General features: G+C 33.9%; 7 protein-coding genes, 1 long non-coding RNA gene and 1 other non-coding gene across 15 annotated transcripts; 2 read left to right on the forward strand and 7 right to left on the reverse strand.

Annotated features, from left to right (window-relative positions):
* Nucleotides 1-32,728: 32,728 nt before the first annotated feature.
* LOC102611286 (uncharacterized) lies at nt 32,729-33,694 on the reverse strand. Its single transcript, XR_001507925.3, has 2 exons — nt 33,412-33,694; nt 32,729-33,293 (listed from the first exon to the last, which is right to left on the reverse strand). It is a non-coding gene; the product is annotated as an uncharacterized LOC102611286 (long non-coding RNA).
* Nucleotides 33,695-46,724: 13,030 nt separating this feature from the next.
* On the forward strand, nt 46,725-54,908 carry LOC102623634 (peroxisomal fatty acid beta-oxidation multifunctional protein AIM1). Its single transcript, XM_006475585.4, has 18 exons — nt 46,725-46,932; nt 47,070-47,141; nt 47,487-47,549; nt 47,646-47,702; nt 47,828-47,895; nt 48,003-48,084; nt 48,465-48,520; nt 49,037-49,339; nt 49,652-49,738; nt 50,550-50,724; nt 51,098-51,219; nt 51,498-51,661; nt 52,429-52,683; nt 52,860-52,981; nt 53,277-53,398; nt 53,570-53,718; nt 54,136-54,274; nt 54,550-54,908. The coding sequence occupies exons 1-18, from the start codon at nt 46,839-46,841 to the stop codon at nt 54,592-54,594; spliced, it is 2,175 nt and encodes a 724-aa protein (XP_006475648.1). The 5' UTR covers nt 46,725-46,838; the 3' UTR covers nt 54,595-54,908.
* Nucleotides 54,909-55,995: 1,087 nt separating this feature from the next.
* On the reverse strand, nt 55,996-62,545 carry LOC102623928 (protein tesmin/TSO1-like CXC 5). The gene is made up of 8 exons (XM_052441154.1): nt 61,864-62,545; nt 60,698-60,805; nt 59,645-59,822; nt 58,844-59,203; nt 58,581-58,681; nt 58,397-58,491; nt 57,366-57,785; nt 55,996-56,861 (listed from the first exon to the last, which is right to left on the reverse strand). Exons 1-8 carry the CDS (start codon nt 62,127-62,129, stop codon nt 56,584-56,586), a joined length of 1,806 nt encoding a protein of 601 aa, XP_052297114.1. The 5' UTR covers nt 62,130-62,545; the 3' UTR covers nt 55,996-56,583.
* A 1,237-nt stretch (nt 62,546-63,782) lies between these two features.
* LOC102624215 (transcription initiation factor TFIID subunit 15) lies at nt 63,783-68,285 on the reverse strand. Of its 3 annotated transcripts, XM_025097336.2 has the most exons (5): nt 67,974-68,122; nt 65,686-67,192; nt 65,056-65,350; nt 64,698-64,748; nt 63,783-64,598 (listed from the first exon to the last, which is right to left on the reverse strand). In XM_025097336.2, exons 2-5 carry the CDS (start codon nt 65,690-65,692, stop codon nt 64,001-64,003), a joined length of 951 nt encoding a protein of 316 aa, XP_024953104.1. In that variant the 5' UTR covers nt 65,693-67,192; nt 67,974-68,122; the 3' UTR covers nt 63,783-64,000. The 3 variants fall into 3 exon arrangements, with proteins under 3 accessions (XP_024953104.1, XP_024953103.1, XP_006475650.1); XM_025097335.2 differs by lacking the exon at nt 65,686-67,192 and having other exon boundaries at nt 67,974-68,285; XM_006475587.4 differs by lacking the exons at nt 64,698-64,748; nt 65,686-67,192 and having other exon boundaries at nt 67,974-68,274.
* A 5,844-nt stretch (nt 68,286-74,129) lies between these two features.
* Nucleotides 74,130-79,857, forward strand: LOC102624684 (probable plastidic glucose transporter 2). Of its 5 annotated transcripts, none has more exons than XM_052436049.1 (15): nt 74,144-74,196; nt 74,290-74,384; nt 75,098-75,277; nt 75,771-75,882; nt 76,001-76,068; nt 76,253-76,385; nt 76,781-76,880; nt 77,014-77,126; nt 77,221-77,314; nt 77,391-77,544; nt 77,705-77,848; nt 77,929-78,002; nt 78,507-78,595; nt 79,048-79,162; nt 79,318-79,857. In XM_052436049.1, the coding sequence occupies exons 3-15, from the start codon at nt 75,166-75,168 to the stop codon at nt 79,498-79,500; spliced, it is 1,491 nt and encodes a 496-aa protein (XP_052292009.1). In that variant the 5' UTR covers nt 74,144-74,196; nt 74,290-74,384; nt 75,098-75,165; the 3' UTR covers nt 79,501-79,857. The 5 variants fall into 5 exon arrangements, with proteins under 5 accessions (XP_006475652.1, XP_006475654.1, XP_006475655.1 ...); XM_052436054.1 differs by having other exon boundaries at nt 75,137-75,277; XM_006475589.4 differs by having other exon boundaries at nt 74,130-74,384.
* Nucleotides 79,858-89,884: 10,027 nt separating this feature from the next.
* On the reverse strand, nt 89,885-92,118 carry LOC102625531 (cyclin-dependent kinase F-1). Its single transcript, XM_006475593.4, has 2 exons — nt 91,522-92,118; nt 89,885-91,082 (listed from the first exon to the last, which is right to left on the reverse strand). Exons 1-2 carry the CDS (start codon nt 92,020-92,022, stop codon nt 90,150-90,152), a joined length of 1,434 nt encoding a protein of 477 aa, XP_006475656.1. The 5' UTR covers nt 92,023-92,118; the 3' UTR covers nt 89,885-90,149.
* Nucleotides 92,119-93,036: 918 nt separating this feature from the next.
* LOC102625805 (rac-like GTP-binding protein ARAC7) lies at nt 93,037-95,396 on the reverse strand. The gene is made up of 8 exons (XM_006475594.4): nt 95,086-95,396; nt 94,787-94,874; nt 94,540-94,649; nt 94,191-94,254; nt 94,011-94,075; nt 93,843-93,908; nt 93,590-93,699; nt 93,037-93,389 (listed from the first exon to the last, which is right to left on the reverse strand). Exons 1-8 carry the CDS (start codon nt 95,182-95,184, stop codon nt 93,356-93,358), a joined length of 636 nt encoding a protein of 211 aa, XP_006475657.1. The 5' UTR covers nt 95,185-95,396; the 3' UTR covers nt 93,037-93,355.
* Nucleotides 95,397-101,798: 6,402 nt separating this feature from the next.
* Nucleotides 101,799-103,390, reverse strand: LOC102626097 (peroxiredoxin-2). Its single transcript, XM_006475595.4, has 3 exons — nt 103,146-103,390; nt 102,919-102,998; nt 101,799-102,228 (listed from the first exon to the last, which is right to left on the reverse strand). The coding sequence occupies exons 1-3, from the start codon at nt 103,298-103,300 to the stop codon at nt 101,975-101,977; spliced, it is 489 nt and encodes a 162-aa protein (XP_006475658.1). The 5' UTR covers nt 103,301-103,390; the 3' UTR covers nt 101,799-101,974.
* A 38,000-nt stretch (nt 103,391-141,390) lies between these two features.
* On the reverse strand, nt 141,391-141,497 carry LOC112498047 (small nucleolar RNA R71). The gene has a single exon (XR_003065133.2). It is a non-coding gene; the product is annotated as a small nucleolar RNA R71 (small nucleolar RNA).
* Nucleotides 141,498-144,179: the final 2,682 nt, after the last annotated feature.

The following is a 144,179-nucleotide window of genomic DNA, read 5'->3' on the forward strand; positions in this document are numbered from 1 at the left end:
TTGGAATTATGAAGGTGCGTTCTTTAAGCCAAATGGCATTACAGTCCATTCATATTGTCCAAAAGGAACAGTATGTAGTTTTATAACGGTCTTTTGGATGGATTTGAATTTGCCAAAAACCCGATTTCATATCAAATTTTGAAAATACGAAAGCAGAATGTAGTTTTTGGAGTAAATCTTTTTTATTAAGTATGGGATACCTAATCCATTTTAATGCTTTATTAAGAGGTTTATAATTTATTACGAGTCTAAGTGTTCCTCTTTCTATTTCAGAGTTTTTGTTAACATAGAAAGCGGCACAAGACCATAGAGACCTAGAGTCCTTTTGATTCTAAGTCTTTTATTTTTTATTTACAATGTTGTTCCAATTCCATATTCATTTGGATTGGACAGGCTTTGGTAGGTATTTGTTTTTCATCAAAAAAATTTTCGTAAGGTAAATCCACCAAATGTTGTTTTCTGTTCCAAAACGCAGATGGTAGATCCGCACAAATTTCTTTTTCAATGAGGTCTTTTAAACCAGAGATTTTTCTTTGTATAAAATCATTTTGTAATTGATTTTCAATTCTTTGTAAACTCAAATCTTTTTTCAAACAAATGAGGTCATTTTGTTTTGATTTGAGGAGTGCATTGATTTGGTTGCGATAAACAGAACATGCTTTAACTATATTTAAATTTCTTGTTTTAGGTTTCTCAATAAAGGGGAAAACAAGTTTTTTGGTTTTTGCTTTAAAGGATATACTATCATAGTTGATAGTATAAGGAGTAATGAGATTGATAAAGGGAGTTCCTAATATAACAGTATGATGGATATCATTTGTTAAAAGAAAGGAAGTCCTAAATTCAAAACCATTATTGTATATTAAGACATTAACTTTAGATTTTACTTTTAATTTTGAATTATTGGCGGCAGAGAATCTTTCATTTGTTTTTTCATGAAATCTTTTAGGGACAATATCTTCTTTAATGCAATTTAAATCGGCACCGGTATCAAAAAGAGCAATGGTGTCAATCTCAAAGTCTTTAAAAAGGATTAATGTAATTTTTATTAGGTATTTTCTTGCGGTGATTTGCTTTAAAACAAACAAGAAATCATTGGATATGGATTCAATGTTTTCCACGTTTTGTTCATTTTCATTATCAGATTCAACATCTTTATCAGAGTCATTCTTTTGTTTTCTTTTAATTCTTTTATCTCTAGTTTGATTTCTTTTATCTCTTTTTGAAGGTCTTGATAATTAGGAGTTATAGTTTTCTTTGTTTTCTTTTTATTCAAGATCTCAGTAAGATCATAAGTATTTTTTTTTATTATTGGGGCTTTAGAAATTTCTGTTTTATTGAGTTCTAGGGTTTTTAAAAGTTTGTCAAGGTATTCTTTTTGGAGATTTGGATCAGAAATATGTTTTACTAATTCAAGAAAAATTTTTGGTTCTTTAGTCAAGACATTAATCTTCTTTAAATAAGATTCTGTGTCAGAATCACTGTCACTGGACACGGATATATCCGAGTCAATTAACTCATCAATCTGTAGAGGTTCACTATCTCCCGTCTTGGAAGACTCAGAGTCAGAAGACTCTACAAGTAGAGGGGCTACTTTAGAGAATGTTTTTTCATCAAGGCCAAGCACGTGGAGCTTTCTGTTAACTCTGTAAAATTTTGCAGTGTGGCCTTTCTTTCCACATTTAAAACACGTGGCTTCTTTGTAGTTAAAAGGGATTTTTTGTTTGGGTCTAAAGTTCTTCCTTTTAGAGAAACTGGGCTTCTTATAAGGCCTTAAAAGTTTCTTATACGAAACTTCTCTAAACTCTTAGAAGGATTTCTTATGGCTTTTAGACTTGTAATGTTTTTTGTAAGGTCTTGAAGAACACTTACCATTACAATCTTTAGAGGTCGAAGTTTTAAAGGGGTCATAATTGAATTGTTTACAGAAACTGCCTAATTCTTGCTTAGATTTCCTAAGCTCCCATTTTAGACGTTTCTGAAGTTTCAAATCCTGGCAAATCTTTAAACCTTCCTTATTAACAAAATTGACAAGTCCACCGTAGGTGAGCTCATCATAAGGAATGCGATTTTCATAGAAGGCTTTAATGGAATTCCTAACATTTTCTCCTAATAGGATGGGTAAACCTGCAAGGAATTTTTCCTTCCAAGTTATATGATTTGCATCATCCCTAAGAAAGAGTCTGGTAAAGAAAGCGGTTTTGTAACTTTGGAATTCACTAAGTTTCCTACATCTCAAGTTATGTAGTAACTCAGCATTTTTATCTCTTAGGTGTGAAGGATCACCTATGAAATGAAGGGATATAGTTATAATTAGGATAGCAACAGTATCCTGAATCGGACTATTGAACTCATCGAGGATGGGGGCTTCATTCTCATCTGTCTGAATAGAATCAAGGATATCTAATTGTTGCTGTTTGGTGAGAAGATGATCCCACCAACCTTTAAGTTGACCCGTAAAACCAGCAATCAGAATTTCTGCAATGACTTTGTCAGAAGTTCCCGACTGAGTTTTATAAGCATTGGCTGCCATGATCATTTGTTGCAACAATCCTAAAATATTATATTCAGACATACCATCAATATTCCATTCATAGACAGAGGATGCATTAAATCGAGATTGGTTTAATGCAGCAGGTCTGTTGTCTATGGCTAGGTCAGATGGAGAATTGACAGTAGGTAGGGCTAATTCCCAATGGATTTTGTTGGCTTTAGAAATAAGTTCTTCTTTAAATGCTTCTATATCAGAAGAGGCTATAGAAACATTGTCTTGTTCTAGTACACCAATCTTGCTAGATTGGGCACTATCTGGGGCTATTTGGATCTTAGAAGAGGAAGAAGAGGCTTCTATTCTATCTAGTTGTTCTTTAATAGCTTTAGCAAAATCTGATTTTGACTCATGAACAAGCTTTTGACTAGTTTTCGAAACCTGAAAAGGTTTGAAAATAGGCTCCTTAAGTTTCATGTCAGAATCCGATTTTGATGTAACAGTAGACACAACTATGGTCGATTTTTGGAATTGGCTTTCTATCCTAGTTAACTGTTTTCCTATCGTATTTAGATTTGCATTACAGAAATTATTCTGTTGAATAATGCTATCTAAATCCGATTCTGGATCTTTATGGATTTTATAGGGTGAGGCTTTAATCTCAATAGGAGGCTCACCATGTTTAATGATTAGACTCCTAAAAGGTGGATGCTCAGATTCTATGACTCTACCACTACTGGAGAGGTTCCATTGTGGGATTTTCTTTCTAACAGTAATGGGATTTGATTCTTTAAAAGGATATGAAATATTGTTATCCGAAGCATACATCTCAAACCAATCAAAAAACAATATATGAATTTTATGCAAATTTAGAAACTCATAATAAACTTGTTGGATTTCTTTTCTTTGGTTCAAGAAATGTTTGAAAAACTAAAGTCTTTTTTCTTTGTTGGAATCAGAATAAAAATCATTGTGAAGAAGAGTTTTATCTAATTCAAAATCCTTTTCAATGACATTAATTACATTTTCTGTAATAGCAGAAAATGTAAGAGAAGTTGGAGGAGAATGTTTTTTCTCTTCCTGGCTTTGCTCATGTTAGCGACTAGTGTAAATGGGATGTGGAACACTAGTAGCATAGTCAACAGAATGTATAGAAGAACTAGGTATATCTGAAATAGAAAACCTAGGTTGACTCTTTACTGGTTGGAAAGAGAGATTTATAACGGAAGGAATTTTAGAAAACTTCTTTTCTAATGAAGGAATACTTGAGCATGAATCTCTATCAGAGAATCTAGATGATATAGATCTCCTAAAAGATAGTTTGACTTTACCATCAGAATACTGAGTCACATTTTGCAACTCTGTATTAGACTCAAGTTGTTTCGGAATCACTGGTGCAGCGGCTCCTTTAAGAATCCATTCGTCTGGAAAATTGACATCTTTCCATTGGATTGGTTTTAGAATAATAGTATTGGCTTTAGACAGGTCAGTCTGTAAGAGAAGAGTCTCATCTCTTTTTGACTGAAATTTATGTTGCGTGCTAAACGCAGAAATCATGGCTTTGTAGGAAATTTTATAGATTAAGGCAACTGGAACAGATCCCTCAATCATGTGATAATTATGGGTCTTGATTTGCAAAATCATACTTTTTATAATGTTCTTGTCTTTTAGAGAAATTGTTATGTTCGGGTAACAATTGAATGAAATGAGACCTTTACAAAGACTTGATTCTATACTACTTAGTAAAGAATCATCAAAAGAGATGAATCGCACATCTCTTAGGACAGCCAGTATGGAGGTATTAAGACCTTCTTTTGTTAAGGGTTTTATACCAACTTGTATTAAGCCGATATGAACGTAATTAAAATTCTTATCTTTTAATTTCTTTAAAGATAAACCAATTTCTCTAAAAGACAAGTAAAACCATAGTTGAATGGTTTCCGAATTCACAACATTCTTTGAATCACTAGTTCTTCCGAAGGAAGAGCTAGAAAAAGACGATATTCTACAGAGTAGAGAATCCATGGGTCAAGACCTATATTCTAGTATCAGTCTTGTCGGTATGGCTACAATCCAAGGCTAAGAATTGATTTTACTGCCCTTCAACCTAATCGGGACTTACAACCAAAAACTACCAAGGCACACAGAGGTAACACTCACCACACAAACAGAATTTAACCAAAACACAAGTTTAAATATATATATATATATATTCAATTTTAACTTATATTAAGAGGAATGAGAGATTTACAAATACAAGATTGCACTCCAAGACTCGATGCCTAGATATAAACCAAAGGTTCTTTTTTATAGGCTCAAGGGATCCACTATTATACACTATTTACATTATTGATCCTTATCATTAAGGAATCTACTTTACAACTTATTATCTACTTTATATCACATCACACTTATTACACTTTTATCCTCATCTCTGAGGAATATACGAATACGCTTATTATACATATATTATTATCACTACTGCTTCCACTGTAGGGTCCACTAAGCTTCCGCTACAACCCAAAATTGCCATTTGTTGGCGCACTCATTCCTTACCTATGGTTCCACCTTTCTTCGGATGTTGTTTCCATGTCATCTGCCAGCTACTGCCAATCTAGTTCGACTACATTATCTGATTGTGGGTTAAGTTCTGGTTGGGGTCATTCTTGAAAGTCTAGCCATTCAGCTATTTCTTCAAACTCGTTCCTTCATCTATCAATATCTGGAGTATCTAGATAATTGACTTCTCTTGGCCTGCCATGCCTGATAAGGTAGGTGTTATACCTCTGTTGTATGTCTGCTGCTTGTTCTTCGTCGTTATGAAGCTTGAGGTTTCTGATCTCTTCCCGATAGTAGAGATCTAGAGTACTACAGACTTGTGGGGAAATAGGACTGTGAGTAATATACATGGGAATAGTCTCATATACTTATGGTAAAGCTTTTCTTGCAGTCCAGCAGCCTGTCCACATGGAGTCGATGTCTTCTTGGGAGTGGTCATGTTGTACTACCTGTACCATAGGCTGCTTGTATCTTCCCCAAATATCCGTTAGCTTCACAATTACTAATGTAGCATCAGTGATGTGATATCCATTAATCAATTTGAGTGTCAAGATATCTTCAAAGATTGGGGCGAACATCCGGTCAAACCACATTCCCTTTCCGTATCTCCGACTGGTGTGAATAAGATTTGGCTCGAAAAGTATCGCCACTAGATAGATGTTCAGCCAATACCAGGTTATGTAATAGGCCTGAGGGGTTATATCACAAATAACATAATGTCCCCAGTTGGAGTTTTCATCTATTACATAATGGAATGTACAGCCTATTTTGAAGACTGTTTCGTGCATCTGATCAGGATTAGGATGTAGATCAAAAGCTCTTTGACATTTCTTGTTGTGAGCAGGTCTATGTTCTTGCATGGCCATGATCTGTCATACCCGCCATGTTAGAGCTTGATCTTCTGGATCTCTCCTATGATTGATGACCTTTTCAAAGATTTCTTCTTGTACTTCCGAAGGAAGTCACGCAATGAAAGTGTTGAGATCTTTAAGAAAGTGTGCTCTAGTCTCATGAGCACTAGAGCTGCCTTCTTCCCACCTCTTTGGAAGGCTTCTTCTTTTAATCATGGTGATTGGTCTGGAAAGGAAATTCGCAACAGTGTTGGATTCTCCTTTGATGTGTCTTACTTCGAATTTGAATCTCGAGAGAGATTCAGACCATCTTGCAAACTGTGGATCTGGGATTTCTCATTCTTTTCTTCTTAGTAATCCTTGGAGGTACTTGTAATCTATTTCAATTACAAAGGGGGTAAATGAAAGAAAAATTGGAACTTCTTAATTCATTTGACGACTGCTAAGACATCTTTCTTTGAGGAAGACTAGTGACTCTGAGCATCATTGAACTGGCCAGATTTATAGCCACATACTTTCCTGTTTACCTCGGATTCCTCTATCAGCAGTGTTTCCCAATAATGGTCACTAGCATCTGTCTGTAAAATGAGCTGTCCATTGTTAGGTATCTTTAATGGTGGAAGTGACTGGCACTTTTGCTTTAAGTCCATCACGGCTTTTGTCGCTTCTTTCGACCACTGTGGGGCACCTTTCTTTAAGTGCTTGGATATCTAACTCGTCATCTTTGGCAGGTTCTGCACATGGTCTACTGCATAGTTGATTATCTCGAGAAATTGCTGGATCTACTTTCTAGTTGATAGCTGATATGAGAACTGAGATATTTTCTCAGCAATGTGTGGCTGAGGAATGATGTATCCTTGTTTGATGTGTAGTCCCAAAAAATCTACCTCACTAAGACCTATCTTCATTTTTTATTCTGACAGAACTAACCCATGCTTATAGGTTAGGGCTTTAAATTGAGATAAATGTTTAGCATGTTCTTCTTTACTGTTGTTGAAGATAAGGGATGGATTTGTACACCTCATCCATTCTATTATGGAATTCTGACGATCCATTATTTAGACCGAAAGGCATCACGTTCCACTCATAATGTCCATGGTAGAGCACAAATGTTGTTTTATGTCTGTCTTCTTCCTTGATTCCAATCTACCAAAAGCTTGTCTTCATGTCAAACTTTAATTCAATGTTAACCAACAATCGAAAGTTATTTCTATTAAGAGGAATGAGAGATTTACAAATACAAGATTGCACTCCAAGACTCGATGCCTAGACATAAACCAAGAGTTCCCTTTTATAGGCTCAAGGAATCCACTATTACACATTATTTACATTATTGATCCTTATCACTAAGGAATCTACTTTACAACTCATTACCTACTTTATATCACATCACACTTATTACACTCTTATCCTCGTCTCTGAGGGATATACGAATACACTTATTATACATATATTATTATCACTATTGCTTCCACTGTATGGTCCACTAAGCCAAATGGGTAATATAGAAGAGCAATCCAACTGAGTTCAGTCCAATCGAAAATGCACTCAACTGGTCAAACATCAATGCTGTGGAGCAAAATCAGGCGTTAATAGACATCATGGTCACCCAACAACAAATACTTGCTGACTTAGCTGCCATCAGAAAACAGCTAAAAAAGACCAGAAAAACTCACAAGATGACTACCCAGCAGTTTTCACAACTCCATGAAAATAGCAGACCTGTAAATATGATAGTTATGACAGATGCTGCAGATGACGATGAAATGGAAAAAACAAAAGGCACTGGAAAAGCAAGCCTACAAAGCCATGGCATATTTGGGAAGAAAATGCATCTAACAACTGTCAGAAGGCCTTTTGGAGAAGCTATACTCCTCTTCTCCAATACCCATGGCCCCAAAAAGGCACATAATGGGAAGGGGATCATGAAGAAGAAATAAGTATCTCTTCAGATGATACTTCAGAAAACCAGTTCCTCTCTATAGTTATTCTTATGCAAAGAACCAATTCTGCAACTCCGTTATACACAGATATTGGAGCAAGATTTACCGCCTCAGCACATGAACAGGGTCAGACTTCCGATCCTAGCAGACAAGTACCAACCTAGAATCCGTCAGGAACAACGCAGTTTACTGCCCTAGAATTTACTGCTCAACCAGTAATATCTGGAGTATAATTTTCCAATCCAGCTGAACAAGTACCAACTATGGAAGAAGTGTCGCAAGGAGAAGAATGGGAAACCATAGTACAACTTGGGCACTCAACAACTGGGAAAATATTCTGGAACATTGACGGAATGAAGCCAAAAGAAAGATTGGCTTATTTTGAGAAAAATGGTGGCTTGGTACGAAGGCGAATGTCAAAGAGCCCCTCAGTTAAGCAGGAGAGCAGCTGTTATGAGGCTTGTAGCAGGATTCATTGGCTCGTTGAGAACATGGTGGGGAAGAAAACTCACGAGAGAACAAAGACAGCACATACTGAACATGGATGACCCTTGTGGAAACCTTCTAGAAAATCTATCCTTAGATTTCTTAGGGCAATTCACAAGAGAATAAGAGATTGTAGAAAAGCAATTTCTCCAAAACAAGTGTTGTGATGTCAGAAAGATGGAAGAATACTACCTAGAGCAGGAAAGGCTATACTATACCTTTCACAAAAACTCAAACACCATCCACAGAACGTTCGTGCTGAACATGCCAGGACCAGTTGCAGAAATGATGGAGGCAAAGCTAAAAGCTGATGCAATTGTTGATTTATCAGTGCTCAGCATAGCCCAACTCTATCAGATGGCGATGGAATTAGTCCAGAACCATTGCAGATCACAAGATCTAAGGAAACACATGAAGCACATTGAAAAATCATCTTTGCATAAATTTTGCAATGAGGAACCAAATAAATTTGGTTGCCAATATACAAATAAAATGTGTTCTTGCAATACTGGCAAACAGAGAAAAGAGAAAAGACCCTGAAAACCCTACAAAGGAAAGAAGTACCGCTTCATCAAATGGAGAAAACAGAAGAAGGGCTCTGGCAGGTATTTCATCTGTGGCAAGAAAGGTCACTATGCAAAGCAATGCAAATCCAAGAAGCGACTTCCAGCAAAACTCCTCCAAATGATCCAACAGGAAGATTTTGATGACGAAATCTACATTTGGTCATATAGTCCGCTTGGAGCTGTCTATACCTTGGATGGAAACCCACTTTCAGACACTGACGGAGAAGAGACCACTACTAGTAACGACAGTAGTTCGGAAGAAGAATACTATGTACTGGTAGTCAAAGAACCTTTATAAGTAGATCTAGCTATGCAACCAGCATCTCTCTCCAGGCCACACATTAAAATCATCTTCAAACTAACTGAAGATACTCAGGTAGCACTTACTGCTCTAATTGATACTGGAGTAATGTGCTCGTTCATCAGAGGGGCTTGTGTTCCTAAAGAATTTTATATTCCTACAAAAGTTTCTTTTGGATCAGCAAGCGGCAGGGACTTCTACAGCAAAAAAATCACACAACCAATAGAGATCTAACCCTTCATGATCAGGCATGGATTTTTTACCTTTGATTATTCTGGAGAAGATATCTTATTGGGAATAGACTTTTTAAGTCTTGTTGCCCTTTTTGCATTCTTTCCAGAACGATTCTCTTACACCGTCCATAATCCTATGGATGGCAATACTTATGTTTTCCAAGTTCCTTGGGTTGAAAAACACTCCATTTTTTGAGATGGTGGAAAGTTAAAAAATTACTCTATCCATAAATATGAAATCCATATCAAAGAGCTCTTGGAATGCTGTGCAGAAGTTCCTAATCAGATGAAGGAACAAGCTTGAAGAAGTGGCTGAATGGCTAGACCTTTAAGAATGGCCCCAACTAGAACTTAACCCACAACCAGATAATGTAGTCGAACCAGATTGGCAACAGCTGGCAGATGACATGGAAACAGCATCCGAAGAAAGGTGGAACCATAGGTTAAGAATGAGTACGCCAATAAGTGGCAATTCTAGGTCGTAGCGGAAACTTAGTGGACCCTACAGTGGAAGCAGTGGTGATAATAATATATGTATAATAAGCGTATTCATATATCCCTCAAAGATGAAAATAAGAGTGTAATAAGTGTGATGTGATATAAAGTAGGTAATGAGTTGTAAAGTAGATTCCTTAGTGATAAAGATCAATAATGCAAATAGTGTGTAATAGTGGATTCCTTGAGCCTATAAAAGGGAACCATTGATTTATGTCTAGGTATCGAGTCTTGAAGTGCAATATTGTATTTTTAAATCTTTCATTCCTCTTAATAGAAATAACTTTCGATTGTTGGTTAAAATTGAATTGAAGTTTAACATGAAGACAGGCTTTTGGCATATTGGAATCAAGGAATAAGACAGACATAAAACAGCATTTGTGGTCCCCCATGGGCATTATGAGTGGAACATGATGCCTTTCGGTCTAAAGAATGCACCGTCAGAATTCCAGAATAGAATGGATGAGGTGTACAAATCCATCTCAGGATTTTGCCTTATCTATATTGACGATGCCCTTATCTTCAGCAACAGTGAAGAAGAACATGTTAAACATTTATCTCAATTTAAAGCCCTAACCTATAAGCATGGGTTAGTTCTGTCAGAATCAAAAATGAAGATAAGTCTTAATGTAGTAGATTTTTTGGGACTACACATCAAACAGGGATACATCATTCCTCGGCCACACATTGCTGAGAAAATATCTCAGTTCCCATACCAGCTGTCAACTAGAAAGTAGATCCAACGTGATGCCTTTCAGTCTAAAGAATGCACCGTCAGAATTCCAGAATAGAATGGATGAGGTGTACAAATCCATCTCAGGATTTTGCCTTATCTATATTGACGATGCCCTTATCTTCAGCAACAGTGAAGAAGAACATGTTAAACATTTATCTCAATTTAAAGCCCTAACCTATAAGTATGGGTTAGCTCTGTCAGAATAAAAAATGAAGAATAGGTCTTTATGAGGTAGATTTTTTGGGACTACACATCAAATAAGGATACATCATTCCTCAGCCATACATTGCTAAGAAAATATCTCAGTTCCCATACCAGCTGCCAACTAGAAAGTAAATCCAAAAATTTCTTAGGATAATCAACTATGCAGCAGACCATTTGCAGAACCTGTCAAAGATGACGAGTCAGATATCCAAGCACTTAAAGAAAGGTGCCCCACAGTGGTCGGAAGAAGTGACAAAAGCCGTGATGGTCTTAAAGCAAAAGTGTAAGTCACTTCCACCATTAAAGATACCTGACAATGGACAGCTCATCTTACAGACAGATGCTAGTAACCATTATTGGGGAGCACTGCTGATAGAGGAATCCGAGGTAAACAGGAAAGTATGTGGCTATAAATCTGGCCAGTTCAATGATGCTCAGAGTCACTAGTCTTCCTCAAAGAAAGATGTCTTAGCAATCGTCAAATGAATTAAGAAGTTCCATTTTTTCTTTCATTTACCCCCTTTGTAATTGAAATAGATTACAAGTACCTCCAAGGATTACTAAGAAGAAAAGAATGAGAAATCCCAGATCCACAGCTTGCAAGATGGTCTGAATCTCTCTCAAGATTCAAATTCGAAGTAAGACACATCAAAGGAGAATCCAACGCTCTTGCGGATTTCCTTTCCAGACCAATCACCATGATCAAAAGAAGAAGCCTTCCAAAGAGGTGGGAAGAAGGCAGCTCTAGTGCTCATGAGACTAGAGCACACTTTCTCAAAGATCTCAACACTTTCATTGCGTGACTTCCTTCGGAAGTACAAGAAGAAATCTTTGAAAAGGTCATCAATCATAGGAGAGATCCAGAAGATCAAGCTCTAACATGGCGGGTATGGCAGCTCATGGCCATGCAAGAACATAGACCTGCTCACAACAAGAAATGTCAAAGAGTTTTTGATCCACATCCTAATCCTAACCAGATGCACGAAACAATCTTCAAAATATGCTGTACATTCCATTATGTAATAGATGAGAACTCCAACTGGGGACATTATGTTATTTGTGACATAACCCTTCAGGCCTATTACATAACCTAGTATTGGCTGAACATCTATCCAGTGGCGATACTGTTCAAGCCAAATCTTATTCACACCAGTTGGAGATACGGAAAGGGAAGATAGTTTGACCGTATGTTCGCCCCAATCTTTGAAGATATCCTAACACTCAAATTGATTAATAAATATCACATCACTCATACTACAATAGTAATTATGAAGATAACAGATATCTGGGGAAGATACAAGCAGCCTATGGTACAAGTAGTACAACATGACCACTCCCAAAAAGACATTGACTCCATGTGGACAGGCTGCTGGACTGTAAGAAAAGCTCTACCAGAAGTATATGGGACTATTTTCATGTATATTACTCACAGTCCTATTTCCCCACAAGTCTGTAGTACTTCAGATCTCTACTACCGGGAAGAGATCAGAAACCTCAAGCTTCATAACGACGAAGAATAAGCAGCAAACATACAGCAGAGGTATAACGACTACCTTATCAGGCATGGCAGACCAAGAGAAGTCAATTATCTAGATACTCCAGATATTGACAGATGGAGGAATGAACTTGAAGAAATGGCCGAATGGCTAGACCTTCAAGAATGGCCCCAACTAGAACTTAACTCATAACCAGATAATGTTGTCGAACCAGATTGGCAGCAGCTGGCAGATGACATGGAAACAGCATCCGAAGAAAGGTGGAACCATAGGTCAGAAATGAGTACGCCAACAAGTGGCAATTCTGGGTTGTAGCGGAAGCTTAGTGGACCCTATAGTGGAAGCAGTGGTGATAATAATATATGTATAATAAGCATATTCGTATATCTCTCAGAGATGAGGATAAGAGTGTAATGTGATATAACGTAGGTAATGAGTTGTAAAGTAGATTCCTTAGTGATAAGGATCAATAATGCAAATAGTGTGTAATAATAGCCTGTAGTAGGAGAGCAGCTGCTATGAGGCTTGTAGCAGGATTCATTGGCTCGTTAAGAAGATGGTAGGGAAGAAAACTCACGAGAGAAGAAAGACAGCACATACTGAACATGGATGACCCTTGTGGAAGCCTTCTAGAAAATCTATCCTTAGATTTCTTAGGGCAATTCACAAGAGAAGAAGAGGTTGCAGAAAAGTAATTTCTCCAAAACAAGTGTTGTGATGTCAGAAAAATGAAAGAATACTACCTAGAGCAGGAAAGACTATACTATACCTTTCACAAAAACTCGGACACCATCCACAGAACGTTCGTGCTGAACATGCCAGGACCAGTTGCAGAAATGATGGAGGCAAAGCTAAAAGCTGATGCAATTGTTTATTTATCAGTGCTCAGCATAGCCCAACTCTATTAGATGGCGATGGAATTAATCCAGAACCATTGCAGATCACAATATCTAAGGAAACACATGAAGCACATTGAAAAATCATCTTTGCAGAAATTTTGCAATGAGGAACCAAATAAATTGGTTGCCAACATACATATAAAATGTGTTTTTGCAATACTGGCAAATGGAGAAAAGAGCAAAGGCCCTGGAAACCCTATAAAGGAAACAAGTACCGCTTCATTAAACGGCGGAAACAGAAGAAGGGCTCTGGCAGGTGTTTCATATGTGGCAAGAAAGGGAAAGATAAAAAATTACCCTATCCATAAATATGAAATCTAGATTAAAGAGCTCTTGGAATGTTGTGCAGAAGTTCCTAATCAGTTCTGGGCTAGAGAACAACATTTTGTGTCTCTACCTTACAAAGATGGATGGATCATGCCTCACCAGACAACCTCTCATCTAGGCATGCCCCATGACGAAGAATTGTGCAAAACAGAGATCCAAACCCTTATGGATCTGAAGCTGATTAGGCCCTCTAAGTCTCATTGGGCCAGCCCATTCCACGAAGGACACACTTTTTGAAGAGCATAGCTGGAGCAAATGTATTATATATATATATATATATATATATATATATATATATATTATATATATATAAAGTTTTTAATTTTCATAAAACCTGCTACATTCCTCTAAGGCATAGAGACTGGATCTCTGCCTTTAGTTGTATCTTCTCTTCTCCCTTCATTCAATCAGAATACTAGATCTGGGATCCAGTTCTAGTATTATCTTTGAGCCACTGTTTGCCTTCTAGTATATCGGCTGGAAAACATAACGTGCGGGATATTGATCTGTTCTAAGCCAGATCTGGTCCCAAAGGCAGATTAAGTTCTGCATCGATCTGGTAACAACGCCACGTACTAGCCTTTGTTTGTATTATTTTATTCTCCTTAAAGAATTCGGCTGAAATTCATACACCCCACGATCCTCGTTTGTCTGGTATCAGAGCCTCGTTTGTCTGGAGGGAGAAGAGAAGATACAACTAAGGACAGAGATCCGGTCTCTATGCCTTAGAGGAATGTAGCAGGTTTTATGAAAATTAAAAACTTTAAATTAATTACAGAAATTTAAACATACAACTGAACTTTAAGTTACAGAACGAGGATCGTGGGGTGCATGAATTTCAGCCGAATTCTTTAAGGAGAATAAAATAATACAAACAAAGGCTAATACGTGGCGTTGTTACCAGATTGGTGCAGAACTTAATCTGCCTTTGGGACCATATCTGGCTTAGAACAGATCAATATCCCGCACGTTCTGTTTTCCAGCCGATATACTAGAAGGCAAACAATGGCTTAAAGATAATACTAGAACTGGATCCTAGATCTAGTATTCTGATTGAATGGAGGGAGAAGAGAAGATACAACTAAGGGCAGAGATCCGGTCTTTATGTCTTAGAGGAATGTAGCAGGTTTTATGAAAATTAAAAACTTTAAATTAATTACAGAAATTTAAACATACAACTGAACTTTAAGTTACAAATTGAAATTACAAATTGAACTTTAAAACTTATAAGTTAAATTGCTTGTATCCTTGAATCTTTAAGAAGATTTATTACAGAAGGAAACAGATGGGAATATATTTAAGACAGGAAAATTTCCTTGATGTCTTAAGATTCCCAGAAGTTTTACAAGAAGAAGGAAATAAAATTTTGTTTTGAGAGAGTGCTTTGCCTTTGAGAGCTTCTCCCGCAAAAAACCTATGCCTTCTTCCTTTCTTTTGTCCTCTTAAATAGAAATTTTGGACGACATGTTACTATTGGTTCACATTCGTGGTTGGTGGAGTGGGACCTCCTTCACATGTGGGGGACAACATCTTTTGGAATGGGCCTTCTTTATGACATTAGCTTTGAAAACGTGTCTTCATAGCTTTTTTGATACCAATTGATAAAGGAAGACAGCTGTCAAAGCTTTTACAAAAAAGAAAATTACAACTTATTTACAGAAAGGGAAATTACAACAATAAAATTGTAGAATAAGAAAATTACACCTAAAATATAAAATTACTCTTTTTTAAAAAAAAGTGCTTTACAGGAGATAAGATTCTGAAGTAATCATCGTCGTTGTCGTCTCCTAGGGAAATAAAGGGCTCAGCACTCTCGTGATCTGAAGAGCTGGCAACAGATGGCTCTGATCTGGAGGTGAGGAGCTGCTGCATGATTTTAAAATATTCTTCTTCAGCTTTGGCACTGGCCAAAAGAGATTGGGCTTTGGATATTTGAGATAGGAAGGTACTCTGGGCTTTAATATCTTGAATGCTTGGGGTAAGGAGGCCTTTTGTGGAAAGCCAAGTTCGAACTGTGGCTTCAGACAGTTTTGACTGTTCATCAAACTTGGACCACCATTTTACTTTGAAACTCCTTTGAAAAATTAATTGGGTATCTTGAGTGTGGTATTGGAAGTTCCACATCCAAACCCAAGGGAGAAAGAAATTGGTACAGAAGCAGAGAAAAGCTGGAAATCTTTTCTCGGACTCTGAAGGAACATAATGGGCTTTAAAAAGATTTAAACAGTTGATGGCGTTAGGGGTGAGAATATCTGGGCTTGGCCCAAAATAATCCCACCACTGTTGAAACCAGTTTGGGAGACTTTGGACAGTTATTTTTGAATTGAAGAAAAATAACCAAGAATGGGTCTTTTTTTAGTTTTGAATAAAAAATGTATTAAATCAGGGTTGTTGATAATCCCAATAAAAAAAAGATAAGCAATGGTTTAAGCCTCTTTGAAAATTGGCGGAAAAGGTCTTTGGTTTGTAGAGTTGGTCGTTCCACTGCTTTTGGGCTCAAGACTTTTAAAATGGTTGCACTAAAATATTATTTGTAATTATTTGTACTATTTCTTTCTCGTTGATGCAAAAAAAAAAAAGTAAAATTGTTTGTAATTATTTTGTCGGGTGGTCCTCTGGACACAAGTGAGAGCCCACATGTCTCTTCACCCGAATATTTTTAAAGCTACAGTGATGAAGCTACAGATTCGCTACAGTTGTGAAGCTACAGACTCGCTACAGTTAAAGATCCAGTCTTTGTATTTAAATCGAGAGGAAGACTTAGACTCCTCAGATTTTTTGGAATTCTATTTTCTTTCTTTCTCCTTCTCCTTCTCTCTCTCTCTCTCTGGGAATCAGGAATCGGAAGACGACAAGGAATTTTCCTGTCTTCATATTAATTTCTCATTTCTTCTGTAATACTTTCCTTTAAAGAAAAACAAAACAAGGAAAATCAAATGTAAGATTTGTAATTTCTTTTAAAGTTTGTAATAAATTTAAATTTCTGTATGTTTAAATTTCTGCATCTTAAATTTAAAGCATTTTAATTTCCAAAATTTATTTTAAAGCATTTAAATTTCAGTAATTTAAATTATATGCATGCTTTGCAGACTGATCTGTATCAGATCTGCCATATAAATTGTTACATTCCTCAGAAGCAAAGAGACCAGATCTCTGCCTTCTGTTGTACCTTTTCTTCTCCCTCCAGCCATTCAGAGTATTATTTCTGAGATCCAGATCTAATACTGTCTATGAGCCTTTAGATCTGTTGCTAGGCTTGCTGCAGAAAACATTTTTTGCTTAAAGATTATAAAGAAATTTAAAAGGGTATATCGGCTGGAAAACAGAACGTGCGAGATATTGATCTGTTCTAAGTCAGATATGGTCTCAAAGGCAGATTAAGTTCTGCATCGATCTGGTCACAAAACCACGTACCATTTAAAAAATTGGTTATTAGAATTTTAATATTACCTTTGTCTTTTTCCTGAATTCACACACTTTCCACGATCCCCGGTCTTATTGTGTGTGTGTGTGTATATATATATATATATATATATATATAAACGTGCATATATTAAAAAAAATCTAAATTAATTGATCATGGTTAAAAAAATCTAAAAAAATCTATATATATATATATATAACTCTGATACCAGAAGGAAATAGGATCGAAGGATGGATATGTTTTCGTAAAAATTCTTTATTGTTTACTTTTGATAAAATAATTGGATCGTGGTTGGTTTATTTTAAATAAGCTTTACCGAGTTTGGTTATGGAGTTCTTTGGATCATACAGTGATCAAACAAATTTGGACGCGGTTGGTCAAATTTTTAATAACTAATTGGTACGTGGCGTTGTTAAACCATATCGATGCTACACAAAGTGAAGCCTTTGGACCCAGATCTGACTTAGAACAGATCAATAGTCCGCACGTTCGGGTTTCCAGCCGATATACCAAATCAGTTTTATTTTACCAAATAAAGTTAAGTTGCTTTAAACGTGGTTGATTCTTTTTATTGGGCTATTATCAGATTTAGATTAGGTTCTTTTAGAGGTTTGGGTACATACACAGTACCAGATCCGGATCCCGGAAATGGTGCTCTGAAGGAAAGGAGAGAGAAGAGAAGATTTACAACTGAGGATCGAGATCCGGTCTCTTTGCCTCAGAGGAACGTAGAAATTTTATGGCAGATCTGATAAAGACCAGTCTGCAAGTATGCTTTGAAAAGAAAAGTGCTTTAAAAATAAATTGCTGGAATTTAAATGTGCATAAAATTAAATTGCAGAAAAGTAAATTGCAGAAATTTAAAGTACATGGAATTGAAATAGCTTTAAATTAAATTGTAAGTGCTTTAATGAAACTAAAAAATGGAATGCTTACATTGATTGCTTTTCTTTGTAGAGAAGAAAGGGAAATTATGGGAAATTAATCTGAAGACAGGAGAAATTCCTTTTTGTCTTCGGATTCCATATTCCTATTCCCAGAGAGAGAGAGAGAGATTTTTAGAGAGAAGGAAGAGAAGTAGAGAGAGAAGCTCTGAAAAATGAGAAATGAAAAACCTGAGGAGTCTGAGTCTTCCTCTTGGTTTTTATACAAAAATCTTCAAACTGTTCACTGTAGCGGGATTTTAAGTGCACAGTAACAATTGGATCGTATCTTTGAATAGTAGATGCTTTGTACAAATATTGAAATACAGACTGACATACAATACGGGTGAAGAGACATGTGCGCTCTCACTTGTGTCCAGGGGACCACCCGAAACTAGAATAAAAATTACTTTACTCTTTTTTTTTTAAGTAAATAATCAAATAATTATTTACAATGCTTTACTGCAAAGAAAATGCCGAAACAATCATCTTCGTTCTCGTCTCCAAGGGAAATGAATGGCTCTTCGTCTTCATCATCGTCTTCATCTTCAGTGGAATCTGCAACTGAGGATGTTGATCTTGAGGCGAGAAGCTGTTCCATGGTTTTAAAATATTCATCTTCAGTTTTGGCGCTTGCCAATAGAGACTGGGCTTTGGATTTTTGGGTCAGGAAGGTTTGTTGGGCTTTAGAGGCTTCTAGGGTTGGTTGTAGGAGGTTTTTAGAGGAGAGCCAATCTTTGATCATGTCAACAGTCAATTTGGACTGTTCATCAAATTTTGACTACCATTTGACTTTGAAGGATGACTTGGGACTCATGGGTATGAAATCGGAGGTTCCACATCCAGACCCATGGTAGGAAGAAGTTTGTACAAAAGCAGAGAAAGGGGGGAAATCTTTTCTCTGAGTCAGAAGGATTATAATGGGTTTTAAAGAGGTTTAAACAATTTGTGGCATTTGGAGTTAGGATTTGAGGTATTGGTCCGAAAAAGTTCCACCAATGATGGAACCAATTAGGTAGGCTTTGGACGGTTATTTTTGAATTAAAGAAAAATAACCAAGAATGAGATTTTTTAGGGTTTTGGATAAAAAAGGTGTTATACCAGGCTTGTTGGTAATCCCAGTAGGAAAAAGTCCGACAATGTGGTAAACGGGTCTCAAAATTTAAGGGAAAGGTTTTGAAATTGTGGAGTAGATCACCTCACTGGTTTGGGCTCAAAACTTTTAAGATTGTGGCCGTGGAATAAACCGGCTCAGAATGGGTTTTATCAAGAAAGAAATGCTTGAATTTAACGGATTCAGTTATTTCTAAAATGCTTTGATAGTAAGACTGGGGTTTTGTCAAATCCCATGGTTTGAAAAACCAAAAACTTTGAAATGCTTTGAAAAGGATCAGTATGGTAAAATCCATCTTCCATAGAAAGAATGTTTTGAAAATGGGTTTTATCAAACCAATCGGAGGTTTTCTTTGAAGGTGTTGGCTGGGAAAGCACAATTTGGGAAGATGAGCTTTCAGTAGACACAACAATATTTTGAGAAGAGGGTTTATCAATTTCTTTTTTAGGAGAAGTTTGGCTTTGAGAAAGGTTTTGTAGGGCGAGCATGAGCTCTGGAGATTTTGTAATGGAACTCATCCATTGCTTTACTTGGTCATCAGAAGAAATAGATTTGTATTGGGCTCCATGTTCTTCAACCATTTCAATCCAAGATTTAATGGGCATGGCAGAATAAAGTAGTTTTTCTTTAGAAGGGGTTGACTGGGGTTCTTTAGAAGGTTCTTGAGGACCAGTAACTTTGAGAACTGCTTTACCTTTGGCGGCATTATCTGTTTTGAAGAAATTCTCTGGTTAGAAAATCAGGAACAGAATTTTTGTCACCTTTAATAAATTCAATATCAAAATCAAAAACACTTAATATAGCTTGCCATCGTGCAAAAATCTGTTTTGATGCAATGTTTTGAACATCTTTTTCTAAAACATGTTTTGCAGCTTTGCAATCAATTCTAAGTAAAAATTTTTGATTTAGTAAATCACTTTGAAATTTAGATATGCATAAAACAATAGAAAGAATTTCTTTTTTGATAGTAGAATAATTTTTCTGGCAATCATTCCAATGTGCAGAAACATATTGTACTATCTGTTCTTTGTCATTTTCCTTTTGTTTTAATATACCTCCATAACCTATATCAGATGCATCAGTTTCAACAATTTTAGGTAATGCAGGATTTGCAAGAAATAAGCATGGAATATTTTTCACAGATTGCTTTATTAATCTAACAACTTTGGTATGTTCTTCTGACCATGCAACATGATTCTTTTTCAACCTATCATGCAAAAGTTTAGACATCCTATTGATATTAGGGCAAAAATCGAGAACATAATTTAAACTACCAAGAAATCTTTGTAATTGGGTTTTGTCCAGAATTTTGTCTGGGAATTTATCTGCAAACAAAAGTGATCTCTCTATTGGAGTGATAGTTCCTTTGGAAATATGATGACCAAGGAACCGGACTTTTGTTTGGAATAAAGAAATTTTTGAACTAGAAAGGGCTAACCCAGCCTTTTTTGTAACAAAATAAAAAGTCTTTAAATGTTTGAAATGTTGATCAATACTTCGAGAAAAAATCAACACATCATCAATATAAACGATGCAAAACTCAGAATAGGGATTATAAATATCGTTCATGATTCTTTGAAATTCTGAGGGTGCATTTTTCAAACCAAAATGCATTACTGTCCATTCGTATTGTCCAAAGGGAACAGTAAAAGCTGTTTTATATCGATCTTTAGGGTGAATTTGTATTTGCCAAAAACCAGACTTCATATCAAATTTAGAAAAAATGAAAGCTGAACAAAGTTTTTGTAGCAAATCTTTTTTATTAGGTATTGGGTACCTAATCAATTTTAAAGCTTTATTCAAAGGTTTGTAGTTTATCACAAGTCTAGGTACGCCTTTTTCTATTTCAGAATTTTTATTAACATAAAAAGCGGCACAAGACCAAGGTGATCTGGATTTTACAATGAGTCCTTTAGTTTCAAGATCATTTATTTCATTTTTACAATGTTGTTCCAATTCCATATTCATTTGGATTGGACGCGCTTTGGTAGGTATTTGCTTTTCATCAAACGAATTTTCATAAGGCAAATCTACCAAATGTTGTTTTCTATTCCAAAAAACAGATGGTAAATCGGCACATATTTCTTTTTCAATAAGGCTTTTGAAATTGGAGATTTTTCTTTGTATAAAATCATTTTGTAATTGACTTCCAATTCTTTGGAAATTCAAATCTTTTTGTAAACAAAATAAATCATCTTTTTTGGACTTAAGAATGGCATTAATTTTGTTTTGGTAAACAGAACAAGCTTTGACAATGTTTAAATTCCTTGTTTTAGGTTTTTCAATAAAAGGGAAAACAAGTCTTTTGTTTGTTGCTTTGAAGGATATACTATCATAATTGACAGTATATGGAGTTATAAGATTTATAAAAGGAGTTCCCAAAATGATGGCATGATGAATATCATTTGTGAGGACAAAAGAAGTTTTAAAATCAAAACCATTATTATGGATTGAGGCTTCAACCTTGGAACTGACATTCAGTTTTGAATTATTAGCGGCAGAAAGTATTTCTTTTGTTTTTTCATGAAATCTTTTAGGGACGATGTCTTCTCTAATGCAATTTAAATCGGCACCAGTATCAAAAAGGGCAATGGCGTCCATTGCAAAATCATCAGAAAAGATTAAAGTGACTTTAATCAAATACTTTCTTGTGGTGATTTGCTTTAAAACAAATAGAAAATCATTGGGTACTGACTCAATGTTTTCTACTTTAATATCATCACCATCATCAGGATTAGATTCATTGTCTGAATTATCCTGCAATTGTTTTTGTAAAAGAAGTTGGATAGTATCAAAATCACTTTTTTATTTTTCTTTTAAATCTCTGATTTCACATTTGATTTCTTTTATCTCTTTCTGAAGATCTTGGATATTAGGAACCGTCTTTTTTGTTTTCTTTTTATCCAAAATCTGAGTAAGATCATAAGAATTCTTTTTAACAATTGGGACTTTAGAAGTCTCAACTTAATTGAAATCCAAAGTTTTCAAAAGTTTATCAAGATATTCTTTTTGAAGATTTGGATCAGAAATATGCTTTACAAGTTCAAGAAAAGTTTCTTGGTCTTTAGTCAAAACATTGATTTTCTTTAAATAAGAATCAGATTCAGATTCACTACTGCTGGATACAGAGTCATCTGAGTCAAAAAGCTCATCAACTTGATATGGATCACTATCTCCCGACATGGAAGATTCGGAATCAGAAGATTCGACAAGAAGGGGGGCTAATTTGGAAAGGATCTCTTCATCGAGGTCAAGTTCATGAAGCTTTTTGTTCATCCTGCAATAATTTGCAGTATGACCTTTCATGCCACATTTATGGCATATAGCTTCTTTGTAATTGAAAGGGGTCTTTGGTTTGGCTCTAAACTCTTTTCTTTTAGAGAATTTGGGTTTCTTATAAGGCCTCGAAGGTTTCTTATAAGGAAGTTCTCTAAAATTACGAAAGGGTTTCCTAGAATTTTTTGATTTGTAATGTTTCTTGCGGGGTTTAGTAGAACACTCGCCATTACAATCTTTGGAATAAGAAGTTTTAAAGGGGTCATAATTGAATTGTTTAAAGAAACCGTCTAATTCTTGTTTAGACTTCTTAAGCTCCCACTTAAGTCGTTTCTGTAATTTCAAATCTTGGCAAATCTTTAAACCTTCTTTATTGACGAAATTGACAAGTTCACCATAGGTAAGCTCGTCATAAGGAATACAATTATCATAAAGGGCTTTGATGAAATTTCTTACTTTTTCACCTATAAGGGTAGGTAATCCAGCAAGAAATTTTTCTTTCCAGGTTATATGATTTGCATCATCCCTTAGAAATAGTCTGGTAAAGAATGAGGTTTTGTAACTTTGAAATTCACTAAGTTTCCTACATCTTAAATTATGTAGTAACTCAGCGTTTTTATCCTGGAGGTGTGAAGGATCACCAATGAAATGGAGGGAAATGGTTAAAATTAGAGTAGCAACAGCATCCTGAATTGGATTGTTGAACTCATCAAGAATAGGGACTCCATTTTCATCAACTTGAATAGAATTTAGAATGTCTAATTGTTACTAATTAGTGAGAAGATGATCCCACCAACCTTTTAGTTGACCAGTAAAACCGGCAATTAGGATTTCTGATATAGCACGATCAGAGGTTCCTGCTTGGGTTTTATAGGCATTGGCTGCCATTGTCATCTGTTGCAACAATCCTAGGATATTGTATTCGGACATGCCGTCAATATTCCACTCATAGACAGAAGATGCATTATATCGGGATTGATTTAATGCACTTGGTCTATTATCTATTGCTAGATCCGGTGGAGTCCTGACAGAGGGAAGGGCTAATTCCCAATGGATTTTGTTGGCTTTAGGAGTGGGTTCCTCTTGGAAGGCTTCTACGTCCGAAGAGGCTATAGAAGATTGGTCATCTTTTTCTAATACTCCAATCTTGCTAGATTGAGGAGTATCAGGGGCTATCTGAACTTTGCTGGATGAGGAAGAAGCAGCTTCTATCCTATCTAATTGTTCTCGAATGGCTTTAGCAAAATCTGATTTTGACTCTTGAACAAGCTTTTGACTAGTTTTCGAAACCTGAAAAGGTTTGAAAATAGGTTCCTTAAGCTTTTTGTCAGAATCCGATTTTGTTGGAATAGGAGAAATTGATGGAACAATAATGGTTGACTTCTGGATTTGGTTTTCTATCCTAGTCAACTGCTTTCCGATTGTATTTAAGTTAGTATTACAGAAATTATTCTGTTGGATAATACTACTTAAATTTGCCTCAGAATCATTTGGTTTTGGAATCTTGTAAGGTGAAGCTCGAATTTGGACAGGAAGTTCACCGTGATCAACGGTTACACTCCGAAGAGGTGGGTGTTCAGACTCTATAGTTCTTTCACTATCAAGAAGTTTCCATTCAGGAACTTTCTTCCTAATAGTAATAGGGTTAGACTCTTTAAAAGGATAAGAAATGTTGTTCTCAGAAGAATATATTTCGAATCAATCGAAAAACAATATATGAACTTTATGAAGATTCACAAATTCATAATAAGTTTGTTGGATTTCTTTTATTTGGTTTAAAAAATGTTTGAAAAACCAAAGTCTTTTTTCTTTGTTTAAATCAGAATAAAAATCATTATGCAGAGAAGTTTTATCTAGTTCAAATTCTTTTTCTATGACATTGATAACATTTTCTGTAACAGCAGAAAACGTAGGAGATGTTGGAGGAGAAGGTTCCTTCTCTTCCTGACTTTGTATATGTTGATTACTCTGCATAATGATTTATTTCCTTCTGGTATCAGAGCCAAGGGGAGGAAAGTGTTTTATTGTTTAGAGTTTCGTGTTTAAAGATCTTGTGTTTTATTTTGGAGTTTTGTTTTGTGGTGAATTTTTACTGGTTGTAAGTCCCGTTTTAGAATAAGGATTCCGCTGAGGGCTGTAAATCCATACCTGTAGCCATTTTGACCAAACCAAAAATTGACCATAAGGTCTTGACCATGGATCCTCCAATCTGTAGAACATCGTCCTTTTCTAGCTCTTCTTCCGGGAAGACTAGTGAGTCAAAGCATGTTGTGAGTTCAGAAGAATTCGTTATTGAGAACTTTGATAAAGCAATTGATTGTTGGGAACTTCCAAAAATTTCCAAAGAAAAGATTTATAAAATAAAAATGCTTGATCTTCTAAAGCATGATTACATTATAAAAACTGAAGAACGTGATATAACTCTTTCAGAGCCTTTTGAAACAATTTATTTGTTTTTAGAAAAATCTTTAAAGAAATTAAAATAAAAGAATTTCAAATATATTCACATTGGTTTAATCCAAGTAGGAATAAAACCTTTGACCAAAGAAGGCTTGGATACCTCTATCCTCGCTGTCCTTAGAGATGGGCGATTCATCTCTTTTGATGATTCTTTACTAAGTAGTATCGAATCTAGTCTATGTAAAGGTCCCATATCTTTTGATTGTTATCCAAATATAACAATTTCACTTAAAGACAAAAATATTTTAAAAAGCATGATTTTACAAATCAAAACCCATAATTATCATATGATTAAGGGATCCATCCCTGTTGCATTAATTTTTAAAATTTCTTACAAAGCCATGATTTCTGCATTTAGCACACAGCATAAATACCAGTCGAAAAGAGATGAGACCCTTCTCTTACAGACTGATTTGTCCAAAGCAAACACGGTCATTCCTAAACCAATCCAATGGAAAGATGTAAATCTCCCAGAGGAATGGATCCTTGAAGGAGCCGCTCCACCAGCGATTCCAAAACAACTTGAGCCTAATACAGAGTTGCAAAATGTGACTCAGTATTCCGATGGTAAAGTCAAACTGTCATTCAGGAGATCTACCTCATCCAGATTTTCTGATAGAGCATCGTGCTCAAGCATTCCTTCATTGGAAAGGAAATTTACAAAAGTACCCTCTGTTATAAATCTCCCTTTTCAGTCGATAAAAAGTCAACCCAGGTTTTCTACTTCAGATATACCTAGTACCTCCATTCGTTCAGTTGATTACACCACTAGTGTTCCTCATCCGATCTACACTAGTAATCAACATATACAAAGTCAGGAAGAGAAGGAACCTTCTCCTCCAACATCTCCTACGTTTTCTGCTGTCACAGAAAATCACCACAAGAAAATATTGACGGCATGTCCGAATACAATATCCTAGAATACCCAAGCAAATCACCACAAGAAAGTATTTGATTAAAGTCACTTTAATCTTTTCTGATGATTTTGCAATGGACGTCATTGCTCTTTTTGATACTGGCGTCGATTTAAATTGCATTAGAGAAGACATCGTCCCCAAAAGATTTCATGAAAAAACAAAAGAAATACCTTCTGCCGCTAATAATTCAAAACTGAATGTCAGTTCCAAGGTTGAAGCCTCAATCCATAATAATGGTTTTGATTTTAAAACTTCTTTTGTCCTCACAAATGATATTCATCATGCCATCATTTTGGGAACTCCTTTTATAAATCTTATAACTCCATATACTGTCAATTATGATAGTATATCCTTCAAAGCAACAAACAAAAGACTTGTTTTCCCTTTTATTGAAAAACCTAAAACAAGGAATTTAAACATTGTCAAAGCTTGTTCTGTTTACCAAAACAAAATTAATGACATTCTTAAGTCCAAACAAGATGATTTATTTTGTTTACAAAAAGATTTGAATTTCCAAAGAATTGGAAGTCAATTACAAAATGATTTTATACAAAGAAAAATCTCCAATTTCAAAAGCCTTATTGAAAAAGAAATATGTGCCGATTTACCATCTGCTTTTTGGAATAGAAAACAACATTTGGTAGATTTGCCTTATGAAAATTCGTTTGATGAAAAGCAAATACCTACCAAAGCGCGTCCAATCCAAATGAATATGGAATTGGAACAACATTGTAAAAATGAAATAAATGATCTTGAAACTAAAGGACTCATTGTAAAATCCAGATCACCTTGGTCTTGTGCCGCTTTTTATGTTAATAAAAATTCTGAAATAGAAAAAGGCGTACCTAGACTTGTGATAAACTACAAACCTTTGAATAAAGCTTTAAAATGGATTAGGTACCCAATACCTAATAAAAAAGATTTGCTACAAAAACTTTGTTCAGCTTTCATTTTTTCTAAATTTGATATGAAGTCTGGTTTTTGGCAAATACAAATTCACCCTAAAGATCGATATAAAACAGCTTTTACTGTTCCCTTTGGATAATACGAATGGACAGTAATGCCTTTTGGTTTGAAAAATGCACCCTCAGAATTTCAAAGAATCATGAACGATATTTATAATCCATATTCTGAGTTTTGCATCGTTTATATTGATGATGTGTTGATTTTTTCTCGAAGTATTGATCGACATTTCAAACATTTAAAGACTTTTTATCTTGTTACAAAAAAGGCTGGGTTAGCCCTTTCTAGTTCAAAAATTTCTTTATTCCAAACAAAAGTCCGGTTCCTTGGTCATCATATTTCCAAAGGAACTATCACTCCAATAGAGAGATCACTTTTGTTTGCAGATAAATTCCCAGACAAAATTCTGGACAAAACCCAATTACAAAGATTTCTTGGTAGTTTAAATTATGTTCTCGATTTTTGCCCTAATATCAATAGGATGTCTAAACCTTTGCATGATAGGTTGAAAAAGAATCATGTTGCATGGTCAGAAGAACATACCAAAGTTGTTAGATTAATAAAGCAATCTGTGAAAAATATTTCATGCTTATTTCTTGCAAATTCTGCATTACCTAAAATTGTTGAAACTGATGCATCTGATATAGGTTATGGAGGTATATTAAAACAAAAGAAAAATGACAAAGAACAGATAGTACAATATGTTTCTGCACATTGGAATGATTGCTAGAAAAATTATTCTACTATCAAAAAAGAAATTCTTTCTATTGTTTTATGCATATCTAAATTTCAAAGTGATTTACTAAATCAAAAATTTTTACTTAGAATTGATTGCAAAGCTGCAAAACATGTTTTAGAAAAAAATGTTCAAAACATTGCATCAAAACAGATTTTTGCACGATGGCAAGCTATATTAAGTGTTTTTTATTTTGATATTGAATTTATTAAAGGTGACAAAAATTCTGTTCCTGATTTTCTAACCAGAGAATTTCTTCAAAACAGATAATGCCGCCAAAGAAGAAAGATAAAGGTAAAGCAGTTCTCAAAGTTACTGGTCCTCAAGAACCTTCTAAAGAACCCCAGTCAACCCCTTCTAAAGAAAAACTACTTTATTCTGCCATGCCCATTAAATCTTGGATTGAAATGGTTGAAGAACATGGAGCCCAATACAAATCTATTTCTTCTGATGACCAAGTAAAGCAATGGATGAGTTCCATTACAAAATCTCCAGAGCTCATGCTCGCCCTACAAAACCTTTCTCAAAGCCAAACTTCTCTTAAAAAAGAAATTGATAAACCCTCTTCTCAAAATATTGTTGTGTCTGCTGAAAGCTCATCTTCCCAAATTGTGCTTTTCCAGCCAACACCTTCAAAGAAAACCTCCGATTGGTTTGATAAAACCCATTTTCAAAACATTCTTTCTATGGAAGATGGATTTTACCATACTGATCCTTTTCAAAGCATTTCAAAGGTTTTTTCCAAAGGTTGGTTTTTCAAACTATGGGATTTGACAAAACCCCAGTCTTACTATCAAAGCATTTTAGAAATAACTGAATCCGTTAAATTCAAGCATTTCTTTCTTGATAAAACCCATTCTGAGCCGGCTTATTCCACGGCCACAATCTTAAAAGTTTTGAGCCCAAACCAGTGGGGTGATCTACTCCACAATTTCAAAACCTTTCCCTTAAATTTTGAGACCCGTTTACCACATTGTCGGACTTTTTCCTACTGGGATTACCAACAAACCTGATATAACACATTTTTTATCCAAAACCCTAAAAAATCTCATTCTTGGTTATTTTTCTTTAATTCAAAAATAACCGTCCAAAGCCTACCTAATTGGTTCCATCATTGGTGGAACTTCTTCGGACCAATACCTCAAATCCTAACTCCAAATGCCACAAATTGTTTAAACCTCTTTAAAACCCATTATAATCCTTCTGACTCAGAGAAAAGATTTCCCCCCTTTCTCTGCTTTTGTACAAACTTCTTCCTACCATGGGTCTGGATGTGGAACCTCCGATTTCATACCCATGAGTCCCAAGTCATCCTTCAAAGAACCTTCAAAGTCAAATGGTGGTTAAAATTTGATGAACAGTCCAAATTGACTGTTGACATGATCAAAGATTGGCTCTCCTCTAAAAACCTCCTACAACCAACCCTAGAAGCCTCTAAAGCCCAACAAACCTTCCTGACCCAAAAATCCAAAGCCCAGTCTCTATTGGCAAGCGCCAAAACTGAAGATGAATATTTTAAAGCCATGGAACAGCTTCTTGCCTCAAGATCAAAATCCTCAGTTGCAAATTCCACTGAAGATGAAGACGATAATGAAGACGAAGAGCCATTCATTTCCCTTGGAGACGAGAACGAAGATGATTGTTTCGGCATTTTCTCTCCAGTAAAGCATTGTAAATAATTATTTGATTATTTACTTAAAAAAAAAAAAGAGTAAAGTAATTTTTATTCTAGTTTCGGGTGGTCCCCTGGACACAAGTGAGAGCGCACATGTCTCTTCACCCGTATTGTATGTCAGTCTGTATTTCAATATTTGTACAAAGCATCTACTATTCAAAGATACGATCCAATTGTTACTGTGCACTTAAAATCCCGCTACAGTGAACAGTTTGAAGATTTTTGTATAAAAACCAAGAGGAAGACTCAGACTCCTCAGGTTTTTCATTTCTCATTTTTCAGAGCTTCTCTCTCTACTTCTCTTCCTTCTCTCTAAAAATCTCTCTCTCTCTCTCTGGGAATAGGAATCTGAAATCCGAAGACAAAAAAGAATTTCTCCTGTCTTCAGATTAATTTCCCACAATTTCCCTTTCTTCTCTACAAAGAAAAGCAATCAATGTAAGCATTCCATTTTTTAGTTTCATTAAAGCACTTACAATTTAATTTAAAGCTATTTCAATTCCATGTACTTTAAATTTCTGCAATTTACTTTTCTGCAATTTAATTTTATGCACATTTAAATTCCAGCAATTTATTTTTAAAGCACTTTTCTTTTCAAAGCATACTTGCAGACTGGTCTTTATCAGATCTGCCATAAAATTTCTACGTTCCTCTGAGGCAAAGAGGCCGGATCTCGATCCTCAGTTGTAAATCTTCTCTTCTCCCTCCTTTCCTTCAGAGCACCATTTCCGGGATCCGGATCTGGTACTGTGTATGTACCCAAACCTCTAAAAGAACCTAATCTAAATCTGATAATAGCCCAATAAAAAGAATCAACCACGTTTAAAGCAACTTAACTTTATTTGGTAAAATAAAACTGATTTGGTATATCGGCTGGAAACCCGAACGTGCGGACTATTGATCTGTTCTAAGTCAGATCTGGGTCCAAAGGCTTCACTTTGTGTAGCATCGATCTGGTTTAACAACGCCACGTACCAATTAGTTATTAAAAATTTGACCAACCGCGTCCAAATTTGTTTGATCACTGTATGATCCAAAGAACTCCATAACCAAACTCGGTAAAGCTTATTTAAAATAAACCAACCACGATCCAATTATTTTATCAAAAGTAAGCAATAAAGAGTTTTTACGAAAACACATCCATCCTTCGATCCTATTTCCTTCTGGTATCATATATATATATATATATATATATATATATATATAAACGTGCATATATTAAAAAAATCTAAATTAATTGATCATGCTTATTTAGCTTAAAGAAGAAAGTGATAGTCCCATCACTCTCAAAAGAGCATACTGAAAAAATTATAAGGTCCTATTTAGTTTGGAGGCGTTGTAGTTTAAAAAATATAATTGTTGCGGACAAAAACTATAACTATGAAATACAAATTAATAGTATGTAATAAATATAATTTTTAATAATAATTTTAAAAAATTAATAAAAATATAATAGATTTTTCATCAATTTAACTTCTCAATTAAGTGTAAAATCAAATGTTAAAAATATCATTTAAGTGTAAAATCAAATCAATTTAACTTCTCAATTATAACAGCTAGTGTTTACTAAACACTTTAGTGTTGTAATTTTTAACCTCCAGTTGTCCAACGTCAATCCCAAACGACGCCCAAATGTCACACAATCACCACTTTTTGGTCAACATATTTTTTAATCAAACATACACTTATAGGGAAGTGGTGTAGGTGCCATATTTCAAGGCACTACATTACACCATGTGTCCATTCTTTTGAATAAAAAGAAACTATCTCGAGGGAAAAAACAACTAAGATAAAATTCCCCAACAACTTATGAAAATGACAAGAGGAGAAATTAAACTCATGCTAATTCCAAAATCTGTGATCTAAGGAAACCACGCCCATAGTTATAAGAATAAAGAAACATATATGTACAAAATAAATATATTTGTTTTCCTACAATCAAATTCACATCCACGTTTATAAAAATGATCGGTGACATGTTCATTCTTATAGAGAGAATTCATTTTCTCTTTCTTTTCCTTTCTTTAGCCCGCCAGATTAAAGACCTTTTTCATATACTCACCCCATCAAACTAAAGGCGAACTGATCGTTACAAGTTCTCCAAAAGTTACAAATACATGTGAAGTTAAAATCTAACCCCTTCAACCATGAATCATGATAGGTTAAGAGAATTATATATGTCCTAATAAGACATTTAAAGACTATAATATATTTTATGTATACAAGAATACAAATTATAATGGGAATTATGCTAAGCAATCAGCCTAATCTCTCAAGCACAAGACAAAATGGGTTGTACACATGGGCAAAGATTACCGTATGAGAACTATTAAAAGGATCATCATTAGCAATGCACTTGAATATAAAAAGAATAAGAGGACAACGAGAAACACTTCAGACTTGAAGGATCTTTCATATTGAGTTAAGCCAACTAAATTGAGGATGGCAATGGAATTGGGTGTGGGCGAGGAGGCTTATCTTATTTCCCACCCCATTAAAAATTTCGTCTCCATTATCCACCTTATTCACTAATAAATTTAGTGGGTTGGGGATAAAAAATCTTCATGTAGGAAATAATTTCGTCATCCCCACCCCACCATCAGCAATGCACTTGAATATAAAAAGAATAAGAGGACAACGAAAAACGCTTCAGACTTGAAGGATCTTTCACATTGAGTTAAGCAAGCTAAATCAGGGATGGCAATGGGTGGGGAGGCCTACCCTATTTTCCACCCCATTAAAAATTTCACCTCTATTCCTCAACTTATCTCCCAATAAATTTAGTAGGTTGGGGATGGAAATTCCTCATGTGGGAAATAATTTCTTCATCCCCACCCCATTTCCCATTTACTTATTTTGTAATAGGTATGGATAGATGATTTCAGTAAATTAAAATTTAAAGATTTAAATAAAATTATTACCACATTATATAATATTTAAATTATTTAAAAAATCTCTAAAAAGTTAAAATAATGTCTTGAAATAATATCAAAACTAAAAAATATTTTAAAAGAGCAGTACCTTGAGAGAAAAAGAAAACGTAATAATGTTTTAGGATTGAATAAGAATTATAATGTAAGATTTTCTTTTATTTATAACCTATTTATATTAGATAAAAATAAAAAGAAAATTTATTAACCAACATTGCAATTGATTAAATAAAAATTATTGAACAAAGAATTAAAAAAGTACTCACATATAATGGGGATTGAGGTAGGGATGGGTTAGGGAGTACAAAACCAAATCCCATCCCGTTAAAAATTTAAGAATTATTTTTCCTTCATTCCCCACCCATTCCCCAATAATTATTCAAAATTTACCATATTTGAGGTGGGGCTCCATGAAGCTCCAAATCTGTGGAGGATTTGGTCATCTCTAAGTTAGATGTTTATTTATTTATGAGCTAAACAGTTTTTTTTTTTTTTTTCAAGTATATGATGTATTTTGTTTACATGGGATATCAGCTAAAAAAAGCATGTGTATTATTCAATTCATAATTAATTAATACCTATCCCAAGACAACGCATCATGTCCTCAGACTAGCACCTAATGCTCGAGCATATCATTTATATTGTCTCCTCTTGCAGTTGTAACAACATAGACCACATTTCAGCTTACGCATTTCCTAAGCCTCAGCAAACACATTGACCTCGCCATTCAGACAAAAGCTTTAACTTCAATATAAAGGTTTTTTGAAAGAATGGTAAAAGTCATTATCCAAGTCATGGACAACTTCTAATTCCAAGCTTCATTAATCATTCCAAGCTTCGTTATCATGAAGCAATTGACAGTGGTTACAGAGCAAAAGAAAATCCCAGGGTCAAATGTTTGATCACATACTGATTCTACCCTCCCAATCGATCTCCTTCAATTGGCTTTTTCCACTTCATCTTATGAACACTAGGTTCAATTGTCAGATTTTATCGCAATTTGACAAGCTAGATAATTCTTGATAGCCTGTTACAAATGTCTAAATGACTAAAATTATCGATGCAAAAAACGAGGCGTTGACTGAAAGACACCTAAATAATCAATCCCCTTTTCAAAAACCCACCAAATAATTGAAATACATTTCAATATTGAAATACAAAGTAAGGCTAACCTTGAGGAACTAAACCCCAGCAATGACATTCCAAGGGCAAGCTTGATTTTAACCGTGCCGAAGCAATTGCACTATGCAGTGGCAGCATCGATTCCAAACTACTCAGCTCCACAGGTAACCTAATCAGAAGCATGTTTGAATTATTTATAAAATATAAACAAAAAGGTTTCTAAATAGAGTTCTTTTAATTACTTAAAATAAGGGAAAATAAAGAAATGTGTTCTTGAAGTTAGTTACCGTGAGATGCGAAAAATGGGTTTTGTAGAGGCAGAGGTGAGAAGCCTGAGTTTGGAAGGTGTGCTTCAGCGGAGAGAGTGAGCTTCTTTTCAGTGTGGGCCACAGAGACTGCAATCGGGAAGATAATCTCGATACCATCTTTGAAGATGCCACTGCGTTGGATTCAAAATTGCAGACCTTTGTTTTCCTTCTCACCTTTTTCTTCTTTGCTTCAGCCGAAAATGCCAGGGTGTTGTGACGCCCAGGGGTGGAAATGGAAATTCATAATTTTGCAAATAATATACTAACACATTCTTTCTTAACCGTTACGACGGAAATACGTATTTTCTGTTTTCCAATTAGAGATGGCACAACGTGAGCTTGGGTCGAGTTTTTCGGTTGAGTCATGACTTTCACCTTTTTTTTTAATAATTATACATTTAAAATAAATTAATAATCAATAAATTATTATAATAACAATGAATTAAAAAATATTTTTAAAATAAAAGATTAGAGATTTAATTTATTAATACTAAATTTGTTAATTTAAACACTTTCTTAATTAATTAATGGTTAAGAGGGACTTTAGTATTATAATTTTAAAATTTTCAATCATTATTGATTTATGAATTAGAAATTTAAAATTTTTTATTTTTCTATTATGTTTTTAAATTTTAACTTATTATTTTAATTTATAATTTTTTTAAAAAAAAAAAAAAAAAAGAGTGCCGAGTGTAGCCCTAACATTTTTTTCTTAAGTTCTTGTCTATACACTCAAGTGGAGGGCAGGCCAAAAGCCTGCAGGCCTGAGCCAGCCAGGCTTTTTTGCCCACTTAGTTCTATAAAAAAATCCAATGACAAGCATTGAATGTTAAATTTATATACTATTTAATTTCTTTGTATCAATAACTTAAATTTTATGTCAAAATTTAAAATAAAAATTAAGTTAAAATAACTAGCTATTTTACAAACTATTAATTTGTTTGCACGCAATACCTCCATTCCAATAAAGAATAATAATATTTTACCCTTAATTTTTCTCACCAACCCCATATTTTAGTTAATCTCATTTATTTTCATAATTACCCTTGTTAAAAATTTAAAAAAATAAAAAAATAAATAAAATTCTAAAAGCCCTAGCTACTTTCTACCACCATTGTCACCATCTCCAACTACCACATCTATGGCCATTAGTTGCCGATTGATCCTACTTAGGGATGGCAAAATCCGGGTCCGGGTCCGGGTTTAGCCTTCCCGGTTCCGGACCCGGACGTCATTTTCTTTTTCCCGGACCCGGATTAAAACCCGGTTTTTTCCATCCGGGTCCGGGTCCGGGTTCAACCCGGAAAAATCCGGGTTCCCGGATTCCGGGTTTTGAACCCGGATCAATAATAAAATTTCAATTTTCACTTTCATTATTAGTGATAGAACCAAAACACAACTAATGTAACTAAAGAAAATATTAATAGAAACAAAAATATGAGATTTACACTGGACAAACAGCTCCTGCAACATATATAATTGTCTACCACATGAAGTTTCTAAAATCTAAACCTATATAATTGTCTACCACCAACATCATTAAGACTTAAACAACAAATCACAATTAATGGCTTAATAATCCAGTACTCACAAATCACAATTAATCAACTCTCTGCAAACTCTACAATTCAAACAGCTAGTGTGCAAACTCTACAATTCAAATGGCTGTTTCAAGTAATAAAACAGTCACAAATATAAATCCATAACAATTACACAAGTTCAAATTAAAAACTACAAATCCAAAGTTTAAACTTTTCTCCATCATTTTCTATTCTTCTTCACTTGATTCATTGTTGTTCACAACTCACTCATCAAACTTTCATCAATAAGCTGTTCTGCAGAAAGTATTGCTTCCTCTGGAATTCCATCTAAAAAACATGAATAAATCATAAAAATAAAAAACAAAACAGCTAGTTAGTAATAAATTGATATTATAACAAATTAATTTATTTTATGTAATAAATAAATTTTCCATACCTTTTAGGTTGTGGTCAAGCCAAAACCAATTTTGAGTACACACCAATGCTTCCACTGTAGATGGCTGAAGTCTACTACGATGAGGACTCAAATGTCTACCTCCAGTGCTAAAGGCGGACTCGGAAGCAACTGTTGATACAGGAATGGCCAAAAAGTCTCTCGCAATCTTTGCAAGTATAGGATATTTGCCTTGATTATTCTTCCACCATGACAAAATATCAAATTGACTAGTTGAAGGCAAAGTACTTTCCTCAAGATAAAGCTCAAATTCTGTTTTGAAATGATTATTTTGTGAGTTCTGATTTCTAAATGATTCCCACTCATCAGCCATCTCATCTAAGTCTAAGTCTACCATAATAGAATCATCTGCTGCAGCACCTTCAGAACTAGCTGAACCATTAACCCCCCAATTTGCATTTGATGAATATTTGACTTCATACTCATGCACTAAATCAACAAATAATTTGTGCACCCTTTCAATTTCAAATTCAGCTCTTTCTCCATAGATTTTGGGAAATAGAAAGTTAATTAACAACATTTTACGCCTAGGATCTAACAAAGTACCCACAGCAAGAACTCCATGAATAATATCCCAATATTTGTCATACTTCGCAATCATCTTAGTGGCCATATTTTTTACCCCCTCAATTGGTGATTGTAACCATGCATTCATTGACAATCTAATTTCACAAATCTTGCTAAAAAATAAATTAGATGTCGGATATCGTGTCCCCGAAAAAAGTTCTGTTAACTTATAAAAACTCTTCAAATAATCACACATAAGTTTTGAAAAATTCCACTCCAACTCACTAGGCAAAGATGTATAATTTCTATCACGCTCCTTTAAACGAATAAATACATCTTTATACAACAAAGCTGTACTAAGCATCAAATAAGTGGAATTCCACCTAGTTTTACAATCAAGTGCTAAGTTTTTAGTTTCTTTAACACCTAATTATTTTTTGGCAGCCTCAAATTTTTCAAATCTAGAAGGTGTTGCTGTCTAGTAATGGACACTCTCTCTAATCTTTTCAACTTCTTTGTGGATCACAGATAAACCATCCTTAACTATCAAGTTTAATATATGTGCACAGCAGCGCATGTGAAGGAATTTCCCACCCATAATCATTGAACTAGCTGAAAATTTCCCCAACAACAAATCAATCATGGACTCGTTTGCAGAACAATTATCAACAGTTACAGTAGACAATTTCCTATCTATATTCCACTCCATCAAACACTCATACAACTCATTGCACATAACTTCACCACTATGTGGAGCCGGCACATATATAAACCTAAAAATGTAAAAAAAATAATCAAAATATTAAATAATGCAAACATTCATTTATGTTGAAACGAAAAAAAAAAAGTCTTGAGAATATTACCTCATAATACGACTTCGCAACACCCACGAGTTATCAATGTAATGTGCCGTAACAACCATATACCCTTTATTTTGGTTACCAGCAGTCCACATATCTGTAGTCACTGCAATTCTACTGTCACAAGCTTCCAAAACACTCATTGCCTTCGTCTTCTCAATATCGTAAAGTTTCAAAATTTCAGCCTTCATAGTGTTTCTACTTATAGTCTCAATTGAAGGTTGGAGAAGCTTTAACAGTTCGTAAAACCCAATATACTCAACAAATGATAGCGGAAGCTCATGCATTACAATCATTCTAGCTATAAAAATCCTCACTGTTGCCATATCCCACTTTGGTTCAGTACTATAATTACTAAGAACAGTAGTTCCATCTGCTTTAGAAGAAAAAGAAAGATGCATTTGCTGCACATTCTTGATTGACCTTCTAGGACAACGTTTCGCATGATTAATCAAGTGATTAGTGCCCTGAGAATAATGCCCTTGCATAACTAACCCACAATAATTACAAATCGCTTGAACTTCCTTGCCTAACTTAACTTTTTTAAAATGATTCCAAGCATCAGAAACTAATCTACCTGAACTGCTCCCTTCGCTGCCAGCGCCTCGTTTTTTTGAAGCGCCAGCAGTAGTATTACCCCTACCCCTACGGCCACGGCCACGGCCACTCCGACTCCCACCCCCCTGCTCTACTGTTGTTGAATCATGTTCTAATTCAGCAGCTGTATCATTATTTTCTGCTGCCATATCCATGCCAACCCTCACACCCACACTTTCATCAGTCTCGGAAACATCTAAATCAACTCTTTGTTCATTTTCCATTACGAATTTAACACCCTACAAGAATTATGTCAAAACAAATTAAACTAACCCATTATTCCTCCAATTTCTTCCATTTTATATTTATTTTTTTACTGTAACAATGTTCGAAGTTCTAACATTTCAAAAATACATTTTTGAATTTATTAACAGCAACAAATCCATTAACAACAACAATTTATTTTTAACTGTAACAGCTTCCTAACATTTGAAATATACAATTTCGAATCTATTAACACCAACAATCAACAACATTTCAAGCACAATCAACAATTTATTTTTAACTGTAACAGCAACAGCAACATTTCAAACATTTCAAACATAAAATAAAGTATAACAGCAACTCACGCCGGTGAATCAAACGAACTGCACTGCTGCAAGCATGTGCGGTGGTGACCAAAGTGCTATCCTTGTAGGACTCCTCACCCAGGGTATCCAACTCAGCAATTGCCTCGTCAAAAGCCTGGTAAATGGAACAACAGAACACAACAAAGCGTGAGTTGCTGTTAATTAATTAATTAATATAGTGTATTTTGGATCCACATGGTTGAAAAAATAGAATGCTAAACATGTATCTAGACACTTAGATTACATATTTACATTTCTAGCTATACCAAGATAGGGATATTAATCTATTTTACTTTTGTCAGTGGAGGCAACCAATTAATCAGCAGGGTAACAACTATAATTCATTAATCTATTTATATAAGTGAAATCACAAGTTTGATTGCGCCAGGTGGTGGTGTCATTTACTACTTACTTTTTCTATTGATTTCATTGTCAAATTTTGCCTTCAAAATTATTGTTCTGGCTTGATTTTGTATGTTTTAGATAGTGTATCACGAGTTGTCTCTAAGTGAAAAATTCTCATCAAAATAGAGCCAAAGATGTGTTAACAAACAAGACAGATGCACGCATACATATGCCAAATAACATACGGATAAGACATATACCCCCATATTAATCATTTTTGTATGCTGGGATTTCAATTTGTTGTGCAAAATCTTCTTGCTTAACTTCGCTGTTCTAAGTGGGACGAGCTTATGGTCATCTACGTTGGCGTCAGTCAATTTTTTTCAATATTATCTTTTTCCTGATCCTGATCCTTAGAGTAAGAACATTTCCTTATCCTGGGCTAGACTGAATTCTAAACACATTATGCGGCATGATCTTCGACTGATCCCCAACATTCTCATAAGAAAACCCAACCCAGAAAATTCACACAAGGAAATCAAAATCAACAGTAAAAGGAAATGTAATTTTCACAAGCTTCTTGAACCAAACCTTGCGACGACGGAACCCAACCTTGCGACGGTGGCGAACCCAGCCGAGAGTTGTTTGACTTGCTTGCGGGACAGCGGAAGGCGGAAGGCAGCAGAAGCGGCAGCGGCACAGCTAGGGTTTGTCTTGTTTGGGTAAATCGCGATTTGGGTGTTTGAGACTTTGAGTTGCAAAATAGAATTAGGTTTTTTTTTTATGTTTGTATTTATATTTACTAATAAATATAATTAAAAATAATATAAAAAATGAATCCGGGTCCGGGTTCCGGATACACGGGTTATCCCAAACCCGGACCCGGACCCGGATTAATCCGGGTTATTAAAACCCATTCCGGATCCGGATTTTTTTCCTCTCCGGTACGGGTTCAACCCGGCCCGGATTATCCGGGTTCGTCCGGGTCCGGGCCGGGTCCAGGTTATTTTGACATCCCTAATCCTACTAGTGAATTCTTTAACAGTCGCTGACCAAAACTCCCCATTTATTTGAATTGATTTTAGCGAGATTAATATATTATATCAAAATTAAATTAATATTATAATAATTTGGGTGTAAAATTAAGAAATTATAAATTAATTGGAATGGATGATAAAGAGAGATTGCCAGTTTTCTCCTAAAATCAATATAAATCGTTTATCCTTTTACTATTGTCTTAATAGCTAATAACCACCTACCAGCATACTTTTATAAAATTATCATCATTTTTAAATATACTTTTATTCATATTTATTATAAATAAAATAAATCATATCAACAGAAATTAAAATATAAAAAATTAAGTACTAAAAATTAGAAAAATATGTTTTGGTGAGAAAGAAAAATTAATAATAAAATATTTTACTTATACTTTTTGTTATTTTTAACATTTTTATAGTAAATATATATTTTATATTACCACTTTATAATGAATAATTCGTCAAATAGACCAATATATGAATTCATAGTTATAAGTAGGGGTGGGCAAAAAAACCGTGCACTAGAGAAAACCGAACCGAACCGATCCGAACCGTTCCATTCGGAATTTAAAAAAAAAAACCGAAATATATGGTTTGTAAAAAAAACTGAAATGCAGGTTTGGTATTTGGTTTACTCAGCTAAACCGAAAAACCAAGTTATTCTTGAAATTTTATTTAAATAGACACGTGTTAAATTTTAATTGGTTGCGTAAGATAACTAAAATATGCATGCACACACACGATTACATATATATATATATAAATTGTTGTTGGTGTTTGTTTCCAAATTTTCTTTTTATTTTATGTTGTAAGTTTTAATTGTTGTTATTTTTATTTATCTTTACAACATTATGTTTATGTTGATAGAGTATTGGAGTTTGATTATGTATTTTGAAATCTTAATATTTCATATTTTATAAGTGCCTTATTAGTAGTAAGTAAGATATTAGTGAGAAAATGTGTTTTGAATACTTTGTATTTATTGTTAATATTTGCAATGAAATTAGGATAAATTAATTGTTGAAAAAAATTATTACATTCATGAGGTCTAATAGGCTAAAAATTTAGAAATTCAAAATAGGCCCAAAATTGAAAAAACCGAACCGAACCGATCCGAAAATATTCATTTATGTTCGGTTTTTATTGAGTTCGGTTCTTATTTGGTTCTTTTTATAAAATAACGATGTAAATCGGTTATGCTTAATTTCGATCCGAACCAAACCGGACCGAACCGTGCCCACCCCTAGTTATAAGATCCATATCCATATCTAAGGAAGATATATGCACAGGGATGGATTGGGCTTAACTAGGCCCATGTCTTCAAGGTAGGCCTATGACTTTAAAAGGTCTCTTGAAAGCTAGATTTTCTTAAGGTGAGAGACTTTAGATTTTTTTATTTTTTTAAAAAATATTGGTGTTGGATTGAAGACACACATTATAGCCAACAACTCCAAAGGAGATGTTCTATTTGGTATTTTGGTTGGGTAAATTATAATATTAAAGTATTTTGTAAATATTTACTGTTGTAATATAAAAATTAAGTTGATTTTATCTTATATTTATATGATGAAAATTTTATAAGTTATTTATGATTTTTATTAAATTATTATTTAAAAAATCATATTTACCACATCCTATGCACAATGTCTTAGTTGGATTGTTAATTATGCTATTTAAAGGTGATTAAATGATACTATCAAACCAGGGGTAGGCAAATTTAGATATGGATCAGATTTAGGTCAATTCAATCGGATTTTAGATTGGTAAAAAACTCATATGAACACAATTCAACTCAAATTCAATCCAAATATATTCGGATCGGATGAATAATTTTGATTAATTTGGATTCAATTGTATTCGAATAAATCAGATGAATTCATATTACTTTCAAGTTACAATACAAAACTGAAACCACAAAAAAAAAAAAATTACAGTAAGCTAGCAAATGGAAAAAAGAAAGGCAAAAAAAATGAAAGTGTTCATTTTAACATCAATTGTTTTATTGAGATCTCCGGTAACAATTGCGTCCTAAAAGCAAGAAAGCTGAATCAAACAATCAACTTTACAATCATAAAAAAATAAGGAGAATGACATGGAGGCAAAATAAAAAACAAATTCACAAGCAATTCAAAAGACCAAAACATTTACAAGTTTTTCAAATCAAAGGTACCTATTCTTATAAACTCTACACCTCACAAGCTTTGATGGATCCAACTCTATTAGAAACCCTTGCAATAAACAAATAAAGGAGCCCCTATGTTACAATTAATGTAACATACACACTCAACAACAACCACACAAATGATGGGCCCACATAATTTGTGTGGTTGTTGTTGAGTGTGTATGTTACATTAATTGTAACATAGCATTTGCCAACAAATAAATGTAGCAGCTGGGTTTGAGACTTCAACTTTTGCTTGTGGCTTCAGCTAGTATCATAGCAGCGAGCAGCTCACGGGCTCAGCAGCTATTGGTTGGGATGTCATCGGCATGCAGAGCATTGACAACTTGGGACTTGACAGCTAGCTGTCATTTTCTAATAGAGATTGGTTAAGTTCATGCGGCAGCGAGTGCTTCTTCAGATCTTTCTATTTTTTATTTAGGATTTTAGGGTTTGTTTGGAAAATGGAATTATGGGGTATTAAAATACTGTTTACATATGCTTAATATCAATACCATATTTGGAAAAAATTTGCAAGGGATTAAGGGGGTATGCTAATGTGGCAACTAGCACATTAGCTAAACCTGAATGTGTGTCGGGTTTAGCTAATGCCGCATTAGCATTTTGCTTTTGCTTTTACTTTTTTTTTTAATAATAATAAATAAATAAAACTTTTTAATTTAATATAATATTATATAATTTTTATTTTTATTTTCTTTTATTTTTACATCATAATTATTTATATAAATGAATAAATTTATAATTCATTTTTCATATTTTTATTTTTATTTTATTGAAAATATAACTAAATAATGTATTATTGAATTATATAATAATTTATATATATAATTGATTATTATCTAACAATTTAATATAACAAAATAATAAATAGTTATATATGAATAAATTTAAATAAAATTAATACCAATAAAAATAATAATATAAAATATCATTACGTTATGATATTATTTAGAAATTATTTCATTAAATTATTTACTTTGATCTTTATTTCACATGTTATATATTTAGAAAATACTAAAAAATAAATGTTATGATGCCGGGAATATAAGAATATAAGCTTCAATCTTTATGAAAATTATGATATTTTTTAACATTTATATTAAAAAATAATGTTAAATTTTTAAAATTTAAAACTTATATATTTAGTATTTTTGTAGGTACTAATAAATATTATTTTCTAAATATATAATTTAAGTTAATCACAAAAAAAATTAATACAATACAGTGTAGTACCAAATATTATATAATATTATTATAATACAATACTAATGTAATACAGCATAATATAATACAGTGTGTCAAACGTACTTTTAAGGAATTAGGGCTGTTTTTAATTTTATTTCTTATTTATAATTCTTATTCGCTCAAATTTAGTTCTAAATCTGAATCTGATCCAAATGAGATCATATCAGTTTAGATTGGATTGATCCCGAATCCGATTCTATGCTCAACCCTAGATCAAGCATTATGCAGAATGATTAACCTCAATTATTATTGAAAATTATTGACCGTATTTACCAACAGTTATGACATTATTTTAACATTTTTCATTTTATAATTGGACAAAATATTACTAATAAAAAAAAAATAGTGCAAAGAAATGATGAGAGTGCTACAGTGACCGAGTGAAGTTCAAACATGTTGAATCCAAAATATGGCAGCAATGCTTTCTCTGAGTGTCTCCACAAGAAACATGAGAGCAATGAGAATTAAATTAAATGCTACGAATTTGCGTCAAACAATTCATGAGATCGGGAAAATATAGTCTCTTTCATTTCAATGTCAAAAATATCTGAAGAATATACGGATCTTATCACTTCTCATTTTTCAATTAAACAAAAAAAAGAAAAAGAAAGACCACAGTCCCAACTTTTTGACAAAATTAACTAATTATTACATCACTTTTGGACGCATTTGCCGTCGCTCTTTTTCTGGACACCTCGCACGCCCACCATTTTAAATCCAATTATTAAAGCCTACGATTTACACACCAAAGACATGGCACAAGTCTTTTAATCAATTTGAGGGAAAATGCTATCGAACAAAATAAAACACGAACAAGGCTCTCAGTCTTTTTATCAAAACAATACAAGATTTTTTCCAAAATAAGGTTGACTGGGTAAATATGAAGTAAGTGTGCCATAATTTTGTACCGGAAATTTATGAATTATTTGATAATTTTCAGTTCTAATATAAGCCTAACTTTTCTATGTGAAAAAATCCCTCAGCAAAACATCTAGTATTGATAACCCAAAAAAAAAAAAAACAAATGGTTGCAGAAACAAAATAAATTAAATAAGGAGGATTGAGGAAGAAAAGAGATGATGGGCTTGAAAGGAGAATCACGGTGATGATTTAGATGTGTTTTGCATTGTAAGAAAATTGGGACCGTGACTATTTTTAAAAATTAAAAAATGAGAAGGGAGTAGACCCGTAAATTTTCGAAAATATTTCTCCCCTTGTTAATAATATGTTCCGTCAATGGCTAGCCCTTCATAATTGCCAAAAATTTCAATATAGGAAGAAAATTGACTGCCAAGTGGTCAAAGCAAGACAACCCAATTAGAAACGATAACCTTCCAATATCTAAGTTCTATGTGAAAATTTCAAAATTTTAAGTTGCCTCGGGCATCTCCCAAGTGTTTTGTCTATTGATTTATTTAGTTTAGTTACTTGAATCTGAACTTTGTGAAATTTGAGAATCATAAATAAATAAATAAAAAGGTGAAAATTGCAAAATAATAATAATAATAATAGAAAGCTCCATGTGACGAACGCGGGGAATCTACACCATGGAACACACAACACATGGAGGAGGCACGCCCAAATTCAAATGCAAATCTTTATTTACATAAACCTTAAATCACATGCTGAATTTCACTTTGCCCCTATTTTTAAGTAGTCACCCTCCTTTGACTGGGTTTGATTTGCACATTTTAAAAATCATATTTTTTTTTGAAAGTTTGACCAGCAACGTGCGCATTATTATTTCTATTAAAAAAAATCATAATATAACTTAAATGCGAGTTATGCTAAGTTATATTTATAATAATTTGCAATCCATATAAATTAGAAGTTGACTCCACCAACTAAACCTCCTATATTACTTATATTTAAACTAATATAGTTGGTTTTTATTTTAGGGTGTGTTTGGTACACTATATTGTATTATATTTTATTGCATTATTTTAATGCAGGTGTATTATATTATACTGTATTGCATTAACACTGTATTATAATAATATTGTACAATGTTTGGTGCTACATTGTACTGTATTAATTTTTTGTGATTAACTTAAATTATATATTTAGAAAATAATATTTATTAGTACATAGAAAAATACTAAATATAAAAATCTTAAATTTTAGAAATTTATCATATTTTTTAGTATAAATGTTAAAAAGTATCACAATTCTTTTGTAAAGATCGAAATTTATAGCCTTATATTTTCGGCAACATAACATTTATTTTTCAGTATTTTCTAAATATATAACATGTGAAAAAAAATTAAAGTAAATAATTTAATCAAATAATCTCTAAATAATATCATAACGTAATGATATTTTATGTTATTATTTTTATTGGTATTAATTTTAAATTACTATTATTTAAATTTATTGATATATAAATATTTATTGTTAGTTATATTAACTTATTAAATATTAATCAGTTATATATATATTAATTATTATATAATTAAATAATACATTATTTAGTTATATTTTTAATATAATAAAAATTAAAATATGAATAATAAATTATAAAATTATTAATTTATTTTTAATAATTATTATGTAAAAAAATTAATAATATATAATAATTTATTAAATTAAAAAGTTATATTTATTTATTATTATTAAAATAACAAAAGTAAAAAAAAAAAAAAGAAACAAAAGCAAAACGTTAATGCGGCGACTGGAACATTAAGCTAAACCCGATTGTCAGCACATCCCCTCTATCCCAATACAATTTCTTTCCAAACATGGCCTTGATATTAAATTAATATAAACAATATTATGATACACTAGTCACATACTCCAAACACACCCTTAAATCAATATAAATGAAATTTAACCAAAGCCCCCAAATTTTTCACAATTAGTTTCAGTCACTTCACCTAACACACTTTTGTCAGTATATGCTAAAAACAAAATTCATGTAAGCTTCATTTTTCTTCTTTGATTAGGGTCTTTCTATGGTGCATCCGTTGCACCGTGCAAATTGTAGCAAAATTTTATTATCTGTAACAATTTTTACGTTTATTGTCATTACATTAGATTATAAGGAACAATTTTCTGTGATATGTTATTACTAATAGCAAAATAATAAAAAATATTATTATCAATATAATAACAAAAGGGCTACAACCATATGGTTTGACTGATGCACCATAGTCATTGGTCATATCCCAAAATCTAAAACAACGGAAATAATAATAATTTACATATGCCTAATGACCATTCTATGTATTTAGTATATTTAAAAAAAATAAAATCGAATTGGGTGAAAATTTATTGACCCCGTCCAAATCCAAATCAATTAAAATAAAATAAAACTGTTAAATTATGTTTTGAGAGGGGTGGAAAAGAAATTTTACTTTATAACCAAATTGTAATTTTGGTTTGATTTGATTTGATTTTATTTTATTTTATTTTTTGGAAGTCTTTAGGTAAGTTACCTTAAACGTACTTGGCCGTCTCCTAGAAGAAAATATGATACGCGACGGAAAATGCGATGGCAAATAGGATGTTAGTACCATGGTAGGAGAGATTTAGACTTTTGATAAAATCTTCATTTACACCGTTCATGTTTCCACCAATCGAAATTAGATCTTTTCATGCGGTTGTGTATCACATGCTTTCTCATGTGTGACGCACGCGACGTGTTTTCTCCTAGAGAGAGATTTACAAGATAATAATTTTTCCTTTTTAATTTCAAGTGTTGCGCTGTAAATGACTAAAAAAATCTGATACACACACATATCAACCTATGAAATTAATTTCCAACCCGCAGTCATGGCACGCATATCAAAAATTTAACCCGTACGTACATCCACATTGGTGTGCTCTTCATTATTTTATTATTATTATTATTATTGTTTTTGAACACATCGGCAGGCACATAATCGTTTTGATTTTTTGGAGCATCATCATTGGTAGGTCAATTATTGTCCTTTCAGAAAAGGCCATCGGTCACTATTAATAACAATTACCTCACGTAAACCACCGTTGTATCTCCTCCATTTTTCTATTCGGATTTGATAGCAAAATCTCCACTAAAAGAAATAATTGATAATAATAACAGTAAGCCATGGCAGCACCGCGAGTGACGATGGAAGTCGGAAACGACGGCGTTGCGATCATCACTTTGATTAATCCTCCCGTGAACGCCTTAGCTATTCCAAGTGAGCTATGATATTTCTTTTTCTTTTTTTCTTTTTTTCTTTTTCTAAATTTTAATATTATGATGTATTTTGATTTTGAATTCGTGAGTTTGATTGATTGATTGATTGATTTACTCTTGTTGTTGTTGTTGGTCCAGTTGTTGCCGGATTGAAGGACAAGTTTGAGGAAGCCACGAGCCGAGACGACGTTAAGGCTATTGTTCTGACAGGTCTGTTCCTTTCTTTTCCTTGAATATACAAATGCACTTTTTTTTAGTCATTTGATTGAAATTCCCATTAAAATAAGCATATGCTCCTGTAAACAGTAACATTTGATTGAAAAGTAAACATGTTGACAAAAGGAATTGCTCTGTGATTGTCGCCGGTCGGCCGTCGGACGGTGACTTTTTGAATAATATTGTTCAAGTTTTTGAACTTTTTCTTTTCTAATTTTTCACTTTTTATTGGAACTCATGAAATGATAAAAGTGAGAAGCTCGATCTGGTTCTTACGGTTGTGATTTACTGCTGGAGAAAGGTCTCTGATAATGTGTTTGTTTCTCTTGGTCATTGAAGGCAATGGTGGAAGGTTTTCTGGCGGTTTCGACATAAATGTTTTTCAGAAGGTTCACGGGGCTGGTATGAGATTAGTATTTTCTCTGGTAGTGGAGTACACGGTCATTTAGATTAGATTTTGTTATTTTGTATTTACAACTGTACCGTGTGGCCTGGCAGGGGATGTTTCGCTGATGCCCGATGTATCGGTTGAACTTGTTGTCAACTTAATTGAAGGTCTTTACCTTACTTTTAGTGTCTCTTACTTTGTCATTTAGTTTTTGATAGCTTATTATGAGATTTTTTTTTTTTTCCAAAAATACCTATAAGATGCTGTTGATCTTGTTCTTTTATGACCATAGATTGCAAGAAGCCCATTGTTGCAGCTGTGGAGGGGTTAGCCCTTGGAGGTGGCTTAGAATTGGCAATGGTTTGTGTTTTTTTGCTCATAGGCAGTGCCTTTTGATTTCACGTTCCTCAGAAAATTGATCATTATGTTGTTTCACAACTGAATCACCCCATATTACTCTTATGCAGGGATGCCATGCACGTATTGCTGCTCCAAAGACTCAACTTGGCTTGCCTGAGCTGACACTAGGGGTAATTCCAGGTTTTGGAGGTACAACTACATTTATATGTTTCTCATTCTTGTCATTCAGCTTGATTGGGATGCAGTATAGGGTTTATTCTTTTGTTTGGATTTTTCCATCCTGTGTCAGGTTTTAAGGTTTTCTTTTTCCAGAGAATTCTTTACTTTTTGGAGTTCTACACTGTAGAGAAGATTTTTGTTTGTAGACCTCTGGTTCACTTTTTGAATCCTTAGTCCCTTCTTGTATTCTATAAAAAGTTTCTCTGTTTCCTATAAAAGAGGGGGAAAAAAAACTACATTAAAATGCTTGTGCAGACATGTACACTCTTATCCACCCCGTTCAGTTCAAGTGATAAATGTTATATGCTTCACAAGTACCAACTGGATGTTTGACTGTGGTTGCTTTGTAGGCACACAACGTCTACCAAGGCTGGTGGGCCTCTCAAAGGCTATTGAAATGATGCTGGTAAGCCTCCTATATTTAATGTCAATATCATCATTTATCAATACAGCTGTACTTATCTTCCCCACTGTAATGTTTATCTCACTGAAGCCTCACTTCTGGAACTTGTAGCTTCTCCCATTCCCAATTTAGGTTGGGGGTGGGGGAGTTAGTAAGGGACGGGATATGTGGGGTTGGTTTTGTCGATTGAGTTGCAATGAATGATTAGAGGCTGAGATACAAGTATTTCGCAGTTTGTATGTTATATGATTATGTCATTTGGTTTGCTTTGCCTGTAATATGTAGAAAAAAAACCTTATGGTGTTTGATTTTAGAGGAGATTGTACATTTCAAATGTTGGGATTGAGTTAAATTAACTCCCACTAGTATAATGAACACTATGAATATTTACATAGAACAACAAATGTTTGAAATTATTGGAAGCTCTGATTTGATCATTACTCTCCATCTGGGATTTTTCTTTAGAAACACTTTGCAATGAAGTTGTGCTAACTTTCTTATTACTACAATGCTCTGAAGTTATCTAAATCAATCACGTCTGAGGAGGGCTGGAAGCTGGGTCTAATTGATGCTGTTGTGACTTCTGAAGAGTTGCTGAAAGTATCTCGACTCTGGGCTTTAGACATTGCAGCAAGGCGCAAACCATGGATACGTTCCCTTCACAGGACAGACAAACTTGGTTCTCTTTCTGAAGCAAGAGAGGTGTTGAAACTTGCTAGACTACAAGCCAAGAAGACTGCCCCAAATATGCCTCAGCATCAAGCATGCCTTGATGTGATTGAGGAGGGTATCGTTCATGGAGGATATAGTGGCGTTTTGAAGGTATTCTTTGTTGTAGAACTGATTTAGGTTGTTAACATGCACATATTATATTCTTTCCAGGATTGAATCTTATATTTTCTTCTAATGCTAGCAGTTTTAAGTTCTCTCTTGGGGTTGGGGGGTGAGAAGTTTGTTTGTTGCCAATATTGTTTTCATATGTAGTGTCTGCTTTTGTTGAGAGCTCCTGAGTTTGACCTGTATGTATCCATTAGCAGGCTTGGGTTTATATAAATGATTTCTAGGTTGTTTTAGAAAATACATTGACTACAATTTGTTCTGATATATGTGCCTATACTGAAAATGTTATTTCAGGAGGCCAAAGTTTTCAAGGAGTTAGTCATGTTAGACACTTCCAGAGGTCTTGTTCATGTCTTTTTCGCACAACGTGCAACATCAAAGGTAAAGTACAGATTCAAAGACCCTAAATATCGTGGATGATAATTCTGATTAGTCCAGGAGTTGTACTGGAATTTAGTGGATGATAATTTCAGACAACAAAATCCTATCTGAAATTTTAGCTTCAACATTCCAGTAGTGGGCAAGATTGTTAGTCAGTTTATGGTTTTCATGGATTTTTGTACATTTCCTTATATAGTTTGAATTTACATGCTATAACACAAAGTTGATTTAGGATTATAAATTTGATGGATCTGTCTAGCTCTAATCAAACTCTGGTCTGTGTAAAAGTTTGAGGCATGATGCTTGCTTGTTATCTGATTGGACTCACGTTCTTGACACTTCATACCTTTTGTCATTCTTAGTTTGTTTGCACGGAAAGCATTAGAAGAGTATTGTAGGAGTCAGGGTTCTTTCTTTGGAGGTCGTGAATTGCTATATTGCGTTTTTCTTTTTCATTTTATGCTATCTCTAGAACAATCTTTGCCATTGTTTGTTTTAATTTAATATAATTGAATCTTTCTTTCTGTTAGTCGACGAGGTTTTGCTGCATTTAAGCTAAAATTTTCTTTTAGCAAAATTTTAGTAGCTTTTCAATGCCCCTTCACTGATCATTTTCAATTTATATTGCATACCTTGGAAACTAATTTATCAACATATGTTTCTAGTTTTGTGAGGAAAGAAGTTTGCTCAGGTAGGATTGACTTATATATGTGTGTGTGCGCGCATGTGTGTATATTTATATATTTATACACAATTTAAAGTGTAATACACTTTAATCTCTGTAATAATATAGTAATTTTGAGCTTTACAGGTGCCTAATGTAACTGATATTGGTCTCAAACCAAGGGGTGTAAGAAAAGTTGCTGTTATTGGAGGCGGTCTGATGGGTTCTGGCATAGCAACTGCGCATATTCTGAACAATATTTATGTTGTTCTCAAGGAAGTTAATTCTGAATATCTTCTGAAAGGGATAAAAACAATAGAAGGTGGTTACGTCATTCAATGCATTTTTTTTTTTGAATTGCGTTCACTGGATAGTTTGACATAGGATTTCTTTTTTAGTAACATTATGCCTTTACTTGAATCAATCATATTGGCTATGTATGGCTATTTTGGCTGTGGTCGTGAAGGAAGTTAACATATGCTGTTATAATATGATTATGCAATTAAGAGCAATGAGAATAGGTATATTAGCTTCATGTACTAATTGTGTCAATTTTGTCTCTGTTCTTAATAGTAAAGTATGTAAGTTTGTTAATTGTTCTACTAGCACAATCATTGTATGCCGAGTCAGTAGCCATCTTTTTCCTCACTTGAGGGTGGTTTAGGATAACTCATTTCCTTTTATATTTGTGACAGCAAATGTTCGAGGCTTGGTAACAAGAGGAAAATTGACACAGGATAAAGCAAACAATGCCCTCAAAATGCTTAAAGGAGTGCTGGACTACTCAGAATTTAAAGATGTTGACATGGTCATAGAGGTGTGATGTCTTAATATCCTTGTCGTCTTAGTGAAATTTGGAACTCTGTTTCCCACTCTTGATTGTTGCAGTTCCTGTATGCAAATTGGGATACATTAGTCTATCTTCATTCTGACATTATTTATGGCTGTTGTGCATGCCCATATATATTCTTAACTTCTATTTAAGTCATTTAGGTTCGTCTGAATTTGAAAAATCTTATAAATGAATGATATGCATCAAATATATGCCTAGTTCCTCGTGTTAAAAAAGTCTAACATATTTTTTTCTCTTTACAGGCAGTCATTGAAAGTGTTCCTCTGAAACAAAAAATATTCAGCGAACTAGAGAAAGCTTGCCCTCCTCACTGCATTTTGGCAACAAACACTTCTACTATTGACCTGAACATAGTTGGAGAAAAGACCAGCTCTCAGGATCGAATTATAGGGGCACATTTTTTCAGGTCATTTAAGTCATTTTCCTCTTTCTCCTTTCTGCACCAATACTCTCTTTGTGACTGTCCTAAGGATTCTTGTAGTCTTTATATGTCTTTTAAGTCAATTAAAACCATAAACATGGAGCTAGAACCAGAAATTTTCATTTGAGATGGAGTGTTCCGAAAATCACATAGGACTTGACAGATCATTTTCTGGAAAACTGATTCCCAACACACTTCCCTCCCTATTCATCTTCTGTCCAAAAGATTAAAAGTCTGTGGTTGATGCTTCATTGAAAATTTTCCTGGTGTAGTTTAATGTTGAGCTCATCTGATGGAGGGATTTTCAAGTATGTATCAATTAGAATCTAATTAATGCAGAATCCCTTTTCCCTCAATGTGATTGCTTTCAAAGAATGCATATTGAACGTGATTTTTTTTTTAATTTTTTTATCGTTTGCTTTCTTTCCCATCCTTTTTGGTTCTTTGGAGACCAGTAAATAATATAGCAAGACTCTCAAAAGTCAAAATGCTGATATTGAGCTGGGATAGTCAAATTAGATGTTATTATAAATTATTAAATTTATGGCTTACAGTTTCAGATGATGATTAGAGTAGTTTGTTATTCATTTAAGTTGAAAGATCCTCATCCTTTTTTTTAAAGCTCGTAAGTGACGAGCTCTATCTTTGTTATTATTAGATTTGTTGATTACAAGTACACTATATTTTATATCAGTCTAAAATGGGAATGGCTTTTCTGTATGCTTTCTTTGACGTGGCTCTTCAATGAACAGTCCTGCTCATGTGATGCCACTTTTGGAGATTGTTCGGACAGAGAGAACTTCTGCACAAGTAATTCTTGATCTCATGACAGTCGGGAAAATCATAAAGAAAGTTCCTGTTGTGGTGGGTAACTGCACTGGCTTTGCAGTCAATCGAGCGTTCTTCCCATATTCACAAAGTGCTCGCTTGCTGGTTAGTTTAGGTGTGGATGTGTTCAGAATTGACAGTGCAATCAGAAGTTTTGGCCTCCCCATCGGCCCTTTCCAGTAAATTTCTTCCCTTACCATTTCAATATTTTTTAAATTTGTACAGTGTATCTTCCATAGTTTTGTTTTTCCCACTTTGGGATTGTTTTGCCAAACAAAATAAATAGGGAGGGTGGGTGCTGGAGTTAACTATATGGTCCAATGATAAATCGTGATTCTCCATGGATATACTTCAGGCTTCTGGACTTAGCAGGCTACGGAGTCGCTGCTGCAACTTCAAAAGAATTTGACAAGGCATTCCCTGACCGTTCATTCCAGTCTCCTTTGGTTGATCTTTTGTTGAAAAGTGGACGAAATGGTAATAAAGGATTTTCCTTTCTCTTTGTATTTTCTTTATTCTGCCAATGATGTGTCCTTTTGCATGGACATAGCCAGAAATTTAGTTCACTGGGGGCAACTTAACAATGATTTGAATATAAGTGATCACAACTTCAACTCATGGGACATTTCAATTAAGTTCATGGGGCAGGGCTTCAATAATGCATGCAATTTAGAGGATTTTTTAATCAAGCAGGGGCAGCTGCCCTTGCCCAACGCTAGCTCCATCCTTGTCCATTTGTCATCTGAAATTGTTTGCATTTTTGTTGTTTTAGGTAAAGCCAATGGAAAAGGATTATATACATATGAAAAGGGAAGCAAGCCAAAACCAGATCCTTCTGTGTTACCAATTATTGAGGAATGTAGACGACTAAGCAATATTATGCCTGGGGGAAAGGTAGTCATCTCTGATACAAAAATTGACATGCTAGTGGCATCTAATAGTGCTGATTGCTCTATTTGATTTTATTAGCCCTCTCCTGCACCTTAAACTTTCCATACTGATGAAATAACAAGTAGTTTCAGTTGAAGAACCGCTGATGTATTATTGTTTGTTTTAATCTGGCAGCCTATATCTGTCACTGAAAAAGAAATTGTGGAGATGATACTCTTTCCAGTGGTGAATGAATCATGTCGTGTTTTGGAAGAAGGAATAGTAGTTCGAGCCTCAGACCTTGACGATGCATCAGTTCTTGGAATGAGTTTCCCATCTTACCGGTCAGCACCGTATCACTAATTATCTTTAGTTCTAACCTGTGATCAATACAAGGACTTCTTATTTTTATTTTATTGCTCTAGAATTTGCAGAACTACCTGGTAGTTTGCATATAAGGTGTGGTTCTTACTTGTTGCATGCACAATAACCTAAATGTGTTTTGCAAGCACAATACCTATCTTACTTTGTCCTTCCTCTTTGTGATGTGGAAACAGATTAGATAATTTCTTTATTGTTTATAGACCTAGATGTAATTCTGGATGGTTCATCGTTGTATTGTCCAGCATAGTAACATTTTCAAAACTGGTTTGGAGGTGGTGTGATATCAAGGCTGTGATTTCTCGTGCAACCTGCGATCTTCTTCTTTGACAATAAGTTATTACTTCTGGAATCTCACTGCATGTATTACTTCTTTGCAGTGGTGGCATCGTCTTTTGGGCCGACGTAGTTGGGGCAAACTATGTGTATACAAGTCTAAAGAAATGGTCACAACTGTATGGTAACTTTTTCAAACCATCTAGGTTCTTGGAAGAAAGAGCAACAAAAGGCATTCCGTTGGTAAGAATCATATTCCATCGTTTTTCCAATATATTTTCATTTGTTGAAGTTTTTACTCAAATCTCATCCTGAATTGAGCTCGCTACGTTGATCTGCAACTTCCATTCAGATTCTTAACATTAACACACAATTGATAATTGTTGGTCTCCAAAGGCATCAATTTATTTTGTCCGAGGAAATATAGCTTCAGCAGATAGTCATATTTGTTTCAAATGCGAGTAAATTCTTTTCTCTTGTGAAATAACAATATTACTATTCTTTTTATTGTTATGCAGAGTGCACCGGTGTCATCTTCTTCAACATCAAGGGCGCGCCTCTAGGCAATAATTATATATTATATATGCTTTGATTCAATAAAGTTGATGAAGATACGCTTCCTAGTTAGACCAGGGAAAGTCGTGGAAGGAATAAAAATAAGTGAAATGCATTGCATTCTTTCTGTCATCGAATCCAGATGTCTTTTATTCACCCGGAGTGCTTAGGATACGATTTGGTGTCAGATTGAATTGAATCAGATTAGGATTGAACTGGATTAGTATTTAGTATTGTCTAGTTCAGCATTGAATTGAATTGTAATAATAACTTTATAAATTCACCACTTGCAAATAAATTTTGTATGGCTATCGTTACTAAATAGTTTATGTTCTAGTAGTTGACAAGCCGGGCTCCACCAGCATTGGAAGTTAAAAATTAGCTATTTGCACTGCTGAATTGGTGGTCCGGATGGAGGAATGCCCATAAGTTGTAATTTCTTGTTTGTAATCAGTTGTTTTGCTATTAATGAATTACTTTTTCAAAAAAGTTATTTACATGAAAATTAAGCTATGGTGCTATGATACTAAATTAAATTATCGATTAGAAAGAGATCTGTTATCAAATTTGTCGTACAAGAAAGAAAAGATATTCCTCGTTTTTCTCCTTTGGATTTTAGACTTGGAAATCTAAACTTATTACCGTTTTTCAAGTACTTAATTTTACCATATTAAAAAATAACGGTTTACTAGTTAAAGAAGTTAGAATAAATAACTTTTGATTTTCTTCGACTTAAATTCGTATTCATTAGATCTATTCAATTCAATGGTAGATGAATGTTAATTTAAATGTTATCTTTGTTATTTTACTTTAAATCTCTACAATTGCATCGATTAAAGCTGATAACAAAATTTTAACTAATAGAATAAAGTATATCTAAAAAATTGCTCAGTTAAAATGATTGTAAGCTGAGCCAACTTAATAAGTTTTACTTCTCAAAAAAAACTTAATAAGTTTTAATTTACCAAATTTTCTTTTTAATTTACTCTTTGATGAAAACTGCTAGTGTGGACACATGAAATCTTGATTTTACTACAAACCCAGAATAGTTGTCTTCACCAAAAGCAAGCAGAAATGGAGGTTCGAGAATGAATTCACCCAGAGTCATTATCATCATCATCGTCATCGTCATCGTCATCGTCATCGTCATCGTCATCGTCTCGTATGTCTGTAATGATATATCCAAAAGAATACCAACACTTTTGAGTCCTTATCCTATAGCACTAGCAGCATAAAGATATCATCATCTTCACCAAAGTCAATCCAAGTTGATTGTGGGCTGGCTACAGAATTTACACATTATTTGCCTTTTTTCTTCGCAATGGAGTAACGTAAATCATCATCCCTCTTTCCGTACATGAATTCCAGAAATAAAGAAGATAAAATATCATCAAGTCATAACCATGAAATACCAGAAGAAACAAAAGCATTCAATTTGATTGACAACATAAATATCAACCACAAGTATATTGACACGACACAACACGAGTCAACCCTGCTAAAAAATGCATTACGTGCTAGTTGCATCTCGATACAAAGACATTTCATCCTCATATATGAAATCTGGATTATAATGTAAACTAAAACTATGCAATTACACGTCAATGGGAATAAGTTACATGTTCCCTGAGAAATTAAGCAGTGGCTCCTCTTTTTTATTTCCAAACCAAAAGAAAAAAAATGTTTTAACAGATCAGGAAACTGCTGTCTCTAGCAATATCTATGGTGATAACTGGCACCTAGTAGTGTAATAATATACCTCGTGATATTCTAAGGCTCAACAATTTACAACAAATGGGCTTGAATGGTGGTTGAAGTGAAAATTGGAATTACAATATAGTAATAATGTAAGGGATAAATCAGATCAAGGTCAGTTCCAACAATGAGGCCTGATGCTATCCGGAGATTGTATCGAAGATGAGCAGGAATGATCAATGGTGTAGCATTACAGAAAAAGAGTGGCATACCTCAGGGCAATCAGCTGTGTTATTACCTTTTTACATCTTGTTTTCAGTTTTTAATTTAACATCCCCCTCTCCTGGCAGGGCTGGATTGTGTCTAAGATCATTATTAGAGATGGGAACTGTTGCAGTAACCATCTGAGACATCTTGGCTGCAGGTGCAGCAAGTGCAGATGGACCATAAGCTTTTGAAACACCGTTGCTGACAGTTGCCGGTTGATTCCCTGTTCCTGTTCTGCTGCTTGCAGTGCCATTGCTGAGTGCATCCTTTTGACTCCCTACCTCAGTTCTGGCTAATGATGAATACTTCATTTCTGTAATTGGGAATAAAAAAGCATTATTAGATCCCAACAACTGAAACGTGACAAAGCATACAAAGAATAACTAAGGACAAGAGAGTAAAACATTTGAACTCTACTCCACTTCATAATGAATCAACTGCAGCATCTTCACAATCAGAAAGCTTGGAATCATACAATTGAGCAGGTGCAGAAAATCATGTGACCAAATTACCAAGTAGAATGTGCAAATAAAAGCAGGCTGAAACTGCCGATACAAACTTTTCAGTTGTCAAGACATGTATTAACATAACATGAGAAAAGCACCTCCCTTATCAGTTGTCAATACTTAATCCAACTAGAAGATCATGAAGTGCCAATAAATGATTGTCGTGAAATTATTAAAATAGTACATTGAATTCTTTTATTGTCTCTCAAGATGTTTACTCAGGTTTGAAAACTCTTGAAATGGATTTTTTGAAATCACAAGGTAGAGAAATCCTTTATTAAAATAATGAAAAAAGAAAGTGAGAAACTTGCCCTTTATTTCCCCAAAGGTGATGAGCCTATTAAGACAATCTCGAAACTTTGTCAAAACAATCCTTTCTTGCTCTGCATAGACCTCTGTCATGCCTTGACCATATGGCAATTGTGAAGATGTGTTACAGCCATGGCCAGTTAACCTGTTAGGCGAAGAAGCTGCCATGAAGATTGTATCTTGTTCATCACACATTAATGCCAGAGTTCCAGGAGACATCGGCCTTGCTTTTTGCCCATCAGAACCATCTGAACCAGAATCATCAGGACCAACTTTATCAGCCTGGTTTGCACTTGAACAATCATCAGTCACAGTTCTATCAACATCTGGCTCTTTGTGGCTCTGTAACCTGCCTTGAGCTGATGAAGCAACAGAAGTTCCAGCACGATCTTCAGCCTGCTTTTCTGTTGTATTTCTTTGAACTAGAAGAAAATATTTCAAAAAAGGTGCATTAGGTCAAATAATGAGCAGTTAAAATTTTCCTACTAGTGGCAGGCTCACTTAAAAATCTTTCCACCAGAAGCAAAATGCACATACGAGCTAGATTTCCGTAACTAGCATTATCAAACTACCTATGATATCCATTACATCTATCACTCAGGAAAACAATAGAATGGTAATGGTTTTGATGTAAAAAAGATATGAAATGACATTAATTCCATTATGAAACTGATCGAGATGGCTGAATTTGACGAAAATGGAGCCAAATTGATTTTCATGCAGCAATTTAAATCGTCAGCATAACTGGGAATAGTATAGATGGCCAAACGAAATGCAAACAAATATCAGTAGCAATAATCATCTAGTTGATCAATAATGAATCTCAGTAAACAAATTAACGTAACGAAGTGGTCTGTAAGCGGACAACCAACGCCAAAATACTTCAACAGGTATAGAATCTTAAATTCAGAGAGAGAGAGAGAGATTCTAAAACAAGTAAATACAACTAAACTTTCTGTAATTCTGTAGCATTAAACATATAATGACTTTTGGTCCATAGATGGTGACTTCAAAAACTTGTAGAAATATTTACCTGCAACCGATTTTGCAGCTTCTGATGATAGTACCACTAAAACTGAGCAAAGCTCCTTTAAATCTTGCGGTTGGATAATGTCTGCTAGGAGAGACCTTCAACCATAATATACAAGTTAGTACTCTAAACAAGTACTCTAAACAACAACATTGCTAATATTATGCAAAAGGATGACCATATATACCTATATGTGAATTTTGAAGAACCCACTGCTGCAGTGCTACTAGCACGAGCAACAGGAATTGAAGATAAGGTGGAGGATGGAGAAGTTCTGATATGGTTTCCCTGATAAAACAAGGAAAACATGCACTTATAATGATGAGAGAACATTACCACTTAAACCAATTGGAAGTTGCAGTAAAAAAAAAACTTCCTATACAGAGTGTACTTGCAATAGGAACATTCACCAAAAAAGATTGAAATAAAGTACAATGACATCAAGCTTACCTGTTGAAAATGTCCAAGCCTGTGAATTGATGGATCCTTGGCTGTTGACCCGAAGAAGAGCTCCTGACCTTTTCTCTTCTTAGATACAGGTGGAGACGCATAGCCAGAAGAACCAATAGCCCCAGTTATTGCAGCATTTGCTGCCTGCTGAATGTATGCCATGTTATTGGCATGATCTCCATGAAAGAGAGCCTGTCTCTCTTCACTTCCTTCAAAGTTCTTGCAGTCCATGCATCTGCAGTTTTCAGAGCATAGAATATTTGCTTGGAAGCATTCACAGTACTTTTTAAGGCACCCTGATTTCTTGCAGTGGCATCCTTTGTTGTGCTTCCCCAACATCAAAACTTCCCCTGTCTCCTCCTACAATCATTTGAAAAGTCAATTAAATTGTCAACAGTAGCCAGATAAGAGCACGGTGACAGCATATAATGCAAAAAGCTGAACGCAATCCAAACAATACATTCATCTCAACATTTAATGAAAAATGTTCTGATTAAATATTTCTCAAATAAAGAATATGAATTTTGTGCTTAAAAATACAACAGATATTCTTTTGTTTGAACAAAAGTATGTCATCAAAAAGAGTTCCCAGCCTAAACTGCACCACAATATGGCCATACATATTCAACAAAGCCCTTGAGAAATATGACTTCTCCACTTGATCCCATTAGCTAAGACAACAAATTATATAGTTTGCTCAATCATTATGGACAAACTACACGGGATCTCAGGAAAGCTACATCTGAGTTATAAGCAACATTTTGCTTAATAGAAGTTTAAAAAAAAAAATGATCTGCATACCTTATTATCACGTGTTCCATGTGGGCTGCTAGCAATCTTTGGCCTGAATGCATTTGGATTACGCTCTAAAGTTGCTTCAACAGCCTCTCGCCTGGCCGCTTCATTTTCAACATTGTTGTGACAGTTTACACAATTGCAACCATCACAATAAATTCCTGATGCAAAACACTCACAATACCTGATAAGACATAGCAAAAGATTAACTCAAATATCAGTAAATATTGAATAGCAGCAAATAAATTGCACTGTCATCCATACATGAGCTATTCTGAGACAACTGACATTGTTAAAGATGGATCCCTGTATATGGTGGCAAAAATAAAAGTTTAAGGGTAGTATTTCCCAAAAGATGACCACAATTGCAATATAGACAACTGAAACCCAAACCACAACCTATGTTACCAAACAATGAGGTAGTGTTGATTGAAATATTGTTATGGTGTATTATTTTAGGAATAACAGAAAACAAATTCCAAAGAATACAGTCATTCCTCTCAAACCTGAGCATTTCATGCTAAGCCAACCAGCTTATATTACAGTATTATCTATTAAAGTATTACAAAAGCCCTATCCTAAGGGGCACTACAAATGAACAAGTTCAATAATGCATGCACACAAGTCCGCAAAGATGGAAAAGTAGGATAGGGCTGGAGAAAATAGTGCTTCAATTTATTACCTTTTTCCAAACTTTGCAAGCAACCACAGTTTTTATATGGCAGTAGACTATTAGCTAATAAGTTAGCTTATCCCCTCCTTCTATCAAATATAAGTTATCCCTTCAATTACACATCCAGAGCTTCATATGAACATTTAATTCAAAGATAGAAGGAAGAAAGGGTGAATAACAGAACATTCTTTTGTTGGTTGTTCAAGTTCATGATGAAATAGTAACGGCAACCCACTATTTCAAAATATTAACAGAGTGGGAGTATGGGAGCACAGCTCCAATTAAACAGTATGAGTAGAATCTTATTCTGACTTCAAAATACATATATATCAACCCATCAATGATGCTCAACTATTAAAGAGTGAATATAGAGATGATATACTCACAGTTTCAAACAACGTGAGTGTTTACAGTTACACTGCTTTTGCTTCTTCGGAGTATTTTCTTTTACTTCAACATTGGACCTTGATCTTGATTTTGGGGATTCTGGTTTTCTGAAGAAAAAAATTATAGTAAAAAATATATCAAGGTAAAAAGTATCAACATTTGGTTGAAGTTTGCCAACAATACTATATTTACACCGTAAATGTGGATTATATGCAATATCTGCTTCAATAAATTTCAAATCCATGATGCAGTACCTTTACTAAGTGCATCAAACAATTGACAAAATCAAAGCACTCATAACCATAGGGTACCATGTACAGGAAAATTAATCAGCACCAATTGAAAGCAGAAGAGAAGCTAAACCCACTCCAAGTAGAATGGTAATAATACCCACTTTCTGGGGTTGAGGGATCAAGGACAGGATTACACTGTAGTTAAATCCCTTAGTGAATAGTGAATGTTTCACGAGAACATACATATTTTTAAAATAAAAAATAAAGTGTAACTATGATCAAACTAACAAGCTGCGGAATCAAAAACCTGAAGTGCCTTTTCTGGAAACATCTATGACAAGCAAAATTGGTACTTGCACTCACTAGTAAACTTTCTGTTTCCCTCACAAGAAAAGAAAGAGTTAGAGAGAGAAAGAGAGAGAGAGAGAGAGAGAGAGAGAACTCGACTTCATTAAGAGAGAAATGAATTTTAGTGAGATCAAAATTCTCAAAGAAGCTATTAATATTATTAGCTTCATAAAAGATCATTGGTAAGCCTGCATCACTTCTCACATTGAAAATGCTAAAATTTACAAGATTTCAAAATTAAAGAGTAGATGAACTTAAATCCACTATCAATTTCAATATTAGTCCACCCAAAAAACTTTAAAATACTTTAATTGCTAGATAACAAAATTTGTGTAATAAGAAAGTACAATTAAACTAGAAACACTCGAACGCAAAGCAGCCAAAATTGAGCAAGAGAAATAAGAACAAATGAATAGCTGATCAGAATCCAGAAAAAATCACTATACACATGGAAAATCAAGACTTGCCAAACGAAAGCACCGATCTTTAAATGAATATTGCAGACAGGATTCAATGAAGTTCATACTCCAATTACCAATTTCCATTCTAAAAAAATTGAAGAAATTCAATTCACAAGAACTTACGGAACCCTCACTGGTGGTTGAGTCGCCTGCCCTGGCAGCGGCGGCGGCGGCGGTACAGGTGGCACAACTGGCTTCGGCTGCGGCTGCGGTGGCGGATGACTGTTAGCCGTCACGGCCTGTGACTGCGGATGCTCCGGCAAAATCACACTACCAACAAAACCGCCGGTGAAATCGAGCTGCCTCGCCAGCTTCTTCGCCGGAATATCCCCGCCGCTCTCCGATTGCGACTTCTTTGGAGGGAATTCGCCTCCCTCACCTTCCCCCATCAATTTTCAAAAACACAAATTATTTTTAAAAAATAAAAAAAAAAATCTTTTCAAACTCTATCCTCCAATTACTCTTCAATAATCGCACAAATTTCATAAAATCAACTCGAATCAACGAAATTCCAGATCCAGAAACCAATCCGACGCCGTTTTAACATCAGATTGTAACAGATAACGTGATTTCTCAGCTCAAGATTCACACGGATGATTTCTTAAAACATTCGAAACAACTTCGATTCACAAATAGAAAGAGAGCAAGACGCTGTCGAGAAACGAGACTGTATAATTTTGGCGCTGTTGATTGAAAGAACTGTAAAAAAAATAAAATTAAAAGAAAAAAAAAAAGGAAGGAAGAAGAGCAAAAGGGACTTGGTTTGTTTTATGTTCTTCTGTCTCTCCTCCCTCTCTTCGTTGATGTTTTGAAATTTCAATTTTTGTGTTTATTGAAGGGTGAGATTGTCCTCCTTGTTTTATCGGACGGTGGATATTGAAAGAAGTGATCTCGCGGTTAGAATTCATAGGAATGAATTGTGGTGAGTAGGCAGCCGTCGGATTAAGGGGCACATGAATGTTACCCAAAGGTTGGGAGATAATCAGGTGTTGTGTAATTCACAGGAAGTAAGGAGGGTTGTTTCATTTAACGGACACGTGGCGGATACATAGTGGGTGTATAAATTTAGAGGAATCTGATTGGTGGGGAAGTATTTCAGAGGAGGAGTAGAAAAACGAGGGCGTTTTTTCAAAAGAATCTAGTCTTCTACTCCGTTAAAAAGTTAAAAATAAAATAAAAAATGGCGCTAAAGAGTGTGAAGTTGTTGACTTTGAGGTGCAATGCAATACAACTAGGTTAAAGTTCTGTTTTTCCGATGTGACGATGGATTTGATAGGGGAGTTCGTTGCTAGTACGAGGAGGAATGGACAGTTCAGATTTCACGATGAATTTTAATTAGAATCTGGTTAAACACCGAAAATAAACCTGCAGTAGCTATGTGAACTCTTGTGATATTTTGCCCATTTCCTGGGATATTCTCGTCTTTTTTGTTGTTTATTATCAAATATTATTTATTACCACACTGTTTGGAAAATAATTAGATAAAAGGGTTAAAATAATATTTTTGAAAATAGATACCTCAAGATTTTATTACAATAAACTCTAATAATTTATGCACATAATAATTGCTAAATAATTAAGGACATGTTTTATTCATATTGTTTTAATAATGTTCTAAGTATTTCAATAAAACTTCTCTTCTTCGTTTATCAAATTAATGTATAAATAATTGAAGTTGTTCTTTAGTAATTCATCAATAATGTCATTAAAAATAAAATCACTTGAATTAAATACTTTACCAAAACACAAAAAAGAGAGGAAACTTTTGTTTACTTTCGTTTTTGTTTACCATTTTAATCTTACGTAAAAGTTGATGATTTAGTTGAAAACCGAATTAATATATGAGGGTTTTATTTTTATTTTTTATTTTTTATTTTTATCTTTGTTTGAATTTGATATCTCGAATAGAAAATTAATAAAAATTGACCTTTGGTCAACTTGGCATGCACAATGATGCTCCAATTGGTGCTTTAGGAATCTGCCTCCACAGTGGAAACTGATTTCTGAAGCTAATCTCTGCCTGAACAGAAAAAGCACTAACAGACCACTAATAACTAATAATTGATTTCCTTCTAGTCAACAACGACTTTCAAAATATTTATAGACGTTAATAGTCTGACAAAATTACCATGGCGGCTTAGAATAAAAAACCAAGCACTAAAATCCTAACCTGTTCCGTAAAAATTTTCCCCGTACATAAACCGCAGAAATCTTTTCATACACTAAGATTGCACAAGCGAGTTCCACATTCCACAAACTTCTAATATGCGTCCCCAATTCGATTTCGTCCCATGCCTCTCCGATTGTCCCGACCCCGATCACCATACATATCACGACGGTAGTCTTTAGGAGGTGGAGCAGCCCTAATAGGAGATCTGCTCCTCTCTCGCACATCACGTGACCATCGCCCACCATGAGGAGGAAGCGGTGGAACCGGAGGTGAGGGTAGCCGCCTTTCGTACCCTTTCCTTTCATTGAAGAAGTTATCTCTTCCACGGTCTCTATGGCCCCAATCCATGGGTGGAATTGGCTTGTTCCTCCCCCTGTAGTCATCTTCTGGGTATTCCAGCCTATCTCTCCGCATGTGATCAGAAAACCGGCCTTCATGTCGAGGAGGTGGCAGAACACCAGGCCCAAAATCTCTAGGTCCATCCCTGGCCCAACCCCGAGGAGGGGACCTATAGCCATTCACAGTCCTGCCAGGGGAAATAGCTATAGGAGGCCCAGGGAATCGCCGAGGGGGAGGAGGTGGAGGTGGAGGACCAGGGTAGCCCCTCCTCGGACTACCACCAGGGGCGTAGCGGAACCTCTTACAGTTGTTACAGTACTCACGCCTAGCAAAGTTCAAGTTGGCACACCTGGGAAATCAAAAAGATAACGTGAGTGCTGAAAGAATGAACGAGCTTAGATGCTTCGAAGTTGCATAAACTTACAAAGATGATGATGATGATGATCACCTAAATTGAAGCTTTGCTAAATATATACAGCAAAATGAATTCTTTCCCATGCTACAAGGTAAACAAGGTAATCGGAAAACAGGGTTAACCATAACTGGTGGGAGAAAAATTAAATCCAGAGTCTTACGACAAAATTTCAAAACCTATGTAGTGACGACATAGTGGTTCTCTACTTCAGAAGTCCATCAATAATGATTATCATTTCTTTGTTATAAAGAACCACAAATAAAAAAACCAAAGAAAACCAAGATTATGAACAAGCTATATAACTGAAAGAGTGCGTAAATATTTAACGATTTAATAAAAAATGGAAAAGAAAAAGAAATATTAAAGTACGATAATTAATTAATGAACTTACAAAGGATCTGGGCAGATCCAGTCTCCTTCCCTTGGTCGAACATTTGGATTATTTCTACCCACCCCAGGCCCCGGACCAAATCCAGGTCCATCAAAAGCTCTACCAGGTGGTCTGCCAACAACACCCCTTCCTCGAACATAAGGGGGAGAAGGCTCTCTATATCTACCAGTGTCCCTCCTGCTACCAACTTCACGGCTGCGTGAAGTACCACCAGCATGATCAAAACTGGATCCATGGCGATGATCTGCATCCCTACGCCGCACAGGAGATGCAGAACCTGCACGAGTTCTATATCCTGGAGGGGGCAAAAAAAAAAAGGAGCCCGTGAAACTTTATGGATAAGCAAACCCCAAAAAAGAATAACAAGTGGACGCATATGTATTCATGATGATTGAAGATCAGCAAACCCAAGAAACTGTCGACAACCCAATCCAATTAGTTTGAAAAGTGCAGTTTACCCTCATGCTGAGCATTTTCTCATTATTGATAGCAACAAAATGTAAAGACGACCAATGAATATAGCCAAAAGTTGACATCATATTGCCGTTATTACTTCTCGACCCCTAGTCCACCTTACCATTGAACATAAATTTTGTGACGAGCAAGTCAACGGTGGTTACTTGTACTTACCATGCATGCAGTACCCAAGAATCCATATTTCCTACATTCAAGTGCCAATCCATCTATCTTGTGAACCATTTGCGTTTAATGATATAATCTAACCTAAATTCCTCTGAACCCAAACCATGGATCTGGAGCAACCAAATTTAGTACAGGGAGCTAGTAATTAGGAAGTGAACTTATCCATATATGAGTACTGCAGCTAAAAAGATGAACATATTTATAGTGAATAACAACCAACATAGAAACCAAAACCCCATTACTATTTATTCCAAAACCTTCAGCTGAGCCACACCTTCAAATAAGGAGAAACACGAAAAAGAGGATCAACTGCAAAGAAGCACCGAAAGTAGACCCACTACCCAAATAATTCAAATCATCCACTTGTTTTGAGTAGCCACGAGGCATTTTGTTACAAACCAGACACCGGATAAAACATCACTTAAAGCAATCACATATTCCGACCCAACCAAGCACATAATTGCTCAACAAATGCGTGGAGAGAGGTTGTTGGAGTGTGCTGATCACGCTTTGCCATCAATAAAATCTTCTACAGCTTAAGATACAATCAAATAAAGAGAAGAATAATAACCCACATAAAACAATGACCCGAGAGCTCAAGAGATCTCCAGCAACACTCTGTACCAACTCTTCACCCATGAAACATGGATTACAAAACAATTTACAACATATTAACAGAAATCCCTCAGTTTTGGAATCGACCACACTCCAAAACACAGAATTCCAAATTACTATCTCTAAAGCAATCAAAGTCAACCTTATTGACAATTACAAATGAAAAAAAGAAAGAGAAAAGAACAAAAAATGTGGGCACCCCAATCAAACCATTTAATATTGTAAAAAGCAATTCCAATCCACATATTGGCAAGGAGGGAGCTAAAACTTTATCGGTTACCGCAGGAGATGTAATCATGTTCCATTACACAATGAACCACGGCGATCTGAAAGACATAGTGCCACCGTCCACCAGCATTTATAATCCTTCATGACGAATTGTCAACTTAGTAAAGACATGCCCGTCAGAATTCAACCACACCAAATTTTCCAATATATTGCACTGAAACCTCAGTATAACAAGGATTACCCAAAAGACGATCAAAACCGTGCTAACTAAAGGAGCGAATTCCAGCAGTTTTATAGACCATGCCATGTATCCGTATCAGAATCCTTGAGAGAAAATTCCTCCTAAACTGGAAATCTACATCTTTCCCATCAAAAACCTCTTATTCATTTAAGAGAAAGTCAAATTCATTTTTCCCACTATAATAACCCATTCACAAAGCAACGGCTTTGCACCAAAGTGAGATAGAAGAACACGTTTAGGATGCCGCATTCCATGGATTCACACAGCATGCACAATATTCGTTGTCAGAATACCCCCACAAACATATTAACCCAAATAAAAAAAACAATTTCATCCAGACCCTGATCCCAAACTGCACTGACACCAACATGCCTTCATCAAGACCCAAGTTCTTGCAGGCAACATTCAAAGCTGTAACAGACAACAGCAAAATTTATTCACGGTTTGACACTCCATAAGGGGCAGTAGATCCAAATGCTTGTTATTCAACATAAGCAACAGAAAACAGGTTGAACAACTAGCAGAACTCATAGGATAATATCATACTTAATTGGCTATACAAGTCACTTGCTAGCATTCTGAGAAAGAATCATAATAATGGTTCATTAACAATTCAAATGCCTGAATTGGAGAAAACCTGGGTTATGGATGCCACTGTTTCAAATTTCAAATAACATTTACGATTGTAACAACTAGTTGATTTTATATTACACTAGCAAGGCAGTGGAACTTCTGCTCAATGGAATGACAAATACTTACAAAAAGAACCCTAAAAAGTTTGGCTTGCAGCACAAACCTTCTAACCTTGTATAACAAGAAGGCTGGATTTAGGAAGGTAAAAAAAAAAGGGCTTAGAGAAGGCTTCCTAATACCTGAAAGATCATAAAAATTGCTGCAAATTTCATAAAGACAATTTTGGCACATAAATGATATATGTAGCTATTTTCATAATCTTAACCAATCATAAGTGAAATAGTAAATCAGAAACAGTAATTATTCCCGAAATAAAAAACTTAAAACGCAGCGCCTGCGAATCAGATCTATAAATCTAGATCACATTCTTTCCGATAATCATCAGAACTTTGAGATACAAAATTAGAAAATTAACCTTCGCGATTGTAAGTTAGATAAAATTAAACAGTGAGCAGAAACGAAGATAATAATTTATATGACACATAAAGAAAAAACGAACCAGGATCGTCGGGATACCGATCCGACCGATAGTAGGAAGGCGGCTCACGGCGAACTTCACCGGGTTCGTAGTCGCTGCCAGCGCCACCACGGCCACCGTCACCAGCTCCGTCGCTGACGGAGGGACGTACGACCAGGCTGCTAAGCAGCGGCTGATGATGCGATGCCGTTTGGTCCTTATCTCTCGAACCCATGTATTCGGATTCTCTCTCTCCTCTCTCTCTCTCTCTCTCTCTCTCTCTCCTGTCCCAACCAGCTCGAAGAGGGCGTGTCTATTGCCGAGATTTCAATTGCATACGGAGGGGCACATTACGAAAACCCTAGAGCTTACCGGTACATTTTGACGGGTCAAATTACAGAATAGGACATGGTATTATTTGATTTTTACGAGAGTTGTCTAAAAATCATGTAATAAATTTATCATTTACAAGGCAGCTGGTGAGTCACTCCTTGCTGACCCAAAATTAGAGCCAGATTGATAATATTATAATGTCTAAAATAGTTAGTTGTATTGTAAAAATAATTAATTGTAAAAAAATTAATTATGTGTTTAGTAAATATTATTATTAAATAATTATTAGAATATCAATGACGAAAATAAACATAACATCAAGTGAAATTTACTTCAATGTATAAATGTGTATCTTTAATATTTTAATTATATATAGAGAGAGTTCATAACTTTAAAAATAATATTTTTACTTTATTAATTTTTTATCTCATATCAGTTCATAATAATAAAATAATAATAATCACTTCTTCCATCAAATAACACTAATTTTATATAATCAAAGTTTAATTAATGAGATGGTCCTTTGAAAACCATAAAAAAATGTATATTGATGAAGTTCACATTAAATTTTATTGAATATTTATAAATTAAATAATAAAGTAATGAAGCACATACCAACATAAGTGGTGATTTTATAGCAAAGATACCTGCATATTAGAAAGAAATTTTGATGGAATTCAAAATATAGGAATAAGAAGGATTAGGGTAAAGAGTGTGAAGGAAAAAATAAATTAAAATAATAATTATCTTAGATTTTTTTTTAATTGACTAGTTTATGTAAAGGAAAAGGCTATTTTTCCCGAATCGAGCCCCAACTCAAGTCTCGAATTGAAACTCACCGTTTTGATTAAAATGAAAACGCGTCGTTTCACAACAAAATCAAAAACGGTTCGTTTTACTTGTCAAATATTTCCCCTTCCCTTCATCCTTTTCCCTTTACTTCATCGTTTCCCTTCCTTGTCTCTTTTTCATGTGAGCTTGCTCACATCAAGCTGAAATCATCATCTTCTTCAAAGATGCCAAGATCCTTGCTTCTCTGCAAAAAAAAACCCTAATCCCTCCCTCTCATTCACAAGTCTCTTTCTTCATCTTCTTCGCAAACCCTTCTCTACTCTCACATTGACCTCCTCCTCAACCATTTTCTTTCCTATTACGACGCATTAGACAACGCGGCCACCCAGAAAAACCTACCCGAGCTTCTCTTCCGGTCTTGGCGCAATAGTCTTGAAATCCCTCTTTCATGACGTGGAGTAATTTGTCCAAGAATTTTATGTCACAGATTGAGCAAATTGAAGGTGGGTTGAGGCTGATGGTGTGGGCGTTGATTGGTAGAATCAAGAAGGTGCAAAGTGAGGATAGTAGAGGATTGGATGGCTTTTGAGGGACAGAGTGATGAGGGACTCAAAGGGGTTATTGTGGAGGCAATAAAAGAGGAGATGGATGATACGATGAGTGTGTTTGTGGATGCTAATAGGTTGAGAAAGTGTGTGATTGTTGAAATTATTGGTGCCTTGAGTGTTCATTCAAGCGGCTCTATTTCTTGAAGACTTAGCCCAATTTCTTGTTGGCTTAAGTGACCGGAAAGTACTTGGTGAATTCAATCAATCCAAGATTCCGATTAGTTGATGGTTCTTGGGTTAATTTCAGTCCATTTCATTTGGTTGTCCTGGTATCTTTGGTTGTTGACTAGACGTTATCTTCCAGGCAAGGCACTACCAAGTTATGTTCTTAAAGCAGATTTTCCTCTCAAGTTGTAGAATATATCAATCTGATATGTGTTAGGATGTATTGCACGGAATCGGTATCCTCAGTGAATGCTGAATCGATTTCAGTTTTCAAGACTTGTGTGAAATAAATGATAAAGAGATGAGAAGCTCAGCACACGGCGTTGTTTTGATGCTGATGAAAACAATAAAAAAAAGCATGAAACGACGTCGTTTGCATTAGTTTCGGGGTTTGACCCGAGATTTGACCCGGGGTAAATAACATAACTCTTATGTAAAATATATAAGGATATATGCAGGATTGTGTTAAATATAAAATTGATTTTTAAAATCAGATTCTGAAAAACTGTTTATTCCCTACTTTTCAAAATCAGTTTTAGCCTGTAAGATGAGGTTGAGGTGATTTTGTCAAAAGTAATTTAAAAAATCACCTCATCCTACAGGCTACAACTGATTTTGAAAAGTTGGGAATAAGCAGTTTTTCAAAATCAGCTATAGCCTGCAGGATGAGGTGATTTTGTCAAAAGTGATTTAAAAAAAAATTTACCAAACACCAAAATTAGCTTTAATCTCCCACAATTTATAATTATTTGATAAACAATAAATTGAGTCATATAAAAACAATTAATTTTGGGTTGAAATTATAATGATCAATTTACAAATCACACATTATAATAAAATTTGTCAATTTTTAAAATAATTTAATAAGACAAAAATATTTGGACCCAATCCTCAGATAATTCTAAGAAGAGATTTAAACGCATCTCAAATAGCAATTGACTAATAAGTACGTTCTTACTCTATTTATTTGACTTATTTTTTTATAACAAAGAAGTTTTCCTAGTTAACAAAAGTATAATCTACATAATAATTAAATTTTATCTCATAATGTTTATATTATTTTATTTCATATATTTAGTTTTAAGATGATATTAACTTCAGTATTTGCTTTTAATTTGATAGAATGATATTGTTGGTGGATAGATTTAGTTTAATCAATTAAGAAGCACAATATGGGCTAACGAGCATAAAATAAAAAATTATCTTATTCTTTGGATGGTTTCACATATCTCTCTTTCACCTCATTTGTCTTTAAAGAAGACTAAAAGGATGTTGTTAGAGGTGAATTTTGATTGAACCAATGGGAAGCAATCACAGTTCAAATAAAAAGTCTTAACTTAAAGGACGGAGCTCCTTCAATAACGAATGATCGTCATATGGATATGCTTACCATATGGATGATCACCAAATAGATGTTTGCTAGACGGACAAAGATTGCCACCAAAATAGTCAAGGGCGAAATTGAAAAGAGGATGGACTTTTAGGTCTAACTTAGGTAAAGAACCCTTCATATTAGCTAATCATAAGTACGAAAGACACCCACTAGAAGATGTAGAGGAGACTTTGCACAAAACCCTATTCTCTCTCTTCTTATTTATAAACATCTAAAAGCATCTTCTAGAGCTGTTTTTCCAATGAAATCTTTTTTTTAATTTTCTTTGCTTATTTCTCCACTCAAATCCTCAGATTTACAGTGGTTTGTTCTTCCACTTAGATTTTCAAATTTGTGTTGGTTTGTTTTTTCACTTAGATCTTCAGATCTCGAGTAGTATGTTGTTGTTTTTCTACCCAGATCTACAAATCTACAATTGTTAATTTTTTTGTTGGTTTTGTGTATTATGATGTGGATTTTTGATAAGAAAAGTTTTCTACTATGTGAAAAGTGTTACAAATGCAGAGTAGTAATGGAAGCCTTTAAAAGAGTTAAGAAATTTGGACAAAGTTTCGCAAAGAAGAAGTTATCCAAGATTCATGAAAAGAAAATTTCCCCTTGCACATTGTTGTTAAGGTTCATATAGAAGCAACCATTAGTTGTGATAAGAATATGGCAGGCTTGGGAATTGTAATTAAGGTTCAGATAGCAAAATCATAGCTGCAGCAATTCAACAAACTCAACTTGGTAGAGATGTTAAATATGCAGAAGTTGAAGCTGTCGAATAGGATTTACAAGTGGCTAAAAATGTAGATTTTCAATCTGAAACCTTAGAAACTGACTGTCAAGATGTTGCAAGCTTAGTAAACAGTAGACATGGTAGCAAATAAGAGATCTTGTGGATAATTTCATAAATTCAAAGTTACAATAAGGATTTTCAATAGTTAAAATGTCAGCACATCCCCAAATTATATAATACCTCTATCACTCCTTAACTAAATTAGCTTTAAGACACAATAATCTTGTTATGTGGCTAGACTCTATACTAGTAAAGATCAAATGTTTTCACTAATGTGAATTAATGGAAGTATTTTCCTTATCAAAGAAAAAAAAAGAGATTTTGTACAAAGTGGGAATCACAAGAGTGTCAAAAAGACTCTGCATACAAGTGACAATTTGTAAGCATCCGAGCACATTTTGTCTCACTCATGTAGATAGTGAATGAGAGACACTTGTTTAGGAAGTATAGAGGCCCTAGACTCCTGTCAGAAAGATTCTATCACAAGAGTGTCAAAAAGACTCTGCATACAAGTGACAATTTGTAAGCATCCGAGCACATTTTGTCTCACTCATGTAGACAAAAAAAAACATGTCTACACAATTTATTAAACATACTCTAAAAAATAAAAGGCAATTTAAACTTATGTCTATTTTTGTTATTATATAATAAAATACCCCATTTCTTAATAAAATTCATCAAATACATGTATTCAACTTTTCAAACTCACAGCAACTGTAACAGTACACTTAACCAAACTAAACTACTTTTTTTAAGAGTTGTGATATTTAACCTCCTCATTATATCTCACCAGCCCCCACTAATCATTTTTATTGTAATATCTATTTTGTCATTTCATAAGGATAAATAGTTTTTAAGTGCACCCACATGATAATTTCTATTAATATCTAATTTCTTAAACTCAAATTTATTTTTGGCTTTTTAAATTATTATCTCTTATCAAATATTGTACACTCTAATTTCGTAATCATGTAAGAAATTAATTTATAATGCTAAATAGAGGATGGTAAAGAGGTGCCAAATCTTCTTTAATAGTTATGGTATCGATGGATGAAATCTTTAAAAAGAAAAAGAGAGATTATAGTGATTATGAGAGTTTTTTTTAAAATAGATTTTATAAGTTTTATATAGTGGATGCTTAAAAAAAATATAAAAATTATAATGAGGGTAAATTTAGAATTAGGTGAGATATGTTGAGAGATAAAATTATTTTAAAAATTTTAATGGGATTAACTTAAAAATTAGGGCTGGTAGGATATAAGGTCGAATATCATTACTTTTTTTTAATCAATTGCTTATTTTATTTGTACGGCAAAAAGCCAAAAACAACTTATTTCATTGGCCATTGCAATTTCAAATTGTCCCATAATTTCTCCGAGATCTCCAAAATACACAATCTTTGCAACACCAAATCGATCCAAGGTTCTACATCACCTTCTCCAAAATAATTAAATTCTCTCTTAATGTTTTCATTCTCCTGCTGCCATCTTAATTAGGAGTTACAGGACAAGTCGACGAAAAATTTGCCGAAACATATACAAAAATATTTTTATATAAAATATATTATTTTTAAAAACATCATTTTGATTTGTAATTAAATTTCTAAAATATATAGTTTTATAAAAGTCGAAGTGTCATTTTATAAAGAAAAAAGTAAAGATCCAAAAGTTTTTAGGCATGTTGACTGGAAACTGGAAAACACACGTCAAAGTTCAAACTTCAATCTTCGTGTCGACCGCGGGGAGAAGTCCGTCTACGCAAAGAATTAAAATTACATTTCGGCCTCTCTGCACTCTTCAACGCGTCAGAAGTTTCTACGTTTCGCCACTTGTCACAAGCACAGCCACCCACTTACTTGCTCTTGATGCATCACGCGATGACTAAAACACCCCTCGTTGTACCGTCGCTGTAGTGACACCTGCAGAAGGCACAGTACGTAGGCCTGACCCATCAATAACAGCAGATCAGAACCACCAAAATCTCGTACAACCGAGGCATTATTGTCACTATACTAACTCAATAATTAATGAAATTTAATTACTCCAATAGCTGTCAGCTTGTCTCTTTCTTAGTTTCTGCCTCCCAAAGTTAGCAGTGTGTAGAAAAAGCGATTGGTTCCAGTGTTTGTTTCCATTGCGCATTTAGAAGACTTCTACACCTCCTTTTCTTAACCTACACTCCCCCGCGCACGATAGTGTAAAGCTTCTCTAGCCTCACCTCCCTCTTTACTCTTCAATATATATATCTATATATATATATATTGATAAGCTATAAAATCTTTTCTTGAAGTTTCGCTTTTCTCAGCGTAAGTGTCACTGAATTCGCCCAACTATTACGTGTTTCGGATCGTTGCTTAATTTTTCGATAATCGAAGCTAAATCAAGGTAATTGAAGTTATTTAAGCTTGTATTACTGTTAATTGGCTTCATGTCTGATCTAATACAGGCTTTGTTCAATGTTGTTTAATTTTAGTTATTTTTTTAATAATTACTACTTCATTTGATTAGATTTGATGTTTTTGCTGTGGAGAGATTTAGGACAAGCAAGTTTGTTTATGCTGAGCTATTATTCTGTTAGGAGATTTTTTTTTTCCTCAGAAAGTTTGATTTCTTTCTTTTATTTGATAACGAGTGTTGTATATTGTTATCTGAAACTACTGCGACTGTTTAATTAATTCATAAATATGTAGTCCATTAGTTTATCGGTTATTTTGATGTGCAATCTATTGTTCATGTAATTGTTGTTATTATAAGGTGATATCTAACGCTGCTTTCTCCTGTATAGCTGGCAAAAATTGAAAGAATAGAACATAACAAGATACGAATATATTTTTTGTCTTGAGAATTATGAAAAAGATAACAGAAAGAAAAGATAAAATGGTAGAAAGAACGGAAGCAGAATTTAACTTTTGGTGATTTTTAGATTAGTTGATATGGAATTATGTTTATTTTTCCCAATAAAACCTATTTATCAGGAAAACTTTGGTAATTTGTTTTGCAAATGATAAGGCAAAACTATGGTAGTTGAAGTCTTGTACTGAAGGAAATATGAAGTTGATGTGGCTTGGTTATTAATTGGCATGTATGTGATATGACAGTTGAGTCCGAGTAGTGAAGTCTCTGAATTTGGTCATTAGGATTAGAGCTAAGGTGGCTGCAGGTTGGCATGTGGGGACGCCAACGGGAAGCATCTATGATGTATAAGCGAACGTCATCAAGAGATCGTTCAAGTACTTTTGACGTAGAAGAAACCACAGGTAATGCTGTTATTGACAGAGGTAACTTTTCCTTAAAATCTTATGTGTCGGCGCCGACCAATGGCTGGCTTTATAATTGACTGATTTAACATCAGTGATGTGCATTGTGGTTATCAAAGTCACTTTCAGCTTTTTTTTTTTTTCCTTTTTTAAAAAATGCCCTGCCTAAATGATTGAGATTCTTAATTAATCATTTGTGTAAGAAAACAGGCTATGTCAGAATCTTTGGATTTGATGCATATTTCCGTTTCTGTTACATTAGATGCATTGTCTCTGAGCTTTTTTGTCCTCCTTGACCCTTGTCTACTCATTGAAATAGTTTTATCTGATCAAAGGAGATTGAAATAGAAAACATTAAGTCAAGGTGAAGGTTGTCCAGTGATACGATGGTCATGGTAAAATATCATGAATAAGTAGGAACTTTTTGAATGGGCAGTATATTTATTTTTTGGATTTTGAACAGTTACCAAGCTATTTGAGAGATCTCTGAGCTTAGTGCTTGTATTTCTTTTAGCTCTTGTACAGAACGGCACGGAAGTCGAGAATACAAATCCTTCATGGAAGTTGTCTTTCCCACATGTACTAGTGGCAACCTTATCTTCATTCTTGTTTGGCTACCATCTAGGGTTTGTGTGCTCTCTTAAACTTATTTCTTTTGTTGTTGTCTTGTTTTTTTATCAGGTGTTTCTGTTATAGTTTGAGGAGTCATTAAAATTATTATTTTCATTTTGCTATTTTATACAGAGTAGTTAATGAACCACTTGAAAGCATATCTCTGGATCTTGGGTTCAATGGGAACACCTTAGCAGAAGGTTAGATATTGGATTCTTCTCACTAGGATCTTATTTTGTTTCTTGTTAATTTTTGTTTGTTTGCTGGGGTTGGGCGGGGTGGGGGCGGAGGAAAGAGAGGCTATTTACAGCTACTATCTGATGGTGATGCTAGACATTCACACCTCTAATATTATATTTTTTTCTTGTGCAATGCCAATCACAGGTTTGGTAGTAAGTATGTGTCTGGGTGGGGCCTTCATTGGATCCACACTTAGTGGCTGGATAGCTGATGGGGTTGGCCGTCGTAGGGCTTTTCAGTTGTGTGCTTTGCCTATGATCATTGGTGCTTCAATAAGGTGATGTTTTTGCATGATATGGCAAATTTTGCAGCATTTCATTTCTTTCTGAATCTGTACGAGTTAAGAGCTTTAGCTTAAATGGTCTTGTGGACTCCTTTGACTGCAGAATTTGCAGATTACATGCAAACCATTTTGCTTCTGTGGTTTTATATCACTAACTAAAATAGTTAAGTAGGACTTAAAAGTTTAAATCACCAGGAGTTATTCAATGTTTAGTAGTTACACATGGACATCTATCATATTGCTGTTTTTAGTGCATAACATTATTATTTTGAGTATAAGAAATAGTTTTTGATACTACTTAATACACCTATCCCTTCTCATTCCCTTCTTCTGTTATTTAATTCTTATATATCTGTAAAGAAACTGAAAGCGAAGGTTTGAATTCTCAGTGCAACAACTAGAAACCTTATAGGCATGCTTTTGGGGAGGTTCGTAGTTGGGACTGGAATGGGTCTTGGTCCCACTGTTGCAGCTCTTTATGTTACTGAGGTATATTGATTATAAATCATATGCCACAATGATTATGGCACAAATTTTCTTTTGTATGATGAATGCAGGAGATTTGTTTTTTAATTTTTTATTTTTAATAGAGAAAATGATTTTGCATCGTCAACTTGAGCAGGTTTCTCCCCCTTTTGTGAGGGGTACCTATGGAGCTTTCATCCAGATTGCAACTTGTCTTGGACTTATGGGATCTCTTTTGATAGGAATCCCTGTCAAAGAAATTGCTGGCTGGTAAGATATGTGCATTGCAGCTCATAGAACCCTTGGTTCATAAATTGTTTTCCATATTTACAGATTCCATTTTTCTTTTAACTTATGTGACCAGGTGGCGCATTTGTTTTTGGGTATCTATAGTTCCTGCTGCTATACTTTGTCTTGCTATGGTCTTTTGTGCTGAGAGTCCGCATTGGCTGTACAAGGTTTGTACTGACTCTCTCTCTCTAGTTATTGCCAGTGTTGAACGCAGCTGCTAACACATCTCATGGCTTTGATTAGAAAGGAAGAACTGCTGAAGCTGAAGCTGAATTTGAGAAGCTTTTAGGTGGATCACATGTCAAATCTTCCTTGGCAGAGTTGTCCAAGTTAGACAGAGGGGACGACGGAGATATTGTGAAGTTTGAAGAATTGCTTTATGGCCGCCATTTTAGAGGTAGATATCATGCTCTGGTATACATTTTAGAGCTTTTGGAGTAATTCTATTCTTTTCTGATTCAGCATCTACAGCTGCTGCTGCTGCTGCAGAACCATCGCTCTTTCTCTTTCTTTCATTTTTCTTTTGGGGATTTGTTATTCACATGTTCCTTTTGCAGTTGTTTTTATTGGATCAACCCTCTTTGCTTTACAACAGCTATCTGGTATAAATGCTATATTTTATTTCTCTTCATCTGTATTTAAAAGTGCGGGACTATCATCGGGCCTTGCAAATGTCTTCGTTGGAATTGCAAATTTATTAGGTATATGTATGTTCCTTAATATGTTTTTGCATACACTGCATTAGTGCATTTTTATGATGCTTAATTTTGTTTGTTTCCAGGATCTGTTGTCGCAATGGTATTGATGGATAAACTAGGAAGGAAGGCACTCCTCCAGTGGAGTTTCTTCAGCATGGTAATTTGTTCTTCCATTTCATTAATCTTGGAAGCCTTTCTTGTGTTAGTGGCATAATGATAATGATAAAAGAGCTGTATACCTTTCATTTAAAGAATATCAAAAGGAGGTGGTTTGTTGTACCCTGTGTTGGTACATAGACTAGACATTTTTCACTTAGCTGATGCAATAGGGGCTTGTTTGGTTTCCCAGTGCATTGTTGATTTTTTATTTAGTGAGTAAACAGGAAGCGGAGCTCATTAGTGATTTGTGGCAAATGAGAACGGATAGTATAATCACCCAGAACCAGAAGTAACATAATGTTTTGGAAACAAGCTGGCCATTCATGCACATTTATCTTTTTCTATTCATTATTGTTATGAAACCTACCCCTGTCCCTATTTTTTCAAGCAAGCCTCTGCACACAGCAGTATGATTATTTCTTTCCTGATTATATTTGAATTAGTTAATGGAGCCTATGGTTTAATAATTGCTACTCTTACGCGATGGATTTGATCTACGCAGGCAGTGTCAATGGCTATCCAAGTTGCTGCATCAAGTTCTTATATACCAGGCTCTGCATCTCTGTACCTCTCTGTTGGTGGTATGCTAATGTGAGTGTCATTATAATTGATAAATCATAAATATGCATTTACTGTCCGCGGCCATACAAAAAATGCTCGATGTTGCAATCAACTGGGTAACACCTCTTGAGGTGGTACAAGAGGCTTGAGGTTCAAATCCGGTTGGGGAGGAGTTTGGCTGACACTTATGAGATGCTACCGAAAAAAGGAAAAAAGTTAGCTTGTGTCACATTCATTTGTAACTTGCATTTTGTAGTTGTGTATCTTACGTTTAGTAATGAAATGGTCTTGGTATGTTTCCTGCTAACCCACTGAAACAGACTTTTAACACTGTTAGCATGGAGAAATTTTCTTGTGTTTGGTAATGAAATGGTCTTGGTATGTTTCCAGCTAACCCACTGAAACAGACTTTTAAGACTGTTAGCATGAAGAAATTTTCTTGTGTTTCTTGAAACTGGACCCTAATTGTAAAATTTATGCAGGTTTGTATTAACATTTGCTCTAGGAGCTGGTCCAGTCCCAAGTCTTCTCCTTCCTGAAATCTTCCCCAGTCGAATTAGAGCAAAAGCAATGGCAGTGTGTATGTCAGTACACTGGGTAATTTTTCTTTCACATCTTTTGTTTTGTAGTGTTTGCTTGCACCTCATTTTGGAGATGAAATTAGAAACTATATTTGAAAGTTCTGAAAGCTTTGACAATGTAATGAAATGGGATGACTCCATTTTGATTCTTGAATATATGGCCTTCTTCAGGTGATAAATTTCTTTGTGGGCCTGCTGTTTTTGCGACTGTTGGAGCAACTAGGGCCACAGCTCTTGTATTCTATATTTGGAACCTTTTGCTTAATGGCAGTGGCTTTTGTAAAAAGAAATGTTGTGGAAACCAAAGGAAAATCACTCCAAGAAATTGAGATAGCTCTTCTTCCGCAGGAATAATGGAAGTTATTTTCCTGTTTAAAGAAACTTCAGTATAACAGATGTAAGCAAGTGTTGCTTATCTGATAAAAGGTATTCGTGCGGCTGAAGCAAGATGAGATACCAGAATGTTAGAATTGTCGATTGGAAAACCCTTGCATATCTACAAATATGATCGGGTAAATGCTGCATATGAGTTCTAGTGGAGTGTGATCTAGCCTTTATTTCACTGGTCAAATTTCAGCACGGGCAGGCCTGGCCTTTTTGAAGCTTTGATTTGTGATTACATATAGTCTTAAATATGTACTGCCCTTAATATTCATAACTGGTGTATGAAATGCATATTGTTCCTATATGATGTTGAGTTGCTTGCTTAAAGATCTAGTGTTGGTCTCAAATCACTTTTGGCTTATAAATAGTTGCCGGTGACCTGCGGTGGAGAAAGCTGGCAACTCAAATGCAATGCTTAAAATAATCTGTTAATCACATAGGGTAAATTTTGGATTAACCCTCATGAATGGATTGTTTTCAAATCATTTCTCTTATTTTTAGAAATCTTGAGTTATTCTTATTTATTTATTTATTTCCTTAATGAAAATGGGAGTAAATTAAAACTCTCAAAAGTAAATGGGTGATAAATGGGTGGTTTGAGGATATATAATTCACAAAGGGTGAAATTAATTTAATGACATACTAAACTTTACTTCACAACAGTTCCCAACAAGAAGCTTATAACCGTTGGGGATGGTAACTAGAAATTGAATTTTAGGGGATGGTAAGTGGTAATTGAATTTTAGGACAAATGCCAGTGAGTTGACGATGTCGAGTGGCAAAGAAATTAATGGCGTGTGAATATCTAGAACTGTTTTGAGAAGAGGGCACGATACGGTGGCTAATGGTAATAATATATATAGAATTGTAGATCAGTAAATCGCTAATTCATCTGTGCATGGTTCACGGTTCCAGTGAAGAGTTTCAAATATTTACATAAAAGAGCATGTGATTATGTGCCTAATTTTATTTTCTAAATCAAAAGATTTTGATTAAAATTGGGTAATTATCCACCGGTTAACTGATATTTTGTACTTTGTTAAAAATATATCTTTTTTTGTTGGTTGTAGCTATCTATAGAGTGTATTAGTTTTTTATTTTTTTTCATTGACACCTTCAGAGGATTAACAGAATATTGATAAAAAGATAATTTTATCCTTGAATGTAAAATTTTTTTATCTAATCTTAATTAAATAACAAAGAAATATATTTTATTTTGGAGTTTAATTGACACTAAAAAGTGTACATTTAATAAGAATAAAATTATCAGTTTTTCATTTACAGTATCGATTAATGCGCTCATTATTATTAAATTATCTTAACACTCAAAATATATTTTTATGTTAAATTAATTTGTAAATATATTTCAAGAATAAAAAGGAGTTGGAACTGGGAGCGAGAAACAAAAAAGAATTGATAGAGTTATTTGAAATGTATTATTGAGGAGATATAATCAATAAATAAATTTTTAAAAAATGAGTTGATAATAGGGATGGCAAAAATCCCCACGGGGACGGGTACCCTCGGGGATTTTCCCCATTCGGGGAGGGAATGAGGATAATTTCATACCCAATTTCTTATTCGGGGAGGGGACGGGGAAATTTTTTTACCTAATTTCTTATTCGGGGAGGGGACGGGGATGAGGTGGAATCCCCATCCCTTACCCATTTTCCCATTTTAATTTTTTAAAATTACTAGTAAATAAATAATAAAATTTAAATTATAAAATTATAAATATTGATAAAAATAAAAAATATCAAAATATTTATATTATTAAACTTTTAGGCCTAATTAACTAATTAAAGTCCTAAATTTTTATTTAGGACATTAAAAAAACCGAGTAGATTCTAATAGCCAAACATTTTTTTAATTTTAATATTCTTTAAATATTTTAAACTTAAATCTATTTATTTATTTATTTTTAGATGTTATAATTGCCCACAATGATTCACAATTGTAATATCTAATATAATCTAATCTAATATTTGCTTTTGATTTGCTCTGATTTAACTATTGTGTTGTAAAGGGAATAGTCCACATTTATAAAGTGCCCACGCCACCATTGAAAAAATTAATTTTGAATCTAAATTCAATTTTATTTGTAACAATTTTGTATTAGACTATTAATTTGTTCATGATAGTTTGTAAAAGAAGTTTGTATCCCTTGCACGTTGCGTTACTTACTAATTTAATGTATGTGACTTTTGTAATAGATATTAATGTAAGATATATTTCGAACTTTACTTTTATTTAAATTTTTTATTTTAATATGATTAACTCAAAATCGAAAAAAAATTGTATTAGTTATTCGGAGATCGGGGACCCTCGAGGATCCCCTGTTATTATTCGGGGAGGGGATGTGGATTCTCTCAAGTAATTCTGACGGGGACGGGAACATACGCAAAATATCGGGGATGGGTACGGGGAGATCGGTCCCCTCCCCTCCCCATTGCCATCCCTAGTTGATAATGCTCGTGATGGTTAGGTGGCTATTTTACCACTTGACCATCACACTTCTTTATGTGCATATAGTATAAAAAATAAAATAAAATAAATAATAATAAATCAAAAGAAGAAGATGTGTTCCTCATCTATAAAAGGCAAGGAAAAGCAAGAAGGAGAGCAGCTAAGGAGAGAAGGAGGGAGTAGCTAACGAATTTTCTTTCTTTCTTCTCTTTTCTTGTTTTCTAGTTTATCAATTTTGTTGTAATATATTTCAAAAGTTTGTTAAATAAAAAGAGTGTTTTGTTTTCTTTCAATATGAGTGGCTAATTTTACTAAGTTGAACTGAAAGGTGAAGCTCAATGTTTCAAATTATTAAATTAATTACTTTCTGAAGTGAATTTTAAGTTTATTTTATTCTTTTCTGATTATTTTTATGTCATGTTAATATAGATTTCCTTATATTTATATGGTATTTTAACATAATGTCGACACTTTAATATAGTTGTGTCACATTAGGTACTTGATTGCATATTTGTCTACACACATAGTTAGTTAAGAATTAAATGACATAATAATTAACTAGTAAAAGTGATGCAAAATATAAAAAATGAGAGAGTATTAAAATTATAGTTTGAATACTGAGAGTGAATCTTGTAACCTTAACATATTTTTATATTGATTCTTATTAATTTCTTTTCCCACATTTAATTTTCTTTGCTTAATAAATTGACTACTAGATTTTAAATTCCCGTGGTTTAACCTCGGACTCATTGGGTTATATTATAACTAGACACTCTTATACTTGGGAGTAATAATACTTTTTGAGTTGTGTCAGAGTTGCTAGGACCAATAATGGTTACAAAACTAGTTATATAAATTCGTTAAACTTGTTAATTTAAAGATATAAAACTGTCAAAATAAGTGTTTTAACTAATTAGTAGGTTATTTACAACATAAATCAAGAATTCATGCTTATATAATCCATTTTAAATAACATATTTTTTTATAATAATAACAAACTAAAAGAAATAGTTATTTAAAATATATTCAAAATAACCATAATATCAGTTATAGGAAACTTGAAACATTATAACTTTTTATCCATCAATCAAAAAATAACAACATAAAACTAATTATGAGGAACTTAGAGTTGTAGTTGTTCTCATCAATCCAAAATTAGGAGTAAAACAAAAATTATTTTGTGAGAGATTCTTTTAAATCTTCTAATGGTGTTAATAAAAAAGTGATATATTTTATAAACTTCAACTAAAAATTCAAAAGGAAAAAAAAATTAATGTATTTTTAATAAAATGCGGTTCATTAAGCAAAATTTTATTTACTTTACAACATGTCAATTGTCAAATTTCATGTCTGTCTTGTTTCGGCAAAGAATAAGGAAAATAAAAAATTATATTAACTTAAAAGTGAATTTGAAGAGGGTGAATATTATAACTATAAAATACAAGTTAAAGCAAAAGAGGTTGCAAGGGCACATGTGGATCCAACATGAACAAAACTCGGGGTCATCAAATCGTGTAATCATTTCGTATTTGCCACGTATTTTATTCATGTCATATCAAATTTAAGTAAACACATACGATTTATTTATTAATCGTATTGAAAAATCAAAACTTGTTTACGATGTATTTATTAATCGCATTAATTGTATTAACTTATTTAACCTATTTAATATAAAAAAGTAAACAATTAATTAAAAATAATAAATATGTCAATATTATTCTTAAAATAGGTCATAAATAAGTTAATGTGATATAAAAAAGTTATAACACTTCATAAAAATGCATTTAAAAAGGGAAAACGAGTATATAAAAGAAATAAAACTTGTAAATGTTTTTTGTGTGGAAAAGGACATATTAAACCACATTGCCCTGAGAATAACAAAGTCAATCAATTAGAAGTAGACAGCTATAATTTAGAAGAACAAATTCTAAACATAGAAGAATTTGTTAATATAGATAAATTATCTTATAGTGATAGTATATGTATAGTCAGTAGTAGTGAATCAGACATTAGTAGCAATTCAAGTTTAGAATCAAATTCATAATTACAATAAGATGTAGAATTTAATGTTCTAGAAACTTACACATCATTTTTTTGATAAAAATTGTACATAATGTAATAAAAATTTTGAATTAGGATACAGAGACACAAACACAGGAAAATTCTTTTGTAATAATTGTAAAAATAAACAACAAGACGATGAAACAATAGAAATAAATAGAGCAAGTAGTGAACTAATAAATATAGATGTAGAATTATTATTTAAAAAAAGGGTTTATACTAAAATAATGATAGACACAAGTGCAAATAAATGTATTATACATGATAGATTAATAGCTTAGTGCCTAAGGAGAATAGGAATAAACTTAGAAATCCAATAAATATTAGATAATTTAATGGTGAACTAATGCAGATTACAGAATGTATAAATAAAATGCCCATAAGAAAAATGGTGAAATGCATATTTTACCACAAACGTTTATTTCTAATAAAAAAGTAGGATATAAATTTATTCTAGGATTAAATTTTATATTAGGAAATAACGGTAGTATATTAATAACTCCAAATGGAGTAAATTGCTTTAAAAAATCAACATTTATTCAATCTAAATATGAAACACACATTTTACCATACGAAAAGAAAACTTTTAGTTGTAGAAAAAGATTTAGATATAGAATTCTTTGATTCTTTATTAGAAGAAGAAAAAATAGAAAATACAAAAGAAATAGACAGCAATAGTAGACTAGAAGTAGAAATTGATGTACGTGAAGTAGAAATGTTAGATGAAGAAGAAATAGACAAGTACTTAGATGATGTAGTAAATATAGAAAAACAAGTAGAATGCTTAGAGTGTGAAAAATGACTTGAAGAAATTAGGAAAAAGGTAGAAGAATTAGAAAAATTAGAAATAATAGGAAATAATCCAATCAGAAAGGATAACAAGGAAGTATATAAATTATAAATCATTAATTCAGACATAACAATAAAAACACAAGATTTACCTTATAGTCTAGAAGATAGAAAATAATTTAAAATGCATGTAAATGAATTATTAGAATTAAAAGTAACTAGAAATAGTACCAGTAGACATAGAAGTCCCGCATTCATTGTAAATATTCATAGTGAGCAAAAACAAGGAAAGAGTATAATGGTAATAAATTATAAAAGATTAAATGATAATACTTTAGATAACAGTTATAAAATACCTAATAAAGATGAATTAGTAAATTGTATACAGAATGCTAAATATTTTTCTAAATTTGATTGTAAAAGTCGATTTTGGCAAATACGACTCTACGAAGAATCTGTTCAATAGACAACTTTTAATTGTTCAGAATGACATTTTGAGTAGTTAGTAATGTCACTTGGACTAAAAAACGCCCCACGAGTTTTTCAAGTTAGAATGGATAGAATATTAAAACCTTTTTAAAAATTTGGTATAGTCTATATAGATGATAATTTAGTTTTTAGCCAGAATAAATTTATGCATATTACCCATTTACATAAGATTTTATACTGCTTTAAAAATAATAGTATAGTCATCTCTAAAAAGAGCATTGAATTATTAAAACAAAAAATAGATTTTCTAGGATTAACAATAGACAGAGGAACAATAGAATTACATCCGCATATTGTTAGTAAAATATTAGAAGTTCCGGATAAAATAGAAGATACTAAAGAGTTACAAAAATTCTTAGGATTATTAAATTACAATAGAAAATTTATACCAAATCTTAGTACATTAATACAACCTTTATATAATAAGTTAAGTAAAAATGGACAAAAACATTTTAATAGTGAAGACATAAAATTAATTCAAAAACTTAAAGGAATAGTTAGAAATCTCAAACTATTAGCATTACCAATAGACATATACTATAAAATTATACAAACAAATGCTAGTAGCTTAGAATAGGCAGGAATATTAATCCAAAACCCCAATAAAAATAGTTCGAAAGATAAAGAGGAAATAGTAATGTACACTAGTGGTAAATTTATAGAGATAGAATGTAGAAAATCAAGTACAGAATTAGAAATTTTAGGAATAATAAAATCTTTAAATTCATTTCATTTGTATATACAAAATGACACATTTACAATAAGAGCAGACTGTAATAATATTATAGAATTTTATAAAAAAGTACAAAAGAAAAATTTTGAAAAGAAAAATTCTTTTATTAGTAAAAAATGAACATACTTTTTAGAAGTAATAATTGGTAGAGGATACAAAGTGAAATTTGAACATATAGTAGGTAAAGATAATACTTTAGTTGATATTCTTTCAAAACTAATTAATCAATAATTATTTTGTAGGAATGAAGTGACATATGAATTTCAGTCCAATTAAACTTAGACAGTTCACATCATCAATAAATTTAAACTTTAAAAGTAAATTTCAGTTATTAGACAGTCAACAATGCATTTTAGACAGTTTGTGGTGTGTTAGTAATCCACAAGATAAATTAAAAGTAGTCAATGCACTTATACATTATTTTATACAGATTAATAAACACGTAGACAATAATCACTTTGAATTTTTCGTACTAGTTAGAGGCATACAATCGGGTATTTATAGTCAGTGGAGAGATATAGTTGATTTAATAATCAATTATCCTAATCCATACTATAGAGGCTTTTATACATTTCATAAAGCTATAGAATTTGCTAGATAGAGAATAGGACCAAATTATCATGTTAGCCATTTAATTAATCCTTTAAACAGTGCATCAACATCATCAAATAGACAGTTAAATAATACTTTAGACAATGCATCATCATCAATACAATTTTGTAATCATTGTGAGATCATGACACGCACAGTTAGAAAGCTTAATGAAACTAGATATCATTCAGACAATGAAGTAAATGCATGTACACAGATAATATTTGCATTAGAAAGTGCTAATGCAGAATTAATTAGACAGCTCACGCTTCAAAATAAAAGTCATACATTAGACACTCAACATCATGGTAGATATAATAAACAAACAATAATAAGAAAAGAATGAGATGAACTTGAGAAATGAAAATTTTCTCTTTTTCCAAAGAGAGAATATCCACTTCCAACACATCTAATTCAAAAAATTAGACAAAAAACTGCAAAAATAGTTGCAGACAAGCAAATATATATTATAAAATTTTTAATTGACCTAGCTATATCAAAAGTAAAAATTAATGGTTTAACTATCATATAGGAGACTCAGTAATGTAAATTGCCCTAAGGAAGATCCCCTTATGTATAGCAGTTCCTTTAGAAAGATTTACCTGTCAATGCCACCTTGTTTATAGTCTATCATATGCATGTATAGATTTATATAATCTTTTCTTTTTAATTTGTTCAAATCCTCTTTCTAATAATTTATCTGGATCCTGTTCATCTATTATATCTTCAGTTCTTTCTATAGTTTCTTTACCTTTACTAAAAAATGAAAGTGGCCTTCTAAGTCTTTTTGCCATATTTACATCTATTCTACTATTTCTTACTAAGTCAATTGCTTTTTAATATTACTTTAAGTCCTAAAATATATTTAATGTCTATTGTTTTACATGCTAGAATTGGTCCACTTAAATTTAACTTTTCTAGTCCATTGGTCAATATGTCTAATTCTCTATCTAAATTGTCTAACGAGTTACTAAGTTCTAAGTTTGATACAGATTCTTTATTTTTTCTAAAGGTTTGAAAATTATTTTGTAATTTGTTGAGTCTATTGTCTAGGTCGTCTAACTTATTACTGATTTTAACTAAAAATTTAATAATACTATTGGCTTGGGCTTGTTGGATAGTATTACTTTTTTAACTAAATTCTTTATAGTTATAACATATTGGGTTTAGATGTGAGATTTCACGCTTTAGGTCTGCTAAATGTTCTATTAATAATTTATCTAAAGTCATTCACTAACTATTATTTTTATTGCATCTAATTGTATTTGTAAATCTCGTTGTGTAAATTTAATATTTTCTATTTCTACTTTTAAACTTTCTACAAGATTTTTAATTTCTAATTCTAATGGATTATGTGTTTTTATGTCTAATAATTGAATTAATTCTATTATTTCTTTCTTGCTAGGGAATCTTTTAACCTGACTATTAAAATATGCTAATAATTCTTTAATATAATCTAAATTTCTTCTTAATGTATTAATATTAATAGTTTCGAAGAATTTTCCTAGTCCTAGTATTAGCTCTTTTAGCTTTTCAATATTGACTCCTAAGTGTTGTCCTAAGTTGATTAATAAGTCTACTATGAAATTTTATTGACTATTGCTAGTATGTGGAATATGTTTAAATTGATTTTCTAAATGTTCAATATTACAACTAATTTTTATTCTCTCTGTTAAATTAAATTTTTTTTCTATGATGGCTAATTTCTAAATCTAAATATTCTAATTTCTGGAAATCCATAAACTAATTTGCTAAATATTGTAATTTATTTCTAATTTTTAATGCTAGATTCTCGTATTTGTCTAATAATTTCATTTGCTTGTTAATATTATAATATTGTAAATTATACCTTCTAAAATTAAATATGGGCAAAATTGTAAAAGCGTAATGTTTAATATTTTTTTTTCTCTCTATTTCAGGAGGTAAATGAGATGTGTAATCTACTGGAAACTTAATATTTCCTAATATTTCTTCTAATAACATGTCTAAATGTAACTATTCACCACTAATTCTTGTTACTTCAGTTTCTACAATTTCTAAAGCACTTTCTAAAATATCTACGTAAGGGTTATTTTCTATCCAAGTATCAGAATCTTTTTCTAAAACAACAAATATACTTTTATTAAAGTTTTCAAGATTTTGTTCAAATTTAGCAATGATGGAAAATATATCATGAAGTAAACAAAGTCTGTTTATAACTACTCATAAAAAATATTTAAAATAAGAACTCTGATACCAAAGAAGAGGAAAGAGAAAACAGAGGTAGTATGACATCAGTTTTGGTTTTATTGATTATTTACCATATATTATTTGATAATTAATTTTGTGTTAAATATATATAAATTATTATTTTTAAATAATATTGCCATATATTATTTGATATTTATATCATAAATGTGTAATCATGTTGAGGTAGTTCGACACAGTAAATAATCGTGTCGTGTCGTATCAACCCATTTATTAATCATATCAATATTTGTTAACACGAATACAAAAAAGTCATGCTGCATCTGTGTCATGTAATCGTGTCATAACCCATTTTGCCAGTTCTATACAAAACTAAAACTTTGACCACGGCAGACATCTCCCCATCTCAGTATTAAGAGTTAATTTCAAATTATCTCTCTCGTCAATTGACTATCTTCAAATCACTTCCTCTTTGAAAATCTCAATTTACTCCCATTTTTGTTAAGAAGACCCAAAAAAAAAGTTCATCAACCCATCCCCAATCTGTTTCCTTATCTTTTCAACAAAAATAAAGATAAGTTAAAGGTTTTCAAAATAAAAAGGTGATTTAAGGGCAATCAATTCGTAATGTGGATAATCCAAAATTTACCCCATTAGTTAAATATGGCCTTGAGGTTCAACTGAACAAATAACGTGACACTGTCGACATGTTTTTAGCTTGGACTGTTTTTCCACACGAGTTGATTTACACCACTTGGACACAGAACATGACTTGATAACTGATTAAGGGAGAGAGATTGACGGCAGAACAATTTCTGGGTCCAGGCAAATGGGTATAGGAAATAGCTTCTTGACGGGGTCCATACCACCAACACCTGTGTGCCAAACAGTTCGTTAGCACTACTAACATTTGGGTTTCTTTACCTTTATGAATCTGAATCACATCAGCGGTGATAAACCCTCCTTGTTCTGGTTTAATTCACATTTTATTTCATCTTACAGGCTCAACAAGCATTAGCTGATCACCATGAAAAATGATTTGACAACAACTAAATTAGCATGTCAGCACGGCTGCTGGCATACAAACATGTGATACAATATATTATTATTATCCTTCAGTTTACAATGAGTAAGGATGTTTTGCATAAAAACTGTTGTATTCAATAAGCAAAACACGAGGTGCAATACATTATAAATCTAAGATACAATTAGCTTAAAGCCGATTATAATCTTCAATAATTACTCAAACAAATAGAAAGGAAAATTTCTTCGCACTTTCACAGTACCTCAACACTTGCCAAGATCAAAAGAACCTTACAGAAAAACCAGCATTGGTTTTTGTGGCTTTTAAGGGGCCAAATTCATCAAAATCAGAATCTGAACCCATGTCATCGTACCATCCTCCGTGAGAATCCTCATCATGATTACTCTTTGTCAATGGAACATGCAGCTCAGATGCTGGGACTGGAAGGGGCTCTTCATTGAAATACTTGTCCTGGAGCAGTTCCATGGCAGTGGCTCTGGCAGCTGGATCATAACAAATAAGTTTCTTGACGAGAGAGATTTCATCAATGGACCGGCTAGGCAGGCTGGACTCCAGACCAGCTGGGTTCTCTACCTTGTTAAATGAAATCGTTCTGTAATCAGGAAGTTCAGCACAGCCCGGCCAGACCTCTTCGTTTAAATTGCCCAGAACACTAATAATTCTAGCAAGCTGGTCAATATCAGAACTCCCAGGAAAAAGGGGTTGCAGGGTTAGAAGTTCTGCAAATATGCAGCCTAATGACCACAGATCAACCTCAAGTCCATAGGATGTGGATCCATAAAGTAGTTCAGGGGCCCTGAACCAGCGAGTTCCAACACAGGAAGTGAGGGCACCTTGTCTACCATCTCCACCATCCTCTGCGTCATAAGAATAGGTACCCTTGAAAAGATCATCTTCTACATCGCTGGTTGTGCATGTTGCAAAACATGACGTATCTCCATCATGAACATTCGTATCCTTATCAGTCTCATCTATGGAGTTCTTAGCCTTTAGTTCGTCTAATGCCCTAAAATAATCTTCTCTACTCATTATACCCTGCTCTTGATTAACATCTCCTTCTGGGGATGCATCTTCTACCTCAAGATCAACTTGTGGAGCTTCAGACATGTTATCTTGATATGGAGCATTGGATTCACAAGGCTGAGAATTACCATCAGGAGCATCGAATTCATTACCCAGGAGTATCCTTGCCTGTAAACAAAATCAAACAGAAGAACAATTCACATTCATTCAGAAAACAGCATAAACTACTCTAAATGCTTATAGAAAGCACAAATGATACGGAGAAAATGACACATGATTGTGTGTTATATACGTCATCGTTTCTGAGATTCACTCCAAAACAATTGGCCGCCACAAGATGAGTAGTAATTAAACCACAAACTTGCAGCGAAAGGACTCAGATTCTTCAAATTTAGAGAGGAATGATTAATCCTTAATAAAAATCAGACCTGTATCTGTCAGATGATTGGTTTCAACTAAATCAAGGTTCCACAATTGTCATAAGCATACATATTATAAACTATAAATTCACAAACATTGGTGTCTATCATAATGCATGTCGTTTTCTCAATGGCATAAAATAATTGAGGCATTAAATTAAAAAAAAAAGAATTTTGAAGCAAATTACCTGGCCAAAATCGGCCAACTTGAGAACCCCATCATCGCCGATCAACAAATTCCCAGGCTTCAAATCCCGATGAACGATCGTATTCCTGTGACAGGCGTCCACTCCACACAAAATCTGGACCATCCATCTCTTAATCTCACCGACGCTGATTCCACGATCGCCCCCGCCCTCTCTCTTCTTCTTGGACTCCGCAATCACCGTCGCCAAATCGGTCCTGAGAAACTCCAGCACCAGCACGGCGTCCTCGTCCTCCCGCCAAAAGTACTCGTGCAAAACCACCACGTTCGGCGAGTTCTGTAGGATCTGCAGCGCCTCGATTTCTCGGAACGCCGATTGGTAGTCGTGGACCTCCTTCAGCGCGACGATCAGGTTGTCCGATAATCGCCGGCCCTTGTACACGTCGGAGTACGCGCCGGAGCCCACGCACTCGAGGATTTCGTATTTGGCAATGATCTCGGGTCGGGTATGGATGCTCCAGCTCTTGGGCAACGGTTGCTCCATTTATATGTTGTTTTTGTTTTGTTTTGTCGATTTGTATTGTGTTGTGTTTGGTTTTTTTTTTTATCGTTCTTTCAGTTATTTAACTGCAGGGATCAGTTATCTGAGGAAGAAGAGGAGGAAAGTGAAATTACCATAACGCCCTCGTTCTCGAATTAATTGTTGTACGTTTTTATTGTCCTATAAAAATGAGAGTAGCTGAGTAGGTTGGTTTATTTAATTTTTTTTAATATACTATTAGGGAGAATTTTATTATTAATTATTGAAACTCAAAAATAAAACCCTTTTATTTCAATAAGAAAGAAAAATAGAGTATGCAGAACTAGAAAGAAACACTTGAACAATTCTTATTTTGGACCAAATTGTTTAACATCATATACTTAACTTGACCGTTAACAAACATATTAGCAAGCAAGAATACAAGACTGTCCATTTGATGGCTTGATAACAATTGGACCGATTGGCCGCGGCCCAGATTTTAGATGATACTTATGAATGCACTTTTGGATGCCAAAAAAAAAAATAATAATCTAATGGTAGATCCAGGATCAGCTGCCTTTACTTTTCAAATTCCTCACGAAAAGAAAAAGGGTACCATTCGAGTATAATTCTTCTGTCTCTACGGTACAACTTACAATATAGTAAAATGTTGATAATAAATATTAAATAAATTAATAATTATAATTAAATAATCAAATTCTCTGATCCCAATTTGGGAAAATATATTAAATTAACCATTTCGCTAAATGCATGATGTAATATTTGTTTTTTTGAATTATTTAGGGTGCAATGAAGATATAAATAAACAATTAATCAACTGAAAAAACTCAAAGTTCATAACACTAAAGATTTTTTTTTCCTTACAATTTCAATTGTTTGAATTTAACTCTTTGCAAAATAAAAATTTAAAATTGTTTTTTTTTTAAAAAAAAATAATTGAACTTAGGAATTTTTGTAGAACCATACTATTATAAAAAGTAGTTGTTCAAGGAGATTAAAAAATTGACACCCCCAATCTAATGGTAGAAAGAACCTTTAACTTTATGAATCTCCATCCACATCACAAAATATTAACATCAAAATAATTGTAACATCAGAAGAAACCCCAAATTACAACATAATTTACTTCCAAAAAGCGCTGGAGAGAATGAACAATTCCCTCCATTCTTGTCCAAGTCAGTCTGTAGGATACAAACATGTAACTATTTTCGCTTTAGTTCAAACTATATAGCTGCAGCTACACTGCACACAAAAGGGCTTTCAGAAAACATTCACAAAACAGCAAGGTTTGGGAAAAGTGCTTCATTACTGTCCGTCTGTCCAGCTTTCACCATTATTAAGCTGCACAACCTCCACACACGATACTCCTTCTGTCGGCAAAACATGAAAATAAGCAGAAAAAGTCAGGTAAGGTCGATGCACCTGAAAAATATTCAACAAAACTAACACAAAGCCATGTAATGCACATGGTTATACTCAAGCGAAACAGTTCAAATTTTATTATTATCTGAGACCATGAAAGGTGAATGATTGTTGTCCCGATTAGACTGGGCGAAGGTGAAGTACTTACGCAATTGAGCAACTGGATCGTCTGTGCCTTTTCTTCCTTGCCATCATCTCCTTCCTCCTTGGAGGTTGAAGAACAACTTTGATTGCAGTGTCAAAAACAGCTTTGACATTCTGATTATTTAAAAAATAAAATAAAGCACATAAGCGGTACTTTTCAACACGTAAATGAAAATGAAATGGGTTCCAGCTTACCAAGTTCAATGAGATGAAATCAACATCAAATGATCAAACTTGCAGTTCACCAAGTACTTTACCTGCTGAGTCTTAGAGCTGCATTCAATGTATGCAGCCGCACCAATTTGTTTTCTCAGCTCCTCTCCCTGTTTTATTATATGCTGATTGAGCTACTTTCTCACAACAAACTAAATGCTTTCCAAGAAAACAAAATGTAAAGAGAGAGCAAATAAGAGTGATTCACATACCTGGGCAGTTGTTATGACATTAGATCCCACATGATCAGCTAGATACCCTCTGTCTTCACGAAGATCTGATATAGATAAAAGGGTTAATGCGCTTGAGATTTAATCATAACATTTACTTGTCTCTACAGGGGAATTCTATTTGCATCATCATATTGCAAATTTCTCAAAAATCTTGCCTACCTAGCTTTGTTCCAACAAGAACAATCGGTACATTGGGTGCGAATCGTCGAAGTTCAGGCATCCACTGAGAAGAAATTAAGGGAAAAAAAGGAAGAAATTAGTAAATGATAAATGGAATTCATAATACATAAATATTACTTCTGACGAAAAAGCTATCCAAAGAAACGTAAATTCATGGGACTAAAGTGTAAAGCAACACACACACAGGCTTTAATTAATTTAAAAAGACCAACTTTCGTGAAACATGATTTAAAAGTAGCCACAACCAAAGAGAGACATAATAAAAGTAGAAAAAGAGATAAAGGGCTGAGCAGGGGAAAAGACATTAATATTAATTGAAAATCATTACCTTCTTAAGAACGTTTTCATAACTTGCCCTACTAATTAATGAGAAAGCCAGCACAAAAATGTCTGCACCTCTGTAACTCAGTGGCCTCAACCTGCTATAATCTTCCTGCCCTTTAAATCAAAGCAAGCATATTACCAGATTAACAGTTGGTTAGACCAAAAAAAAAAAACAATTACACCTACTTAGGAAACTCTCAGCAATAAAACCTAAAACTAACATTATCTTGTAACAAGAATAAGACGGATACCTGCAGTATCCCATAAGCCCAGGTTCACAATACTACCATCAACAGCAACATTGGCACTGAAATTATCAAACACTGTGGGTATGTAATCCTGGGAAACAAAAAAAAAAAAACAACAACAATATGAGTCAGAGAGATCCCAAGTTCAGGGCTTCATCTAAACCCCTGTCAGCATCTACAATATTATAAAACCCCATATAGATAAATAACATAAAAAATTCAAAAATCGGAACACGAGAAAAATTTTATGGCCAAGAAAAGGGAATTTTTTTTTTTTTATAGATGGGTATTTAAAGACTTACAGTGGGGAACTTGTTACTTGTGTAACAAATGAGCATACATGTCTTCCCAACAGCTCCATCTCCAACTGTAACACATTTAATGAACTTTGATGCACTCATCCTTCCTTTAGCTACAGCAATTAAAAAGGCCAGCTAAAGAAAGAAACCAAAGATGCTTCAAACAGAAAAAAGTTAAAGACCCGCCCTCAAAGAAGAAGAAAGAAGGAAAGAAGGAAAGAAGGAAAGAGAACTGTGCCTACAATTGCTCAATGCTTTTGAGTCTTGGGATGATATAAAAGTGGAAAAAATGTGGCCTCTTGTCCTGCGCTTGCAGTTTCAAGAATACAAAGTAACATTAAAATATTGACAGTTATTTAGTTGTCTACAGTCAAAAGGGTCTCCCTCTCTCACAGTCACTGCACTTTTTTCGTCCCTCTCGATAAATTTCAAAAATATAACGGAAAAATTCTATTTTTTGAATTGCAAGCATTGGGCCCCTCTAGTCTCAAACGGCACGTATTGATTTGGCCGTTTGGTTTGGCCCTCTTTATTGCTGGTTTCCAGCTCTGTAATTGACATTATTTATTGCTTGCAGTGGCTACTATCTGCCTACCATTAGAAGCTTTCAACTACTACTCTTTGCAATAAATTTTATTCCTTCACTTATTTTCATTATTTTGTTAACTTTTTTTTTCCCGAATAGATTCAGTTTGTTCTAAGATTATAAATATCAATAAGTAATGTGTTCTGTTTAAAATTAGGATATTGTAATTTTTAAATTATAGTTATTGTAAAAAAATTATAATTAAAAAATAAAAATTAATAATTATAAATAATAATTTTAATAAAATTATTAAAGACTAATAATTTTTTTATTATATAAATAAAAAATCAAATCAACACATCTTTCGAACTACAACAATTAATATTATCAAATATTTTAATATTATATTTTTTAAATTACAATTACATAATCTCAATCTAAAAAATACTCGTAATGTAATTAAAAATAATAACACGTTGATATTGAAGGAAGAACAGATAACTCATGCTCGCCGTGGCTCATTGTGATAAATTTTCTCGGTAATACCATCTCAAATCAAAACAACAGCTAGAGACCAAATAGGCAGCAGTTGTTTAACAAAGTCTTGCTAGTCGTGTAACAAACGAAATGGGAATGGATTTTTATTTTATTTTATTTTATTTTGAACCAGATTAAATGCGACCGTTGCATATTTACTCGAGCATTAAATATATCATACCTCTATCAAAATCAATGCTTCTATTCATACACGTGCTACGCCCTATGAAAATGGGTCATTGACTCCTTTGTCCTTTTCTCTGAATTGCCGACCAATGCTTCTCCTTTCTCACTTCATTTATTTTGGCACAAATCTCAAATTTTTCAGCTGTTTTATCTCCTATGTTGTATTGTGCATATATAATTGTTTAGAGAAGTTGTTAATGCTTAACAGTTTAAACACCAACAATTGGCGGTAGCAGGATAAATATCAAATTATGAGTCGTTGTTGCTAATAATTGATATATGAATAAGAATCCTCTCCCTTTTTTTCCCCCCTCGTTGGTTAATAAGTTATGAAGCTTACGATAAGAACAATATAATACTTAATAGAGTAGTTTTCCATTAACACATGGAAAACTCTTAAACCCTCACATACATTGGAATTTGGAAATAATTTCGTTCAGTATATATAGTTTGTAAGTTGGCCTGAGAATAATTTTTTTTTTTTTTAACCACGAGGTATTTTGGAGAGGATTTCAATTGTGGAAGACACCTTTAAACTTGTATCACAACCTAGATTAGAAGTCCCTACTCCCTGCTCGAACCGAAAGGCACAAGTTCTCCCAACAAATGCGACTTCCATGCGACTCGAACTGGAGAGCAAACCCAGTCAAATCATTTAAGGGAGACTCCATTATCAATGGAGCCATCACTTTATTGGTGCTGAGAATAATTTTATTATAAATTAGGTGAAAACCCAAATGCGATTAATTGGCTTAAAGGAGTTGAAAATTGTGTCATACAGGCTAGGAATCATCTAAGATCTGACCCTCCACCAAGAGCATGCCTCGGAGACCCCGTGATCAAAGCTAATTAAACTTACACTATTAATGATAGAAAAAGAAATTATGATTGACAATTAAAAAATATTAACCAGTTGCATGGACGGGCAAGCAAGAGACAATTGGATCTATTTCAGCATTGTCTAGTAAGTAGTAACAAGATGTGATCTTATCACTCTTGTCCAAAGTCCAAAGATGAACTTGCAAGCTATGGTAAATTAAAAATAAATAAATAATAAAACTAGTACTGTCGGTGGACTAACAGCAGCATAATAATTTATCATTTGTTCGAAGCACGGTAGCCATGTTCAGTTTGAAATGTGTTGTTATTAAGGGTTAATATATAATTATATACAAGTGGTGATTTTCTAAATCAATAATGCAACTTTATTTTATCAACTAAAACCGTACTCTTATTGGTTGATGTAGAAATAAATCTAACACGAATCAAGCAATCGGGTCACGCGAATCTTTAAAAACATATCACAACATATTCTTTAAGGACAGATCCCATCCAATTTCTTTCAATCTTTAAACACAAAATGTTAGGACTCTTCACGAACGGATCGTCACCAGGTTATTATGATTTCTACTGTACTTATTTCTATTCACTCATGTAGTATATCTATGATAAAATTGTTGTGTTTTAATTAAAATAACCTTTTTGAAGTTATTTGAATTACCTAGACCTTATGTCATCAATTCAAATAAAACACTAAACTATCTCATATGAATCCTTGATAAGTTATACAATATTAAACTTATTTCTCATATTACATATAGTCAGCTTATTATGGACACCTAAATTTAACAATAAGTTTCAATATTTCATATAAATGAGGAAGGAAATTAATGTATTGTACTATCGAAAATCGTCCACAATGATCAGCTTGCACTTTTTCTCATTTTACTTTCATTTTTTAACGAAAATAAAATGAAAATTAATTGGAACAATAGTCCTTGCCCTCGAAATTCAGATTTCTTATCTATAATTGTTTTTGGATTTTTATGATTTTTATTTTTTTAAAAGAGAAGGAAGAGTCTTAATCTTTTAGATCCCTATTTTTTTTTTCTAATTTTAAATTTTGATGATCAACTAAAAAAAAGAAGTGCATGAAAACCACACTGGAGATGTTTGGATAATAATTATGATTGATGCAAATGGGATTTTTTTTAAAAAAAAAATCTAAAATAGTCGTGCATTCCAAGTCACGTTTTTCAAATAGATATAAAATCTCATTTGTGCTGTGATAGCTCTATTAATACAGGTCAAGTCTTAATAGATGTATGATTAAATAATAGAAATTAACCAATGGACTTTGGCCTATGTACTCATGTCTTAGTTATTGTTGGGATTCGATTTCCCTCTAATTAAATTAGTAGGAGTAAAATGTCTTCTCATTAATAGGATAGAATAGACATCCCTTTAGTGTTGATTGTGAGTAAAAATTTAATTTGTATCATAATAAAATTATTAATGATGGTCCCCATAGATTTTTTATTGTAAATACTAGTAAAAATTATGATTGCAATACATTAATATATTAAAAAATTAAAAATTAAAAAGATAAAATATGATTGACGCATGTCTTTAATTTATTAGCCCTACGCAAAAACTGCTGAGCTTTGCGAGGGCTTGCAACCGAAAAATGATGTTCGCCCTGAAATTAAATCACTAATAAACTCTAGCCAAGTGTAATTTTTTTCTTTTACTTTTATCATCATCATCATCATCATAATAATAATTAAAATTATTATTATTATTATTATTGGTTGTGTCTTGTTGGGGTTTAGCCAGAGTTTTTATTCTGAATATAAATTGTTGCTCTACAAAGTGAGCAACAAAACACTCATGTTGTGTTTATTTGTCAGTAATCGGAATGAGCTGTAATTAGAATGGATTGAAATTGGAATTAACTAGAATGGGAATGGGGAATGAGAATCATAATAAGTTATTTATTTAACCTACAGGAATTGGAATTAAAATGAGATATAATCTCATTAATGTGTTTATTTTATTTTGGAATCGGAATCGGAATCGGAATCGGAATCGGAATCGGAATGAGTTAGGTTGTAACAAATTACTAAAAAGTACATAATCAATTATTGCCATAATTATTATTTTATATTTTAATTATAGTGATTATTTATTCAAAAATTATTATTATTAATTATTGTCAATAACATATTAATATATTAATTAATTGTAAATTTTTAATTAATTAATTATAATAATATACTAATTAATTATATTAGTTATTATAATAAAAATATATTAATTATTGTGATTATTTATTCAAAAACTATAATTATTAATATATTATTTTTAATAGTATACTAATATATTAATTAATAGTAATAGTTATATTAATTAATTATAATAAAAGTATATTAATTATTTTGATTATTTATCAAAAATTATAATTATTAATAATTATTGTTAATAATATATTAATATATTAATTAATAGTAACAATTATATTAATTAATTACTTAATAATAATATATGAACTAATTATAATAATTATATTAATAATTATTATAGTAGTATATTAATTAATTAATTAATTAATTATAATAATATATTAATTAATCATAAATAATGACAATATGGGTATTTTTAATTTTTGGGGAGGGCAAAATAGTCAATCCCGAAAATGGGAGACTCATTCCCACCTTCCCCTTGGAATGAGTCTCCCATTCTTCATTCCCAAATTATGGTAGGCCCCACGATTCCGATTCCGATTCTGATTTTTTACTCTATTTTGTGAAGTAAACATTGTTAATGATTTCGATTCTAGATAAGTAAACACAACATCAATGCAGTAGGCATGCATTAGGGTCCCAAGATGACAAGATGTTTTCGCATATTTTCTCGAGAACATCACATTTTCAACAAATTATTTCATTTATAATCAATCCATTTTCTTTTCTTTTTATTTTCTACATGTCACTTTTATCTCTTCAAAATAAATTACAAAACTTTAGAATAATTTATTATTCATTTCCTATTTCTTACCAATCAAGAATTCTTATACTGAGATTGCTTTCAAATTATAATTTAATATATGTGTAATTTATCATAATGATTGACATTAAAATATTTGATCATCTGTAAAATTTTTTAATTTATGTGTAAAGTAACAACAAGATTGTAAAAGAAAAAAAAAGATTATTATTTTGAATTTTAACAATAAAAAATTAAATTAAAAAATAGTGCATTTAAAAAAAAGACTTTTTTTATATTAAAATAAAACTAACTGAAGAAAATGGTTTTATGAGAAGATTAGAGATAATCAACTTTTTTTTTTCTTTTATTAGGCTTTATTTCTCCAACCCATGAAACTTAAATCCAAATTCAAGACCAAATGATAAAACGATTATTTTATAATTACCACTTTATTTGATAGAAGGATTGCAAATCACAATCTCAATCACTTGTCTCCGTTGTGATTAGGATGGCAATGGATAGGGTCGATGGTCGGGTGTGGGTTTGCCGCTACTACCCTCACACCCCAAAAAAAATAAATTAAATTATCAAATTGGCACTATTCAAACTATGGTTTTTTTTAAAGGAAATTCGTCTATTAATGGTGCGTTTATTTCATGAAATGAGAATGAGTTAGAATGAGAATGAGATTCTAATATTTACTTAATAAAAATAAATGGAAATGAGAATGTGTTGAAATGTCATTAATGTGTTTACTTAACAAAATAAATGGGAATAAGAAATGCGAATGAGAATCAATTATCAAAATACTCATAGTATTAAATAATATAAGTTTTATTAACTAGATATATGTATAAATATTATTATAAAAATAATATTAATTAAAAAATAAAATTAATAATAATAATAACGATATTTAAAATAATAAAATTAATTGTAATTTGAATGAGGATAATTTAAAAAATATAAAAAAATTAGAGGGATACAAAAGTTAGTTCAGGAAATGAGAATCTCCATTTCCAACCCCCCCTGGGGATGAGATTCTTATTCCTTATTTCTAAATTGTGTGAAACCTACCTATTTTATTTCCATTTCTAAATTATATTTTATTAAGTAAACATGAATTTTATTCTCATTACTTTATTCACATTTCTTAAACTCTCAAGTAAACACTCCATAAGAGTTTAACCAAACTCGCATTGACACCTAATAGATTTTTTTAATTCTCATATCTGAAAAAAAATACATATTTTAAATTATTAATTTCTAAAATTAGCCTATAAATTTACAGGACATTGACCATGCTTTTGCAAAAACATAAAAATTACCAAAAAAATAAAAAGACAAGAATTATGCACGCATGAAAATTCCAGAGCAGAAAAAAGTCTCATACCAATAATAACGGTGACTTTGCCGTACTAATAGCTGTGTCCAAAGGGAAAGGAATGTTCTCACTTTGGGTGAAAATTATAGCAAACCCAGTGCCCAGGGGATTTATTTCAAACTACAAGCCATGCGTATATCATATTAGTATAATAATCATTTGCCAATAAAACCTCACAGTCCTACGTAACAGCCTGTGATGCAATATTGCAATTGCCTTCAAACACCACCGATGGCTGTGAGCCTGTGATGCAATATTGCAATTGCCTTCAAACACCACCGATGGCAGCTCGCCTTTCCGCAAAATAGAATAAAATACACAAAAACACACCCTTTATTCCAATAAAGATGAACAACAGTTTAAACAAAAGACTTCTCGCGTCATACATAACAATATTCGAGATCCACTGGTTTATATTCATCCTAAGCATAGCACAGCAAAAGGAAGTAATAACTCAACCAACACTAAGCAGCTGGGATGGAACTGCAAATTTAAAGAGCCTTGAGGATGTCATCAGCACTGGAGACTGTGAAATCTCCACCAGATTCAACATTTGCGGCCTTCACCTTGAGGTCATCAACCAAGAGAGCAAACCTCCTTGACCGGGTGCCAAGTCCTTTCTCACTGAGGTCAAGCTCAAGCCCCAAAGCATGGGTGTATTTTGCTGAGCCATCAGCCAGGAACTTCACGCTCTTGTTCTCAGGAAATGTTTTGGCCCATGCCTTCATCACAAATGGGTCATTAACTGCAAATTGATTACAAGAGCCCCCGGGGGCAAAAAAAAGAAAAAAGAAGAAGGAATGCTTAGGTTAGACTGTAAGAAATTGATCCACAAAATATGCAAAGTTAGTTTTTGCAGGAGTTTAGACAAGTCATGTTCAACACAAGTGGGGTCATTAACTGCAAAGCGATTGGGAGGGGGAAAAAAAATTAGAGCTTGCATCAGAATGAAAGAAATGTAGGCAGTAATTATGCAAAATCAGTTTCACAGGCATTTAAACAAAGTCATGAGATTCAATGGTCATCCGAACTGCAGTTGATGACTGAAATTACAAGCCACCACCTCTATTTCATGCTATAATTTTGTGCCACAACAGAGCCGACTTGAATGAAATAAACCTATGCACTCAATAAATTCATCAATGAAACACAATCTTCAAATTCTCATTTTCAATATTGATAGATCCTCAATTTATAAATCTAATTTGATTAAAAAAACCCAAAATAAGTCTCTGAATTAAAGACCACAATTCCAAGTCTTGAGCATAAAATTTCAAGAAGGAGCCATTTAAGTTGATTAAACATGTCAATTCTCAATTTTTCTTCTTTTTGATTTAAGATCATCTTTAACACGAGTTATTAAAGATCCACGACAGAAGATATGTCAAAGAAAACGCAACATAATTTATTAGAATAATAAAAGTAAGCAATGTACCGCTTATGCAGAGAATTTCATCGACGCCTTTTGACTTCAACTCATCAGCCTTCTCGATGAATCCAGGCACATGCTTCAAGCTACAGGAGGGGCATTTCCGGGTTAAGACAATCGACAAAACCGAAAAAAAAAATAAAAAAAACTGAACCTACAAAAAGAACGAGAGCGACCACCGGGAATAGGAATAGCCGGTGATCGAAGAGCATAAGAGAGTGAAATAATATTACCTGCAAGTAGGAGTGAAAGCACCGGGGACGCCAAAGAGGATGACCTTTTTACCGGCAGCGAGCGAGTGTACGGACACTTGCTGCAACTGATCTTGTTCGTCGAAGTAAGCTAGAGTACCGTCCGGCAAGGGGTCACCGACTGCGATAGGAGCCATTTAGAGATAGAATCTGATCCGCGCCTGTGATTAAATACACGATTACCACCGTAGGGCGAGAGCTTTTTGCATTTGAGGCAAAGCATTGGCCTGCGAAGGAGGATATTTATAGCATTTAGTGGATGCGATATTCTTATTAAATGGATTTAAGACAAGCTTGGCGTCCGCCCCAGTCTTTTTGGGTCAAAGAGTTTTGTCAATTCAGCGAATACAAATATGCCAAATGGCCAATAGGTTTGACATGGGCCCACTTGGCTACACCGTTTAATCACGGGAGAGCACTGATACTTCGTCTAAATACTTACGTTGGCAACAGAATGAGATGGATCGACATCTTATCTAATAATTAATCAGAACAAAAACATTTTTTCATCCTGTTTCGATTGGGATTCAGAATTTTGATCGGGATCCTAAATTGTTCTGAATAACATGATTTTTTTGACATATGATATAGATTTGGTAAAAGGACAACTTCTCATACCATTATAACCGATATGTCATACATATATAATTAATTTATTAGATATATATAATTTATTAAACTAACTTGTCATACATTTTTAAAATTTAAAATTTCAAAACATTCGAAATCTTAATCAACATTTTAAAATATCACGAATCCCAACACAAATAATGAATCAAAATAAAATTTTATCCCAAATCCTATTTCAAATTGGCCAAGATTCTAAGGGCCTGTTTGGTACCGTTTTATAAGTTATGTTTTCGTTTTCATTTTTATAATATACACATAAAATATGTTTGGTGGATTTTTTTCACAAAACAAATTACAAAACACAAAATCTGGATTCATTATTATAACTATACAACTGAAAACAAGTTAAACATGTTCTCCAAATTTTATAAACTAAACCTAAAAATGAATTAAAAAACAACAAAGAAATCGTGACCCTGCAGCCCTCACTTTTCTCTTCACTGCAGCCCTCACTCTCAATCCAGTTCACTGCAGCTCCCTCTTTCCCCTCAATTTTCTCAATCCAGTTGCAGCAAATCTCTCTCTTGGTCGCTCTTGGTGTGCTAGCCACTGCCGTTGCTCTTTCTCCGCCGTAACCGCTGCTGCTCCGACTCCGTCCAGCTGCTGCTACTTCGTCTTTGCTCTCTCGGATATGCACTTGCTCTCTCGGATCTTTGCTCTCTCGGATCTTCGTCTACTGCTACTTCGTTGTCACTTGCCGGTATTTATTTTGTTTATAAGCTGAAATTTTTTAGAGATGATTTGAGTGATTTTTAATTCTGGAAATTTCTGAGGTTGTTCATATGTAGTGACAAATTGTTTATTTATAAGCTGAAATTTTTACTCATTTATTTTAGAGATTGTGAAATCTCAATTTGTGTTCAAAAAATAATAATTCTATTTCCAAGTTTGATAATGCAACCTAAATTAAAAAAAAAAATCCTTCACAGATTTGTGCGAAAAGGAAGAAAAAGAAATGCACGAGAAAATAATCAAATTGTAACTGACAATTTGATTGCAGAGTAGAATTGAATTCATTTTTGCATAAACTCCCAAAATCTCTTTTCATAATGCCAAATCATAATCAAGAAGCTTTCTCTCATACGAAATTTTTATAATGAATAAATTTATATTGATATATTAATTCCAAAAGTAATAATTTTGTATAAATTACTTGATGAATTTGTGGGTCTTAAATTGTCCTGGAAAATCTACCCTTTATGCTAGAGATCTTTGATATTTCCACTATTTTTTTATGAAGAAAATAGACATAAGAGTATGAGAGGAATCTTTATTGGATTAAAATGGGTGTTTTCTTGTTTGTTTTATATATCTTAATTATATAACCCACGAGCTGGAAGCCTAATTTTGCCTGATAAATTTACATTACCGTTTGTGATTAAATCATGTGCGGGGCTGTTGTGTCCTTCTCTGGGAAAGCAAATTCATGCCCATGTGTGTAAATTTGGGCTGAAGTCGCATTCCATAACAGAGAATGCACTTCTAGATTTGTATGGAAAATGTGATGAGCTAATTGAGGCGCACAAAGTGTTCGAGGAAATGACTGATAGAGATATAGTTGCTTGGAATGATCTTATTTCTGGGTATGCTAGATTGGGTCAAATGAAGAAAGCAAGAATGCTATTTGATAAGATGCCTTATACGACTATTGTCTCATGGACTGCAATGATTTCGGGGTATACACATAGGGAGCTATGCTGAAGCACTGGATGTATTTCGGCAAATGCAAATGGTGGGGTATTGAACCTGATGAGATAAGTATCGTATCCGTTTTGCCAGCTTGTGCACAACTAGGATCTCTTGAGCTAGGGGAATGGATTCATATGTATTGTGATAAAAATCACTTGTTGCGGAGGACTGTTATTTGCAATGCTCTCATCGAAATGTACATAAAATGTGGTTGCATCAATCAAGCAAGTCAGCTGTTTGATCAGATGGTAAAAAGAGATGTTGTTTCATGGAGTACCATGATTGGAGGGCTTGCAAATCATGGCAAAGCTCACAAAGCAATTCATCTATTTCACGAAATGCTGAGATGGAATTGCAGCTTTTATGTGGCATGATTACATACGTAATGCATAACTTGTATCATGTAGTTTTTTTATAATTATTTTGTTTAAATCATGTGTTGTAATATATATCTTAATTATATAGTGTAAAAACAATGACAATGTCAAACTTCTTTTTAATTAATGTTAATTCTTAAACTTTATTATCATGTAATTTTTTTATATTAAATTTGGTTAAATTATTTTGTTGTATTTGTGTGTATTAGCTAAATAATTATTTTATGACTATAAATATAATGTAAATGATTAGTAAAAACTGTTTTTGAAAAAAGCATTACCAAACGCATATTCCCTGTTTTTATCATTTTCAACTGTGTCTACCAAACGCATATTACTGTTTTCAGTTTTAAAATATAGGATACAAAAAATGATACCAAACGCATATTTAAATTCGAAATACAGTAACTGCAAAACATCATTTTCATTTTTGTTTTTATTCTCAGAAAATACAGATTAAAAAACAATACCAAACAGACCCTAAGTCTTGATCGAGACTTGAGGAATTCTACCAACCCTAATCACAATATAAGGTTAATTGAAACGAAGGTAAAACACATCGTTTTCTCCATTTTTTATTAAAAAAAATTATTTACCTCTATGTCTATCACCTTATGTCATCAGTTGGGTCAAATGGTATTTTCCTTTTTGAAAATATAGTACCATGCAATTAGAGGAAGCAAAATTACCCACTCGATTTGAACCCAGACCAGACCCGAGCAATGTGGGTCGGGTATGAAGCCAGGTCGGTCCTGAGTATCACTTAATAAACATGCAGCCCGGATTTTATTAAAAAAAATATACTATATATATTATTTTAAATATTTATATTTATTTGACTCATCTATTACATATATGTAAAGTTTTAAACATTTAAACTTTATATTTTCATGTCCAATTTCATTGAAATAAATTTAAAAATTATGATATTTAAAAAAGTATTAAATTTAAATATTATATATATACATATATAATATTTAAAAAAGTACAAAATTCAGGTGTAAAAACCCGAATTAAAAACCCCCAACCTGGGTGTCTAAAAATTACATCCTCGCAGGTACAATCATTGCATCTGCCCCAATTTTTTTTGGTCAAAGAGTTTTTTCAATTTGGCGAATACGATATGCTAAATGGCTAATAGGTTTGACTTGGGCCCACTTGGCTACACTGTTTAATCACGAGAGAGCACTGATACCCAAAGAAAATAAGAAAAGGAATGTTTGGCTTGAGATCTCAGAGAAAATATTTTTCTTATTTCCAGAACTTTCATTCACAATTGAATCAATTACATCACTTGTATTTATACTCATTAATCAATAACAACTTGTAACTAACTAATTGTAAATCTAGCTAATCATTTTTTATGTACATACTACATGTGCTATAACAGACTTCTTTAACCAACTATGCTGAGCTGGTAGCTGAGCTATTACATTGCTTAATAGCTTATGATGGTTTGACTTGTGTTGACTTGAGAAAGCAACACTTGAGTTCTACTTTCTCATGCTCTGCAAAATGTACTACCTTAACAATACTTAGGTCTAAATACTAACTCGGTAGGCAACAAAATGAGATGGATCGAGATTTTTCATTCTATCTAATAATTAATCGGAACAAAAATATTTCTTAATCATGTCCCAATTGAGATTGTGAATTTTGATTGGAATCTCGAATTGTTTTGAATGACATGAGTTTTCTGACATATACTACAAATTCGGTAGAAAAAGTTTTATTATACATCTATAACTGATATGTCATACAATTATGACCGACATATTATATATATTATTTATTAAAACGACTTGTTATACATATGTGATCGACTTGTTAGATGCATGTAACTTATTGAATCGACTTGTCTAGAGATGGCAATTTAACCCGGACTCAGACGAACCCGGATAATCCGGTCTGGGTTGAACCCGTACCGGATTAAAAATAAATCCAGATCCGGATGTGATTTTGCCAACCCGGACGTCTTTGGGTCCGGTTCCGGGTTCGCATAAACCCGCATATACGGAACCCGGACCCGAATGTCCTTATTTTAGCATTATATTTAAATTATTTTTTTAATATAAAAAGGGGAGATAAAGTCAATGCCTTAGTTCACACTTTCACTTCTCAGCCGCCCAATTCATTCTTCTTCTATCTCTTCATCTTTTCTCTTCTCTTCATGAAATCATCCTTTTCGTCTCTCTTCAGTTCTTCTCTTCATCAAATCATCATCATTACTTGTCATCACTTCGCAACACTGTGTTCCCGCTCATCATCATCATCAGCCTCTGTTTGGCAGCCATTTGTCCATCACGATCTTGATTTTGGCTGCCGTTCATCCGCCTTTTGCGAATAACGTTCGCAGCTGTGACGTGTTCATCATCATCATATCATCAACAACCGCTGTTTGTTGCTTTACCAGACGCCGATTGTTGAAGTTTGTGAACTAAATCCCTGAATCGTGGCTGTGACATGAATTGGAGATATGGATTTGTATTTTGTGAATGTTATATCATAGATCTATGGTTTATTGCTTTGAAATTTAAAATCTGTAAATTTAAAATGGTTTATTGCTTTGTATTTGATTTGGGTAGAATCTGGATTTGTAAATTTGTGAAGTGAATTTGATTTTTTTTTTTATTTGTATGTGATCCGGGTTGAAAACCCGCAATCCGGAAACCCGGATTATTCCGGGTTTAACCCGTACCGGACCCGGTGTCATAAAAACCGGGTTTAAATCCGGGTCCGGTGCAACATTTTAGTGTCTGGGTCCAGAGTCGGGAAGGCCAAACCCGGACCCGGACCTGGACCTGGTTTTTGCCATCCCTAGACTTGTCATACATTTTTTAAAATCGAGATTTCAGAACATTCAGAATCCATTAACATTTTTAAATATCTTGAATCCCAACTTAAATAGTAAATCAACATAAAATTTTATCCCAAATCCTGTCTCGAACTGGTCGGGATTTTGAATCTCAATCGAGACTCAAAGAATACCAACCCTAATAATAACATAAAGTTGATAGAAATGAAGGTAGAACATATTGTTTACCTCTATTTCTATCAACTTTGTGTATGGATTAGGTCAAATGGCATTTTTCTTTTCTAAAATATAGTACCATGCAATTATCCACACTATTGGGAGTGATGATAAACTGAATAATTATCAAGTTGAATGTGTTCATGCTATAATATGAGCATCTAGTGTTGATTAAAATTCATTATCTATTGTCGGGAATGACTTGACATCCAACAAAGAATTTAATATTGATTTCGGGTGGGAAAATTAGGCTAGAAGTTAGGTCACTTATTGGGAAATGATGAGGAATCCACGACCAAGAATTTAATATCCTTTTGGGTGGAGAGATTAGGCTATTGTCTTGAGTATGGTGCTCGACAAGTGAAGGAAACAGTGTGACTATGAATTGTTCTTTTAGCCCATAAATAGGCTTGTTTATAGCATTGGAAATCATTCTAAAAAATTAGCAATCCAAGAAAGTGAACAAAGGAAAGAATTTTGAGAGTTTTTTTTTTTTAAATCAAAACTCATGAGTGAAACTCTTATGAGTGTTAGCCTATATGGCTATAAATATTTATTTTGATGATAACAAACCACATATATTTATTGAGTCAAGATTTATGAATTGTGCTTTTATTATAAGAAAATGATGTTATGGAATTAAAGCATTTTGGACTAAAATGAAAGTATTTTTAAAATCTTTGATAGTATTTTAAATTTCGGATTTGGACCTATTTGAAACTATTTAAATATTTTTGGGCCATTCTATAATTTCATAAAGTTTGGGCGAAGTCATAATTTCAGAAAGTTGTGGGATTGAGAAAGCATTATTTAAAATTCTGAAATTGGACCTATTTGTAAACTTTTCTAATGTTTTGGGCTATACTCTAGTTTTATAAAGTTTTAGGGTCAAACTGTAAATTTCGGGAAATTTTTTACTGTAGTAGTTACTGTAGCAAGCGGCTTACCGGATACTGATAAACGGCAGGCTGAATTCGGGGCAATAAGCACCAGAACGAATCCGGCTTACCAGATTCCTGAATCCGGCAAACCGGTTAGGCAAAATTTGAATTTTGCCTTAACGGTGACATAAATCCGGCTTACCGGATTCCATAAAACGGCAAACCAGATAGCCCAAAATGTGAGTAACGGCTAGTTTTCGAGCTCAAGCTATAAGACCTCAAATCCAACTCATTTTGAAGTTCTCCAACAAGCAAAAACAAAGAGCACACGTGATATCTTGAGCCTTCAACTTGTCAAACACAAAACATTGAATCATTCATTGTTCTTCATCATTGTATATCTACTCATTGAATGAGATTTATTGTAATCTTCATTTCTTCATTTCATTTGTAAGAATTTGAGTGTGTGAAACACTTGAGTGAAGAGATTGGGAGATAATCTCTTCGTTGTAAAGGTTTATTGACACCTCGAAGTCAATTGTAATCGGTTGAAGCCTCGGAAAGGCTTGGATAGTGAAATCCTCAAGCTTGGATTGCTTGGAGGCGTGGACGTAGGCGGGGATTGCCGAACCACGTAAAAATCCGTGTGTTTGTTTCTCTTCTTCTTTACTCTTTAATTATTGTGCCTTTATTAAACTTATTGCTTTCAATTTTTATTAAGGCATTAGATTGTTTGTTGTGTGGATTTGCTAGAATAATTTTTAAATTTCTAATTCACCCCCCTCTTGGGTTGCACACTTATATTTCATTTGGTATCAGAGCGAGGTGCTCTTATTTAGATTTAACCATCTAGAGCTAAAGATCAATGGCAACTCAAAATGATTCCACATTTAGGGAAGGGCAGTCCACCACTAGACCACCTTACTTTTATGGAAACGATTACCCATATTGAAAAACTAGGATGAGAATTTACTTGCAAGCCTTAGATTATGAGATTTAGAAAATTGTTAATGATGGTCCTTTCATGCCTTTGACTAAAAATGAAGTAGGAGAAGATATTCCAAAACCTTCACGGGATTGGAATGAATTCGAAAAGAGAAAAACTTCTCTAAATTCCAAGGCCATGAATGCCTTGTTTTGTGCACTAGATAATAAAGAGTTTCATAGAGTGTCTAGTTGCGAAAGTGTTAATGAGATTTGGCACAAACTTGAGGTTGTCTATGAAGGCACGAACCAAGTGAAAGAATCTAAAATAAGTAGGTACACTCGACAATACGAATTGTTCCAAATGGAACAAAATGAAAATGTGTACTCTATGTATACTAGATTTACGGACATAGTGAACACTCTAGGAGCCCTAGGAAAGACTTTTTCAAATAGCGAAAAAGTCAAGAAAATCATTAGGTCTTTACCTAAGGAGTGGAGACAAAAAAAGACTGCCATTAAGGAAGCCAAGGATTTAAATGTATTACCTATTGATGATTTAATTGGCTCTCTTATTTCATATGAAGAAGATTTGGCAGCTGAAAAAGGGCATGAGGAAAAGAAGAAGAACATTGCTCTTAAGGCTTCAAAACGTGAGAGTGATGAGGAAAGCGAAATGGATGATGAGGAACTGGCTATGTTGGCTAGAAGATTCAGAAAATTTTACAAAAAGAACAATGAGCAGAGAAAGTTCAGAGCCTACAAGAATAAGAAGGAAAAGAAGGAGCCGATCACTTGTTATGAATGCAAGAAGCCCGGACACATACGACCGGAATGTCCTCTTCTCAACAAATCCAAGAAGAAGGCTATGGTGGCCACATGGGATGATAGTGATGAGGAAACAAGTGACGATGATGAGCAACAAGAAATGACAAACTTAGCTCTCATGGCCATTGGGGAAGAATCATGTGATGAACTTGATGAGGTAAGTGTTCTTCCTACATATGATGAATTGCATGATGCGTTTAATGATTTGCATGATGAGCTAATGAAGATTGGTAAAAAGAATATAAGTCTTAAAAAGAAGATGATAGAGCTTAAGAATGAAAATGATTCATTTAGTGCAAAGATTACATGCTTAGAATTAGAAAATAAGACATTGCATGATAGTATTGCATTACTTGAGAATTCTAGCACTTCACATGAGCACTTAGAGTCACACATGAATGACTTGAAAAATGAGAATGAAATGCTTAGAAAGAAGAGTAATGAGCTAAATGAAATTGTGTTAAGATTCACAAATGGGCAAAAGATGTTGGATAATTTGCTAAACTCACAAAAATGTGTATTTGACAAAAGTGGCATAGGTTATAAACCGAATTTGAAACAAAAATTTTACAAGAGTTATTTTGTGAAGAATACATCTATTAACAATAAAATTGTATGTCATTATTGCAATCAAGATGGCCATATGAAAAATAGATGTGCAGTGAAGAGAAATGCATATTATGGTATGAAATGTGTTTGGGTTCCGAAAGGAACCATTGCTAACTCTCAAGGACCCAAAAAGATTTGGGTATCTAAAGCTTGAGATTTTCTCTACAGGGCTCAAAGAAGAAGAAGAATAAGTGGTACTTGGACAGTGGCTGTTCAAGACACATGACAGGGAATTATTCTTGGTTTTCAAGCTTTACCAAGATCGAAAATGGTGGAGATGTTTCGTTTGGGGATAATTCAAAAGGAAAAATCATTGGGATTGGAAATGTCGGTAATGTATCCTCTACTCTCATTGAAAATGTGTGTTTGGTTGAAAACTTGAAATACAATTTGCTTAGTATTAGTCAATTATGTGATAAAGGATATAGAGTTATCTTTGATGAATCAAAGTGTATTATTGAGAATGCATGTGATGGGAAAGTCTTGTTTGTAGGAAATAGATGTGTTAATGTCTATACCATTAATATAGATTGTGCATCAACAAATGAGAAATGTCTTTCCGCATTGCATGATGATGGTTGGTTATGGCATAAAAGATTAGGTCATGCAAGCATGGATTTGATTTCAAAAATCGTGAAAAATGATTTAGTAAAAGGTCTTCCAAAAATCAATTTTCAAAAAGATAGAACTTGTGAAGCATGCCAATTTGGAAAACAAATCAAAACTTCCTTTAAAAGCAAAAATCATGTTTCCACTTCAAAACCACTTCAATTGCTTCATATAGATTTATTTGGACCTTCTAGATATGCTAGTTTAAGTGGCAAGTTTTATGCATTTGTAATTGTGGATGATTATTCGAGATACACATGGGTATTGTTCTTAGCTAATAAGGATGATGCCATTGATGCATTTCGAATTTTCTGTAAAAAGGTTCAAAATGAAAAAGGTTACTCCATCACTTGTATTAGAAGTGATCATGGTGGAGAATTTGAAAATCATGCATTTGAAAATTTTTGTAATGATTTTGGCATTGAACATCAATTTTCATCACCTAGGACTCTACAACAAAATGGAGTAGTAGAGAGAAAGAATAGGTCTATTCAAGAAATGGCAAGGACCATGTTGAATGAAAATTCTTTGCTTAAGTATTTTTGGGCCGAAGCCGTCAACACCGCTTGTTATGTCTTAAACCAGGTGTTGATTAGACCTAATCTTAATAAAACTCCATATGAGCTTTGGAAAGATAGAAAACCCAACATTGGTTATTTTAAAGTTTTTGGATGCAAATGTTTTGTTTTAAACACAAAAGATAATCTTGGTAAATTTGATCCAAAATCTGATGTTGGTATCTTTCTTGGTTATTCAAATTCAAGCAAAGCTTATAGAGTTTATAATAAAAGAACTTTAGTTGTGGAAGAATCTATGCATGTTACATTTGATGAGTCTAACTCCTCCTCTACGGAGAAAGTTGTTGTTGATGATAATGCAGAAGAAGAACAACAAGAAGAAGCATCGAATGACAACCAAGAAGTCGCGCCACATGGAATTCAAGAGGAACATCATGAAGAAACAAATGCAGAGCAAAATGAAGGTACTTCACAAACACTCTCCAAGGAGTGGAGGTATGTGTCCTCTCATCCTAAGGATGTAATTTTAGGAGTTCCCTCACGAGGTGTTACCACTAGATCATCTCTTAGAAACACATGTGAGTATGCTGCATTTATTTTTCAAATTGTACCAAAATCCTTTGGGGATGCGGAAAATGATGAATCTTGGATTATGGCAATGCAAGAGGAGTTGAATCAATTTGAGAGAAACAATGTGTGGGAGTTAGTTCCTAATCCGGAACATCAATCCATTATAGGTACTAAATGGGTATTTAGAAACAAAATAGATGAATCCGGTGTGGTTGTAAGAAATAAAGCTAGATTAGTGGCTCAAGGTTACAACCAAGAAGAAGGAATTGATTTTGATGAAACTTTTGCACCTGTAGCAAGGCTAGAATCCATTAGGATGTTGTTAGCATATGCATGTCATAAGGATTTTATTTTGTATCAAATGGATGTCAAAAGTGCTTTCTTAAATGGATACATTATGGAGAAGTTTATGTGAAACAACCTCCTGGTTTTGAAAATGAAAAATTTTCAGATCATGTGTATAAGTTATCCAAGGCTTTGTATGGTTTAAAACAAGCACCTAGAGCTTGGTATGATAGGCTTAAAAATTTCTTGTTGGATAATGATTTTTCAATGGGAAAAGCGGACACAACTCTTTTTGTTAAGCATAAGAACCAAGACATACTTATTGTTCAAATTTATGTTGATGACATTATTTTTGGTTCTACTAATGAGTTGTTGTGTAAAGATTTTTCATCATGTATGAGCCAAGAGTTTGAGATGAGTATGATGGGAGAGTTGAAGTACTTCCTTGGACTTCAAATCAAACAAAATGAGGAAGGAATTTTCATAAACCAAGCCAAGTACGTGAAAGATCTACTCAAAAGATTTGGCTATGAAAATGGAACGGCAAAAAGCACTCCTATGAGCACTACCATCAAGCTGGACAAAGATGAGAAAGGTAAGGAAGTTGATATCAAGACATATCGAGGTATGATCGGATCCTTACTCTACTTGACTGCTAGTAGGCCTGATATTATGTTTAGTGTTTGCTTGTGTGCTAGATTTCAATCTTGCCCTAAAGAGTCTCACATGCTTGCTGTCAAACACATTTTTCGATATTTAATTGGCACTATTAATCTTGGCCTTTGGTATCCTAGAGGAACTCATATTGATTTAACTTGTTATTCGGATGCCGATTTTGCTGGGTATAAGGTTGATAGAAAAAGTACTAGTGGAACATGTCACTTTCTAGGCCATTCACTTGTCTCTTGGTTTAGTAAGAAACAAAACTCAGTTGCGCTTTCAACCACCGAGGCAGAATATATTGCCGCAGGTAGTTGTTGTGCACAAATTCTATGGATGAAACAAACCCTTAGAGACTATGGTATTAAGCTTGATCAAATACCTATCTTATGTGACAATACTAGTGCTATAAATCTTTCCAAGAATCCCATTCAATATTCTAGGACTAAGCATATAGAAATTAGACATCATTTCCTTAGAGATCATGTTCAAAAAGGGGATGTTGTAATTAAATTTGTTTCCACTGAAAATCAACTTGCGGATATCTTTACAAAACCCTTAGTGAAGAGCTTTTTATAAAGATAAGGCATGAGCTTGGAATGATGAATGTTGAATCTTAATTCATGTTTTAATTCATGTTTTAATTCATGGCTTGATATGCTTGTTATCATATGGTTTTATGCTACATGAATTAGATAACTTGATGTGCTTATAAATTTATGATTTTATGATTTTGTGTTTCATGCATTAATGGCCTATTGAAAAATTTTAAATCTAAAAAATGATTTAAAATTAATCAAATTTTAAGGCCATAAATAAAATGGTGTGAGTAGTACAAGCATAGGAGCTAGCAAACATTTCCTTTCTATTCATCCGGAAAAACATTCTTTCTTATTGATTTCTCTCGGAACAAATTCCGGACAACCGGATTTTCAATCCGGAAAGCCGGATTAGCTTTGGTCGGTCTCTGGACATCATTCGTATGACCGGATTTTGAATTCGGAAAACCGGATTTGCTAAGCTTCATCTCTGCCTCATAACCGGTCTACCGGTTCATCAAATCCGGAAAACCGAATTCGCGTGTATGATTTGCTGGAACAAAACCGGATTTCCGGTTCAAGACATCCGAAAACCCGAATTGCTTTTGAATGCCCTCGAAACCGGCCAGCCGGTTAAGGAAACCGGCAAGCCGAATTTCCAATTACTAGTCTCGGGTTCATTTTCGGCTAACCGGTTCTCCAAAACCGGCAAGCCGTTTTCGCAATATGGGTCTCGGGCTCACATCCGGTCAACCGGATTCAAAACCGACAGACCGGTTTCGCGTGTGTTTGTTGTTGTCCATTAACCGGCAAGCCGGATTCGTGACCCTTTTAAGCTATTCATCCTCTTCATCCTCTTCATCATGCATTCGGAAAACCGGTTCTTCATCTCTCTAAAACCCGTTTTCTCCTTTCTTGATTTCACTCTAAAATCCATTCTTTTATTTCATTTTCACATCAAATTGAATCAATAAAATCATTCCCCATCTCATTAAGAACACAAAACCATCCTTGAAACCCGTTTTCAACATCTAAATCCTTAGATCCCAATTCCAACCTAGGTTTTGAGCCGAATTTTCTCTCTCTAGATTTCTCACTCTCAAGCCGTTTTTGATCAAATTTGTTTCACCAAATCACTTCCAATCTTCATCATCTTCATTCTCTTTGGTGTTTTTATCTTCAAATCTATCAAAATCAATATGTCAAGCTCTCGGCCGGCTCGTAGAAAAGGCAAGGAACCGGTTCAACCATCCACACGGCCACGGGAAGCAAGGGGCACCTCCAATCAATCCACCTTTGAGTCCATTCATTTTCAGGACAAGCAACACTTGATCAAAAGGTTCCATCAAAACTTTCGACTCATGAGGTACTCAACACTTTCTTTGTTTTGCCGGATGTTTTACATTCTCTCCAGATTAGTCATAGAACTTTATTTCAATTGTTAGAAGATGTTGGTTGGATTGATGCATTGTTGATTGAGGAGAATGTGTATCCCGACTTGGTGAAAGTATTTTACTCGAATATGGATTGTTCCGTGGAGAAAGAGAATCGAGTAATCACCACAGTTGGAGGAGTTTTGATTGAATTTGATGATTCGGACTTGGACAACATCCTAGGATCTTCCGATGATGGCTTGGACATTTTTTCACTTAGGAAACCTCCTGAAATTGATGATTATGTTCATGTTGATGCCGTTCGTAATATTTGTCGGCGTAATGATCTTTCTGTTGAAGACTGTACCATTCATTTCCGTACTCAGTGTCTTTGTCTTCAAACTCGTCTTTTGCTTCGTATCATCCAGTCCATTGTACTTCCTAGATCAGGACATTTGGATAAGGTGTCTCACATGGATGTCGCCATGATTGACTGTATTCTTAGAGGTCGCCCGGTTGACTTGGGCTATTCCATTGTTCGCACCATGTTGAGCATTCCAGCCTTGATTACCCGCTCTCTTCCTTATGGTCACTTCATTACCCGAATTCTTAAATTCTTTGAAGTGACAATTCTAGAACCATCTTGTAGGCCGTCCAAGGGTATTGGGAATGAGGTTATTGTTGGGTTAGGCTTTGAGTGGAAGGATGACACTTGGGTCAAATACAGCGATAACAAGTTTACCTTTCTAGCCCCAAGTGATGATCAGCCACTTAATGCCGTGATTCCCGCTGATCAGCTTCCAGTATTCTCACTCTCATTTCGAGGGCAGTGTAGACGCCGAGTTTCTTCCACGGTTGCTTCAGCTCCTAGTGCATCTGCATCCGCTTCATCACCTCCGCGACCTCCTGCCTCTGGAGATGTTACTCTTCAGCAGCTTATGGATGAGGTGCGGACACTTTCGGTGCGGCAGACCGAGTTTCAGCAGGAGCAGCAGCTCATTCATGGACAGCGCCTCCACTTCGAGCACTTCGGCATTCCATATCCGTTTCCACCTCCATCACCTCCATCCTCACCACCTGAGTAGTATCTTGTGCTTGTACTTGGACACACCTACATTTCATTTACTGCATTGTGTGTTCTTTTATTTTCGACTCTATGGATGGTTATTATGCTTTTCGGTTTATGTATTTGTTTTGGATGATATGGATTTTTTGTGACTATTTATGATTGGATGTTATGGATTTGCTTTTTGAGTGATTATTATGGATTATATGGATTTTCTTCTGCTTATGGATATTTCTTTGTTTTTACTAATGAGCTTATGTTGCTACTTTGATGATTGATAGGGGGAGCTTTTATTCCTTTATTCTTTTTTATGATGAAGGGGGAGAATGATTTAATTTGTGTTAAGAAAATATAAGCATGTATGTAGGGGGAGTTTTTATTAAACTATTTTCAAATCATTTTTTAAACTTGCATTGATTAAGGAGGAGCTTTTTCATAACAAGATTAAAGTTTTGAATGTGCTTTGTCATCATCAAAAAGGGGGAGATTGTTAGCTTATATGGCTATAAATATTTATTTTGATGATAACAAACCACATGTATTTATTGAGTCAAGATTTATGAATTGTGCTTTTATTATAAGAAAATGATGTTATGGAATTAAAGCATTTTGGACTAAAATGAAAGTATTTTTAAAATCTTTGATAGTATTTTAAATTTCGGATTTGGACCTATTTGAAACTATTTAAATGTTTTTGGGCTATTCTATAATTTCATAAAGTTTGGGCGAAGTCATAATTTCAGAAAGTTGTGGGATTGAGAAAGCATTATTTAAAATTCTGAAATTGAACCTATTTGCAAACTTTTCTAACGTTTTGGGCCATACTACAGTTTTATAAAGTTTTGGGGTCAAACTATAAATTTTGGGAAATGTTTTACTGTAGCAGTTACTGTAGCAAGCGGCTTACCGGATACTGATAAACGGCAAGCCAAATTCGGGGCAGTAAGCACCAGAACGAATCCGGCTTACCGGATTCCATAAAACGGCAAACCAGATAGCCCAAAATGTGAGTAACGGCTAGTTTTCGAGCTCAAGCTATAAGACCTCAAATCCAACTCATTTTGAAGTTCTCCAACAAGCAAAAACAAAGAGCACACGTGATATCTTGAGCTTTCAACTTGTCAAACACAAAACATTGAATCATTCATTGATCTTCATCATTGTATATCTACTCATTGAATGAGATTTATTGTAATCTTCATTTCTTCATTTCATTTGTAAGAATTTGAGTGTGTGAAACACTTGAGTGAAGAGATTGGGAGATAATCTCTTCGTTGTAAAGGTTTATTGACACCTTGAAGTCAATTGTAATCGGTTGAAGCCTCGGAAAGGCTTGGATAGTGAAATCCTCAAGCTTGGATTGCTTGGAGGCGTGGACGTAGGCGTGGATTGCCGAACCACGTAAAAATCCGTGTGTTTGTTTCTCTTCTTCCTTACTCTTTAATTATTGTGCCTTTATTAAACTTATTGCTTTCAATTTTTATTAAGGCATTAGATTGTTTGTTGTGTGGATTTGCTAGAATGATTTTTAAATTTCCAATTCACCCCCCCTCTTGGGTTGCACAGTTATATTTCAATGAGGTGAGAGTGTTTTTTTTTGTTTTTGTAAACATTGTAAGCTATTCTTCCCTTAGTAAAAGATTTGTAGTAGCTCCGAAGTCGTAGGCATAATTGGCCAAACTCCGTTATTAATTTATATGTGTTATTATTACACTTTTATTTTTCTTTCTTGCAATTATGGTTATACGAAAATCTGGTGCTCAACGATTTCCCAACAACTAGTATAAGAGCATTTAGTGGTAAATTTTGTCAAAAGAATTTGTTAGAAACAATCTAGAGGAAACCATATTTAAGTGAGAGCAATGGCTACAGATGAAGGGAATATAAAAATTGAAAAGTTTGATAATGTGGACTCTGGCTTTTGGAAAATACAGATTGAACATTATCTGTACCAGAAAAAAGCTATATCAACCTTTTTTAGGAAGGCAACTAGAGGGCGTGAAGGATGAAGACTGAGCTCTTCTTGACAGACAAGCCCTCAGAGTTATTTGACTAACATTATCACACAATGTTGCTTTTAACAGAGCAAAGGAAAGTACTACGACGTGTCTTATGGCAGCTTTGTCTAGTATGTATAAGAAGCAATCGACCTCAAACAAAGTTCACTTGATAAGACGATTATTTAATTTGCTAATGGCGAAAAAGATACCAGTGGATCAACATTTAAATGAACTCAACATAATCACAACCCAGTCGAATTCAATTATGAAATTCAAGCTTTGATTCTCTTATCACATCTATTAGATGGTTGGAATGCGATCGTTGGGAAATAATAAATTGAAATTCAATGATGTTTGAGACTTGGTATTGAGTGAAGAAATTTGACAGAGAGAATCGGGTAAAACATTAAACTCCTCGGCCTTACACATGGAATCTAAAAGAAGAAGCTCAAAAAGAAATTCAAATTGTAGTATATCAAAATCTAAACGAGGCAAATCTAGATAGAGAAAGAAAGATTTTAACTGTTATAATTACGGCGAAAAGGGTCACTTCAAGAAGGTTTGTTGAGCACCAAAGAAAGATATCTACACATAGGAATCTGCAAACATGATCGAGGAAATAAGTGATGCCATGATTCTAAGTGTTAACAATGCTATTGAATCATGGATTTTGGATTTAGGGGCATTTTTTTATGCCATCCTATGTCCGAAAATCATGGAGAACTACATCAGTGGGGATTTTCAGAAGATTCATCTAACTGATGATAAAGCCTTAAAGATCATCGGAAAGAGAGACATCTGATTAAAATTTTCAAATCAGACTATTTAAAATCTACAAAGAGTGAGACACATTTCTGGCCTTAAAAGGAATTTGATCTTTGTGGGACAACTCGATGGAGAGAGTTATTGTACAACCTTCTGGGATCATGAATGAAAGATTACCAAATAAGCACTCGTCATTGTTCGTGGTAAGAAGACTAGTACTCTCTATATAACATCAAACTTGGGGAATATAGTTACAAGTGTAGCTATATGAGTAAGAAAGGGTCAAGACACTTATGTCAAAAAAGGAAGCTGCCAGATCTGAAGAGTGTGTATGATGGACTATGTGAGGATTCAATCTTTGGCAAATGGGAAAAAGTCAGTTTTGCAAAAACTGACAAGACACCCAGAGCAAAAAAATTAGAGTTAGTTCATACTGATATATGGAGACTATCTTTAGTTCTATTTCTTGTAGGCTAACTATATTGTGTCACATTCATTATAAATCTACAAGAGAGGTGTGGGTATATTTTTTGAAGAAGAAATCAAAAGTCATTGATACCTTTAGAAAATGGAAGGTTATGGTAGAAAAAGAGACTAGTTTGAAAGTCAAGCGTGAAATGCAAGTAACGCAACCCAAGAGGGGGGGTGAATAGGGTTTTTAAAATTAATGCAATACGATTCGCACAATAAATCAATTTAACGCCTTAATGAAATAGAGAACAATAAATTCAAGCAAGCGTAAAGATAAAAGAGTAAGGGAAGAGAAAAACAAATACACGAATTTTTACGTGGTTCGGCAATCCCCGCCTACGTCTACGCCTCCAAGCCAATCGAACTCGAGGATTTCACTATTCAAGTCTCCCAAGGCTTCAAGTTTTTACAATTGACTTCCAAGGTGTCAATGAACCTTTACAACCAAGAGATTATCTCCCCAATAACAATGTTCACTGAAATTACACTTTGGCCTAAAACTTTCTATAATTATACTATGGCCCAAAACATCATAAAACTTGACAAATAGGTCCAATTTCAGAACTCCCTAAGAATAGTTGTCTTTCCCAAACTTTATAAAATTATGATATGGCCCCAAAGATTTTATTATTTCGCACAAAGGTCCTTTTCAACATAATACCCATATTTTTCAAAGTTCTCAAAACCTTTCACTTTAGTCCAAAATATTCATGAATTATAGTATGGCCCAAAACATTTAAAATGTTTGTAAAAACGTCCAACTCTGAAATTTAATACTTATTTAAAATCAAAGATTTCAAATCTTAGCATTTAAGTCCAAATTACTTAAATTCACAAAATACTTTTCTTTATAAAAACAAAAACTTTTAGTTTATGAAAAGTATTTAATTAAATTAATTTCTTGAGCTTCTCAAATGCTAAATCAAACATAAATTAAATCATACCGGCTTTACAAGAATTTATCGCACTAATTTGTTCGTTGAGCTCTAGACTATTCTTGATGTCGTCGTTGTCCGTTGAATGTCTTCAATCTTGATTTCACTTGATTCACTTGCATAAATATTATCCTTAAAAAACTAGTAAAAATGTGAAATACAATATTTATTAAATCACTCAATACATATGTTTGTTATCATCAAAATTACATTATGTATAGCCCTTTAGGCTAACAAAGCGATTGCGATCTGACAGTAGAGGAGAGTACAGAGATAGTAAATTCAGAGAATTTTACGCAAACAATAAGATCAAGATGGAGAAAACAGTTCCCATGACACCGCAGTAGAATGGAGTAACATAATGCAAAAATCAAACTCTGAATAAAGGTGCCAAAATCATAAGAATACATGTCAGCTTGCCCAGAATGTTGAAGACTAAAGCTGTCAACACTATAGCCTACCTGATCAACCATAGACCCTTAGTTCCCTTGGATGGTGGAATATCGAAGGAAGTTTAGAATGGAAAAGAGGTAAACCTTTCACATTTAAGAGTGTTTGGTTAGTATTTCTTATATACATATAGATTCTGGCAAAAGAAGTAAACTTGATGCTAAGTCTAAAAATGTATCTTTGTTGGTTATAGTATAGATGAGTTCGGTTATCGATTTTGGGATTATGAAAATTGAAAGATCATTAGAAACAGAGATGTCATATTCAATGAGAACATGATGTAAAAAGACAGGTCAACCGCAGAATCAAGCAGCTCTAATATTATGCTGAAACAAATGAATTTATTGATTTCTAGGAAACTTTTGAAAATGATGTTTAGATTAGTCCTAAAGAAGTTCAAGAAGAACCAACATGCCATAATTGAGATGCTTTTCTAGAATTCCTAAAGCAATCCAACATTATTCACCTTTTTTGCACTATTTGTTGTTGACTGATGATGAAGAACTAGAGTCTTATGATGAAGCAATGCAATTAGAGGGTTCAGTTAAATGGGAGTCTACTGTGAAAGATAAGATGGACTCACTCGTGTCAAATCCGACATAAGAATTAGTTGAATTACCACATGGCAAGAAAACACTCTATAACAAGTAGGTTTTCAAGATATAAACAAAGCATGATGAGAGCAAGCGCTGCAAGGGAAGATTGGTTGTCAAAGGTTTTCAATAAAAAAAAAAAGGGTGTTGACTGCAATGAAAATTTCTCTTTGGTCGTAAAGCTGACTACAATTTGACTGGTGTTAAAAATTGTAGCTGCAGAGAATTATATCTTGAACAATTAGATATAAAGATAGTCTTTCTTTATGGCGGCTTAGAGGAAGAGATTTATATGAGGTAGCTAAAAGGCTTCATAGAGGTAGGCAAGGAAAACGTAGTATGCAAGTTGAAGAAGAGCTTGTATGGTTTAAAACAAGCTCCTAAACAATGGCACAAGAAATTTGACAGTTTTACAGGTAGCCGCGATTTCACTAGAAGCCAAGCAGATCATTGTTGCTACAACAAGAAGTTTGACAGTAACTTTATTATTATTTTTTATTGTATATAAATCACTTGTTCGTTGCAGGTTCAAATATGCAAAAGACAAAAATTTGAGGCAAAATTTGTTGAAACAGTTTGCAAAGAAAGATGTAGGTACTGCAAAGTAAATTCTTGGAATGAGGATCAAAAGAGACAATAAGTCGAGGACTTTGTCATGATCTCAAGCTAAATACATCAACCAAGCATTGTCCAAGTTCAACATGCAAGATGCTAAGCTAATGAGTACACCTTTTGGTGTTCATTTCAGACTCTCCAAAAAATAGTCACCACAGACAGAGGAAGAAAGTGCACACATGGTGAAGGTTTTGTATACCTCAACAATTGTAAGCTTGATGTATGCCATGTTTTGTTCCAAACTAGATATTGTCAAAGAAGTGGGAGCTGTTAGCAGGTACATGAATAATTCAGGCAAGGTATACTTAAAGATGGCCAGTGAGTGGGCAGGACAGGGCCCATCAAACCAAGGCCCACTAAGGCCCATGGTGGGCCTTGCCGTACCATGCCCAATTTTTTTTTAGGCTTGACATAGCCCACAACACGAGCCTATGCTTGGACCATGTTAGGCGTACTTTTTTAAGCTGACGTGCCTGTTGTGCTTTTCAAGCTCATTAGCCCATGCACTTACAACAACATCATCAACAACAACAACAACAATAATTTTTATTAATGGAACAATTAATATTTCATTATCAGTTTATCACAATTTCATAACTATATATTTAATTTTATAATAACCAATTATAATACAATAATATATAAATTTAACTCCATAGATTATAGTAATGATTAATATAAATCTATAAACTCAAGTAGGCAAAATATAAAAATACTTAAAGAAATTATTCAAATTTCATTTTTTTATTTAATAAATTATAAACATAAAACAATTAGGATATTTTTTTTAAACTAAGACTTAAATTAACTTTTAAAAGCCTATGCTAATAAAATATATTAAAAAAATTTAATTTCAAGATATTTGTAAAATCATAGTATTTTACATTTACTTTTCATTAAAAAAAATTTACTTTGGTATAATTTGGCCCACATACTATTAATGACCCACGGGCTGCGTGTTGGCCCACTAATGAAGCGTACTTTTAAAGTCCACGTGTCTAAAACTCGAAGTCTGACTCAGCCCACATGTTGTGTCATGTCGTGCTGTGCCACGAGCCTTACCGAAACGTGCTTGTATTGTGCCATGCTGTGCCACCTGCCGCCTGGCTCATTGGCCATTTAGGTATACTGGTAAGTAGTCAAATAGATCCTCAGATATCTACGGGATACTACATAGAGATGGCAAAAAAGCCTAGGCTGGCCCAAACCCTAGGCCGACCCGACCCATTCTTGTAGGCTTTAGCTTGAGCTTCCTACATGAGTGTCTGGACAAAGGCTTAAAAGAAAAAGCTCGAGCCAAGTATAAGCCCTCTATATTTTTTTTAAAAATAAATTTATAAATTAGAATAATGAATTAAAATTTAAAAAATAATGGAAAAAAGCCAAAGTCCCTAATTCATATATTAATAAGGAATCAAAAAACTTAAAATTATAATATTAAACTCTCTTTCAAGTGTTAATTAATTAAGAGAGTACTTAAATTAGAGAATTTAGCACTAAAGAGTTAAATCTCTAAAGTTTTATTTGCTTCATTTTCTTTATTTATTATTTTATTTTGAAAAAAAAAATTTAATTCATTGTTGATTATAATAACTTGATTATTATTAACTCATTTCAAGTTTATAACAATTTAAAATTTTTTTTTTAAAAAAGTGAAAGCCCAAGCTCGGCCCCCAGGCCCATAGTGGGCCCGACCCTTACACTTTCACTCTAGTAAGCTTAGGTCTGGGCTTGAAAAAGTCTAGCTTAATCCCGCATTTTACCATCCCTGGTGCCAAATGCAAGGCACTTTGTTTTAAAGGTGGAAATATGACATTAACAAGCTATGTAAATGCTGACTTAGCTGGAAATGTTGGCATTAGAAGGAGCACTATAGGTATGTCTATACTCTAGGAGGTACTCAATAAGTTGGGTTTCTCAATTGTAGAAGATAGTTGTTCTCTCCACAAGAAGCAGAATATGTTGCTATTACAGAAGCCAATAAGGAGATGGTTTGGCTCCAGAGTTTCTTGGAGAAATCAGACAAGAAACAAAAATAATAATATTTTATATTGTAACAGTCAGAATGCTATTCATCTAGCAAAGAATCCATCTGTTTATTCCAAAACAAAGCACATCCAGTTGGGATATCATTTTATCTGGTCTCTTCTAAAAAATGAGATTTTGAAACTTGAAAAGATCAGTGAAGCTCAAAGTCTAGCAGACATGTCGAAAAGACAGTGACTACTGATAAATTGAAGCCGTGTTTAGCTTTAGTTGCTCTGCAATAGTGGCAAAACCATAGAAGAGTTATTGCATAGATTAAAGTGTGAAGACAAATTTTGATTGGTCTTCAAGTGGGTGACTGTAATTGGTCTTCAAGTGGGTGACTAATGAGCATAATTTATATACATATTTGACCCTTTATTATATATTTGCTAGTTTTTTTTATTTTTTATTTTTAATTAATTGTATTATTTTATTGAATAGGGAATTAATTGGAGATTGTGGATAAAAAGGGCATGAAGAAGTTCAAATTGAGAAGGAGTAAAGATTAAATTGGAAGACAAAAATATAGTCAAGAATTGATAGAACCAAGTGAAAGAAATCAAAGCAATTAATCCAATTGAGAAATGTTGAATAATTAAAAGATTTAATTTTTCCAATTGGCAATTGGAGTGCACATGCATGGCATTGCAATATGTGGAAAGCAATTTAAATGGGCTCGCAATTAACTTTCAAAAGTTGGAATTAATGGCTTATGGTGGCGTTAAATTGGAATTAGAATTGTTGGAGAAGAATTCGGTCAACTAGCATTATAAAAGGAGGGCCGCCAGAGGACAAAAAAAGAAAAAGGGCAGACGCAAGGTTGGGCAGAGAAGAAGAATAGCGAGAGCAGCAACAATTCGGCTTCTCCATGGCTGTTTTTATTTGTTTTGTTTCTCCCAATTTAAGTATGTCTAGCTAATTTTCTTATACTAAGGTTAAAGATGAAACCATATTCAATAAAATAATTATCTTTTTTATTTATTTAATTCCCTATATATGTTCTTTAATGAATATGATTTTTATTTCACATGATTAATTGGATGTTATTAAAATATTTTCATCAATTCTGTCATGCATTATTGATTGTTAGGATTAATATTCGATTAAATCTATACTTGGATCTATAAAGTTTATTCATGATTATCTTTGATTCTATGTCTTTCATTAAATTGTTTACACAGAGTACTTAGGAAAATTTTGACTCTTTGTTATTCAATATGTTTACATGAGACACTTAGATATCATATTATTAAGCAGAAAAAGAACCTACACAAGATTAATTTTATTTGGGCTTAATTGTTATATCAATGAGATGACATAGATTGATTTCGAGTTGTCACTCTAAAATTGGGGGTTAATGAATATTTAGATAATTACTAGTTAAATAGTGGTGAATTCTGAAACCTTGGTAATTCTTATCTTATTGAATTCTCCTTTATTTTAACTGCTTCCTTAGTTTAATTGGTTTAATTTTCTTAGAAACTCAATTTGGTCAACTAGGTTAGAATTAATATTAATTTTAGATTTAATATTAATTTAAGATTTAAATTAGACTTTTCAATTTATAACAATCCTTGTGGGATCGACCTCGTTACCACTATTCTATTTTTAGATTCGTGCGCTTGTGAGTATATTAAAAATTTTTACAAGAAGTTTTTGACGCCGTTGCTGGGGATTGTGCCAGAAAGTCAGTCTAATCTTGGTTGATTTGATTCTTCCACTAGTTATAATTTAGGTTGTCCTTTATTTTTTATTTTTTAATTAAAAAAACACAAAAAAACTTTTATTTGTCTTTAAATTCATTATTTGGTTGTTTGATTTCTTTTATTTTTAAATTTCGTTTATTCTCATTATTGTTGGTTTATTTTATTTTATTTTATTTTTCTTTCTTTCCTTGTCTAGTTAGTTTATGAGTGTTTGGGAACGTGATTTAACAAATCATTTGGTTAAAAGAGAGTTGAAAATTGATAGTAGTCAAGCTAGTTCTTTAGAAGTGATGGATGACCCAAATAGACTATTGCCAATACTTCCACCAGTGCAAGCAGAGAAAACCCTTAGAGAATATTTTTCACCACTTGCAGCCAACCAACCATCTTGTATTGTGTTGCCATAAAATACATCAACACACTTTGAACTTAAGTCCTCTGTCATTCAACTTTTACCATCTTTCCATGGGTTAGAGAGAGAGAGGTGTTGAGTGTTAGAAAATGCATATTTATAAAAGAGAAAATCATCATTTTACATTTCAAGTCTTACTAACAACCTTTACTTTTATGTATTTAAGCTTCTTGTAATTTAATTATGTGTGTTTTATTTTAATTAAGTATTTTATGTATTTTAGGGGCATTATGGTCATTTCATAATAAACGAGAGATCAGACGGTAAAACAAACATCACTTTTGAACTCAGGACGGTCGAAAACTTTAGGAGGAGCATAAAAGGAAAAATGGCACTATTCACATATACGGTACTATTCACGTGTACGGTACTGTCTACGTTACTGTTCATGACACTGTTCACATAGACGGATCGATGACGTGGCATTGACTGATGAGGTGTCACGATCTTGTTGGGCTAAAATTCTTATGTACTGTTGATGATGACGTGGCAGCATATTAGTGGACGAAAAATCTTGCGTACGGTACATGCATCACACAGGATTATTTTCAACCAAACCGCGTCACTGTTCAACCTAGGTCAAACTGTGTTACTGTTCATCCGCGTGGTCAAACCGCGTACTGTTGACTGATGATGTGGCACAATCCTGAGCGTCCAAATTGTTTTTAATCTGATGGCCATGATTTACTCCATGTCTCTATAAAAAAGGGGGCCTCTCCCCCCTAATTTGATATCTCTGAATCCATTTTTGGGATTCATTTTCTGTAATTCCTTCTCCATCTTGTATGTTCTATGTAATTTAATAAATTTCCATTTTGCCCCTAGTTCAATTATGAGTAGCTAATTTTCTTTCAAGCTTGGGTTGAAGGTGAAGTTTGAACATGTGTCATGGGCTTTATTTGGTAAATTTATTTTCTTTTCCCCTCTAATTTTTGTGGATGATTTAACTTTTCGTCGATAAATAATAATAATCTTGTCTAGATACCGCCTTGGTTACACCGGCTCCCTAGTACAAAGTTATTATTATTTGGCACGATAAGCCCTTAGCACCATATTGATTAGAGTGTGGTTCATGAGGTGTGAATTCCCCCCTCATGATTTAATTGGTATTAATAAGGAATATTTAGCCCATGGTGCATGTTGATACGGATCCAGATACCCAAGTACGTCATTTCAATAGACTTTTATTCAACTTATTCTCGCCATTTAAATTCCAATTTTAGGATAATTTAAATCACTTTCACCACAAATCCAACCACCCATGTACAAAATTAATTCTACACACAATTAAAATCCATCTCCTCGTGGGATCGACACTCGTCTCCATTAATCTATTCTACAATAGATTCGTGCACTTGCGAGTTTAATAAAATTTGCACAACAAGTTTTTGGCGCCGTTGCCGGGGAGGTAAGTAATTTTAATTAGTAAAATTAAATTTTATGAATAATTTCTTTTAATTATTTTCTTGTAATATTTTTTTTATTAAAAAAAGAAAGAAAAAAAAGTGAATCTACATTTAAAGGTTAGTATTTCTTTTTTTTTTCTCTTCTTTAAAATTCTGTAATTTAATTTTCAATTTATTTTTATTTGTAATTTTTTTAATCTTATTAATTTATTTTTAGTTAATTTATTTCACTTATTTGTTTTTGTGTATTTTTATAGTAAGGTTGTAATAGCGTAATAAGGTTAGTATCGTAATTTCTCCCTCTTCTTTATTTTTATTTGTTTTGTTCCCATCTTTATTTTTATTTTATTTGTTTTGCATGCATGATCGAAGGTCATTATTACCTAATCTTGAACCTATAGACCTTGAACTCGAGAAAACACTTCGCACACACAAACAAGTTAAAAATAAAATGGATTTGCAACCACATGAGAGGCCATTTAAGGACTACTTCAGTCCTTTAGCTAATTTGATCACATTATGCATAAGATACCAAAATGTAGCTGCTAGGAGTTTTGAACTAAAACCTAGTGTGCTAAATTGTCTCCCCACATTCTATGACTTAGAAAATGAGGACCCATATAATCATCTGAATGATTTTCATGCTATTTGTCAAATATTTAAATATGAGAATTTTTCAGATGATGATGTAAAACTTAGACTATTCCTATTTTCTTTAAAGATAGAGCTCGTTCATGGCTTAATACATTGCCTGCTAAGAGCATTGCATCATGGAAACAAATGGTAATAAATTTTTGAATAAATATTTCCCAGTGCATAAAACCAATGCTAATCGCAAGGAAATTTCAGAGTTTACTCAAAGAGAAGACCAGCAGTTTTTCGAAACATGGGAGCGATTCAATGGGCTATTCTTGAAGTGTCCACATCATGGGTACGAGAAATGGCACCAATGCCAATACTTTTTGGAGGGATTACTATCAAATGTGCAAGAATGGCTAATGGCAACAAGTGGAGGAGAGCTAATGTCAAAAAGTGCATCAGAAATTTGGGAATCCTTCCAGCGACAAGCGGATAATTCCCAACAACGGAGTCGATCACTCAGGAATACTAGAAGAATTAAGGAAGTGAATGAGGTTCACATTGGCGAGTCAACTTCAGAAATTAAAGAAGTCAAAGCGATAATTGAAGGTTTCTCTCGACAAATAGCATCGTTATCGACTGCTAAATCAATAGAGCCACATAACTATGACTCATACTCAGATCAAGCCAATGCCATAGGTGTAATGAGAAAACTATCGAATTAAAACCCATACTCCAACACATATAACCCTGGATAGAGAGACCACCCCAATTTTTCATGGTCTCAAGAATTCCAACAGAATGGACCAACAGCTCCAGCTCTACCAATGCAACCAATTCCTCAAAATCCTCAAGCCTCTCGGCCCCCATTTAGACCATACAATCAGAACCAGAACTACTCTCAACATAGACCATGGGAGGATGCATTCCAGAATTTCAAGAATTACGATTGAGCAACAGAACCGCACCATTGATGGACTACGAAATGAGTTGAGAGCAGGCTTCAACTCACAAGCTCAATCAGTTTCAAGCCTCGAGAAGATGGTGAGACAACTTGCTTCTTCAGTTCAGACCTTGGCAATGACTGTTGAGAAAGGCAAGTTTCCAAGTCAATCAGTGCCTAATCCTAAAGGAGTACATGAAGCAAGTACCAGTTCACCACAGCAGCATGGAGAGGTCAAAGCAGTCATGACCTTGCGAAAAGGAAAAGAAGTCGACAACAAAGTGGAGATGCCGGTGACAAAAGAAAATCAAATTGTACCTGTGAATGTTGAGGACTCACCACCGGAGGAGAAAGAAGAAACCAACCCACGAGAATATGTTCCCAAAGGTCCATTCCCCCAGAGGTTAGCTAAAGGAAATAAGGGAAAATCCACAGGTGAGATTCTTAAAATCTTCAAACAGGTAAGTGTTAACATCCATTTGCTTGATGCTATTAAACAAGTTTCATCTTATGCTAAGTTTCTTAAAGATCTTTGTACTAAAAAGAGAAATATTTATGTTTAAAAAAAAGCATTTTTAACAGAAAACGTTAGTTTTATACTCCAACATAAAATTTCTCTAAAATACAAAGACCCAGGCTCCCCCACTATCTCATGTAGTATAAGAAACCATACAATTGAGAATGCTTTGTTGGATTTAGGAGCTAGTGTAAATTTGTTGCCTTACTCTGTTTTCGTGAAACTTGGACTTGGAGAATTACACCCAACTCCAGTGGTGTTACAGCTTGCAGATTGGTCCACGAAAATATCTCGTGGTATTGTGGAGGACGTGCTTATCCAGGTAGACAAGTTTTATTTTCCTGTTGATTTCATTGTAATTGACACTCAACCAATACAGGATTCAAGGAAGCATATCCCCATTATTCTAGGCCGACTTTTCTTGGCAACTGCGGATGCTCACATTCAATGTAGGACTGGAAATATGCAGTTGTTCTTCGGCAACATGACTATAGAGCTAAACATTTTCAACATTGCCAAACAACCTCACAGTGCAGATGATGAAATTGTTGATGTGGATTTAATAGAAACAATAGTTGTTAATACTTTTCTTTCAAACCTTAGTGATGATCCTTTACAAACATGTTTAACTCACTTTGGTTTGGATTTTGATATTGACAGATCGGTCGATGAGGTCAACGCCCTACTTGACTCAGCACCATCCATTGACACTAATAAATGGAAGTCAAGAGTTGAACAAGTAGCACCATCAGAAAAGAAACTCATCCCATCATCAGAATCACCACCAAAACTCGAGCTCAAACCATTGCCCAACACATTGGAATATGCATTTTTGGGAGAAGAAAGTACTCTATCGGTAATCATTTCATCAATCCTAAATGACGAACAAAAAGGTAAATTGTTGGATATTTTAAAATAGCACAAAGGAGCATTATGATGGATCATAGCAGACATCAAAGGTATAAACCCAGTAGACTGTATGCATTACATTCACCTCGATGAAAATGATAAATCTACTAGGGAAATGCAACGTCGGTTAAATCCTAATATGAAAGAAGTTGTTAGAACTGAAGTCCTTAAGCTATTAGATGCAGGTATCATTACCCAATTTCTGATAGTTCATGGGTCAGTCATGTACAAGTTGTTCCCAAAAAGTTAGGAGTCACAATAGTTACGAATGCCGATAATGAATTGATACCCACTAGAGTGACTACAGGATGGCGTGTATGCATTGATTATAGAAAGTTGAATTCTGTCACACGTAAAGACCATTTTTCTTTACCATTTATTGATCAAATGCTTGATAGATTGGCAGGCCGTGAATTTTATTGCTTTCTAGATGGCTACTCAGGATATAATCAGATTCCCATAGCACCAAAAGATCAAGAAAAAATCACTTTCACTTGCCCTTTTGGCACTTTTCCATATAAGAGAATGCCATTTGGATTATGTTATGCACTTGCTACATTTCAACGATGCATGCTAAGCATTTTTTCTGATATGGTTGAATGATTTCTTGAAGTCTTTATGGATGACTTTTCTGTCTTTGGTGATTCATTTGATCAATGTTTACATCATCTAACACTAGTTTTACAGAGATGTGTCAAGAAGAACTTAGTCTTAAATTGGGAGAAGTGTCATTTTATGGTAAAACAAGGTATTATTCTCGGTCACATCATTTCGAGCAAAGGTATTAACGTTGACAAAGCCAAGGTGGATCTCATTTCTAATCTTCTTCCAACCAAAACAGTCAGAGAAGTAAGATCTTTCCTTGGGCATGCTGGTTTTTATAGACGTTTCATTAAAGATTTAGCAAAGTTTCTAGACCCTTATGCAATCTACTTGCTAAGGATGTACCTTTTGTCTTTGATGATTCATGTCTTGTGGCATTTGGAAAATTAAAGCAGTTGTTGACATCATCACCCATCATTCAGCCCCCAAATTGGAGTTTACCATTTGAACTCATGTGTGACGCATCTGATTATGTAGTAGGAGCAGTATTAGGACAAAGAGTTGATCGAATTCCTCGTATTATTTACTATGCTAGTATGACATTGAATGATGCACAATTGAACTATTCAACTACTGAAAAAGAAATGCTAGCAGTAGTGTTTGCATTGGAAAAATTTCGATCTTATCTCATTGGTTGTAAAATAATTGTATTCACAGATCATGCTGCTCTTAAATATCTTCTCACAAAGAAAGATGCAAAAGCTAGATTAATTCGTTGGGTGTTACTTTTGCAGGAATTTGACTTGGAATTCAAAGATAAGAAAGGCACAAAAAATGTTGTGGCAGACCACCTCTCTCGTCTCTATTTTGACACAATTACAGAATCATTACCATTGAATGAGTCATTTCCAGATGAACAATTAATGAATGTGGAAGTATTACCTTGGTATGCTGATATCATTAATTATCTGAATGTGGAAGTATTACCTTGGTATGCTGATATCATTAATTATCTTGTTACATGTCAACTTCCAGAGCATTGGACCAAGCAAGACAAGGCTAAATTCTTTGCAGAAATAAAGAATTTCTTTTAGGATGACCCGTATTTATTCAAGTATTGTGCAAATCAAATTGTTAGACGATGTGTCCCAGAAAATAAAATTCAGAATATTCTTTCATTCTGCCATGAACAAGCTTGTGGAGGTCATTTCAGTTCTAAGAAAACAGCAACTAAAGTTTTACAATGTGGTTTTTATTGGCCAACTATATTTCGAGACGCTTACACTTTTTGTTCTTCATGTGATAGGTGTCAACGAATGGGGAGCATTATGCGAAGGAACATGATGCCAGTAAATCCAATTTTAGTGGTTGAGATTTTTTACGTATGAGGTATCGACTTCATGGGACCATTTCCCCCTTCTTTTGGCCATCAATACATATTGGTTACTGTTGACTACGTCTCAAAATGGGTAAAAGCAATTCCATGTAGAACCAATGATCACAAGGTGGTGATAGGATTTTTGAAAAGCAACATTGTTTCACGCTTTGGATTCCCACGAGCAATAATCAGTGATGGTGGTGCCCACTTTTGTAACAAAGCTTTCAAAGCTCTTTTGACAAAGTATTCAATCACACACAAAGTGGCGACCCCATATCATCCACAAACCAGTGGTCAGGTTAAGATCTCCAATCGAGAAATAAAACACATATTAGAAAAGACGGTGAGGCCAGACAAAAAAGATTGGTCATTAAGACTTGATGATGCCTTATGAGCATATAGAATGGCTTTCAAGACACCGATTGGGATGTCGCCCTACAGGTTAGTGTATGGAAAAGCTTGCCACCTACCTGTGAAACTCGAGCATCATGCGTATTGGGCCATCAAGAAATTTAACTTTGACATGCAGCAAGCCAGCTCAGAAAGAAGATTACAACTAGCAGAACTTGAAGAAATTCGCAATGATGCATACGAAAATGCCAAGATTTACAAGCAACGAATGAAAGTCTTCCACGACAAGTAAATTATGAGAAAATCTTTCACTCCAGGTCAGAAAGTGCTTTTATTCAATTCTCGCTTGCACCTATTCCTAGGTAAGATACGCTCTCGTTGGTCTGGCCCATTTATTGTACATACTGTTTTTCCACATGGGGCAATTGAAATTAAGGACCTAAAGAATGGTGTCACGTTTAAAGTTAATGGTAAAAAATTAAAGCCATATCTAGAGTACCAACCACATGGAAAAAATACCGAAATAAATTTGAGTAACCCACCAGATTTGATTTGATTTTTCTTTCTTTCTTTTTATTATTCTTTTGCTAATTAAAATTATTTTTGCATAAGTGTGTTTGTTTAACTATTAAGTTTTCTCTTATAATTTTTAATCATGAGTACCTTACTTAGACCGTTCCTCCTGAACATTCTTAAACCACTTCAACGTGTCAAAACTCATCTCAAAAGGCAAATTCAATTTTGTAAAACACATCGCATTTGGGCTCTACAGCCACCAGAGTTAGTAGCCTATGTTGAGGGTTTAGAAAGCCAACTCAGAGACATTGAGAGAAGTGTTTACTACATCCAATTGGAGCTTGAGGTAAATTCAATAAGAGGACGATTTTAATTTTCTTTGTGTGTTTTAATTTGTTTTTCTGTTTGTGTGCTTTAGTTTGTTATCCCGGTGAAGTGGCGGATAACGATACTCCGTGACAATCAAGTCGGTTACTTCAGTTTCCCATAATAACTGATATTCTGAAGCGAAGGTATGGACAGAAACGAGACTCTAGCGAAGCTTCACAAGTGATTCCCTTTACTTCCTCAGAATGCCCACCTTATGATCTATAAAGCTCGATCCGAACGCATGCGATTACTCATGAGGAATAACATACCTGCTGACATTCGTTGGTTAATCGATGCTAAAGTACGATCGGCAGGTGAGTTACCTCCAAAATTTATTGCATACATGCCTGGTTGTGGTAAAGGAAATTATACAAGAAAACGACGAGCTCGAAGAATTTCTGTTGCTTGTCATAAGTGTGCCAGAATGAGTTGCGATAAAAAACCATGTTCTTTAAGAATGATGTCTGAGAACAGAGAAGATAAGATTCAATTCATTAGGGATGACTTGAAGAAGGAGTTATTGGATGATATCCTTTTGTCTCTTGAAATGCATCCCGGTGGATATGTGCAAGGAGCGATTCTCCAGTTATGGCCATTATTCCAGAAAGAGCATGCACGATATAGTCTCGGGAATCTGACTATAAACGACCATGTTTGCCAGTTTATAAGAAAACTGGATAGGAAGCCTATCCTCGACCCATAGAGGGTGTTCAAGCCATTTCTAGACGTAAAACCAGAGGAAGATGTGAGCCACAGTCACAACTACTTGTAAATATCCTTTTATTTCACTGTTATTTTATCTTTTGCATTATTGTCTTTAATAATTTTATTTTATTATTATTTCTTTTTCTTTTTACTGTTTCCTTTTTGACTCGCGAGCCATGTGCTTTACGCGTTATTTGACACTGTCATGCCACCTCATACACAGTTGTGACCCACTGTCACCAAGATTTTTAAATATGAACTTTTTGTTAAGCACTCACAAATTATTTTTGAGAAATATTTCAATGGCAGCTACTCCCAATAGACAATTCAAGAACATTTGTATGCTTTCTGGATTTACCTATGGCAAACATAAAGAGTTCGTTGAGACAGCCATCGATCTTAGTCGAAGTATAACAGAGAGAAAATTATACTTGGTGTCTAGAGGAGGTAACCCAGGGTTATCAAAAATGGTCTCAGAAGCAGCTTTTGTCAGAGGAAGTCAGGTGTTAGGCATCATCCCAAGAGTCCTAAAACCATTGGGCAGTTCGTCTGACTCATCAACTGGAGAAGAGTTAGTCGTCTCAGGTACGCAAGAAAGAATAACTGAAATTTTGAATCATGCTGATGCTTTTATTTTTCTTCCAGGAGATCTTGCAACACTAGAGGCACTTATCACACTAGCATCTTGGGCCCATCTGCACATTCACCAGAAACCCATCGGTTTGTTAAATGTCAATAATTTTTATGATGGCTTTATCACATTTCTTAACCATGCAATAAAAAACTATTTCATTCCTTCCAATGCGAAAAAACTTTTTATTTGTGCTCACACTACTAATGAGCTACTTGATCTGTTACAAGCTTATAGACCGGAGCCAGACCCCTGGACCTTTATGTTGGAGCATCCAAATAATGATGGTAACAGTAGCCGCAGTAAGAAGTACAAATTAGATTTAACTCTCCGCCTGTAAATATTTTCGTCTGTGTTGCACCACCCAGGTGATGTCTTCTAAACTCTACTTCTTTCCTTTAAAACATTGAGGACAATGTTTCGTTCTGGTTGGGGGGAGGGAATAGTCAATAATTGTAGAATCTTGGTTAAGTTTTTACTGATTTTTTGTTGTAGAAACTAACAGTTGCTAACGTTTTGTGTTGAAGGTGGCTGAATATGGAGTGTAGTGACTCTAGAAACGCATCTTCATCGTTTGAAAAAAATATAATAATAAAAAAATAAAAAACAAAAAAACAAAAAAAAAATAAAAAAAAATTCAGACATTTTCTTTTTCTTTATTAAGTTTTTATGTTCATTTTTCTTCTTTCTCCTCTATAAATATACATTTTCAAACTTTTTAGCCTTTAAAAAAAAACCATTTTCTTTTTCTATCATTTTAAGTGTAACTTTTCTAATTAGTATTTCTGCATCATATTCACATTTCTGCATGCATATTTTCCTTTCATGCTTAGAATAGGTTGGGGGGTAGAATGTTGTTTAAAAAAAAAAATTGTGTGATTTATGTTGTGTAAATTTTAATGTACTCGCAAGCGCACGAATCTATTGTAGTATAGATCTATGGTGACGAGTGTCGATCCCACGAGGAGGTGGATTTTAATTGTGTATAGAATTAATTTTATAAATGGGTTGTTGGATTTATGGTGGAAATGAGTTGGCATATGCTAAAACTTAAATTAAAATGGCGCGAATAAATTGAAGCGAAATCTATTGAAATGGCGTACTTGGGTATCTGGATCCGTATCAACATGCATCATGGGCTAAATATTCCTTATTAATGCCAATTAAATCATGAGGGGGGAATCCACACCTCATGAACCACACTCTAATCAATATGGTGCTAAGGGCTTATCGTGCCAAATAATAATAACCTTGTACTAGAGGGCCGGTGAAACCAAGGCGGTACTAGACAAGATTAGTATTATTTGTCGACGAGAAGTCAAAACATCCACAAAAACTAGAGGGGAAGAGAAAATAAATTTACCAAATTAAGCCCTTGACACATGTTGAGACTTCACCTTCAACTTAAGCTTGAAAAAAAATTAGCCACTCATAATTGAACTAGGGGCAAAATGGGAATTTATTAAAATACATAGAAAATATAAGATGGAGAAGGAATTACAGAAAATGGATCCCAAAAATGGATTCAGAGATATCAAATTAGGGGGGAGAAGCCCCTTTTTTATAGATACATGGAGTAAATCATGGCCATCGGATTAAAAACAGTTTGGACGCTCAGGATTGCGCCACGTCATCAGTCAACAGTCCACGGTTTGACCACGCGGATGAACAGTAACACGGTTTGACCCGACTTTGAACAGTAACGCGGTTTGACCCGGATGAACAGTAACGCGGTTTGGTTGAAAATAATCATGTGTGATGCATGCACCGTACGCGAGATTTTTCGTCCACTGATATGCTGCCACGTCACCATCAACAGTACATAAGCATTTTAGTCCAACAGGATCGTGACCCCTCATCAGTCAATGCCACGTCATCATCCGTCTATGTGAACAGTGTCGTGAACAGTAACGTATACAGTACCGTACACGTGAATAGTACCGTACATGTGAATAGTGCCATTTTTCCTTTTATGCTCCTCCTAAGGTTTTTGACCGTCCTGAATTCAAAAGTGATGTCCGTTTTGCCGTCTGATTTCTCCTTTATTGTGAAATGACTATAATGCCCCTAAAATACATAAAATACTTAATTAAAATAAAACACATGTAATTAAATCACAAGAAGGTTAAATACACAAAAGTAAGGGTTGTTAGTAAGACTTGAAATGTAAAATAACGGTTTTCTCCTTTATAAATATGCATTTTCTAACACTCAACAATTTATTTTAACATTGGATGACATGATTAATTTTAAATTTTAGTATTTGTACTATCTTTGGTCTTAAGTGATGTTACGCTATGTTTGCTACTTTACATGTTGATGTCGGAGACAAATATGAGTTGCTTGAAGGAATGAACATGTCATAAATAAGTGCCAAGTGAGTTGTTGAGCCTATCATTTTCTTGGAGAGTAACCCTTTTGCCCATTCTCTATACAGCTTAGCAGTTTATTATTTTATACACGATCTCTAGATTTCTTTTGAGTTAACCCTAAAAAAAAATTGTAAAATAAAAAAAAAGAAAAAAAAAGTGTGTTGCTACATTGGGAGGCCCATCTAACTAGTAGATATGGATGATTATTTAGAGCCCTAAAAGACGATGGAAAGGCCATATTTGATCCGTTTGAGCCTTTCTAGCCATCCCTTTTATTAAATATCCATAGTTAACCCTTTTGAGCGTTTAAAAAAAAAAACTTTTCTTTGTCAACTTATCATCTTGACCTACTCTAATTTGGAGTATTACCCGATGTCTTATAAGTTCCATTACCTATTTATGTTTGAGAAAATGTAAATAATTATTTTGTTCAGTGAAATTATGCCAAATAAAAGCAAAAAAAAAAAAATTTCTCTACATTTTTCTCAACCATACACTTTGTTTTCCTTATTTAGCTTCTTTGTTAGCCATGTCCCTAGCCTACGTTACATCCTAATAAAAGTCTTTCTTGATTTTAGGGAACTATAGTTTGAAGTTGAAGCTAGTTATATGGGCTAAAAAGATGTAATGGTGCATAATAATAAAAAAAAGAGACATAAATAAAATTGGTTGACTAGCATTTTTGTTTGACTTGAGATCGTATTATTTCTAAGCTGAGGGCATATTTCTTTCATCTTGGTGAGAGCATGTGATATCACTTCTTTATTATTTTCTCTCAATTACTATTCATTGGAGTGACTATTTTTATTGGGTTTAATTTCTTTGTAAGAGTATCACTACTTCCAGTGAGATTTTGGAGTTTGACATGTCATTCTTGAAAGTAGCTATAACAAAGTTTACTAGGCTGATTCATGTGGATGGTTGATGTGGGTGTGATGTTTCTTTAGACTGGAGATAATGCTTATACTTTTATTTGATTGCTATCATTAATCTGATTGAATAAACACGAGTGTTTCCATTAAAAAAAAAATTATTTTGGATTTGAATTTTGTTTTCGCATTATTTGCTAGGGACTAGTAATAAGCTGGTTGGGGGGTGTGTTGAGTGTTAGAAAATGCATATTTATAAAGAAGAAAATCGTCATTTTACATTTCAAGTCTTACTAACAACCCTTACTTTTATGTATTTAAACTTCTTGTAATTTAATTATGTGTGTTTTATTTTAATTAAGTATTTTATGTATTTTAAGGGCATCATGGTCATTTCACAATAAACGAGAGATCAGACGGCAAAATAGACATCACTTTTGAACTCAGGACGGTTGAAAACCTTAGGAGGAGCATAAAAGGAAAAATGGCACTATTCACATGTACGGTACTATTCACGTGTACGTTACTGTCTACGTTACTGTTCATGACACTGTTCACATAGAAGGATCAATGACGTGGCATTGACCGATGATGTGGCATTGACTGATGTGGTGTCACGATCCTGTTGGGCTAAAATTTTTATGTATTGTTGATGATGGCGTGGCAGCATATCAGTGGACGAAAAATCTTGCGTACGGTACATGCATCACACAGGACTATTTTCAACCAAACCGCATCACTGTTCAACCCGGGTCAAACCGTGTTACTGTTCATCCGCGTGGTCAAACCGTGTATTGTTGACTGATGACGTGGCGCAATCCTGAGCGTCCAAACTATTTTTAATCTGATGGTCATGATTTACTCTATGTATCTATAAAAAGGGGGCCTCTCCCCCCTCTAATTTTTGTGGATGATTTAACTTTTCGTCGACAAATAATAATAATCTTGTCTAGATACCGCTCTGGTTACACCGGCTCCCTAGTACAAGGTTATTATTATTTGGCACGATATGCCCTTAGCACCATATTGATTAGAGTGTGATTCATGAGGTGTGGATTCCCCCCTCATGATTTAATTGGTATTAATAAGGAATATTTAGCCCATGGTGCATGTTGATACGGATCCAGATACCCAAGTACGTCATTTCAATAGACTTTTATTCAATTTATTCTCGCCATTTAAATTTTAATTTTAGGATAATTTAAATCACTTTCACCACAAATCCAACCACCCATTTACAAAATTAATTCTACACACAATTAAAATCCACCTCCTCGTGGGATCGACACTCGTCTCCATTAATCTATTCTACAATAGATTCGTGCACTTGCGAGTTCAATAAAATTTGCATAACAAGAGGACCCATATTTGCACATTAAGGAATTCCTTGACATATGCTCTACATTCCGTTTTCAAAATTTTAATGATGAGTCAATTAGGCTTCGTATGTTCCCTTTCTCATTAAAAGACAAAGCGAAAGCTTGGTTGAATTCACTTCCTGCTGGGTCTATTACTACGTGGGATGAATTGAGTAATAAGTTCCTTACCAAGTTTTTTCCTATGTCTAAAACAAATGCCCTTAGGAAAGAGATAAGTGATTTTTATCAAAGAGAGGGTGAGCAATTTTATGAGTGTTGGGAAAGATTCAATGATTTACTCCTCAAGTGTCCCCACCATGATTTTGAAAAATGGAGACTTATACAATGCTTTTATAACGGTTTAACCATGTCAAATCGTCATATAGTAGAGTCTATGAATGGTGGAAGATTTTTAAACTTACATGAAGGGGCCGCATGAGATTTCTTTATTTCACTTTCTGAGAATTCTCAACAGTGGGATTTTTCAAATCAAAGGGAAAAATCATCTCAAGTTTCTAGAAAAGGGTTATATGAAGTTAAGGATAATTTTGATGTGAAATCCACTCTAGCTACACTTTCTAGGAAAGTAGATGCCTTAGCTCTGAACCAATCAATGAATCATCATCCTAGTGTAGCTAATAAAGTTTGTGCTCTTTGTTCTAACTTGTCTCATACAGCACAGAATTGTCCATCATTACCAGCCTATCCAGAGGCTTATTCTGAGCAGGTACATGCCTTACAATCGTATGAAAAATCCTTCAATAGTCCATATTCATCCACATATAATTCTAATTGGAGAAATCACCCTAATTTTTCTTGGAAACAAAATCAACATTTGTCAAACCAAGGAGGGCAACAATTTAACATGCCCAATCAACAATTTGTCCCTTCTAACTAAGTATATCCTCCTGCCCAACAACCTATGTCTCAATTTGTTGCACCCCAACAAAGAAAGCCTTCTTTAGAGGATACACTTCAAAGTTTCATTCAGTCAACCCAACAAGCTTTTCAGTCAAACACTCAAGCTATTTTAAAGCTTGAACATCAATTGGGTCAATTAGCAACTACTGTAGCGGAGAGAGAAAAAGGAAAATTTCCAAGTCAACCAGTTCCTAATCCTAAAGAAGTGTATGAAGTTGGATCGAGTTCAAGCCATCAGCATGAAGAAGCAAAATTTGTTATGACCTTGAGAAGAGGAAAATTATTTGACAACAAAGTGGAGGTTCAAACAAGAAAGACATCTGAGCCTACTTCTTCAGATCTAGTTCCATCACAAGATCCATCACCAAATGATCCAGAAGAAAGTGGCCCGCCAGCTTACATTCCTAAGGCTCATTTTCCTCAAAGGTTAACAAAGGTAAAGAAATGGACTTCAACAGGTGAGATTATGGAAATCTTTAAGCATGTAAGTATAAACATCCCTTTACTCGATGCTATTAAGCAAGTTCCTTCATATGCCAAGTTTTTAAAAGATTTATGCACTAAAAAGAGAAATTTGCATGTCACAAAAAAGGCATTTTTAACTGAACAAACTAGCAATTTACTCCAATGTAAAATGCCACCAAAATTTAAGGATCCTGGTTCTCCTACTATCTCATGTGTTATAGGGAATCAATTAATTGATAAGGCATTATTGGACTTGGGTGCCAGTGTTAATCTCTTGCCTTATTCTGTTTACAGGCAACTTGGACTAGGTGAGTTAAAATCAACTCCTATTATTTTGCAACTTGCTAATAGGTCAATGAAAATACCTCGTGGTATTATAGAGGATGTGTTGATACAGATTGATAAATTTTTTTATCCTGTTGATTTTATAGTTATTGATACTCAGCATGTACGGGATCCTAAGAAACACACTCCAGTTATTCTAGGTCGTCATTTCTTAGCTACAGCTTATGGTCTTATTAATTGCAGGAATGGAAACATGCAGCTATCTTTTGGTAATATGACCATGGAATTGAATATTTTTAATGTTACCAAGCAGCCACATGAAGAAGATGAATTTTTCAAAGCAAATATGATAGAGGAATTAGTAGAAGATTTATTCATTTATAACCACACTGATGATCCATTAGAGGCATGTTTAACTCATTCAGGTTTATCATTTAATGATGATAGTGCAATTGCAGGAGTCAACGCCTTACTTGATGCACCTCCAATTATGGACACAACTAAATGGAAGACAAAGTCAGAACTACTGCCTCATTCTGAGAAGAAAATTGGCCCATCTGCGGAGGCACCACCAAAATTAGAACTCAAAGCACTGCCCGACAGTCTGGAATATGCATTCTTGGGAGAATCTGACACTCTACCTGTTATTATTTCTTCTTCCCTCGATCTTGAGCAAAAAAGTAAGTTGTTAGGTATTCTAAAATAGCATAAGGAGGCAATAGGATGGACCATCGCTGATATTAAAGGTATTAATCCAGTAGATTGCATGCATCGTATTCATCTTGAAGAAAATGCTAAACCTATTAAGGAGATGCAACGTAGGCTAAATCCTAACATGAAAGAAGTAGTAAGAGCTGAAGTAATCAAATTATTAGATGCATGAATTATTTATCTATTTAAGATAGCTCTTGGGTTAGCCCTGTGCAAGTTGTTCCTAAGAAATCTGGTGTTACAATAGTTACTAATGCTAATAATGAATTAATTCCCACTAGAGTAACTACAGGTTGACGTGTTTGCATTGATTATAGAAAATTGAATTCATTCACAAGAAAAGATCATTTTCCTCTTTTATTTATTAATCAAATGCTTGATAGACTTGCAGATCATGATTTTTATTATTTTCTATATGGATATTTAGGTTATAATCAGATCCCTATAGCTCTAGAGGACTAGGAGAAAACTACTTTTACTTGTCTCTTTGAAACTTTTGCATATAGGAGAATGCCATTTGGTTTATGCAATGCACCTGCTACCTTTCAAATATCCATGGTTAGTATTTTTTCTGATATGTTTGAGAGATTTCTTGAAGTATTCATGGATGATTTTTCTGTTTAT

This window comes from Citrus sinensis, chromosome 1, assembly GCF_022201045.2.
Source record: "Citrus sinensis cultivar Valencia sweet orange chromosome 1, DVS_A1.0, whole genome shotgun sequence".
NCBI classification, from domain to species: domain Eukaryota; kingdom Viridiplantae; phylum Streptophyta; class Magnoliopsida; order Sapindales; family Rutaceae; genus Citrus; species Citrus sinensis.

Excerpts from the sequence above, each read along its gene's own strand:
- LOC102624215 (XM_025097335.2), bottom strand. The coding sequence starts at position 68,166 with ATGGGTTCGAGAGATAAGGACCAAACGGCATCGCATCATCAGCCGCTG. Across the intron at positions 65,351-67,973 it reads TCGGTATCCCGACGATCCTG|GATATAGAACTCGTGCAGGT; the intron begins GTTCGTTTTTTC and ends TGCCCCCTCCAG. Across the intron at positions 64,749-65,055 it reads TGGATCTGCCCAGATCCTTT|CATGGGAAAGAATTCATTTT; the intron begins GTAAGTTCATTA and ends TTTACCTTGTAG.
- LOC102623928 (XM_052441154.1), bottom strand. The coding sequence starts at position 62,129 with ATGGGGGAAGGTGAGGGAGGCGAATTCCCTCCAAAGAAGTCGCAATCG. Across the intron at positions 58,492-58,580 it reads TCTTCAAAATTCACATATAG|GTCTCTCCTAGCAGACATTA; the intron begins GTATATATGGTC and ends TTATGGTTGAAG. Across the intron at positions 57,786-58,396 it reads AGCTGCAAAATCGGTTGCAG|TTCAAAGAAATACAACAGAA; the intron begins GTAAATATTTCT and ends ATTTTCTTCTAG.
- LOC102624684 (XM_006475589.4), top strand. The coding sequence starts at position 75,166 with ATGTGGGGACGCCAACGGGAAGCATCTATGATGTATAAGCGAACGTCA. Across the intron at positions 75,883-76,000 it reads TTGTTTGGCTACCATCTAGG|AGTAGTTAATGAACCACTTG; the intron begins GTTTGTGTGCTC and ends TATTTTATACAG. Across the intron at positions 76,881-77,013 it reads CAGCTCTTTATGTTACTGAG|GTTTCTCCCCCTTTTGTGAG; the intron begins GTATATTGATTA and ends CAACTTGAGCAG.
- LOC102625531 (XM_006475593.4), bottom strand. The coding sequence starts at position 92,022 with ATGGAGCAACCGTTGCCCAAGAGCTGGAGCATCCATACCCGACCCGAG. Across the intron at positions 91,083-91,521 it reads AGTTGGCCGATTTTGGCCAG|GCAAGGATACTCCTGGGTAA; the intron begins GTAATTTGCTTC and ends TTTTGTTTACAG.
- LOC102626097 (XM_006475595.4), bottom strand. The coding sequence starts at position 103,300 with ATGGCTCCTATCGCAGTCGGTGACCCCTTGCCGGACGGTACTCTAGCT. Across the intron at positions 102,999-103,145 it reads GCTTTCACTCCTACTTGCAG|CTTGAAGCATGTGCCTGGAT; the intron begins GTAATATTATTT and ends CCCCTCCTGTAG. Across the intron at positions 102,229-102,918 it reads TGAAATTCTCTGCATAAGCG|TTAATGACCCATTTGTGATG; the intron begins GTACATTGCTTA and ends ATCAATTTGCAG.
- LOC102625805 (XM_006475594.4), bottom strand. The coding sequence starts at position 95,184 with ATGAGTGCATCAAAGTTCATTAAATGTGTTACAGTTGGAGATGGAGCT. Across the intron at positions 94,875-95,085 it reads CAAGTAACAAGTTCCCCACT|GATTACATACCCACAGTGTT; the intron begins GTAAGTCTTTAA and ends TTTGTTTCCCAG. Across the intron at positions 94,076-94,190 it reads TCTTGTTGGAACAAAGCTAG|ATCTTCGTGAAGACAGAGGG; the intron begins GTAGGCAAGATT and ends TATCTATATCAG.
- LOC102623634 (XM_006475585.4), top strand. The coding sequence starts at position 46,839 with ATGGCAGCACCGCGAGTGACGATGGAAGTCGGAAACGACGGCGTTGCG. Across the intron at positions 46,933-47,069 it reads GAACGCCTTAGCTATTCCAA|TTGTTGCCGGATTGAAGGAC; the intron begins GTGAGCTATGAT and ends TTGTTGGTCCAG. Across the intron at positions 48,521-49,036 it reads AGGCTATTGAAATGATGCTG|TTATCTAAATCAATCACGTC; the intron begins GTAAGCCTCCTA and ends AATGCTCTGAAG.